Source organism: Astyanax mexicanus, chromosome 24 (genome assembly GCF_023375975.1).
Source record: "Astyanax mexicanus isolate ESR-SI-001 chromosome 24, AstMex3_surface, whole genome shotgun sequence".
Taxonomy (NCBI): domain Eukaryota; kingdom Metazoa; phylum Chordata; class Actinopteri; order Characiformes; family Acestrorhamphidae; genus Astyanax; species Astyanax mexicanus.
The window spans coordinates 10,458,275-10,602,453 of NC_064431.1; the positions used below are offsets into that span (position 1 = coordinate 10,458,275).

The 144,179-nt window shown below is 39.5% G+C and overlaps 1 protein-coding gene across 1 annotated transcript; it reads right to left on the bottom strand.

Annotated features, from left to right (window-relative positions):
- Positions 1-42,465: 42,465 nt before the first annotated feature.
- On the bottom strand, positions 42,466-108,808 carry lrrc38b (leucine rich repeat containing 38b). The gene is made up of 2 exons (XM_007240547.3): positions 107,767-108,808; positions 42,466-43,508 (listed from the first exon to the last, which is right to left on the bottom strand). Exons 1-2 carry the CDS (start codon positions 108,392-108,394, stop codon positions 43,261-43,263), a joined length of 876 nt encoding a protein of 291 aa, XP_007240609.2. The 5' UTR covers positions 108,395-108,808; the 3' UTR covers positions 42,466-43,260.
- Between the last annotated feature and the right edge of the window lie 35,371 nt (positions 108,809-144,179).

The following is a 144,179-nucleotide window of genomic DNA, read 5'->3' on the forward strand; positions in this document are numbered from 1 at the left end:
CCGTATGTAAACTCAACGGTGGGTGTGAAATAAATGCGAGAAACCGTTCAAATACAATACGTAAAATAGGGGGGGAAAGAGAGAAAGAGAAAAAATAAATATATATAACTAAGTCAAACAAATAACGAGTTCTTGTTTATGGCCAAACCTGGCCACAATTAGCATTGACTCGTGTACTCACATCTCGCAGCATCTAAATCCAAATAAATCCCACCAGTAAAATAAGCATTCCACCTCTATGAAGGAAATTTGCATTAAAATGAGTTCAGTCCGTGTTGTGATCAAGGGAAGCAACGAACTTGCGTGCTGATTCTGGATTATCAAACAGCTGCACCTTCCCATCGCGAACACACCGGAGCTAGGCTGGGTAGGCGAATCCGCGGTACATGCCTCGCTGAGCCAGGGCTTTCACTTCAGCCTCGAATTCGCGCCATCTGCGTTGAACTTCAGCCAAGAGATCAGTGTAGAAGCGCAGGGTTGACCCATTGTGAGATATTGAGCGTTTCTTCAACGCAGCTCGTAGGATGACCTCTTTGGTAGTGAACCAAAGAAAGCCGACCAGCACGCTCCGAGGTGTGCTTCTGGAACGGGATGCCGAAGCCGGAGATCTATGAGCCCGTTCAATTTCAATGGGTGGGGCGCCCATGGGAAGATCCATCCAAGAGGGAATCTGGAGTTGAAGAAACTCTGCCAGAGGGACGTTTCCCTCCGGTAAGCCGGTAAGCCGGCGATTTTAAGGTTTTTCCTTCTTCCACGGTTTTCCAGGTCGTCGACCTTCGCCTGTAGGAACTCCGCTATCTTGGACAGTTTAGTGACTTGGGCATCGTGGTTGTTTAGCGAGTCCTCCGCCAACGAGAGTCGGTTTTCAGCTTCCTCCAGTCTGCCCTCGGTGGCAGTAACTCGTGACACTAAAGTGGATAAGGAAGCCTCCACGGAGCCAGCAATATCTTGAAGACGGCCCTCGATATTATCCAGACGACAGCCGATAGATCTGAGTTCAGCAAGAAGAGTGGCCATGTTTGTTTGAGTATTAGCAAGGGCGCTAGCTTCGTCCTCCTCAGCAGATTCTGGAACTTGCTTTTTCTTGTCTTTGAGTCTCTGGGACCGCTTCCGGTTAGCAATGGAAACAGGTACAGGTGAATTTGAGATTGAGGATGCTCCGTCGTGTTTTAAATCCGAGGTGTGGCATCATTTTGGTTTCCTTGTTTCCCGAAACAAAAACGGTGATAGGGTAACCGACAAAAGCAAAACAATTTGCAAATACTGCAAGAAAACCTTGGCCTACATAACGGCAAACACTACAAATATGATGCAGCACCTCCAGCGCAACCATGGTGAAAAGCTCCGTCCACTGCCTGCGAGGAAGAAGCTACTCCAAGGCCAAACATCTCTAGAGAGTGCTTTTGCACCGCCGCTTCCCCAATCCAGTACAAGAGTCAAATCAAATCAAATCAAATTTATTTGTATAGAGCTTTTTACAACAGGTGTTGACAAAGAATCAGGCAAAACATTAAACATAGAAAATACAGAATACAGAACCCCCAGTAAGCGCGGAGGCAAAGAAAAACTCCCTCAGAGCTGCAGGAGGAGGAAGAAACCTTGGGAGGACCAAGACTCACATTTAAGAGGGGACCATCCTACCACTGGTCAAACGGCTTTTAAATTCAAATTTAAAAAGTCTTTTATACATCCACATAGGTTTTATATATTCAGGACTATAATAGCACGCCACTAATGGCTTGGATGTAATCTGTAGTGGAGAATAAGATGGATGATGAGCAGCTGATCTGTGGTGGTGGTGGAGAAGAGCTGACTTCAGAAACTTCCATCAGTCTGGCCGGACAGGAGACACGAGAGCCTGAGGGTCCAACATCGGTATCGGGTCAGACAGGTGGGCAGTCAGTAACTCGGAGGAAGGCAGAGAGATGGAATTAGTTTTGACTGTATTTATGTAAAACGGAGAATATTAAAACATCATCAGAGTGTGGCTAATGACTCTGGCAGAACTGAATAAAACAGCCTAACTTTTTTTTTTCGACTAACTAAAGGCAGAGAGCCAGAAGGTAACGTAGACATGGAGGCTCCCTGAAACACTGGCATCCACCCACTCCACCGTCCACAAACCTGAGTGACCGTGTGCAGTGGGAGAACAACAGCACCAGCATCTCAGTTTACCCACAATTCCCTCTGTCCATGAACCCCTGAATCTGCAGCCTTATCTAAAGGAAAAAAACATTAATTACCAAAAGCTAAACTAAACAAGTAAGTTTTCAGTCTAGACTTAAAGATTGAGACTGTGTCTGAGTCCCGAACATATTCGGGGAGATTATTCTAGAGTTGAGGCGCTTTATAAGAGAAAGCTCTTCCTCCTGCAGAGCTCCTCTGAATTTTAGGAACTACTAAGAAACCAGCACCCTGAGATCTAAGTAATCGCGGTGGTTCATAATAGGAGATGAGGTCTCGTAAATACTCAGGAGTGAGCCCGTGTAGGGCTTTATACGTTAACAGGAGAATTTTATAGTCTATGCGGAATTTGACTGGAAGCCAGTGCAGTGCTGACAGGACTGGACTAATATGGTCAAATTTTCTAGTTTTAGTAAGGACCCTGGCTGCAGCATTTTGAACTAGCTGAAGTTTATTTAAGTTACGGCAGGAACATCCAGACAGTAGCGCATTACAATAATCTAGCCTTGAGGTAATGAAGGCATGGACTAATTTTTCTGCATCATGCAGTGATAGGGCATTTCTTAGCTTGGCGATGTTACGTAGGTGTAGAAAGGCTGTTCTAGTAACATTAGATATGTGTTTATCGAATGCTAGATCTGAATCTATAATAACTCCAAGGTTTTTAGCTGCTGAACCAGGTGTGACTGAGAAGTCGGCCAGATTTAGCATTAAGTCTGATAATTTATTTCTAGCAGCTTTGGGGCCTAATAGGAGAACTTCTGTTTTTTCACTATATAATAGGAGGAAGTTGTGCGACATCCACAATTTCACATCTTTTACACAATCCTCAATTTTCTTTAATCTCGTCAAGTCGTCAGGTTTGGCTTATATGAAGAGCTGCGTGTCATCCGCATAACAATGAAAATTTACGTCCATGATAATGCAGTTCCAGTTACACCAACCATGTTCTCTAGTCTTTCTAAAAGGATAGTATGATCTATTGTATCAAAGGCTGCGCTCAGATCGAGAAGTACAAGTAGGGAAACACAGCCTTGGTCGGCAGCTGTAAGTAGATCGTTTGTTATTTTAACTAAAGCTGTCTCAGTGCTATGATGAGGCCTAAATCCAGATTGAAATTTTTCATAGATTTGGTTTCTTTGCAGGTAAAAGCAAAGTTGTTGGGCTACAGCTTTTTCTAAAATCTTAGAAATAAACGGTAAGTTTGAAATAGGCCTATAGTTAGACAGTACAGTAGGATCAAGATTTGGTTTCTTGATCAGAGGTTTAATTACAGCTGTTTTAAAGGCTTTGGGTACATGGCCTAGGGTGAGTGATGAGTTTACTATCATTAACAGAGGTTTAATTATATCTGGTAATACCTGCTTTAATAATTTTGTGGGAACTGCATCAAGTGTGCAGGTTGTGCTGTTTGAAGAGGAGATAATTTTCTCTAGTTCTAGCTGTGGAAGTGGGTTAAAGACTTCCAACCTAACTTCAGTAACAGGGTTTTGTTCTAGATCAGCCAGACCAGATGACAGAGAGGATGTAATATTTATATGTTTAATTTTATCCCGAATGTTTTCAATTTTACTATTGAAGAAGTCTATAAAATCGTTGCTGGTGAGAATGTCTGGAATCTGAGGTTCAGTACCTGCCTGGTCTTTAGTTAATTTGGAAATAACACTAAAGAGAGCTCTAGGATTATTTTTATTAATCTCGATCTGTGAGGCCAGATACACTGAGCGGGCTTTATTAAGTTCTTTTCTATATTTAACAAAACTGTCTTTCCACGCAGAGTGAAACACTTCCAGTGTAGTTGATCGATATTTACGTTCTAAATTTCGTACTAACTGCTTTAAGGTACGAGTTTGATCATTGTACCACGGTGCGAGCTTTTTCTTTCTCTCTATTTTATGTTTAAGGGGTGCTACAACATCTAAGGTAGAGCGAAAGGTATTTTCTAAACTTTCGTTTAGTTTGTCTAGTTCTACTGGGTCTACAGGAGAATACATTAGAGTTGATAAATCGGGAAGCTTATCTGTAAATTGTTGGGCTGTAAAAGGCGTAATTGAACGTTTTATAGAGTAGTTAGGGGATGTACGTATATTATGACTGAGATGTAATTTAAATGAAATAAGGTAATGATCTGAAATTGCGGAGGTTTGAGAACGAATATTCGGGTTATCTATGCTCACACCCAGGGTCAAAACTAAATCCAGAGTATGATTACAGTAATGAGTAGGTCCTGTTATATTTTGAATAATACCCACTGAGTCTAAAATCGATGTGAATGCCTTTTTTAATGGATCATCCAACTTTTCAAAATGAATGTTCAAGTCTCCTACTATAATCACTTTATCACTACTTACTGCTAAGTCTGTGACAAAATCACTAAATTATTTTAAAATTCTAGATAGGGCCCTGGTGGTCTGTAGATATTAATTAAAGACAATGCATTCTTTTTTGTAACTGGATTAATTTAACTGGTGTAAAGAAGCTCAAAAGAAGTAAAATTATCATAGTGTTTCTGATTGCTAACTAAGGTACTTCAGAAAAGTATGCAGACCCCACCTCCTCTACCAGACAATCTCGGATTGTGTATATAATTATAGCCTGCAGGGGTGGCTTCATTTAATGCTACATATTCATTTGGCCTAATCCAGGTTTCTGTCAGACACAGAATATTGAATTTCTGATCAGTTATCATTTCATTCACTATAACTGCTTTTGAATTTAGAGATCTAATATTAAGTAAACCAATCTTTAGGCTTGAAGTGTTAGTACTACAGTCTGGATATGATTGTTTAATATAAGTTAAGTTATTTAGATTGACTGTTTTAGTTTTTTGATGTTTTTGTTTGACTCGGGGGACAGACACAGTCTGAATACATTGGTATCTAGGTAACATCTCTTTGCAGCTCGCAGACGGTTGGTTAAGCCTCTTTGTCTGCGGCCTGGTCCCGGCTCTGGATTGTCAGCAGCTTCTAATACTACTCTGCCGACTAGCTAAAAAACTATGTGCTATGCTGCATGAAAGTAAGGCAGCACCCTCCCGCGTGGGGTGGACAACATCCCTACCTAAAAGACCAGGCTTGCCCTCAAACTGTAGCCAGTTATCTATAAAGCCCACATGATTTTCTGCACACCACTTGGACATCCAGGGTTCAGCGAAGAAAGCCTGCTGTAAGCTTAATCACCACGCCTCATTGGGATGGGGCCAGAGCAGATTACCTCCTCGGACAGCGTCTGGGCCTGTTTAATCACCTCTTTAATATTAGCCTTAGTTACTTCAGACTGCCGCAGACGGATATCATTGGCCCCTACATGAATTACTACCCTCGAATATCTCCTATTCCCTATCAACCTAAGGTTGCCGCTGGTGCCCCTAAAGGAGTAGCTAATTTCACGTGTCAGATGATAGAGTCTCCTATCACCAGAGTACCTTTAACAGGCTCCTCAGTTGGTGCTTCACTGAGCGGGGCAAACCTGTTTGACACGTGAAATGGGGGAGCGTGGTGTTCAGGTGGGCTGGCTGTGGCCTTTGCGGTAGCATTAGCCTTAGCCTTTCGACTATGCTGCCGAGACGTTACCCATTCGCCCCGCTGTGAGGGCTCTAACGCCGGAGTCGAGGGGGTACTAGCTCTCCCTGAGACACCCAGGGCTGCTAACAGTGAATCCTGCTGTCTATCCCTTATTAAACCCCGGATGTGCAGCTCTAACTTATTCACCTTATCCACCAAGGTGCTAACTATCTCACACTTACACAGTACAAATACCACTATTTTTACCAGTATCGATGGACAAGGGATCTAAGCTATACATGCCACACTCTAAACAGGAGTAAACCTTAACAGAAGCCATGGAGAAAAAAAAGCACTCACCTTGTTTCAGTTAAAATTAGAAACTTACACAAACCAACTGCAGCAGCAAACAGCTAATCCAGCAAACCTGAGGAAAAAGTCTATAAAAGTAGACTGAGAGTGGATTAATAGGTGTGTAGGACAAAGAGGAAGCAGACTAAAAGTGGATTAGTAAGTGTGAAGAGAGTAAAAGTGAAGAAAACAGAGAAAAGTGTAGAAGCTTAAGATTAGAGCAAGCTTTCAGCAGCAGAGCAGCAGACCAGCACAGCAGCAGACCAGAGTAGTAGAGAGCAGAGCAGGGAGCAGAGCAGGGAGCACAAGAAATAACCAGGTCTATTGGTGTTTTTATTGCAAAGGACATGAGGCCTTTTTCGGTAGTCAATAATGATGGGTTTTGACTTCTCCTTAACACGCTCGAGCCCAAGTACAGCATTCCATCGCGCCCGCACTTCAGCCGCACTGTACTACCAGCTCTTTACAGTGAAACAAAGGCTAACGTGATGCAAACACTCAAAGAGGCTGATAGTCTAGCGCTCACAACCGACGGCTGGACTTCGAGGGCTACGCAGAGCTACATTACTATAACGGCACATGTCATCACTGGTGAGTGGAAAATGGCGAGTTTTGTCCTCCAAACACGTCCACTTTTCGAGTCGCACACGGGGCTAAACATAGCCGAGGTGTTGAAAGCGGTCGTCGAGTGGGAGCTCGAAAGAGCTAATCACAACATTGCTGTCGTTACGGATAATGCATGACGTAGCCGTGAAAGAGTCTGGGCTTGCACCACACATGAAGTGTTTTGCCCACACTTCTGGCTTCCCAAACAGGACTAAGTGTAAACCGCGTCAGTCGGTTGCTGTGTCGGGTGAGACGCATAGCCGCCTTCTTCCACCGAAGTGCCACGGCCACCGCGGTGCTGGAGGCTAAACAGAAACTACTGCAGCTCCCGCGGCACAAACTCGTCATGGATGTAATCACACGATGGAATAGCTCGCTTGAAATGCTTGAGCGCTACCTGGAACAACAAGCAGCCGTAACAGCAGCCCTCGTAAGTACGGAGATACGTCGAAATGCCCGTGACATCGACACTTTGGACATCTCCGACATCAGTGATGCTGAGGATATTGTGAAACTTTTGAAACCTCTAAAAACGGCGACCACCGTACTGTCCGACGAAAACAACCCCACAGTCTCACTCATCTTGCCGCTAAAGCACATGATTGAGCAGAGCATGCAGCCCAACGAGGAGGATTCTGCCACCATAGCTAACATTAAGAGGGCCATACTGAAAGACATCTCGAACAGATACACTGGGGAGCATGATTATCTACTAGAGAGCATTGCACTGGATCCCAGATTTCGAGCTCTACCCCATGTACACCACGAGCAGCGGGAGGGTGTTTTCCAAAGGAAAAGGCAGTCCAGCTGCAATGCGAACAGGTACTTTCATTTTCTTCTGCACATGTGTCTAACTTTTAATGTTTCAAATGCAATACAAGTGTATGTGTAAGAGAATATACATGTATAATGTATATAGTTAACTATACACTATGACTGTAAATAGATTATTTTTCACCTTTGCATATATAAAAATGAGCAGTGGCGGACTTAGCAATTTGGGGGCTCAATGCGAATTTAGCTAGGGGGCCCATCAACATTAATATGCGAGAAATAGGGTTGTGCCGATGGATGATATCATCGTCCATCCTCATTTATGACCATCGCAATGCCACACCCACTGTTTTGTTTTTTTCCAGAAACATGCACTGATGAAAATTAAAATACCCTACTGCTACAAATATGCCTAATTGGCATATTATTCTATTATTTATTATTATTCTATTATTATTCTATTATTATTATCCTATTATTATTTATATCTAGGTTACAGTCTTCGTCTTCGTTTTTCTACATGTCTGTATTAATTTTAAACATTTCATGTCATTCATGCTGGTTGTGCCAGGAAACTTGCTCATTGTCAGCCAGTGTTGGGCATGGTACTTTGAAAATAAATTATGTAAATTCTATTATTACTAGAAAAATAACAAACGAAAATAAACACAAAACGGTGACAAAAATATAATCTAACGAATTTCAAAACATAGAAACGAAAAACGTTAAAATGGTATTAATATAATATAATATAACAACTGGATCAAACAGTTTAGCGTCAGTCGCGTCAGTCAAAAGGAAAGCGCGCGCGGCATTGCGATTTAAAAAAAAAAACGTTTTAATAAATAAGGTCCTATCAAGTGAATTAAAGTGTATGGTATTAAAACGTATTAAATTCACATGTTTATTGATATTTAATCAAGAGAAATCAGGCAAAATGCGCCGCGCTGCGCTCTCTCTCTCCCCCTCCCTCCCTCCCGCAGCACGGAGCTAAATTCAGCGCGAGGCTAAAAATAATATAACAACTAAAATTAAGATCGGTGAGGACCTGTAAAGTAATCAAATATTGTCAAATATAAAGGATAGGTAGAGGTTTTGGTGAGCTGTTTCAATTATTTGAAACTGAAACTAACTGAAACTGATATTATTCTGTGCACTATTAGATAGCTTTTGATTGTGTTTTAAATGAGTTTTTATTTTATATTAATTACTTTTTATTCATTTTAAATATTTTTAGTATTTAATTGATAAAAAAAAGCTTATCAGTTTTGGAAGAGCATCTGTTTTTAGTTTAGCCTCTTCCTTCTTTTTTTCTTTTTGTAGCAAGTGGTGCTTCATGGCTTCGCTCACAACCCACTTGTACACTTAATTTCACCTTAATTCCGCGCAGTTCACGGCATGGCCACATAGTTTGGCTTATAATATCCTCTTTTCTCATTATGACCCAGGCTGTAAAAGAAACAGACCATGTGGGAGCAACAAGGGCTGATGACCCCAAAACTGACCTGACAAACACAGCACATGAAACTGATCAGCCACCTTTCAAGAAGACAGCACTAGAAGATCTGCTTGGGGACTGTTTTACTGAACCACCAGCAGCACAATGGAGTAGAGGCAGAAATTCAAATGTACAAAAAAGACCCTCCAATTCCACTGAACAGCTGTCCTCTAAAGTGGTGGAAAGAAAATGCACATTTGTATCCACTGCTCTCTCCCCTAGCCAAAGCATGTCTGTCAGTGCCTGCAACTTCTGTTCCTAGTGAACGGGTGTTTTCAGCAGCAGGGGACATTGTAAGCGCTCAAAGATCTCAGCTCTTGTCTGAAAATGTAGACATGTTGATTTTTCTCAAAAAAAAACATGTCAGTGCTCTAGGATAGGCTAGTATAATTTGACTGTTTAAAGACAAAGCATTTGTTCAACCTGTTAGTAGATTACAGTGCAATACTGTTACAGTAGCATATTTTGTTGCAGTAGCATAAATTAATTTTTTTTTGTGTAAAAAAACTGTTATGTTTCAGAAAAAAAAGTAATGTTTTTACTTGCTATTTAAGATGCTGAAGCCAAAGTAAAGCTGTCACGTCTTAGCCCTGTCTCATGTCTCTGTGTGTCTTCCCCACGTGACCTGTGCCTCCTGTCAGTAGATTTCCACCATGTGTTTCTCATTTGTAGCTCCGCCCCTTCCCCAGGTGTTTCCAATTCTAGTGTTTTATGTTACTATAAATAGCCCTCCTCTGCCACCTTGTCCTCCGTCGGTCTTTGCACCTTCCCCTGTTGTTTCGTCTCTCTCTGTGTTTCATAGTTTCTCAGTGTTTCATAGCCTCTGTTCTTCACGTCGTAGTTTCTATGTTTATTTATATTTCCGTCTTCCTTGGCTCCTTGTAGATACCCCTGCTTTGTGTTTATTAGTTTATTCCCTTGTATATATTTCCCTAGCCCTGTTAATTTATTTCTAGTATATCTTGTTTGTTTAGGTTTATGTTATTTTGTTTCACTGTTTATTTTGGTTATTGGTTTATTATCTTTGTTACGCATTTTCATGTTTCTTTGTTTATTTGTTATTTATTTAATAAATTATTTATTTTTCCCTTACCTGCACTTGCGTCCGCCTCCTCGTCTCCCTGCCTGGGTCACCCCCATTTCCGTGACAAAAGCATTTTGTTTACATTATTAAATCTCTGTTCTTGGATATTACCTTTAATTACAGGGGACTGAGGTCTTTTTTAAGGAAATGTGCATTGTTTTAGATTGTTTACACTTCAGAAAAAGAAATAATTTTCTTACTTTGCAAATAAAAAAAAAATCGTCAGAAAATCGAATCGTGATCTCAGTATCGTGAATCGAATCGAATCGTGAGCAGAGTATATCGTTACACCCCTAGTAGGGACGGAGCGAAAAGACTAAGCGGCCATCTCCGACCCGGTCACGTGCCACCCCCCATACAGAATTTTTTATCAGTTTTTGGACAGATACTCAGCACTCTTTGATACAGTAAATATATCATTGCGGACCTGTGATGGAGGGCTTAACAGGCACTGCTGTAGCAAGGAAGCCTAAACCATGACGTTTTCTGTTACTAAGCCCAAATAATTTAGTCTAGATGGAAACAGGGGTCCACGAGCACAAAGTGGATTTTTTTTCGCCACCTGTTTTTTCTTAATGTTTGAAGTGTCTATTTTAAGATTCAGACAGGTAACAGGATGAAATATTGTCCCTTGACACTTATTTTTAACCCTTTAATGCATCTATGCTAATTCCAAACAGGAAAACAATTATGAAGAAAATGGCATAGCTCCTTGAGTTAACAACGTATACAGACAAATGAGCACACCTTTCCATACAATTCTGGGCCAAGGAATTTAACGGAATGGTTATTTTTAAGTTTTTTACACATTTTGACTTAATTCTGGGACAAAAATATAAAAAAATTGCAGAAAATTTTAATTTGCCTGTATGTTTTCACATTATACTAAATTCCTGCACACTAAATAAAAACATACTGAGATTTTTTTTTAATCCTTAAAGTGGACATGAAACACTTCCAAGTATTTAGTATAATTCACAAGATGTATTTTCACTCTAACAAATCTTATAAGTTTAACAGTTGTCAGTGAAACGAAATTAAAATAACAAGCAATCTTAATGTCATTTTTTTAAGTAAGCGCAGTGCCATCTTTTCCCAGCTCTTAAAGTGAGGTCACGAGGTTGGTTCTATTAGTCTAAACTATTAGTCTACAGTAACTTAGTTCCCAATAGATAATAAAAGCCAAACCAAAAATCGTTGCAAAGGAGGGGCACTTTTGTAATGCCCCTGGGTGTAGTAAAATTTTATAGGCTGAAGAATGAGAAAAAGGTTCACTTTCACTTTCATACCTTGCCCAACAGCTGTTCTTTGGTGGTGGCTAGCGGTGCTGAAGCATGAGAATCCTCCGGTTAGCTGCAATGCTAGGGGTTAGTGGCGAGCACTTTGTAGACCAGGACTATGTGGAGGAGAGGGTTTTTGAGTCAGGAGCACAGCTGGGATGTACAGACCATCCGACTGGGGGTAACGTTACAATAAAAACAGCAGCTGTGAGCCGCACGGAACGAGCCAAACGACGCACCCACCCAGCAGAGCAGCGAGAGGTAACTTACCGAAAGTCTAGATAAGATGACAATTAAAAGATAACATAGCTAGCGTTATCTAATTATCTAGCTATCTTACCATAGCTGGCCAACGCTAGCTAACGCTAACTAGATGAAGCTAGCTACCCAGCAAGCCTTCTAACTTCCAACGGTTTATCAACCAAACAGCGCTTGGGTGTTTCAATATCCACTTAAATCATGTACGTTTCATTCAGTCTTAATGAACTCTGGACTTTACATGCTAAATAGCTAAATGTATATGAAGAACCTAGTTAACGGGATGGCAGTACCTGCTGATGACGGGCTGCAGGCTTCCTGCACGAACTTCACGTAGAGAGAGAATAGACACCTCCAAAACCTCTCACTCTCAGTAGTGATGGGACGAACGACACTGGTGCGTCAGCACTGCGCCGAGCGCACAATTTATATTACAATTTATATTAAATATGTTTGTACTCTTACCTATTAAGGGTTTTTAATTGTATTCAGATAAATTAACTTTTTATTTTATTGTAGGTGAAGTGTCGACTCTGCTCCACAGAGCTTTCTTACATCAACAAGATGTAACAAGATGTTCATTGAGCTCCATTGGCTACCAGTTGATGCTCGCATCAAATTCAAAGCTCTTACAATCGCCTACAAGGTGATGTCAGAACAGGCTCCTTCCTACCTGCACTGATCACTCCTGAAGGCTTACGCTACCTCCAGGCCGCTGCGCTCCTCCAGTGAACGTCGCCTCGCTTTACTAAACAAACATTCACACAAAGCAATCCAGACTGTTCTCATACAGAGTTCCCCAATGGTGAAACAAACTACCTTCCACTACCAGATCAGGAGAATCTCTCGCTATCTTTAAGAAACTCCTGAAGACAGAGAAACTTATTTTACATTGTACTTGACTATTGTAAGTCGCTTTGGACAAAAGCGTCTGCCAAATGTAATGTAATGTAATGTAATGTAAAACAAAAGCACTTCATCAATGCTGAGGCATTATAGAGCTCGGCATGGCAATGAAGAATTTGCAGATACTGGTGTGAGTACCCCAGGTGTGTTAAAATTCTCAAATAAAATTAAAATGTTTAAATTTAAAATTGTTTATTACATACAAAAGGCTTTGTGTAACTATGTAATATCGTTTGTAAACTTTAATACTTTAATAAGGCAAAAAACACAAAACATATCCACACATTTATCTACTTGCACTTAGATATTTATGCATACCATTTTCATCTGTACTCTGTAAAAGAGTTTTTTCTAAGGCAGTCAAGAAATTAATGCATTTTATTGTCATTTTTTGTCATTATTGTCACACTTTCATTAATGAAAATCCATACATAAGTTGCACATTTTAGCTGAATTGTATAAGACAAATTTCTGAACTCATACAGATTGAGCAAATTAAATTATAAAATGATGAGATCATATTTTCAGTAAACAAATGTCAATTACAATTCACAAGTTGATGTGTTTTCAGGATGCTTTTCCAACTTATTTTCATTTTGTTTACCTGCAATGATGTTATACTACTGCAGGGGTCACTATTGAGTGACCAACACAGTGTCAATACAGTGTCAACACAGTTTGTGTAGTGTGTCGATACACTCCTTAAGATATCATCTTCCCATCACTAGCTCTCAGAAAAGCATCTGAAAATTTCTGCTCAGGTTTATACAGGAAAGCTCTCTGAGCAAATGGTCCACGTTAGCCTAGTTCAGCTTCGTCTTAATCAATAATCTCCACAGACAACAAGCTTTTTTCCTTAACCCTGACCGCTAGTTATGTACCCGGGCTCTTCAACCAACCAACCTCGTGACATCACCAGTGCTGCACGGGCAAAAAGGAGGCGCACTAGCACAAACGTAACAAACATAAATATATTATAATTTAGTGTGTAAACATTTTATATAAAAAAATCCCCCCCAAATAATTTCCATTATATTTAATCCCTTAGAAAACTTGTACAAACTGAAATGTGTCATGTCCCCTTTAAAGTGTCTACTTTGCTAGTATTGACCCACGCCCTTCACTGGGCAGAGAAGAAGAAAAGAGGAGGAGCGAACTCAGAGTATTGGGGTGGAGTTCGGGGCAGCTTCGCTGTAAAGCGTGAAGCCAAAGCCTCAAAAGTTAAATCAGAACTTTCGACCACTGCAAGGATTTAAGAAGAGGTCTGACTGTGACAGGCTTGGGAACTCCAGCGTCTGAGTGTTGGAAGTGCGACCTTGTAGTCTTTGAGAAAGCCAGTAGATAAGCCGATGGAGGAAAGCAGTGTGGAAGTCAAAGGAAAGAAAGGTAGGGAATTAATTCATTAAAGTGTTTGAAGGTGCTGCCAGCCTATTCAAGTATGGGAGTGTACTGGAATAACAGCATAGAGGGTGAGGTCCTAGGAGTCAGAAAGCAGTTGAAGTGGAAAGATGGTGTTGAACGACATTGTGGAATGATGCACATGGTGTACATGTAGTTTAAAAGCCCCAAAAAGCAGCCGCTGACGCACGTCGCGTAGCAGGAGGGGGAGTGGAGTGGAGTGGGAAGATGGGGGCGATGAAGTGGGAATATGGAGTGGGAAGACAGGGGGCGATGGATTGGGAAGATGGAGTGGGAAGACAAGGGGCGATGGAGTGGGAAGATGGAGTGGGAAGATTGAGTGGGAAGACAGGGGGTGATGGAGTGGGAAGATGGAGTGGGAAGATGGAGTGGGAAGACAGGGGGCGATGGAGTGGGAAGATGGAGTGGAAAGACAGAAGGCGATGGAGTGGAAAGACAGGGGGCGATGGAGTGGGAAGATGGAGTGGGAAGATGGGGGCGATGCGTGACAGAAGAGGGTAGGGAGGACAGACAGACTGAGGAATAGGAGAGAGAGAGAGGAGGAGTGTCCATGCTCGAGCACCGCCCTACGAGACTGCAGGAAGGCGGAGTCACGGCCCGGGCGGAAGAACGCAGGTTAGAAGGGAAAAAACGGGCCGCGGTAGCGGCGTGGGCGCCGGGAGCGGCAGCAGTGACGGCGAAGGCGCCGGGAGCTGCAGCGGCAGCAGTAACGGCGAGGGCGCCGGGAGCAGCAGAGGTGAGAGAGAGAGAAAGAAGACCGGAGGAGCCAGGGCGGGCTGAGGAGCTAGGGCGGGCTGAGGAGCCAGGAGAGCAGACACCAGCCACGGCGGTTGGGGAAAGACGCACCGTAATCAAGGAAGGCAGCCGGCAGCAGTGGCGGTGGAGGAGTAGGTGTGCACGAGAACAGCTAGTCGTGTGAGGTTGGATGCCAGCCGCAGAAGACATGGAGGTGGAGTAGCTATGGGATGTACGTATATTATGACTAAGATGTAATTTAAATGAAATAAGGTAATGATCTGAAATTGTGGAGGTTTGAGAACGAACATTCAGGTTATCTATGCTAACACCCAGGGTCAAAACTAAATCCAGAGTATGATTACATTATACAGTTGTGGTCAAAAGTTTACATACACTTGTAAAAAAACATAATGTTATGGCTGTCTTGAGTTTTCAATAAGTTCTACAACTCTTATTTTTCTGTGATAGAGTGATCGGAACACATACATGTTTGTCACAAAAAACAGTCATAAAATTTGGTTCTTTCATAAATTTATTATGGGTCTGCTGAAAATGTCACCAAATCTGCTGGGTCAAAAATATACATACAGCAACATTAGTATTTGGTTACATGTCCCTTGGCCATTTTCACGGCAACTAGGCGCTTTTGGTAGCCATCCACAAGCTCCTGGCAAGCTTCAGGTCGAATGTTTGACCACTCTACTTGACAGAATTGGTGCAGTTCAGCTAAATGTGATGGTTTTCTTGCATGAACCCGTTTCTTTAGCACTGTCCACATGTTCTCAATGGGGTTTAAGTCAGGACTTTGGGAAGGCCATTCTAAAACCTTAATTCTAGCCTGGTTTAGCCATTCCTTTACCACTTTTGATGTGTGTTTTGGGTCATTGTCTTGTTGGAACACCCAACTGCGCCCAAGACCCAACCTTCGGGCTGATGGTTTTAAGTTTTCCTGCAGAATTTGGAGGTAATCCTCCTTCTTCATTATCCCATTTACTTTCTGCAAAGAACCAGTTCCACTGGCAGCAAAACATCCCCAGAGCATAATACTACCACCACCATGCTTGACAGTAGACATGGTGTTCCTGGGATTAAAGGCCTCACCTTTTCTCCTCCAAACATATTGCTGGGTGTTGTGGCCAAACAGCTCAATTTTTGTTTCGTCTGACCAGAGAACTTTCCTCCAGAAGGTTTTATCTTTGTCCATGTGATCAGCAGCAAACTTCAGCCGAGTCTTAAGGTGCCTTTTCTGGAGCAAGGGCTTCTTTCTTGCACGGCAGCCTCTCAGTCCATGGCGATGTAAAACACGCTTGACTGTGGAGACTGACACCTGTGTTCCATCAGCTTCCAAATCCTTGCAGACCTGCTTCTTGGTGATTCTTGGTTGACTCTTGACCATCCTGACCAATCTCCTCTCGGCAGCATGTGATAGCTTGCGTTTTCTTCCTGACCGTGGCAGTGACACAACTGTTCCATGCACTTTATACTTGCGTATAATTGTCTGCACAGTTGCTCTTGGGACCTGTAGCTGCTTTGAAATGGCTCCAAGTGACTTCCCTGACTTGTTCAAGTCAATAATTCGCTTTTTCAGATCCACACTGAGTTCCTTTGACTTTCCCATTGTAGCTTTTGTAGCTGAGTCTAATCACTGGGTCAAATGAGCCCTATTTAAATGGGCTCATGAGAAGTCAACAGCTGTAGTCAATCAGAATCACTTACAAGAAGTGAAGAGGCCATGACATGAAGCTAATTTGATTGACACAACTCGCTACATCACCAAAATTGACAAATTTTGTTGCTGTATGTATATTTTTGACCCAGCAGATTTGGTGACATTTTCAGCAGACCCATAATAAATTTATGAAAGAACCAAATTTTATGACTGTTTTTTGTGACAAACATGTATGTGTTCCGATCACTCTATCACAGAAAAATAAGAGTTGTAGAACTTATTGAAAACTCAAGACAGCCATAACATTATGTTTTTTTACAAGTGTATGTAAACTTTTGACCACAACTGTAGGTCCTGTTATATTATGAACAATGCCAACTGAGTCTAAAATTGATGTAAATGCCTTTTTTAATGGATCATCCAACTTTTCAAAATGAATGTTGAAGTCTCCTACTATAATCACCTTATCACTACTTACTGCTAAGTCTGTGACAAAATCAATAAATTCTTTTAAAATTCTAGATAGGGCCCTGGTGGTCTGTAGATATTAATTAAGGAAAATGCATTCTTTTTTGTAACTGGATTAATTATACTAGCGTAAAGAAGCTCAAAAGAAGTAAAATTATCATAGTGTTTCTGATTGCTAACTAAGGTATTTCGGAAAAGTTCACTATAACTGCTTTTGAATTTAGAGATCTAATATTAAGTAAACCAATTTTTAGGTTTGAAGTGTAAGTGCTACAGTCTATATACAATTTTTTAATATAGCTTAAGTTATTTAGATTGACTGTTTGAGTTTTTCGACGTTTTTGTTTGACTCGGGGGGACAGACACAGTCTGAATACATTGGCATCTAGGTAACGTCTCTTTGCAGCTCGTTAAGCCTCTCTGTCTGCGGCCTGGTCCCGGCTCTGGATTGTCAGCAGCTTCTAATACTACTCTGCCGACTAGCTAAAAAACTATGTGCTATGCTGCATGAAAGTAAGGCAGCACCCTCCCGAGTAGGGTGGACACCATCCCTACCTAAAAGACCAGGCTTGCCCTCGAACTGTAGCAGTTATCTATAAAGCCCACATGATTTTCTGCACACCACTTAGACATCCAGCGGTTCAGCGAAGAAAGCCTGCTATAAGCTTCATCACCACGCCTCATTGGGATGGAGCCAGAGCAGATTACCTCATCGGACAGCGTCTGGGCCTGTTTAACCACCTCTTTAGTATTAGCCTTAGTTACTTCAGACTGCCGCAGACGGATATCATTGGCCCCTACATGAATGACTACACTCGAATATCTCCTATTCTCTAACAGCCTAAGGTTGCCACTAATGTCCGGTGCTCTGGCTCCCGGTAAACAAGTAGCTGTTGGCGCTGGTGCCCCTAAAGGAGTAGCTAATTTCACGTGTCGGACAATAGAGTCTCCTATCACCAGAGTACCTTTAACAGGCACCTCAGTGGGTGCTTCACTGAGCGGGGCAAACCTGTTTGACACGTGAAATGGGGGAGCGTGGTGTTCAGGTGGGCTGGCTGTTGCCTTTGCGTTAACATTAGCCTTAGCCTTTCGACTATGCCGCCGAGACGTACTCATTCGCCCCGCTGTGAGGGCTCTAAGGCCGGAGTCGAAGGGGTACTAGCTCTCCCTGAGACACCCGGGGCTGCTAACAGTGAATCCTGCTGTCTATCCTTTATTAAACCTCGGATGTGCAGCTCTAACTTATTCACCTTATCCACCAAGGTGCTAACTATCTCACACTTAGTACAAATACCACTATTTTTACCAGTATCGGTGGACAAAGGGTCTAAGCTATACATGCCACACTCTAAGCAGGAGTAAACCTTAGCAGTAGCCATAGTAAAAAAGCACTCACCTTGTTTCAGTTAAAATTAGAAACTTACACAAACCAACTGCAGCAGCAAACAGCTAATCCAGCAAACCTGAGGAAAAAGTCTATAAAAGTAGACTGAGAGTTGAATAATAGGTGTGTAGAGCAAAGAGGAAGCAGAATAAAGTGGATTAGTAAGTGTGAAGAGAGTAAAAGAGAAGAAAACAGAGAAAAGTGTAGAAGCTGCAGATTAGAGCAGCACACCAGCAGGCCAGAGTAGCAGAGTGCAGAGTAGCAGAGCACAGACCAGAGAGCAGAGCAGAGCAGAGAACTGTAGCTATCATATGTAATGATAGCTATAGTTAAGCACCGATAACTATGGTCTGAGCCTTTTTCCAACTTACTTGGACATTTGTTGAAGTTAGGCAATAGGATCTCATATCAACCCATACCTCTGCCCTCACTTCTCTAGCCGGATTTTAGTATAATGTGAAAACATACATGCGACCATAATATTTTCTGTTATTTTTTTAAATCTCTTTGTCCCCAAATTGAGTCAAAATGTGTCAAAAATTAAAAATAACCATTCTATTGAATTCCTTGGCCCAGAATTGTATGGAAAAGTGTGCTCACTTGTCTGTATAGGTTTTTAACTGAAGGAGCTATGCCAATTTCTTAATTATTTTTCAGGTTTGGCATTGGGATAGATGCAGTAAAAAGTACAAAATAAGCCCCACAGGACATTTTTTGTCCTGTTGCCTGTGAGAATCTCTAAGTAGACACTTTAAGGATTAAGAAAAATCTCAGAATGTTGCAGGAATTTAGTATAATGTAAAAACATACAGGCAAATTAACATTTTTTTTTAACTGCTATTTTTTATATTTTTGTCCCAGAATAAAGACAAAAAACTTAAAAATAACCATTTTGTTGAATTCCTTGGCCCAGAATTGTATGGAAAAGTGTGCTCATTTGTCTGCATAGGTTGTTAACTCAACGAGCTATGCCATTTTCTTCATAATTTTTTTCCGGTTCGGAATTAGCATAGATGCATTAAAGGGTTAAAAATAAATGTCATGGGACATTATTTCATCCTGTTACCTGTCAGAATCTTAAAATAGACACTTCAAACATTAAGAAAAAACAGGTGGCGAAAAAAAAAACACTATTTGCTCGTGGACCCCTGTTTCCCTCTAGACTAATTCAATTTTGGCTTCATCCCATCCCATCTGCTTATTACTCAACAGTATGTCTCTCTTAGTGTGCTAATGCTCTATAGCATAACCCATTCTTACAGTACTAATGGAAAGTCATGGAGAGTGATCGTCTTGAACAGAATATTGGCAAGAGTTCTTGTTTTTAAATAAACATTATAACCAAAATATTGGCATTATTAACAGTTGTAAAGAGGCTTTTTTTACTTACTGACCATTACTGAGTAACTGATTAACTGACTAAAATATTATTTACAATATAAACTAAATAAAATAATAAAAACATCTAAATATTTCTGGATAATATTTACACCAGTTGCACATGAAAAAGCTGTTATGCACATTAAGGGACATCAGAATATTAAATATTGAGGTTTGCAAGTGCAATGAAGTGTGTGCGAGAGCTTATGTGTGTGTACTGTGTATATTTCTTTTAACATGTTGATTTATTATCAACTGATAGGAGAAAGCATCTCTATGCCACTTTAAAAGTAGGACAAAATAAGTTTCTGCCCAGAAACTGAGGCAGGCGAAGGACAGGGAGCTTAAAAACAGCCTGTCTGGCACTGAAAGCCTGACGTCTGCCAACACTGAATGATGAAGACAGGGATGCGTGATTAGATCACAGAGCTTCTCTTGTGATTTTTCTTGCTTGTTAAATATATGGTAAATGTCAGCTGCTTTGGATCTGCTACAGTAAAATGCTTACCTAGCTTGTCTGTTTGCAGCTTTGAGGGCTTGTCACTAAAATGCTTGCAGGGTTATTTGTACAAGCTGAGCTGTAGCCTAGTTCTGAGCTACAAAGGCAGTCCAATCATATCCAGTTTTAATATTTATCTTCTCCTTTCTGCAGGAAAAAAAGGCAGACTGGTGAAGTTATTTTATGTTAAATTGCAGTTTAAAAAAGCCGCAATTTCCCACTCAATTCCTTCACATTAGTATACATGGAGTAGGTGTTATTCACCTTTGTTTGTTTGTTTGCTTTTTAATGCCGTTTGCTTCATTTCATGCTTTATAAATTAATGTACAAGTGCATTTTGAGTTGTGTATAAAAGAGTCCTTACTTCAAGTATTGTGTGGATTGAAGTTGCTTTTTCTGTTTTCTGATTATGTTCTGAAATACAAGTAGTTTTTTTTTCAGAGTATATTCTTGATTATTCTTAGTCCACTATAAATATAGCAATTTAAACAAATTATTTTTTTAATGAAAAAGCATCAGATTATTAAGTAGATCAAGCAAGACTAGTCTTTGTAATAACTAATTATTTTTCGCAGGTAGTGTCAACGTAATTTTTCAAAAAGAAAACAATTTTCTCCAGTAGACTTCACTCAATTGCTCAAGTAAATATATGCTTCAGTTATATTTTTACTTGAAAAATTGAGTTACAATTTTTCTCAGTGGATTTGGTAAATTTTTCAGATTAGAATTGAAATTCTCAAAACAGTTTACTCAATCTCCACATGTCCTTGTCACTTGTGCACATCATAATTGCATTTCTCATTGTGTTTCTCATTTTGCAAATGCATTTGTCATTCATGCAAATTGTCATGTACAATTTTTAGCTGTTTTTTGCATTATCCATTGCTTATGTCGTGCTCATCAAAATGTGTTGTGCTGATTATCTGTTGAATTGTCTTACCCTCCAAAACATTTAGGCTTTAGGTCATTGCCTCGGTCATTACATGCAAAAGTGCTGAAATGTTTCTATTAAACTTTTTGGTACATTTTGGTAATTTATCCTAAATTAATGAAATTGTTCTCAGGTGAATCATGGCTTTCAGTTAATTAGGGAAATTTGTGAATTTGCTAGGAGATTCTTGCCACGCTGCATTGCAAGAACATATTCAGTGTGAAAACGATGAAAACGTGGCCCACGCATAAATGCATAAAAAGAGAAAGCACCTTAAGTTGTTGTCTCAGGATGTTTTAAATGTTTAGAGTAAGTTTCTAATTGTGTAGTTTTTTATTTGTGTTATGTATAGAGTGCTGCCAAACAGCTGTCTGTCTTTCCTGAATTTCTGTCAGTTTTTTTTTGTCAACAAGTTGCAGTGCAAACAATACAAAAAAAACAAAACAATACATTTTGATTACAGTCCAATTTCTTGCTGTCACTCTCCCACATACAGTCATAATTAACTATTTTTTGTGTAAGTTTGTATTTTGTGTGCACCACATACAGTTTTAATTGCTTGATTTGAATCAAAAGTTTTTTTTCCATCAGAATATACTTACACTGTAGCACTGTACACTGTTGCACTTTTGACAACATGACTAAGTATTTTGACTGCCTTGTTCAGGGGCAATGACACAGACTAGACATTCTGATGGCACTGACAAACTGATTGACATAAATATTTGCTTTTAAAGCAAAAACAAAGAATTCTGAGGGAGTTACATGCTTTTGCAGGTATTTCATTGAGTTTTGTGAAAAAGTACCAAATCAACTGAGAAAAACTATAAATGTAATTGAAAAAAAATTGACACTAAAAGTTGACACTACCTGAAAAATATATTGACAATACCTAAGAAAATGAAGTTGATACTACTTGAAATAATTGAGAAAATTAAGTAGTTAATACAAGGAATAGTTTTGCTTGATTTACCTAATTATCTGATGCAAATAGTTGACATGATTTTTTTAAAGTAGATCAAGCACATTATTTTTTTTAGTGCATTCAGAAAGCATTTAGAACTACTATCCCTATTTCTGACTGAGAAACTGGCCTTCTATTAGTATCCAGATATTTATTCTAATGAGTAAATTCACTGACATTTACAGATACACACACTTGTAGACACATTTACCCGTAGAATTCAATGCTCAGGAACAGAAACATATGACGATGATAAAAGCGACCAGTGGGGACTAATGTTGTAGTTGTACAATACTTACCAATATTTACTAAATAGGTTTAAATTAGGCTATTAAATATCAATACCATGTTTGACCATCACATAAATCAAATTAACACCAATTAAATTAAAATTAAACCCAGCCTTAGGCGTATGCTACAGGTTATAAAGCCCTCGTCATTTGAGAACTGTTTTCGCTGGAGAAGCTACATGCTGTCTAATCATACAACATCAGTTCTGACCTTTTCCAACAGTTTTACAGCATCTAGAATAAAGTCTCACCTGAAGGAAAGCAGGATAGTTAGATAAGCTGATGTCTACAAACTTATAAACATTACATGATTAAATTGGTGACTCCAGGGACTTCCGGTCTAGAGGATGTAGAGGGTAGACGTGTGCGCGAGAGGCTCCCGGCGCTTTTAGCTTACAATCCCCATAACTTTATTTTCTTTCACCTTAAAATAGCTTTAACGGGATTTTACCATACTACTTCATCACTTTACACCCCGGAGAAGTACGATGTCACCTGCTAAATCTAAGGCAGAGCAGGAACTGAAGAGGTCTACCCTGAGCAACAAGTTGGCTAACATGGCGACGGCGGCTGCTGCTAAAGGCGAGGAGGAACCCCCTGCAAGTAGCTTGGCTGAGCTGATGGAGAAACAGCGCGAACACTTAAAGGAAGACATGTCTTCCCTCATTCAGGCGTCTCTGTCTCCTATCAAGGTCTCCTTGGATGCTTTTCGTGAGAAACTGGATTCGTTGGGGAAACGTTTTGATAACTTGGAGACTGTAACAAGCGAAAATTTCGTGGCGCTGACACAGGCTGAAGCGGCCATCTCTGACCTGAAGGCAGCAAATGCGGCGCTAATAAACAAGATGGATGACCTGGAAAACCGCTCAAGGAGAGCAAATTTACGTATTGTGAATGTACCCGAGGGCGCAGAACAAGGATCTGACATGGCTTCATTTACATCCGAGCTGCTGAAGGAAATTATGGTTGAGCAGATCTTTCCAAAAGCGCCCGAACTGGAGAGAGCCCACCGGGCACCAGCGCCCAAACCTACAGAAGGTCGCCCACCCAGACCTATAATTGTGTGTTTTCACCGCTACCAAGAGAAAGAGAAGACGTTGCGGTGGGCTAGACAACATCAGTTACTGTACAAAGGGATGCCTTTGAGGATTTACCCAGACTTGAGTGCCAACCTCTCCAAGAAAAGAGCCGCGTTCAAGAGCGTTAAAGCAGCGCTTTACGGGAGGGGGATTCAATTCAGGCTCCTGTATCCTGCTCGCCTACGGGTCTCATATGAGGGAGAGAGCTACACCTTTGATACGCCCGGAGAGGTGGAAGTCTTTCTCCAGCGGGTTAACCCTGTCGTCTCCCCGTGATTGACGGAATCCGCTATTAAATGAGGCTTTATTTGTTCAGAACTTTTGGATTTGTTTGTGAGTGGTGTTCCCGTGTCAATACGTTAACTTTGAGGACCTCGAAATAGGAAACATGTAAGTGCATCTATGTTCAAGTTCAAAAACTAATGACACCCAGGTCTAAACACGTTAGCGAAGAGATGTTTAATTATTATTCCCTCCGAATTTATTTTTGCACTACGGCGCTTTTATTTTGATGTGGAAATGGGGGTGTTGAATATCACTGGAATGTAAATATTTATTTTATGTTGCCGGAGCTCTCGTTTGTAGGGAGTGTGGGGCGTTACCGGGAGTGTTCTAGTAGAATCCTGCAGTTTGCACACAGGCTGGAGACAAACATAGGATGTTCTGTTGTGAGAATATTTACGTCGAAAGTTGCCTTTCCTTGTTTTAGTTGTTCTATTGTCTTTTTATTATTTTTTCTAAGGTTTAATGATAATATTATCTGTTTAAGGGGATATGTGACCACGGAAACTTTGTGTATTTTTCACCAATACTATGTGTGATCCCTTAAGAAGTGGGAGAGGTGCGGAGAAGCCTGTAGTCAGGCTGGTATCGTGGAATGTGAAGGGGGTGAATGACCCAGTGAAACGAGCAAGAATTTTTAGCAACCTAAAGAGGTTGAGGGCGGATATAGCTTTTCTGCAGGAAACTCACTTGAACAATTCTGATCATCTTAGATTAAAGAAACCTTGGGTTGGTCAGATTTTCCACTCCAACTTCAATGCCAAGGCAAGGGGTACGGCCATAATTATGCACAAAAGAGTCCAGTTTTCTACCTTTAGTGTTGTGGCGGACCCTGCAGGCCGTTATATTATGGTGTCTGGCATTCTTTTTGGCATACCGGTACTATTGCTAAATGTTTACTTCCCTAATTGGGATGACGTTGGATTTGTGCGTAAACTTATATCAACCTTGCCGTCTGTGAGTTCACAATATTTGATTTTAGGTGGTGACCTTAACTGTGTAATGAACCCTTTGTTAGATCGCTCCAATTCTAAATCGAATGTCCTTACGAGGACGGCCGTTGAGCTGTCCACATTCATGAATCAAATAGGATGTTTAGACCCTTGGCGCTTTTTAAACCCCGGTGGTAGGGTTTTTTCTTTTTTTTCTCATGTTCACCAAAGTTACTCTAGAATAGATTATTTTTTTATTGACCAAAACCTGTTAAACCTAGTACAAAACATAGAATACTCACCGATAGTTATATCTGATCATGCACCTCTACTTCTGAATATTTCTATTCCATCTAAATATGCAGAACAAACCCTGTGGCGTCTTAACCCCGCTTTGCTGTTGGATGATACATTTTGTAAATATATATCAACCTCAATAGACATGTTTTTAATTAATAATCAATCAGATGAAATTTCCCCATCTCTGCTGTGGGAAACTCTGAAAGCTGTACTCAGAGGTGAAATAATTTCATATGCTGCACACCAGCACAAGGAACGAAAGATGAAACTTGACCAGCTAGCTCAGTCTATATATGCGCTGGATGTGCAGCACTCAGTGTCCCCCACGGCAGAGCTTTATAAAGAAAGAGTAGCTCTCCAATCTCAGTACAACCTGCTCTCCACATACCAAGCTGAGCAACTTCTTCTTCATTCAAGGGGACTTTTCTTCGAACATGGAGAAAAGGCTGGGAAACTCTTGGCACATCAATTAAAATCCAAAATGGCATCACGCTTTATAACCCAATTACAGGACGACATGGGTAACCTGACTTCAGACCCCCTTGAAATTAATAATACTTTTAGAAATTACTACTCCACGTTATATAAATCGGAATTCCCAGAAGATCAGGCGTTGATGAAAGAATTTTTTAGGGCTATCGAGGTACCTACTGTGAGTCCTGAACAGAAAGAACAATTGGCTGTACCCTTTGAAGTTACTGAAATTACACAGGCAATATCCCTAATGCAGAGTGGTAAATCTCCAGGGCCCGATGGGTTTCCTATCGAGTTCTACAAAAAATTTTCTACTAAGCTGACCCCCCTACTACTCAAAATGTTTGAACATTCCCTAGAGCAAGGGAGGCTGCCGTCGTCTCTTACAGAAGCCTCAATTGCACTCATACTAAAGCCTGATAAAGACGCAACACAGTGTGGTTCGTATTGGCCCATTTCATTATTAAATGCAGATGTTAAAATCTTGGCTAAAATGTTGGCAATGCGATTGGAGCTACCACTTACCACAATAATATCAACAGATCAAACAGGTTTTATTAAAGGCCGGCATATTTTTTCAAACATACGTCGGCTTCTGAATGTTCTTTACACCCCCCCATCTTCTGAGTGCCCTGAGGTGGTAGTTTCCTTGGATGCAGAAAAGGCGTTCGATCGTGTCGAGTGGGAGTACCTTTTTTTTACTATGGAAAAATTTGGTTTAGGCGAGGGATTCATTGCGTGGATTCGCATTTTGTATACCTCCCCCAAAGCCTCAATAACTACGAATAAGTCCCGCTCACAGTACTTTGACTTATCGAGAGGTACAAGGCAAGGCTGTCCGCTAAGCCCTCTTCTATTCACTCTGGCGATAGAGCCCTTGTCTCTGATGCTGAAGGCAACTCAATCATTCCGGGGTATATCGAGATGGGGAATTGAACAAAAGGTATCACTGTTCGCAGATGACTTATTACTTTACATTTCGGACCCTCTATCTTCGATGCCAGATATCATGCAAAAACTACATTTGTTTGGAAGTTTATCAGGATATAAATTAAACTTGTCAAAGAGTGAATCCTTACCAGTGAATGAGCTAGCTTCAAAACTTCCAGATGCATCCCTACCGTTTCACAATACCAACTTAGGTTTCAAATATCTTGGTATTAATGTTACGCATACCTTTAAAGACCTATACACACAGAACTTTGGCCTATTTTTAACCAGGCTCAAATCAGACCTTAATAATTGGAGTGTCTTACATCTAACATTAGCTGGCAGGGTCAATTGCATAAAAATGAATGTCCTACCAAGATTTTTATATTTGTCCCAATGTCTCCCTATTTTTCTGGCCAAATCCTTTTTTAAGCAAATAGACAAATTGATTTCTAGATTTATTTGGAATGGGAAGATTCCTCGGATTAAAAAGGACCTCCTTCAAAGACTTAGACCTACTGGAGGGCTGGCACTACCTAACTTAATGTTTTATCATTGGGCATCAAGTCTCCATAAGATCTCCTGCTGGATTCAGACCCCAGATAAGGATTGGTGTGAGTTGGAGTTGAGATCCTGTAAGGGGGTCTCACTTCGCGCTCTGGTCACATCTAAGCTCCCACTACAGGAAACATACTATACGTCTAACCCGGTGGTTGTGGGTACACTTAGAATTTGGACTCAATTTAGACAGCACTTTAAATTTAGAGAGACCTTACATGTGCAAAGTCCAATTTGTAACAATATTTTTTTTCCTCCAGCTAAACTAGATCACACCTTTAAAACGTGGCAGAGGAAAGGGCTGACACAATTTGGCGATCTATATATTGACGGGGTTTTTGCAAGTTTTGAGGATCTACGAAGTAACTACAACCTAAGTCGGTCGGATCTGTGGCGCTATTTCCAAGTCCGGCACTTTGCCCAAACCCACAATATGGAGTTCCCCAATCTCCCACTGAGTACTCAAATAGATTACTTACACATATTCTATAATATTGTCTATTGATGAAGCATCCATGGACAGAATTAAAGTTAAATGGGAAAAAGAGTTAAACAAAGTTTTTCCTGACGATATATGGGGTAGTGCATTACAGAGGGTCAACGATACCACTTCCTGTGCACGATTGAGCCTCCTACAGTTTAAGGTCCTACATCGGGTGCACTGGACCAGGGCTAGGTTGTCCTCGTGCTACTCGAATGTTGACAGCAGTTGTCTTAGATGCACTATTGATATAGCAGATTCAAGTCACATGTTTTGGCAGTGCTCTAAATTATCAGCGTACTGGTCTGGTGTGTTTGACACACTGTCAAAAATCTGCGGCCTATTAGTGGAGCCATGTGCTGAGATTGCGGTGTTTGGAGTTACGGATCACATTGATAATCTTACTCTCAGGCAAAGGAAGATAATTGCTTTTGCGTCATTGATAGCCCGCAAGCAGATCCTCTTGAACTGGAAATCACCCAAACCTCCTAAGGTAGCACAATGGCTACGAGACCTTATGTTATATATACAGTTGTGGTCAAAAGTTTACATACACTTGTAAAAAAAACATAATGTTATGGCTGTCTTGAGTTTTCAATAAGTTCTACAACTCTTATTTTTCTGTGATAGAGTGATCGGAACACATACATGTTTGTCACAAAAAACAGTCATAAAATTAGGTTCTTTCATAAATTTATTATGGGTCTGCTGAAAATGTCACCAAATCTGCTGGGTCAAAAATATACATACAGCAACAAAATTTGTCAATTTTGGTGATGTAGCGAGTTGTGTCAATCAAATTAGCTTCATGTCATGGCCTCTTCACTTCTTGTAAGTGATTCTGATTGACTACAGCTGTTGACTTCTCATGAGCCCATTCAAATAGGGCTCATTTGACCCAGTGATTAGACTCAGCTACAAAAGCTACAATGGGAAAGTCAAAGGAACTCAGTGTGGATCTGAAAAAGCGAATTATTGACTTGAACAAGTCAGGGAAGTCACTTGGAGCCATTTCAAAGCAGCTACAGGTCCCAAGAGCAACTGTGCAGACAATTATACGCAAGTATAAAGTGCATGGAACAGTTGTGTCACTGCCACGATCAGGAAGAAAACGCAAGCTATCACATGCTGCCGAGAGGAGATTGGTCAGGATGGTCAAGAGTCAACCAAGAATCACCAAGAAGCAGGTCTGCAAGGATTTGGAAGCTGATGGAACACAGGTGTCACTCTCCACAGTCAAGCGTGTTTTACATCGCCATGGACTGAGAGGCTGCCGTGCAAGAAAGAAGCCCTTGCTCCAGAAAAGGCACCTTAAGACTCGGCTGAAGTTTGCTGCTGATCACATGGACAAAGATAAAACCTTCTGGAGGAAAGTTCTCTGGTCAGACGAAACAAAAATTTAGCTGTTTGGCCACAACACCCAGCAATATGTTTGGAGGAGAAAAGGTGAGGCCTTTAATCCCAGGAACACCATGCCTACTGTCAAGCATGGTGGTGGTAGTATTATGCTCTGGGGATGTTTTGCTGCCAGTGGAACTGGATCTTTGCAGAAAGTAAATGGGATAATGAAGAAGGAGGATTACCTCCAAATTCTGCAGGAAAACTTAAAACCATCAGCCCGAAGGTTGGGTCTTGGGCGCAGTTGGGTGTTCCAACAAGACAATGACCCAAAACACACATCAAAAGTGGTAAAGGAATGGCTAAACCAGGCTAGAATTAAGGTTTTAGAATGGCCTTCCCAAAGTCCTGACTTAAACCCCATTGAGAACATGTGGACAGTGCTAAAGAAACGGGTTCATGCAAGAAAACCATCACATTTAGCTGAACTGCACCAATTCTGTCAAGAAGAGTGGTCAAACATTCGACCTGAAGCTTGCCAGGAGCTTGTGGATGGCTACCAAAAGCGCCTAGTTGCCGTGAAAATGGCCAAGGGACATGTAACCAAATACTAATGTTGCTGTATGTATATTTTTGACCCAGCAGATTTGGTGACATTTTCAGCAGACCCATAATAAATTTATGAAAGAACCTAATTTTATGACTGTTTTTTGTGACAAACATGTATGTGTTCCGATCACTCTATCACAGAAAAATAAGAGTTGTAGAACTTATTGAAAACTCAAGACAGCCATAACATTATGTTTTTTTACAAGTGTATGTAAACTTTTGACCACAACTGTACATCTCGAAAAGATAAAATATACTATAAGGGGGTCAGTTAAAAATTTCTATCATACTTGGGATCCCTTATTAACTTATTTCTCGGATATTCAGACACTTCCTTCGGGGTAAGATGGGCTTTGTCACTGCCCATGAGAGCTCGATCTCCTCACCTCTCCTATCTTGGTTTACCTTAACTCTACAACTATAAGGAATTACTGTATTATTTGACTGTGGTGATCCCCAACCAATGAACAAAAATTTTTTTTATTTAATTTTATTTATTTAAAAGGAAAAAAAAAAGAAAAAAAGAATTTATTTATATATATATGTATGTATTTTTTTTTTTTAATTGTCTGAATGTGTACATTTCTTAGAGGCAACTAATTGGGGTGGGAGGGGGGAAGGGTTTAGTGAAATAATGTTAAGGTGGAACAGAATCCTGTTTATTGTACCTCTGTATTTGAACTGTCTGCCAATAAATAAACATGTTAAAAAAAAAAAAAAATTGGTGACTCCAAAACAAAGGCATTATTATATCCCATTTATCGTCTCCAGTGTCCTGAAATAACAACAAGACAGGACTGTGATAAATGGCTAATAGCTTGACCTAATTAGGATTACTCAGCATAGATTGCTTTAGGAACGTTCTCACAGCCCACGACCCCCCCCCCCCCCCCCCCCATTTACAAACCAATCAGCTTTGCTATGATGAATTAATCTGATGAGAGGAGTGCACATCAATCACATTAGAGGGGTATGTTCTCCGTGAAATGTCACATTAAAACCTGTTCACTCCTAACAATGTAAAATCCTCTGTCTTACCCAGATGGACAAGTGATTGATGATCACTAAGGAGACAAGACAATTATACTCTGACAATTAGTCAAAATATTGGAAGAAATATTAGTTGTGTTATTATTGTAAGCTACTTTGGACACACAATAACAGTGTGTGTGTGGGTGTGTGTGTGTCTAATGTCTAATTCGGTCTGGCAGACTCCTCTATCACACATGGCCACAGTCACAGTCATGCTTGTGTATTCCTTTGATTATAATTTCTCCGTATGTTTGCACCCTAGCAGACATATGGGTGCTGGGATGAGGGTGACCTTTTAGATTGAGCCAGCTCTCACTAATCCACTGTCTTCAAGCTACACCAAGAACAGAACAGACTTCTTTTAGGATGCATGAGAGAAAGCATTTGGGATATCATGCTCTATTATGCTGGGAAGGTCTCACTCAATTCATTTATCATGGAGTACAATTAATGCAACATCCACAAAGGTCTTCTCTTATAGCTGTTGCTTTGAGTTGGATAAGCTGTACAGAACACAGTTAAACATCTTATTAAGCCAAATTTTAAAAAGACAGTTTAGTAGAGAGTAAAAGTACAAGTTCTGTATCAAAAAAGTGTTCTGTGTTCTTTAAGCTTCACACTTCAGTGGAAATATTAAAACTGTTCTATATTTTCTGTATCTAGGTATTGCAGAAGTAAAAAAAAGTTAGCAGAGCTAAAGGCAGAACTGGAGCAGCGAGATCTTCTTATAAGATCAGCTTCATCTCTTGATCCACTCAGTGATGAGGAGCTTCATCAAACCTGGTGAGACAGCGCAGAAAATCTACCGCTCTGGATTTAGTGATAATGTGGGTTTAGAATGATTCATAACATTTTTATAATTATAACGAATAACGATGCAGCTCATAAACAATATATCAGAGTAAAAGTATTAAACTCATCCAAAATATATAGTAAAGTAAAAGTAGAAGTAGGAGAAAAAAATAATCTAGTATATATACTCTAGTAATACTGTACTTAAGTACAGTACTGAAGTACGTCTAACTCTTTACTGTACATCTTTTCTTTAGAATAGTCCTATAGCTGTTAGTGGCCTCCCTCACTAGTCTCCTTTTTGTACAGTCACACTTTTGTGTTTGTGAGGTAGACCTGCTCTAGAAGTGCTGGATGATTTAACCAATAGACAGCAGCTTCCAGTAGTGAACATCAGTCAGTAACAGATACTGTAATTCTCTTACACTTGAACAATTTATCATAGTTTGATGTAGCTTTTATGCGCCTAAAAGTTATAAATAATTTATATAACTCAACTATGTCTTAAATAGTAACTACACTCTAATATGTTTTAACATAATAATAATAATAATAATAATAATAATAATAATAATAATAATAATAATAATAATAGCTGAAATGTGTAAACAATTGATATTTTATTGATATTATCAAGTTAATCAAGTTTAAATATTCCTTTTTTAGTATACATATTTTTATTAATATGATCTGGCCTACGGACTTTTATTATGAAGCCCACAATAGTGGATAAGCCACAGTGGTTAATGCTAACTGAAGATGATGCATGGATTATATGTATAGTTATAAATGAGCTGAATGCTGGCTAGGTTAACTGATAGCTAGTCTAATGGGTAACTGGCAATGCTAACTGTTTTTCTAAGCTGAATTGATCTTTGATTTTTGTCACTCTGGTAGAAAGTTGCTATTTAAGATGCTAGTTAATTAAAAATTATGATGTATATGATTATATAGTTAATGAGGGTTATTATGCTAAGTTAAAGAGTAAAACTAAAATATTTAAAATGTTAAAAATGATAGCACTGAAATTGAATTATTATCTAGCCCTGTGCTGAGGACAGTTTTACACATGTGCCATATTCTGACCATTTCTTCGTGATAGATTAAACTCCATGGGATGGTCAGTGATTAGGATTTATTTATTTTTGTGTATTTATGTGATCTTTTGTCTTCATGCTGTATTTGTCAGATGTGAGTCACTTGACTTGGATTAGGCTTGACTAAATATAAAAAGATTTGGGGCTTGACTTTGGCTTTAACTTCACTGACTGTGACTTTAAAACTTGGAAACCTTATTTTGTAAGATAATTTATTTCCAAAATCGTATCACACAGCTGGAGCTTGACTGCATGATGCTGTATCACTGTAAGGGTAGCTGTGCACTGGAGACGTCTGTACTATGCCCCTTATTTCACACAAGATGCAGTAACTGTGCTGCATGATGGCTCACGCTGAGTCACTCGCAATACACTCCAATATTATTAAACATACTTTACAACATCCGTGTGCATCATCCTAGCAGTTTCAATACGGAGTCATTACATAATCCAGTATTCTTGCTGATTGTACAGTCTATAGACCAATAAACTTATTACCAAATAGCTGTATGTTAAACTGTTGCAGCAGTTAATAAACTATTTGCCTGGTTTTATATACAGTGAAATGTGGTGTAATGAAAAATCCTTCCTGAGTATTTTTTTAAATATTACTAATCAGCTGCTTCATTTGTGTTAAATATTGAATTAATGCTCCATTGTGAAATGGTGAATTGACTAGGACTTTTAGGTTTTAGACGTAAGACTTGACCTAAGACTTGAGTGTCAATTTAGGTTCCGTTCACAGAGCAGACTGCCCAAATCTGATCTTTTATGTCCAAGTTGTGTTCTTTTGTCTGGCAGTGTAAAAAGCAAACAATTCTTGTGACATTGAATCTGACATTTTCAATTTCGATTTGGGCCACTTCAATATGTGGTACTAAATTTTGATACATATGCGATTGACAGCCAGATATGGGTCACATTAAAAGGATAAAAGGATTGTGTGAACAGTCTAAAATAAATATCAGATTTGATCAGAAAATCAGATTTGGGTCATTTTTACCTGCTTGTTCCCAGATCTGGTATTGCAGCCAGAAACATTAACTTCCAGATACAAGTGTCTTTTTTACCCCTCAATCACTTGTGATACATTAATTGCACTCTCACCCCTTTTCTCTGACCTGTGGTTTTCCTTTTTTTAGTCCTTTCTGTTTTTGTCCTGCTTTTCTGCCTGTTTTTTTTTCTCCCCATGTGCTCCACTAGCACACAGCTTTATGTTATTGTCCTGTCTCCACCTTAACCCCACGCTGTCATAAGTGTTCCTGACTGTCTCGTTTGTTACCAGGCCCCACTTGTTACCTGGTGTCTCAGGTGTTCCTCACCCTCATCGTGTATAAAAGCTCCTTTGTTTCAGTGTTTCAGGTCGAATCTTTTTTGTGATTTGTATGCTTTTGGTTGCTTTGTAATCCTTGTAGCTCTCTGTTCTCGTGTCAGGTTTGTTTGGTTACATGTGCACTGTTGTTGTGTTATGGACATAATAAATAATAATAAAAATAATAAAAATGTACCTGTAATCTCGGCTAATTCTTAATGTAAACACAATATGTTTAATAATCTTAAGGAGTTCCTTGTACAATTAAAACATTAGTCTCTGAAAACCACTGAACAAACCTGTAATTGTAAAATATCATATCACGATTCTTTTATATTGTTAAAAACATTTGACTCAAAACTTTTAAATAGAACACTTTTTAAAATAAAGGCTCTTAAATGTCTCTTTGCTAAACCAGTCACACAGACAGCTAGAGAAGCTGGGAGACAGTTCATGATGGACAGAGCTTGATAAAGAAAGAAGACAGGCCCTGTGCCCTCAGCCCCCGTTAACCTCACCTGTCTTTCACCCTGTAATCCTGTTACACAGCCTCTGCTCTGTCACACAGTCACTGATGCATCACTCTGTCTAACTCTTCTACTCGTGTCTCTCTCTCTTTTCCTCACCTCAACCTCCTGTCCATCTCTTTTTTCACTGAGACAAAAGAGTGGCAACTAAAGACGTCACACGCTTAGTCTTTTTCTTTTTAATCACTGTTCAATCAGAACCAGCTACTAAACTTAAGGAGGGACTGAGAATTCAGTACATTCTTTTGTATTGATTTTAAATGAAGAGCTCTAGTGTTATAAGATATAATAGTGGTTTTGCATTTCATTTTTTCAGTTTTCTGCATGTTAGTGAGGAAAAGCAATGAATTATGTGGATTGCATTTACATTTTTTCACTGTAGTGTTTGCTTTTCAATTCCTCTCTATACTTCTGAGTGGTCTTAAACAATTGAAATAAACACTGATGTACTTTTATAGAGGCGTACCACAGCCAGAGGTTGGTATTAAACCCACAACCTTTCAGTTCATGGGCACATGTTTTATAGAGAAACCACTCTGTACCCTGAGCACTATGGCCCTTTTTCAGGCAATTTATTGTAAAAAACACAATTTTGCAAAATTCACAAGCTTTGCCTTGTTATTGCTTCGATAAAATATTACTGAAAAAATATTAAAGTGTGTCATGATGACCTTATGAAAATTTGTCAATTTGGTCACCACTTGACAGTCTGCAAGTTATAGGTGAGTTGTCATTGTATTTCATAACTACTGCCAGTTTGAGAACTGCATGTTCTTTACTGTGTGAAATAATTTAATTATTTATTACACATTTATTCTGCAGTGTAGCTAACTTTATACTTTCACAGCCTGTTCTCCTCTACCTGTCATTTTCATTTAAAAGTAATAAGTACTGCATATTGCTTTTGGTTCACATAGACACTATAAAATCTGCAAAACCCAATAAAATTAAACACTGTATAAAGTTTTGAGAGATGTTATACCTGTGGAGTGTTCCATAGAGTCAATTTATGTCTCCATATGATGTTGAATTAACTCTAAAATAATTATTCTGGTGGTAGAGTTTTTTACACTGTAGCAAGTAAGACCATATATTATCCAGAGTATATTTAACTCATCTTATCAGATGGGGAGCAGCGTGTAAATTAGATTTGTGGTGCCAGAGCATGTAGTACTGTAACCTGAGTGTCCTACATCACCTCAAATCCAGCCTTGTGCACATAGTCCTCTCCTGAGGTGTCAGCTTGTTCCCTCTCCAGCCCTCAGAGGGGTTTCTGGGTCACAGCTTACTTACAATTCACTCTCTCGCTCTGGGCTGCAGGAAGAGACCAGACAAGATGAGATGAGAAAAAAAGCAACGAAATGAAGATCACATTAAGTGAACGTATCTATTGTTATTAGTATTAGTAGTAATTATGTAAAATATAGGTCATTATTAGCTTAGCTTTATCAGTTACTAACGATCAATTACTAATGATCATCAGCAGTCGAGGAAATGATTGGTCATATGAATAATACATTTTGTAGAAGCTACATTATAAATTATTTCAAGATTCACTGGTGAGGCTTTGTGCATGAGAAAAGAGGGTATTGAAACCTGATTATGGAGATTAAGCAACAAACAACTGAATGAGTGAGAGATGTTAACAACAACAACAACAATAATAATAATAATAAGAAGAAGAAGAAGAAAGACAAAAAAGTTACATTGGAAGGAAGAAAAAGTAAAATAAAAAATAAGAATGGAAGAGATAAAAGATAATATGTAAATAAAATAAAAACACAGATAACTATTTTAGTGTCTGTGTAATAAAGGAAATGCAGTTAAACTTGTTTCCCATATAAAGAAAGACGACCGATGCCATCTATAAAATGCAAGTAGTGCAAGAACACAGATATATAAACTGGATAGATAGATAGATCTGTTATTTCAGTGACTTAGGTTGGCTAATATATAAGATATATTTTACATGTACAGAATTTTACATTGTGTGCGTTTAGGTTTCCGTGAGCGATGATTTATTTGGAGGCACCCTACACTCTACATATTAACCCTTTAACATCCAAGCAATATACATATAACACACAACCAGTTACAGTAACTACAGTGCAAACAAACTGAATTATTCTTAAGCTAAATTATTCTTAAGCTGGTGTTGGTCTTGAAAATCATAGTTGTGTGGGAGAGTTTATACACTATAATCCATCTCCACAACCTGCAGGGTCACGACCTTTCCAGGCTGAGAGCCGCTGGTTTGGAGGACATGACACAGTGTGTGTCTTTCACAGTTTAGTATGAGAGAGCAGACCAGACCCATTCCCTCCCTCCCTCTCTCTCTCTCATCCTAACCCTCCCACCCTCTCTCTCTCCCTCTCTCTTATCCCTCTCTCTCTTTCTTTCTTTTTTCATACCCACCCTCTCTCTGTCTCTTTCTCTCTGTCTCTTTCTCTCTCTCTCTATCTCGCTCTCTTTTTCTGTCTCTCTCCCTCTTCTACTCTCTCTCCCTCTCTCTCCGTCTCTCTCTCTCTCTCTCCCTGTATCTTTCTCTCTGTATCTCTCTCTGTCTCTCTCTCTCTCTCTATATATATATATATATCTCTTTCTGTATCTCCCTCTCTATCTCTCTCTCTCTCTGTTTCTCTCTCTGTCTCTCTCTCTGTATCTCTCTCTCTCTATGTATCTCTCTCTGTCTCTCTCTCTGTATCTCTCTCTCTCTCTGTATCTCTCTTTCTCTCTGTGTGCTTACGCCTCGGTATCTCAGTGCTCCAGCCTCCGGCTCTGTTACCATGGTAACCTAATGATGTAAATGGATGCATGAGGATCTTGATTTGGATTCTCTCTTCAGTTCCAGCCGTTCTCTATTTGGGAAATTTAGTTTTGTGATAATCGAGTAGATAATGATATTAATAATGTTTTTTTCAGTAAGAGATGATGGATCAGCACATTCTCCCACCCCTCTGTTCTGTTTTCAGCAGGTGTGTTTTATTAATTGCAGCTTTGTGATCTTCATGTTTGCAGTAAATCTCTTTAACACTAGAAATTTCTAAGCTAGAGATAAAAAATCAGACATTTAGGTCTGATCTTTTCAAGCTATGTTTACTTAATGACTACTTATTAAATTTACTTAAAACAGTTTTTTTTTCTTAATTTAGTTGTACTAACTTTAAATAGTATAGTTACTAAATGTACACACTGAGGGTGAGTTAGGATCAAACCATTAGGATATTATGAAATAAAGTTTACTAATGTTATTTGAGAAATTAGTGAAGTAGTGTACATGCACAAACATTAAAATCAACAAACATAAAATAAAAATTTAAAACTTTTAAAAAGCATTACCTATTTTTTTATAAGTATTTACACTTTGCCGCTTCTGTATTTTGCTTCCTGCTATTCAGGGAATTCAGAGAACTCGGTGTACCTGAATCCGAAAGATCTAAAGCTATTTTGTGTGAATAACAATTCACACAATCCTAATGACACAGCAGTGCTAATAGCACTCCAGTAAAACTTACATTCTTACTTTGTAAAGGAATCAACTTTATCCATCTGTTTTACTCTTTTAGCTATAGCTTCCTAAATTAACCATTTCAGACCTGAATTATGTTAATACAAAAATGCTGTTATATATATATATATATATATATATATATATATATATATATATATATATATATATATATATATATTTATTTTTTTTTTTTTAGTTAATTGAATTTAGTTTAAATTTATATTAGACTATTACAGTCCTCTTGTGTGTGTGCATTACAGATAGAACTCAGCATTTTTGTATTAACATAATTCAGGTCTGAAATGGTTAATTCAGGAAGCTATAGTTAAAAGATTAAAACAGATGCATAAAGTTTTGTTTAGTCTTTTGTCCATAGCATTGGTTTTTTTTTTTACATTTTTATATTTTATATTTATTTTTTTATTTCACAAACCATTCCTAAATAGTAAAATGAACATGATAAAAAGTAAAAAAATAGCTCTAACTTCTAAGCCTTTTTGACTCTAATGCTGTTATGTCCTAATGTCTAAATTGCTGTTTTTTTCCACAGCAATGGGCTGGTCTAAGCTACTGGTTTGTAAACTTGTTCATTTGGAAGGTTAATAAAATACTGGTAATTCAGATTTTTGCCCTTTTTGTGAAGTGCACATTTGAAACAATGAACCAATATAACACAGGGTATATTATTATTATTATTATTATTATTATTATTATTATTATTATTATCATTATTATTTTGTTTCTCTACTATAGCAACCCACAAACATACCCCACTCACCATCACTGGAACTTTACCCTTCAGAATACCGGTCAATATCATGCGGTCACTTGTAATTTATATTAAATTGTATTTGCCTGGCCTTAGTGTCATTACAGTTAACCTTGCTGCTGCTGAGTGTGTGTGTGTGTGTGTGTGTGTGTGTGTGTGTGTGTGTGTGTGTGTGTGTGTTTGTTCCCCAGTCCTGCACTAATACAGAATAAGAGCATTGTATTTGTGAACATGATAACAGTTAAGAACAGTAAGTTAAGTAAATATTGTGATAAGTGTAAAGATTGGTTAAGGAGAAGATTATGACTGAATTTGATTGGCCAAATTCATTTGGGTTTATTTTTCACACATGGGTTTTGTGTTGTGTGCAGTCCCAAAAAGATATTTAATATTGGGAAAACACAATTCAGTTATCTGGAACTGATATCCATGATAAAATTGAATACAATTTATATTAAGGCTTTTGATGTCAAAAATATAATAATAATCTTGCTTAAATAATATAAAAAATTGTGCCACACTTTCCCTTATTCTTCACCAGATTCACACTTTTTTAGCCATTTTATAGCCACCAACACTTACAACTCAAGGTCCAGAATTTACTTCTAGGATTTTTTCACTTTATTTTAAATATTGGATTTAATTTGGTTTTTAATGTGTCTTTTTGTCTTATCTCTCTTTGTTTATGATCATCAAAACACAAATCTTCAGAATAATAAATAATGATTGAAAAGGTTAACTCAAAATGCCTTTTTAATATTCTTCCTTAACAATGTACTATTTTCTTTTAAACAAAAGCATAAAATAAAAAAATAAATAAATATATACTGCCAAAGATTGCACATGGAAAACTCAACATAGCAAAATAACATTTTCTTTTTCATTTTATACTGTAACTACATAGTAGTTGGATATCTACTAGTATACATGGTGTTTGTTCAGTTATGATTGAGATCAAACGTTTTCAACTCCATGTTATTATAGTGTTACACTCATTTACACTTTAGTGTAACAGTAATGGTACAAGATACATTTGACAAATAACAATGCACGTTCCTGCTACCTTCAAAAGACACAATGACTGGATTCAGAGACAGGCAATAGAATGTAAATACTGCATATACTGGATCTGATTGCTTTAAAAATGCACACAAGCTGTGGAAGGTAAAGCTCGGACTGTAACCTAAGGAAGGCCAGGCAGAGGTCGATTTGTTTTGTTGGTTTGCTTTGAATGAATCTAAAATATTGCATTCATAAATCGCTGCATAGAAAGCTTCGGGAACATGACTGTTCTGAAATTTTTATTAGTCATTTTTATTTGTGCCTTTGTTTTGTGCTTCGAATGTTTCTTCCAGCATTAAAACATCTATGGTCCGTCTCTGAATACTGATTGTGGCATTTTTTCACACTTCTGAGCTTTTAACAATAATAACAGCAATGGTAGTGCAGGTTGGAATGAGCAGATGAACAATATAAAAAAAAGATTAGCATGGATGACGATGCCACATTTAATTTTGCTAATACTCAATACAGTAGTGTAGACTGCAGATAATAGTTAGATATAGAGAGTAAAATCAGGAATATTAGGGTATATGTTCATAACATAACTCCTAATTCATTCTGTCTTATCTGGAAATGGGTTTTGTGGGCATGTTAATTTTTGACAGCATTCAGACTTGCAATCAGTCCTGACCTGAATCTGAATGTAAATGCACATTATTATCAAGGACATTTGCAAAAAGTACACCCATCCTTAAAAGGCACAAATACACAGTCCAGTCAGAACTTTACGGTTATTAAGACCAGCTGCATGTTTTTACACTTACTGTCCATCTTAACAGCTCTGCTGGACTAATAGGACGACTCTGCAGTTCTGTAGCTCTACAGAAACACTGTGTTTAATCTCACTGTTTAAACTCTGTTAGATACCTACAGCTGAAACACCCTGTAGATAAAGTGAAGTCAGAGACAGAAGATCTAAATCTGTTTCTGTACAGTTTATTGTCTTTATCATCCTCTAGTCCTCCATCAGCACCTACAGGACACTGCCTACAGGACACTGCCTACAGCGGGACACAGTTGGACTAAATTCATTACATTACATTACATTACATTACATTACATTACATTTCATTTGGCAGACGCTTTTTCCAAAGCGACTTACAATAATGAAGTACAAAAGTAATAGGAATTTAGATAACCCATTTTTAGATAGGGCTTAAAGGAGGTCGAAGGGAAATAATGGGATAGAGGAGTGAAGGAGTGGAAGAAGGAAATGGGGTTAGAAGTAGTTAGTGTGTTAGAGGTGTTAGGATAGTAAGTGCTCTTTGAAGAGCTCTGTCTTCAGGAGTTTATTAAAGATAGTGAGAGGTTCTCCTGATCTGGTAGTGGAAGGTAGTTTGTTCCACCATTGGGGAACTCTGTATGAGAACAGTCTGGATTGCTTTGTGTGAATGTTTGTTTGGTAAAGCGAGGCGACGTTCATTGGAGGAGCGCAGCGGCGGGGAGGTAGCGTAAGCCTTCAGGAGTGAGTGCAGGTAGGAAGGAGCCTGTTCTGTCATCACCAAATTCAAAGTGTTATATATATAGTTAGTAGAGCTAATAAAATAGATGATGAATCTGCTCATAACATAGAGGTGGTCATAATATTCTGACTGGACTGTGTATTAACTCTGTGTTATTCCGTAGAACTTGAGCTGTAATCAGATTCTATTTTCTGTGCTGCTTGAAGCTGGAGAAATTCAGTAAATGACTTTTACATTTCAAAAATGTGGCCCTGCTTTCTGACTGCTAAAAAACATAACTGCCTATACTGGTATTTATGTAAAATAAAATTTACAACATTATTAAAAAAACAGACAAGTTAATTAAGCTGTAAAATTAAATAAAATAATACACTACATTATCAGACCCAGGAAAAGAGGAAACATACATGAACAGAACGTAAACAAATCCTGCAATCTTTCTTATGCCTAAAGACTTTAAGAAAAAATGTGCAAAAAAGAAGATTAGAATAAATACTGTATTGTCTAGAAGATGCCATGGCCTCCATGCTGGAAAATAGCCTTTTATGCCAGTCATGCATATAGTAAAATAAAGCCCTTTTTAGTGAATTGTGAAATAATAAATGAAAAGGGTAAAAGAGCATTACATGATGTGACATAATGTAAGAGAAAAATAATAAATCCAGCAGCTTCCTCTTACTGACACATTCTCAAACATGGCTGCCCTCGTGTAAGACAACATTTTATAAAACAAACAGACCTTCAGTAGAAATGACAGATTTTCCCTGTATATATGTCATATATAGTGTACATATATGTTGATTTTTCAATGATTTTTCACTGTATTTTGTGTCAATTTGATATAGTGCCTGACAATATATGGCCAAAATTTATATCGCAAAATATATTTTTTTTCGGTCGATTTGATACAATTCTGATATGGACATGAACAGTATATCAATCATTATACACAATCACACTGCCAGCTTACAGCAGTCTATAGTGCTGCTTGAATGCAGTAAACTGACGGCAGCTTCCTGTAATGAACAGATGTTGTAAATACTGTATATCTCCTACAACCATAGACCAATTTATTATAGTATGGAGTAGCTTTATTTACCTACAAATTCTATACGTCTTTAAATTAGTACTATCTGACCTGGGGACTTTTATTATAATACCTAAAATAACAGACTGGCCACAATAGTTGGCTAATGGCTTGGATTATTGGCTAATATTTGATAACAGATGAATGTGTTTGTTCTGGTTAGAGTGGATATTTCCTGTAATTTAATATGATATGTGCATTACGATGTGCTAACATACAGCAGCTGGTCTTTTTCCAAGACAAATGAATTATTTTTAGGGACAGAATGTTGTGCCTGTAAATAATGATAATGACAAACCATTGTAGTGACAACCATTATGTACTTTCAAATTTGTAGTTTCAATCTATATACATTTTTCTGCAGCCAAATAATTTTTTAATGCTCATAATATTAGTTTAAGTATCTTGCAGATAATTGTCTTACTAATATTTCATATAAGTTATTATTTATGATATTTAATATATTTATTGTATTCCAGAAGACTGGAATCTTTAGGCTATTGCATTTAAATATACACATTTTTATTTATGTTAATGAATCTGTTATTTGCTACAACATTAATTTGATTTCTCTTAGACAGAAAATATGTAATTAATTCAGATAAACTGTGCAGATAATGCATGGATTTAATGCAAATTATTATCATCAGTCTGAAAATGCCATTTACTTTTGAACAGTCGTGTATGTATGCTGTATATATGTCACAGTAATAAATGTATGGAAATCGTCCATGATGCCCATATTGTTTATCAGTTCCTACAGGACAACAATTGACTACAGATAAATAAATATATATACCAATATTTCTTCTCCAAAGACATGACCAATGACAACAATGCATTAAAGGAAGCTCTGTGTCTTTTTTCTTTACCACCATCACTTCTGGAAGCAAGAAAAAAGCAAAGTCACAATAAGTAAATATATGTCATATCACAATTACACTAAATATGTAATCTGGTTATACTATAGAGCTCTCTGAAAGCAAAAATACATTTCTATTTAAAACACATCAACCTAACTCGTTCTGAAACATTATCTTTGGCAGGGAAAACAGTCACAATTTTAAAGTGCAGTATTTGACACAGCTACTTTGACACAGGCTTTGAGCTCTAAAGTAATTATCTCGACACTTTTCACGTTCACTCGATTAATTTTTGGATCACTTGAAGAAAAGACTGTACCGACATACCAAATGGCTTTTATTCTAAATTGTAATGGACGTAGAATTTCAGACGACAACCAAAGCTGCTAATTTGTTCTAATTTGGCAGAATAAAACAGTAGCATAGCTATTATTTTTTTAATAGTTTAATTTTGACTATTATTTATTTTGTTAATGTTTTGATGTTTTACTAAAGATTTCAAATTGTAATACTGACAATCTCTTTAGATGGGAGGAGTTTTGAAAAAAATCTGTGATAAGAATAATCAGCCACTCTTCACTCTTCGCTCTCTTCATCCTCCCCTTTGGTGCCTTTGCTCCAGCGCTGGAAGCAGTGGACGGTGGAGGCCAGGAAGAAGCTGGCCATGATGGCGGCTACAGATACAGAGATGCCAGAGAAAATGATGATCAGAAAGTCAGTGAGAGTCAGTGTGACCTGGCACTCCCGAAAACTGTCCTGGGAGAGCTGACTGAGAGGCACCCGGCGGCCGTCTGTCGGTAAGGAGCACTCCATACTCTCTATACCTGTAGGACAACAACACACATCAGTGAAGTATAGTATAGTTTAATATAATAAAGTATATTATCCAATCAGCATACAGTTAACAATTACTTTTTTTTATATTTCTCAAGGTGCCTCAAAGTATTATATTTCCCACATTGTAAAGGGAGCCCAGGAGCATCGCAAATTCTGTCCATGCCTAAGTACAGTGGTGTGAAAAAGTATTTGCCCCCTACAGATTTCTTTTGTTTTTGCTTTTTTGTCATACTGATTTTTTTTTTTTGGATTATCAAACAAACTTTAGTATCAGACAAAGATAACCTGAGGAAATATAAAAAGCACTTTTTAAATAATAATTTTATTTATTTAATTTTTGTTGGCCCCTAAACCTTGGTTTTGACACTTTTGGCAGCAACAGCGGCAATCAAGCTTTACTGATAACTGAAAATGAGTCTCTGCAGAATTGTTTTAATTCAGAAACATCAGCGGGTTTTTGAGAAAGAACGGCCTGTTTAAGATCATGTCACAATATCTTTATTTAGACTTTGAGTAAACCACTCCAAAACCTTCATTTAGTTATTTTTTTAAGTCATTCAGAGGTTGACTTGTTTGTGACCTCAAGGTCAGGTGTACTTGGGCTCTGCAGCAGGATAATGATCCAAAGCACACAAACAAATGGCCAGACATTCTTCTTCAGGCAGAATATCTGGTTCCATTTTTTACAGCAAGTTGTTCAGGCCCTGAAGCAGCAAAGCAGCCCCAGACCATCACACTACCACCACCATGTTTTGTGTTCAAAATAATGTTCTTTTTCTGAAATGATGTGTAACTGGACACGTACCTTCCAAAAAGTTCCACTTTAGTCACATCAGTCTAAAGAATATTTACCCAAAGTTCTGAAGATCATCAAGATGTTGGTAAAGTTGGTTGTGGTTGACGGGTGGTCGTGTTGTTTTAAATGTGAGTTGGTAAATATGAGATGGGTGGTCGTGTTGTGTTTGATGTTAGTTGGTAAATGTGAGACGGGTGGTCGTGTTGTTTTTGATGTTAGTTGGTAAATGTGAGACGGGTGGTCGTGTTGTTTTTGATGTTAGTTGGTAAATGTGAGACGGGTGGTCGTGTTGTTTTTGATGTTAGTTGGTAAATGTGAGACGGGTGGTCGTGTTGTTTTTGATGTTAGTTGGTAAATGTGAGACGGGTGGTCGTGTTGTTTTTGATGTTAGTTGGTAAATGTGAGACGGGTGGTTGTGTTGTTTTAAATGTGAGTTGGTAAATGTGAGACGGGTGGTCGTGTTGTTTTAAATATGATTTGGTAAATGTGAGACGGGTGGTCGTGCTGTTTTTGATGTTAGTTGGTAAATGTGAGACGGGTGGTCGTGTTGTTTTTGATGTTAGTTGGTAAATGTGAGACGGGTGGTCGTGTTGTTTTAAATATGAGTTGTAAATGTGAGACGGGTGGTCGTGTTGTTTTAAATATGAGTTGGTAAATGTGAGACGGGTGGTTGTGTTGTTTTTGATTTTAGTTGGTAAATGTGAGACGGGTGGTCGTGTTGTTTTTGATGTTAGTTGGTAAATGTGAGACGGGTGGTCGTGTTGTTTTTGATGTTAGTTGGTAATTGTGAGACGGGTGGTTGTGTTGTTTTTGATGTTAGTTGGTAAATGTGAGACAGGTGGTCGTGTTGTTTTTGACGTTAGCTGGTAAATGTGAGACGGGTGGTCGTGTTGTTTTTGATGTTAGTTGGTAAATGTGAGACGGGTGGTCGTGTTGTTTTAAATATGAGTTGGTAAATGTGAGACGGGTGGTCGTGTTGTTTTAAATATGAGTTGGTAAATGTGAGACGGGTGGTTGTGTTGTTTTTGATGTTAGTTGGTAAATGTGAGACGGGTGGTCGTGTTGTTTTTGATGTTAGTTGGTAAATGTGAGACGGGTGGTCGTGTTGTTTTTGATGTTAGTTGGTAAATGTGAGACGGGTGGTCGTGTTGTTTTTGATGTTAGTTGGTAAATGTGAGACAGGTGGTCGTGTTGTTTTTGATGTTAGTTGGTAAATGTGAGACGGGTGGTCGTGTTGTTTTTGATGTTAGTTGGTAAATGTGAGACGGGTGGTCGTGTTGTTTTTGATGTTAGTTGGTAAATGTGAGACGGGTGGTCGTGTTGTTTTTGATGTTAGTTGGTAAATGTGAGACGGGAGGTCGTGTTGTTTTTGATGTTAGTTGGTAAATGTGAGACGGGTGGTCGTGTTGTTTTTGATGTTAGTTGGTAAATGTGAGACGGGTGGTCGTGTTGTTTTTGATGTTAGTTGGTAAATGTGAGACGGGTGGTCGTGTTGTTTTTGAAGTTAGTTGGTAAATGTGAGACGGGTGGTCGTGTTGTTTTTGATGTTAGTTGGTAAATGTGAGACGGGTGGTCGTGTTGTTTTTGACGTTAGTTGGTAAATGTGAGACGGGTGGTCGTGTTGTTTTTGATGTTAGTTGGTAAATGTGAGACGGGTGGTCGTGTTGTTTTTTATGTTAGTTGGTAAATGTGAGACGGGTGGTCGTGTTGTTTTTGATGTTAGTTGGTAAATATAAGACGGGTGGTCGTGTTGTTTTTGATGTTAGTTGGTAAATGTGAGACGGGTGGTTGTGTTGTTTTTGATTTTAGTTGGTAAATGTGAGACGGGTGGTCGTGTTGTTTTTGATGTTAGTTGGTAAATGTGAGACGGGTGGTCATGTTGTTTTTGATGTTAGTTGGTAAATGTGAGACGGGTGGTCGTGTTGTTTTTGATGTTAGTTGGTAAATGTGAGACAGGTGGTTGTGTTGTTTTTGATGTTAGTTGGTAAATGTGAGACGGGTGGTCGTGTTGTTTTTGATGTTAGTTGGTAAATGTGAGATGGGTGGTCGTGTTGTTTTTGATGTTCGTTGGTAAATGTGAGACGGGTGGTCGTGTTGTTTTTGATGTTAGGTGGTAAATGTGAGACGGGTGGTCGTGTTGTTTTTGATGTTAGTTGGTAAATGTGAGACGGGTGGTCGTGTTGTTTTTGATGTTAGGTGGTAAATGTGAGACGGGTGGTCGTGTTGTTTTTGATGTTAGTTGGTAAATGTGAGACGGGTGGTCGTGTTGTTTTTTATGTTAGTTGGTAAATGTGAGACGGGTGGTCGTGTTGTTTTAAATATGAGTTGGTAAATGTGAGACGGGTGGTCATGTTGTTTTTGATGTTAGTTGGTAAATGTGAGACGGGTGGTCGTGTTGTTTTTGATGTTAGTTGGTAAATATAAGACGGGTGGTCGTGTTGTTTTTGATGTTAGTTGGTAAATGTGAGACGGGTGGTTGTGTTGTTTTTGATTTTAGTTGGTAAATGTGAGACGGGTGGTCGTGTTGTTTTTGATGTTAGTTGGTAAATGTGAGACGGGTGGTCATGTTGTTTTTGATGTTAGTTGGTAAATGTGAGACGGGTGGTCGTGTTGTTTTTGATGTTAGTTGGTAAATGTGAGACAGGTGGTTGTGTTGTTTTTGATGTTAGTTGGTAAATGTGAGACGGGTGATCGTGTTGTTTTTGATGTTAGTTGGTAAATGTGAGATGGGTGGTCGTGTTGTTTTTGATGTTCGTTGGTAAATGTGAGACGGGTGGTCGTGTTGTTTTTGATGTTAGGTGGTAAATGTGAGACGGGTGGTCGTGTTGTTTTTGATGTTAGTTGGTAAATGTGAGACGGGTGGTCGTGTTGTTTTTGATGTTAGGTGGTAAATGTGAGACGGGTGGTCGTGTTGTTTTTGATGTTAGTTGGTAAATGTGAGACGGGTGGTCGTGTTGTTTTTTATGTTAGTTGGTAAATGTGAGACGGGTGGTCGTGTTGTTTTAAATATGAGTTGGTAAATGTGAGACGGGTGGTCGTGTTGTTTTTGATGTTAGTTGGTAAATGTGAGACAGGTGGTCGTGTTGTTTTTTATGTTAGTTGGTAAATGTGAGACGGGTGGTCGTGTTGTTTTTGATGTTAGTTGGTAAATGTGAGATGGGTGGTCGTGTTGTTTTTGATGTTCGTTGGTAAATGTGAGACGGGTGGTCGTGTTGTTTTTGATGTTAGGTGGTAAATGTGAGACGGGTGGTCATGTTGTTTTTGATGTTAGTTGGTAAATGTGAGACGGGTGGTCATGTTGTTTTTGACGTTAGTTGGTAAATGTGAGACGGGTGGTCGTGTTGTTTTAGATGTTAGGTGGTAAATGTGAGACGGGTGGTCGTGTTGTTTTTGATGTTAGTTGGTAAATGTGAGACGGGTGGTCGTGTTGTTTTTGATGTTAGTTGGTAAATGTGAGACGGGTGGTCGTGCTGTTTTAAATATGAGTTGGTAAATGTGAGACGGGTGGTCGTGTTGTTTTAAATATGAGTTGGTAAATGTGAGACGGGTGGTTGTGTTGTTTTTGATGTTAGTTGGTAAATGTGAGATGGGTGGTCGTGTTGTTTTAGATGTTAGTTGGTAAATGTGAGACAGGTGGTCGTGTTGTTTTTGATGTTAGTTGGTAAATGTGAGACGGGTGGTCGTGTTGTTTTTGATGTTAGTTGGTAAATGTGAGACGGGTGGTCGTGTTGTTTTTGATGTTAGTTGGTAAATGTGAGACGGGTGGTCGTGTTGTTTTTGATGTTAGTTGGTAAATGTGAGACGGGAGGTTGTGTTGTTTTTGATGTTAGTTGGTAAATGTGAGACGGGTGGTCGTGTTGTTTTTGATGTTAGTTGGTAAATGTGAGACGGGTGGTCGTGTTGTTTTTGATGTTAGTTGGTAAATGTGAGACGGGTGGTCGTGTTGTTTTTGAAGTTAGTTGGTAAATGTGAGACGGGTGGTCGTGTTGTTTTTGATGTTAGTTGGTAAATGTGAGACGGGTGGTCGTGTTGTTTTTGACGTTAGTTGGTAAATGTGAGACGGGTGGTCGTGTTGTTTTTGATGTTAGTTGGTTAATGTGAGACGGGTGGTCGTGTTGTTTTTGATGTTAGTTGGTAAATATAAGACGGGTGGTTGTGTTGTTTTAAATATGAGTTGGTAAATGTGAGATGGGTGGTTGTGTTGTTTTTGATGTTAGTTGGTAAATGTGAGACGGGTGGTCGTGTTGTTTTTGATGTTAGTTGGTAAATGTGAGACGGGTGGTCGTGTTGTTTTTGACGTTAGTTGGTAAATGTGAGACGGGTGGTCGTGTTGTTTTTTATGTTAGTTGGTAAATGTGAGACGGGTGGTCGTGTTGTTTTTGATGTTAGTTGGTAAATATAAGACGGGTGGTTGTGTTGTTTTAAATATGAGTTGGTAAATGTGAGATGGGTGGTTGTGTTGTTTTTGATGTTAGTTGGTAAATGTGAGACGGGTGGTCGTGTTGTTTTAGATGTTAGTTGGTAAATGTGAGACAGGTGGTTGTGTTGTTTTAGATGTTAGTTGGTAAATGTGAGACGGGTGGTTGTGTTGTTTTTGATGTTAGTTGGTAAATGTGAGACGGGTGGTAGTGTTGTTTTTGATTTTAGTTGGTAAATGTGAGACGGGTGGTCGTGTTGTTTTTTATGTTAGTTGGTAAATGTGAGACGGGTGGTCGTGTTGTTTTAAATATGAGTTGGTAAATGTGAGACGGGTGGTCGTGTTGTTTTTGATGTTAGTTGGTAAATGTGAGACGGGTGGTAGTGTTGTTTTTGATGTTAGGTGGTAAATGTGAGACGGGTGGTCGTGTTGTTTTTGATGTTAGTTGGTAAATGTGAGATGGGTGGTCGTGTTGTTTTTGATGTTAGTTGGTAAATGTGAGACGGGTGGTCGTGTTGTTTTTTATGTTAGTTGGTAAATGTGAGACGGGTGGTCGTGTTGTTTTAAATATGAGTTGGTAAATGTGAGACGGGTGGTCGTGTTGTTTTTGATGTTAGTTGGTAAATGTGAGACGGGTGGTCGTGTTGTTTTTTATGTTAGTTGGTAAATGTGAGACGGGTGGTCGTGTTGTTTTTGATGTTAGTTGGTAAATGTGAGATGGGTGGTCGTGTTGTTTTTGATGTTCGTTGGTAAATGTGAGACGGGTGGTCGTGTTGTTTTTGATGTTAGGTGGTAAATGTGAGACGGGTGGTCATGTTGTTTTTGATGTTAGTTGGTAAATGTGAGACGGGTGGTCGTGTTGTTTTTGACGTTAGTTGGTAAATGTGAGACGGGTGGTCGTGTTGTTTTAGATGTTAGGTGGTAAATGTGAGACGGGTGGTCGTGTTGTTTTTGATGTTAGTTGGTAAATGTGAGACGGGTGGTCGTGTTGTTTTTGATGTTAGTTGGTAAATGTGAGACGGGTGGTCGTGCTGTTTTAAATATGAGTTGGTAAATGTGAGACGGGTGGTCGTGTTGTTTTAAATATGAGTTGGTAAATGTGAGACGGGTGGTTGTGTTGTTTTTGATGTTAGTTGGTAAATGTGAGATGGGTGGTCGTGTTGTTTTAGATGTTAGTTGGTAAATGTGAGACAGGTGGTCGTGTTGTTTTTGATGTTAGTTGGTAAATGTGAGACGGGTGGTCGTGTTGTTTTTGATGTTAGTTGGTAAATGTGAGACGGGTGGTCGTGTTGTTTTTGATGTTAGTTGGTAAATGTGAGACGGGTGGTCGTGTTGTTTTTGATGTTAGTTGGTAAATGTGAGACGGGAGGTCGTGTTGTTTTTGATGTTAGTTGGTAAATGTGAGACGGGTGGTCGTGTTGTTTTTGATGTTAGTTGGTAAATGTGAGACGGGTGGTCGTGTTGTTTTTGATGTTAGTTGGTAAATGTGAGACGGGTGGTCGTGTTGTTTTTGAAGTTAGTTGGTAAATGTGAGACGGGTGGTCGTGTTGTTTTTGATGTTAGTTGGTAAATGTGAGACGGGTGGTCGTGTTGTTTTTGACGTTAGTTGGTAAATGTGAGACGGGTGGTCGTGTTGTTTTTGATGTTAGTTGGTTAATGTGAGACGGGTGGTCGTGTTGTTTTTGATGTTAGTTGGTAAATATAAGACGGGTGGTTGTGTTGTTTTAAATATGAGTTGGTAAATGTGAGATGGGTGGTTGTGTTGTTTTTGATGTTAGTTGGTAAATGTGAGACGGGTGGTCGTGTTGTTTTTGATGTTAGTTGGTAAATGTGAGACGGGTGGTCGTGTTGTTTTTGACGTTAGTTGGTAAATGTGAGACGGGTGGTCGTGTTGTTTTTTATGTTAGTTGGTAAATGTGAGACGGGTGGTCGTGTTGTTTTTGATGTTAGTTGGTAAATATAAGACGGGTGGTTGTGTTGTTTTAAATATGAGTTGGTAAATGTGAGATGGGTGGTTGTGTTGTTTTTGATGTTAGTTGGTAAATGTGAGACGGGTGGTCGTGTTGTTTTAGATGTTAGTTGGTAAATGTGAGACAGGTGGTTGTGTTGTTTTAGATGTTAGTTGGTAAATGTGAGACGGGTGGTTGTGTTGTTTTTGATGTTAGTTGGTAAATGTGAGACGGGTGGTAGTGTTGTTTTTGATTTTAGTTGGTAAATGTGAGACGGGTGGTCGTGTTGTTTTTTATGTTAGTTGGTAAATGTGAGACGGGTGGTCGTGTTGTTTTAAATATGAGTTGGTAAATGTGAGACGGGTGGTCGTGTTGTTTTTGATGTTATTTGGTAAATGTGAGACGGGTGGTAGTGTTGTTTTTGATGTTAGGTGGTAAATGTGAGACGGGTGGTCGTGTTGTTTTTGATGTTAGTTGGTAAATGTGAGACGGGTGGTCGTGTTGTTTTTGATGTTAGTTGGTAAATGTGAGATGGGTGGTCGTGTTGTTTTTGATGTTCGTTGGTAAATGTGAGACGGGTGGTCGTGTTGTTTTTGATGTTAGGTGGTAAATGTGAGACGGGTGGTCATGTTGTTTTTGATGTTAGTTGGTAAATGTGAGACGGGTGGTCGTGTTGTTTTTGACGTTAGTTGGTAAATGTGAGACGGGTGGTCGTGTTGTTTTAGATGTTAGGTGGTAAATGTGAGACGGGTGGTCGTGTTGTTTTTGATGTTAGTTGGTAAATGTGAGACGGGTGGTCGTGTTGTTTTTGATGTTAGTTGGTAAATGTGAGACGGGTGGTCGTGCTGTTTTAAATATGAGTTGGTAAATGTGAGACGGGTGGTCGTGTTGTTTTAAATATGAGTTGGTAAATGTGAGACGGGTGGTTGTGTTGTTTTTGATGTTAGTTGGTAAATGTGAGATGGGTGGTCGTGTTGTTTTAGATGTTAGTTGGTAAATATAAGACGGGTGGTTGTGTTGTTTTAAATATGAGTTGGTAAATGTGAGATGGGTGGTTGTGTTGTTTTTGATGTTAGTTGGTAAATGTGAGACGGGTGGTCGTGTTGTTTTTGATGTTAGTTGGTAAATGTGAGACGGGTGGTCGTGTTGTTTTTGACGTTAGTTGGTAAATGTGAGACGGGTGGTCGTGTTGTTTTTTATGTTAGTTGGTAAATGTGAGACGGGTGGTCGTGTTGTTTTTGATGTTAGTTGGTAAATATAAGACGGGTGGTTGTGTTGTTTTAAATATGAGTTGGTAAATGTGATATGGGTGGTTGTGTTGTTTTTGATGTTAGTTGGTAAATGTGAGACGGGTGGTCGTGTTGTTTTAGATGTTAGTTGGTAAATGTGAGACAGGTGGTTGTGTTGTTTTAGATGTTAGTTGGTAAATGTGAGACGGGTGGTTGTGTTGTTTTTGATGTTAGTTGGTAAATGTGAGACGGGTGGTAGTGTGGTTTTTGATTTTAGTTGGTAAATGTGAGACGGGTGGTCGTGTTGTTTTTTATGTTAGTTGGTAAATGTGAGACGGGTGGTCGTGTTGTTTTAAATATGAGTTGGTAAATGTGAGACGGGTGGTCGTGTTGTTTTTGATGTTAGTTGGTAAATGTGAGACGGGTGGTAGTGTTGTTTTTGATGTTAGGTGGTAAATGTGAGACGGGTGGTCGTGTTGTTTTTGATGTTAGTTGGTAAATGTGAGACGGGTGGTCGTGTTGTTTTTGATGTTAGTTGGTAAATGTGAGATGGGTGGTCGTGTTGTTTTTGATGTTCGTTGGTAAATGTGAGACGGGTGGTCGTGTTTTTTTTGATGTTAGGTGGTAAATGTGAGACGGGTGGTCATGTTGTTTTTGATGTTAGTTGGTAAATGTGAGACGGGTGGTCGTGTTGTTTTTGACGTTAGTTGGTAAATGTGAGACGGGTGGTCGTGTTGTTTTAGATGTTAGGTGGTAAATGTGAGACGGGTGGTCGTGTTGTTTTTGATGTTAGTTGGTAAATGTGAGACGGGTGGTCGTGTTGTTTTTGATGTTAGTTGGTAAATGTGAGACGGGTGGTCGTGCTGTTTTAAATATGAGTTGGTAAATGTGAGACGGGTGGTCGTGTTGTTTTAAATATGAGTTGGTAAATGTGAGACGGGTGGTTGTGTTGTTTTTGATGTTAGTTGGTAAATGTGAGATGGGTGGTCGTGTTGTTTTAGATGTTAGTTGGTAAATGTGAGACAGGTGGTCGTGTTGTTTTTGATGTTAGTTGGTAAATGTGAGACGGGTGGTCGTGTTGTTTTTGATGTTAGTTGGTAAATGTGAGACGGGTGGTCGTGTTGTTTTTGATGTTAGTTGGTAAATGTGAGACGGGTGGTCGTGTTGTTTTTGATGTTAGTTGGTAAATGTGAGACGGGAGGTCGTGTTGTTTTTGATGTTAGTTGGTAAATGTGAGACGGGTGGTCGTGTTGTTTTTGATGTTAGTTGGTAAATGTGAGACGGGTGGTCGTGTTGTTTTTGATGTTAGTTGGTAAATGTGAGACGGGTGGTCGTGTTGTTTTTGAAGTTAGTTGGTAAATGTGAGACGGGTGGTCGTGTTGTTTTTGATGTTAGTTGGTAAATGTGAGACGGGTGGTCGTGTTGTTTTTGATGTTAGTTGGTAAATGTGAGACGGGTGGTCGTGTTGTTTTTGATGTTAGTTGGTAAATGTGAGATGGGTGGTCGTGTTGTTTTTGATGTTCGTTGGTAAATGTGAGACGGGTGGTCGTGTTGTTTTTGATGTTAGGTGGTAAATGTGAGACGGGTGGTCATGTTGTTTTTGATGTTAGTTGGTAAATGTGAGACGGGTGGTCGTGTTGTTTTTGACGTTAGTTGGTAAATGTGAGACGGGTGGTCGTGTTGTTTTAGATGTTAGGTGGTAAATGTGAGACGGGTGGTCGTGTTGTTTTTGATGTTAGTTGGTAAATGTGAGACGGGTGGTCGTGTTGTTTTTGATGTTAGTTGGTAAATGTGAGACGGGTGGTCGTGTTGTTTTTGATGTTAGTTGGTAAATGTGAGACGGGTGGTCGTGTTGTTTTTGATGTTAGTTGGTAAATGTGAGACGGGTGGTCGTGTTGTTTTTGATGTTAGTTGGTAAATGTGAGACGGGTGGTCGTGTTGTTTTTGATGTTAGTTGGTAAATGTGAGACGGGAGGTTGTGTTGTTTTTGATGTTAGTTGGTAAATGTGAGACGGGTGGTCGTGTTGTTTTTGATGTTAGTTGGTAAATGTGAGACGGGTGGTCGTGTTGTTTTTGATGTTAGTTGGTAAATGTGAGACGGGAGGTTGTGTTGTTTTTGATGTTAGTTGGTAAATGTGAGACGGGTGGTCGTGTTGTTTTTGATGTTAGTTGGTAAATGTGAGACGGGTGGTCGTGTTGTTTTTGATGTTAGTTGGTAAATGTGAGACGGGTGGTCGTGTTGTTTTTGAAGTTAGTTGGTAAATGTGAGACGGGTGGTCGTGTTGTTTTTGATGTTAGTTGGTAAATGTGAGACGGGTGGTCGTGTTGTTTTTGATGTTAGTTGGTAAATGTGAGACGGGTGGTCGTGTTGTTTTTGATGTTAGTTGGTAAATGTTAGACGGGAGGTCGTGTTGTTTTTGATGTTAGTTGGTAAATGTGAGACGGGTGGTCGTGTTGTTTTTGATGTTAGTTGGTAAATGTTAGACGGGTGGTCGTGTTGTTTTTGATGTTAGTTGGTAAATGTGAGACGGGTGGTCGTGTTGTTTTTGATGTTAGTTGGTAAATGTGAGACGGGTGGTCGTGTTGTTTTTGATGTTAGTTGGTAAATGTGAGACGGGTGGTCGTGTTGTTTTTGAAGTTAGTTGGTAAATGTGAGACGGGTGGTCGTGTTGTTTTTGACGTTAGTTGGTAAATGTGAGACGGGTGGTCGTGTTGTTTTTGATGTTAGTTGGTAAATGTGAGACGGGTGGTCGTGTTGTTTTTGATGTTAGTTGGTAAATATAAGACGGGTGGTTGTGTTGTTTTAAATATGAGTTGGTAAATGTGAGATGGGTGGTTGTGTTGTTTTTGATGTTAGTTGGTAAATGTGAGACGGGTGGTCGTGTTGTTTTTGATGTTAGTTGGTAAATGTGAGACGGGTGGTCGTGTTGTTTTTGACGTTAGTTGGTAAATGTGAGACGGGTGGTCGTGTTGTTTTTTATGTTAGTTGGTAAATGTGAGACGGGTGGTCGTGTTGTTTTTGATGTTAGTTGGTAAATATAAGACGGGTGGTTGTGTTGTTTTAAATATGAGTTGGTAAATGTGAGATGGGTGGTTGTGTTGTTTTTGATGTTAGTTGGTAAATGTGAGACGGGTGGTCATGTTGTTTTAGATGTTAGTTGGTAAATGTGAGACAGGTGGTTGTGTTGTTTTAGATGTTAGTTGGTAAATGTGAGACGGGTGGTTGTGTTGTTTTTGATGTTAGTTGGTAAATGTGAGACGGGTGGTTGTGTTGTTTTTGATTTTAGTTGGTAAATGTGAGACGGGTGGTCGTGTTGTTTTTGATGTTAGTTGGTAAATGTGAGACGGGTGGTCATGTTGTTTTTGGTGTTAGTTGGTAAATGTGAGACGGGTGGTCGTGTTGTTTTTGATGTTAGTTGGTAAATGTGAGACAGGTGGTTGTGTTGTTTTTGATGTTAGTTGGTAAATGTGAGACGGGTGGTCGTGTTGTTTTTGATGTTAGTTGGTAAATGTGAGATGGGTGGTCGTGTTGTTTTTGATGTTCGTTGGTAAATGTGAGACGGGTGGTCGTGTTGTTTTTGATGTTAGGTGGTAAATGTGAGACGGGTGGTCGTGTTTTTTTTTATGTTAGTTGGTAAATGTGAGACGGGTGGTCGTGTTGTTTTTGATGTTAGTTGGTAAATGTGAGACGGGTGGTCGTGTTGTTTTAAATATGAGTTGGTAAATGTGAGACGGGTGGTCGTGTTGTTTTAAATATGAGTTGGTAAATGTGAGACGGGTGGTTGTGTTGTTTTTGATGTTAGTTGGTAAATGTGAGATGGGTGGTCGTGTTGTTTTAGATGTTAGTTGGTAAATGTGAGACAGGTGGTCGTGTTGTTTTTGATGTTAGTTGGTAAATGTGAGACGGGTGGTCGTGTTGTTTTTGATGTTAGTTGGTAAATGTGAGACGGGTGGTCGTGTTGTTTTTGATGTTAGTTGGTAAATGTGAGACGGGTGGTCGTGTTGTTTTTGATGTTAGTTGGTAAATATAAGACGGGTGGTCGTGCTGTTTTTGATGTTAGTTGGTAAATGTGAGACGGGAGGTCGTGTTGTTTTTGATGTTAGTTGGTAAATGTGAGACGGGTGGTCGTGTTGTTTTTGATGTTAGTTGGTAAATGTGAGACGGGTGGTCGTGTTGTTTTTGATGTTAGTTGGTAAATGTGAGACGGGTGGTCGTGTTGTTTTTGATGTTAGTTGGTAAATGTGAGACGGGTGGTCGTGTTGTTTTTGATGTTAGTTGGTAAATGTGAGACGGGTGGTCGTGTTGTTTTTGATGTTAGTTGGTAAATGTGAGACGGGTGGTCGTGTTGTTTTTGATGTTAGATGGTAAATGTGAGACGGGTGGTCGTGTTGTGTTTGATGTTAGATGGTAAATGTGAGACGGGTGGTCGTGTTGTTTTTGATGTTAGTTGGTAAATGTGAGACGGGTGGTCGTGTTGTTTTTGATGTTAGATGGTAAATGTGAGACGGGTGGTCGTGTTGTGTTTGATGTTAGATGGTAAATGTGAGACGGGTGGTCGTGTTGTTTTTGATGTTAGTTGGTAAATGTGAGACGGGTGGTCGTGTTGTTTTTGATGTTAGTTGGTAAATGTGAGACGGGTGGTCGTGTTGTTTTTGATGTTAGTTGGTAAATGTGAGACGGGTGGTCGTGTTGTTTTTGATGTTAGTTTGTAAATGTGAGACGGGTGGTCGTGTTGTTTTTGATGTTAGTTTGTAAATGTGAGTCTCTTTCTTATTATTTCCTTTGTTTGGGTGATATATCTGTCAGAAGTGAAAATGGCAGGCTCATCATTTGCATTATTATAGAGGAGAAAAAGACAGTAGAATCCAGAAATAGCATCGTTCTTGCGCTTTGCTGGGGAAACACCTTGACAAGTCATTGTATAGAGCAAAAACATGATAAATCTGTCAGTCAGGAGGTACTCCTGAATTTTAATTAGCTGTAAAAACAAATTTGGTCACCATTTAGCTTCTAACTCAACTAACTAACTGAAAGCAAATGCTGGAAGCATGTTAATGAAGCTGTATCAAGGATTTGTTTTATAATACCGTGTTTAATGTAGATTAGCATCTTGTCAGCATAACTGCATAGTTCAAAAGTAACTACCGAATAACTAGTGGAACCAGAAAGTTGTGAGCTTATTTCTATTAGTGAAAGCAATGCCAACAATACTGAAAGTATTGCTAAAAATATATAAAAGTTATATATAATATATAAAGAAATTATTTTTTAAATATATTTTTCAGATACAATCATTGACTGAAAAATAAATCTCTCTGGATTGCTGCAAAAAATGCATGCAGTTATTTCTTAAACAGATATTAGGTGTGGTCTGATTATACACAGAACTGCACCCCCTTCTAGTACGTCTGGCAGCTAGCGTTTTATACTGGGCTGCTACTGAAGCCATATCGCCTTTAGCATTAATCCAGGGTCTCTCTGAGATCTAAAGTTTCTAAGTCGTTTTAATGATTTGGCTTTTAACTGGCTTTTTTCAGCAGGATAATGCTCATCCATACACAGCAAGGATGTATGCCTCCATGCCCAACTGTATCTCATCTTGTATCCTGGCTAAATGTGTCCAACAGGCTACTAGTATTATAATATTGTAATCACTCTAATATATCATCCTTACATTATTTTTTGCAGATGATTGTATTTTGTTACCATGTTCGACTTTCTGCTGCGGTACCTTCTTTTTAGAACAAATCAATCAACATACTGATTTTTTTTTTACTGGTATGTAAGATCTTAAACTCTGCATCCCTAAAATAATTTTTCCTCGAGGTTGACAGCTTAACCTTGTAATGACAGATCTTAGAACATCCTGCCTCGCTACAACCCTCACCAAAGTGTCGACAGCATTTATTTCGAACTTCATTTAGGACAAACAGTGTGTTCAGTGCAGCTGCTAGAATACGAAAAACTGATCTCAGGTTCACCTACACACAAACCCATGAATAAAACATTCTAGCAGACACAGATATTATTTCTGAGTGTCAGGGCGTGGTGCAGGGTAGACGAGGTGGCGGACGCAAATGCAAACAAACAGGGATTTATTAACAAAACAAATACAAAATACACAGGGACTAAACTGAAAACAGGACTGGGGAAACTCGGGAAAACATGGAACACTGACAGACGATAAACGTACAAGGATCGACCAGGACAAGTGACAGAGGAAAGCTATTTAACTAAACATGAAACACACTGGGAGTGGAAACACCTGGGGAAGGGGTGGAGCTACAAATGAGACATGAGGTAATGGAAAATCACAGGCAGAACACAGGGGCACGGGTCACGTGGGACAACACAGGCACGAGGACAGACAGGAAACAGGGCCAGGACCTTACACTGAGTGCATATTTTACATTTTGCTATAGAGATACAGTTGTTGGGGAGATAATATTGGTTGTATTTGTCATTAAAATGTCCTAAAGTATAATTTAACACAGTAACAATGCAGTTGTTTTCTTGTTAAAGCACTTATATTAAATAGCACATGGTACATGACATGACATTAAGTAAGGTATTCATTAAGAATGAACTCATCAGTAAGTAAATATGCGTTAAGCAGGAACAAATGAATGAATCACATATTAATAACTGCAAGGTTAAATTCTTCACCATTAACTAATGTGTATGAATGAATGAATGAATGAATGAAGGCTTTGTACACTACATGAATATACCAGTAATTAATATGTTAATTAATCCCTTCCTCATATTATTCTGTAAAACATCTGCCTTCTTAATGCACATGTTTTTTAGTTCCATCCTTTCATATTTTATAGAATGATAACATTTAAAATCATACATACAAAAATACACTTATATTTTTGAGTATACAACACAGACACATCCTGTCATGCTGGCACTTCTATTACTACAGTACATACATACCTGTAGATGACTTACCGCTGATTCCAAGAAGATTAGAAGTCTTTACTGATGATTCAGTGACAATTTATTGCTGACAATCTTGTAGACAACTTAAAGAAACAAAAATAAAAAATAAGCTAACATAAATCAGCTTAAAAGCTTGTGCCTCAACGAACAAAAATTTTAAATAAACTAACCAAAAAGCTCCTTCCCTTTAACAAACGGCCCTGGGGTGGGTTTCCCGAAAGCTTCATAATGCTAAGAACTTCGTTAACTCGTACTTAAGATTGATTGTTAATTAAAGAGTGTTTCCCAAACCTGTGCGTAACTAAAGTACTGCGTAAACTCGCTCACAGATTAACGAGTAACCTGACCCAGTCGTTATTCTTAACTTTCTACTTAAAAGGAACTCTGCATGCCGTTCACCACCTTAAACACCAGGGACCGCCAATTTTGAGGGGAAAAAAATATTATTTCTGTGGTTGAATCAGTATTATATTATATTATATTATATTATATTATATTATATTATATTATATTATATTATATTATATTATATTACGAATAAATCATTACATCCAGGTAGAGCTCTTGACATTAATGCTACAATGAATGCAATCAATGAATTCCTGCAGATGATGTTCATAGTCCAAGTCTGTGCATTCTGTAACCAGGCTGTTACTGTGCCATACACGCACCTTTACAACACAATATATTTCCATGCTATTGGGAAAATCCCTGTTTGCTAGTATTGACCCACGCCCTTCACTGGGCAGAGAAGAAGAAAAGAGGGGGAGCGAACTCAGAGTTCGGGTGGAGTTCGGGGCAGCTTCGCTGTAAAGCGTGAAGCCGAAGCCCCCCCTCTCATGAAGAGAAACATGAGAAGAGAATGTAATTAAAAAAGGAGGAAGATGGGGAGGAGGTGGGTGCGAGGTTTGTTCAATGAGCAGGTAAAGAGGAAGTGACGGTTTAAATAGGGAAGGAAGTGGGAGGAGTGAGGGCGTGGTTCACTCCCAAAATTTAGTTATGATACATAACTCCACTTTGCTAGTATTGACCCACGCCCTTCACTGGGCAGAGAAGAAGAAAAGAGGGGGAGCGAACTCAGAGTATTGGGGTGGAGTTCGGGGCAGCTTCGCTGTAAAGCGTGAAGATGATGCCCAAGGCGAAGATGAAGATGATGAAGACGTAGGCGAGAAGACCGCGGCAATGATGATGGCGATGACAGGCAGAGATGGTGGCAATGATGACGATAGCCATGACAACTGTGGCAGAGACGATGAAGGTGATGTAGGCAGAGATGGCAGCGATGATGACTATGGTGGCGAAGATGGCCATAGCGAGGGCAAGATGATGCCCATGGCGATGAAGGCGAAGAATATGATGATGAAGACATAGACGAGAAGATCGCGGCGATGATGGCGGTGATGTAGGCAGAGATTGCAGCAACGATAAGAATGAAGATGGCTACTACGGGCAAAGACGGATGACGATGACGATGAAGACTGCCACGAAGATGACGACTAAGGTGGTGATGATGAAGATGATGCAGGCAGAGACGGTGGCGATGACTGCGATGGTGATGATGGCCATGATGATGACGGCAGGGATGATGAAGGCAATGGTTATAGTGATGAAGGCAGAGATAGTGGCATGATGACAAAGGGGATGAAGGTGATGGAGGGTGTAATAGTGATGACTACTGCGATGGTGATGACGGAGGTGAGGATGGTGAGGGTGCCACGGATCGTGTTGATGACAATGGCACAATAAAATAGACAGAGCAGCGATGGTGGCAAAGATTACGAAGGTGAAGATGCTGATGGCAAATACGAATATGAGAGCAAGATAATTATAATGATGGTGAAGATGATTCTGATTGCGTTGAGGATGAATATGATGGAAGCAGGGAGCATATGCGACCCACGCACTCTGTCTCGCTCAAAGGATGGACACCAGGTTGGATAATTGGTCTTCAATCCGAAACGAGGTCAGCATTCACATGAACGTCAGTGCCGGGCCTTCAGCAAGCCGGCCCAGGGCAGGGATATCACAGGCAGCTGGGGAGGTCTCCCGGTATGCACTCTTCGACACTAAAACTAGCAGCATGTGACCAGCAGGCGGCTCCGAAGTCATCTTTCCTGATATGCACTCTTCGAAACTGAAACTAGCAGCATGTGACCAGCAGGTGGCGCCGAAGTCATCTTCACATCAACACTCGCTCAGAGGAGGCGCGGCCACGCTTGAGTACCGCCCAGTGAGGCAGAAGGGAGGCGGAGCCACAGCAGGCTGATGGGGAAGGGTAATGCTGCAAGCCAGAGCACCAGTGGGTGTGGCTAAAGGGCGGAGCATGTGTCAATCATGTTCAACTGCAGCTAATCTGGAACTACACTTTTGTTGTCAATCACTTTTTATTAAGCCAATCCGCAGACAGACCAAGATGTCCAAAATTTTACTGCAGCCAATCACCTTAACAGATCTGTCAAAAGAAGGCAGAAACAGCGGTGCTACTGGTTAAATGGAGCGCGACTTAAACGTCTGAACAGCGGTGAAGCTGAATCTGTATGTGTTTTACAAAATACTATATTAATAGTCTAAACACATTTATGTGCTATTGTAGTTAGTCCTGCCTATACGCTGCTCTTAAACAAAAGTGACTGAATAAAAAGGAAAGGAAAGCCCTGACATTAGATATTTTATCAAAGATTAAAATCCTTTCTTTTTTTTTTGCGGTAATTGCATTAAATCGTGTACGTATGTATTTAAAAATATATATAGGGCAGCGGTGACGGCGTGGGCGTCGGTAGAGGCAGAGAGAGAAAAAGAAGACGCAGAGAGAGAGAGAGAGAGAGAGAGGGGCGCTGAACTCATTTGCAGGAATTTAACTGAACTATGGATATTGAAGGCACACCTGCACTCACTCAGGAGAGAGAGAGCAGGCGTGGCCACACTTGAGTACCGCACAGTGAGGCTGCAGGGAGGTGGAGCCATAGCCAGCCAGCAGGTCGGGCGGAAAAATGCAGGTTGGAAGGGGAAACAAGAGCGGGCCGCGGGAACGGCGCGGGCGCCCGCAGCGGCAGAGAGAGAAAGAAGGGTGCTGAACTCATTTGCAGGAAAGTCGTGGATATGGAAGGCACGCCTACACTCACTCAGGAGAGAGAGAGGAGGCGTGGCCATGATCGAAGCACGAGTATCGCCCAGAGAGGCAGTAGGAGGGGGAAATGCAAACCAGACGGCTCCAAACAGTGCAGTGAGCCGCCGGACGTCTGCGGTGTCTTTAATCACACCTACACGCATTGTAAAGGGTACTCTGTGGTGAATGTGCGGGTAATATTTAATAATATGTAATAATCAGGTGCTTCAAATCAAAATTGTTGCCGTTCATCTGTGCAAACTCTGGGGTGTATCAGCTCGCAAAGTCAAAAACCTCAATGTTCAATGTTTTGCTTTATTTTTTAATATAATTTATTTTCTACACTGTGGATTAATATTAAAACCATGAAAACTATTAATTGATGCATATGGAATTATCTAGTAAACAAAGAGATGCATGGCCTTCACAATACCCTGATGTAAACCCAACTGAGATGGTGATTTGGGATGAGCTGGAGCTTCACAGCTAAAAACAGCAACTATTGTTCAGCACCTTCAGAAACTCTTTCAAGACGCTAAGAAAACTATTCCAGATGACTCTGCCTCATGAAGACACTGAGATTAAAATACCAGATCTGTCCTTAAAGATAAATGTATAAAGTATAAAACATATTCTCGTTGGTTTAAATTTTTTGTTTATAAAATCATGTGTTCCTATAAATAAAAAAAAATACTGCATATTGGGCGTGTTGAATCGATATTTGTGGATCGATTGAGTGCGCTGTTTCGGGGGAGGAGTCACGAAAGACGTTCTTTAACCACGTTCGTTAATTTTCGCTTTGCGAAGCTCTTTGAGAAACACTGGCAGAACTGACTCGTTCTTTACTCACGTCATTCGTTAGTTCGTTCGTTATTCGCTAAGACTGATCGTTTTCGGGAAACCCACCCCTGTCCGTGCTGCTTCCTGTTCGCGCTTTACCCAGTAACTCCGTAGGCCTTCAAAATAAAAGTCCTGTTTTCACAAACTAAGGAACATGCCCTTTGGTTGTTAGAAAATGCAATGCAACTCAGAAACAATACATTTTAATGAGAATAAACCTATTTCTTAACTTAATAAATGTTCTTAATACACCTTTAGGGTTATTCACAGTTTTTCAGCACAGAACTTTAAAAACTCAGTTACTTATAATTTTATTTATTTCTCCTCAATTTAGAAGGCCATGCAATTTCCCAACCCACTCACTAGAACTCATCTATCACGAGTTTTTAGAGCTCAGTACTAATTCGTATAAAATGTGTACATACTGAATTTGAGTTAGCTACGGGGCATTTAAAAAAAATGTGTAATTATTATAAGATAACGTTTTTTTTTTTGTTGCCTTTTTTTGTACTATCATTCACCATAAGTCAAGTACTTCAGTATGTTGTTAAGAAATACACTGTGAATAACCCTAAAGGTTAACCCTACTCTATTAAATTAAAAATAATTTATTCTCATTAAAATGTATTGTTTCTGAGTTACTATGTTACTATAAATTGTGTAATAAACTGTATTTATAAATTATAAGGTAATGTTTTGTTTCTTTGCCTTTTTTCTTTTCTTTTCTTTTTTTTACTATCATTCACCATAAGTGAAGTACTTCAGTATGTTGGTAAAAAAAATAAACTGTTAATAACCCTAAAGGTGTATTAAAAGCATATATTGAATTTATAAATAGGTTTATTCTAGAATGTGTTGTTTCTAAGTTCCAATGCATTTTCTAAGAACCTAAATGCATGTTTTTTAGTTTGTAAAAACAGGACTTTTATTTTGAAGGCCCACTTAGTTACTGGGTAAAAGCGCAAATAGGAAACAGCGTTCACTGAGCTCCACAAACATGATATATTGCTCATGAAGTATCAGTAATAAATGCTTAACATATAATGCATTTACAGTCACTTTCAATCATATTTATATAACTTATTAATTATTACAAATACTTCTTCTTTTTCTTTCGTCTTTTCCCTTTTCAGGGGTTGCCACAGCGAGTCATCTTTCTCCATCGCCCTCTATGTCCTCTGTCTTCACACCAGCTAACTCCATGTCCTCTCCTTGTAACTCCCAAGGAGAACCTCAACAACTTCATCTCTGCCACTTCCAGTTCTTTCTCCTGTCTTTTTGTCAATGCCACTGTCTCCAAACTATACAACATAGCTGGTCTCACCACTGTCTTGTACATTTTTCCTTTGATCTTTGCTGCTACCCTTTTGTCACAAATCACACTTGAAACTTTTCTCCATCCACTCCATCCTGCCTGGACTCTCTTCTTCACCTCTTTGCCACACTCCCCGTTTTCCTGGACAGTTGAGCCTAAGTACTTAAAGTCCTGCACCTTTGTGACCTCTGCTCCTTGTAGCCTCACTGTTTTACCTGTCTCCCTCTCATTTACACAGATGTACTCTGTCTTGCTTCGGCTGACTTTCATACCTCTTCTTTCAAGTGCATATCTCCACCTCTCCAAGTTCTCTTCCACCTGTTCCCTGTTCTCCCCACAGATCACAATGTCATCTGCACACATCATGGTCCATGGGGATTCTTGCCTGACCTCATCTGTTAGTCGGTCCATCACCAGAGCAAACAGAAAGGGGCTCAAAGCCGATCCTTGATGCAGTCCCAACTCCACCTTGAAGCTGTCGGTCACTCCTGCAGCACATCTCACCACTGTCCTACTGTCCTTATACATGTCCTGTACCAGTCTGACATATTTCTCTGCCACTCCAGAATTTCTCATACACCACCATAACTCTTCCCTTGGTACTCTGTCATACACTTTTTCTAAATACACAAAGACACAGTGAAGTTCTTTTTTACCCTCTCTGTATTTTTCCATCAACATCCTCAAAGCAAAGATTGCATCAATGGTGCTCTTTCTTGGCATGAAACCATACTGCTGCTCACAGATAGTAACCTCTTGTCTGAGTCTAGCTTCCACAACTCTCTCCCAGATCTTCATAGTGTGGCTCATCAACTTAAATCCCCTGTAGTTGTTACAACTCTGTACATCACCCTTGTTTTTAAAAATGGGCACTAGCACACTTTTCCTCCATTCTTCAGGCATTTTCTCACTCTCAACAATTCCATTGAATAGTTGAGTCAAAAACCTCACTGCCGTCTCTCCTAGACATTTCCACACCTCCACTGGTATGTCATCAGGTCCAACTGCTTTCCCTCTCTTCATCCTCTTTAGAGCATTCCGAACTTCTTTCTCACTGATCTTTTCTACTTCCTGGTCCAAAGTTTTATGACCTCCACTCTTCTTTCCCTTTCATTCTCTTCATTCATGAGTTCCTCAAAGTACTCCTTCCATCTTCCCTTCACACCCTCTTTACTTGTTAGAACATTACCGTTCCCATCTTTAACATTTCTTCTTGGCTAAGCTCTTCATCTGAATAGCTTCCTTTACTTCACAATTCCACCACCAGGTTTCCTTATAACCTTTTCTCTGTCCAGACGACACACCAAGTATCTTCCTGCCTGTCTCCCTAATTACTGTTGCTGTAGAATCCCAGTCATCTGGAAGCTCCTTCTTACCACCCAAAGCCCGTAACAGCTCCTCTCTGAACTCCTCACCATGTTCTTCCTTCCTTAGCTTCCACCATTTGGTCTTTTTCTCTGATTTGACTTGTTTTCTCTTCTTCGCAACAACAGACATCTTACACACAACCAACCGATGCTGTTTGGCCACGCTCTCCCCTGCCACCACCTTACAGTCCCCAATCTCTTTTAGGTTTCTCCTTCTACATAGAATGTAGTCCACTTCCTTCCTTCGCTCTTGTAGGTCACCCTATGTTCCTCCCTCTTTTGGAAATAAGTGTTGACTACAGCCATTTCCATTCTCTTGGCAAAATCCACCACCATCTGTCCTTCCTGGTTCCGTACCTTGACACCAAACCTACCCATCACTTCCTCATCTCCTCTGTTTCCTTCACCAACATGTCCATTCAGGTCTGCTCCAATCACCACTCTCTCTTCCCTGGGGATACTTTGTATCACTTTATCTAGATCCTTCCAGAACTTCTCTTTCTCCTCTACATCACATCCAACCTGTGGAGCGTAACCACTGACCACATTCAACATTAGGCTTTTTACGTCTACCTTCAGACACATCACCCTGTCTGACACTCTTTTCACTTCAACTACGTTCTTTGCTAACTCCTCTTTTAGGACCACCCCTACTCTATTTCTCTTTCTATCCACACCATAGTAAAATAGTTTGAACCCTGCTCCAATGCTGCGGGTCTTGCTTCCCTTCCACTTGATCTCTTGAACACATAAAACATCTACCTTTCTTCTGTGCATCATGTCAGCTAGTTCTCTACCTTTGCCTGTCATTGTCCCCACATTTAGTGTTCCTACCCTCAGTCCCACAATATTGACTTTCCTCTTTTCTCTCTGTCTCCTCACACGTTTCCCTCTTCGTGGTCTCCGACTAACAGTAGCACAATTTCCACTAACGCCCTGTTCGTCAACAGCATCAGTGGAGGTCGTTGTTAACCCGGGCCTCGACTGATCCGGTATGATATCACTTATAACTCGCATATTTGTTTTGGCAAAAGTTTTACGCCGGATGCCCTTCCTGACACAACCCTCACCATTTACCCGGGCTTGGGACCGGCACAAGAGATACACTAGCTTGTGCTCCCTAGTGGCTGGTTTATTAATTATTACAAATACACTGGGGGAAAATAACATAATACACTCTTATATATAAAAGCCAGTTAATGGATGTGCTCTTTTTACTTTTTACAATAAAGAGTATTAAACTCCTGCAAACTAATCATCTACAGGTATGTGTGCACAGTAGTAATAGAAGTGCCAGCCTTCTGGAAAAGATGACAGGATGGACATGCATGTGTTTATGTTGTGTTTGTGTTGTGTTTAAATGTTATAATTCTATAAAATATAAAAGGATGGAACTAAAAAAACAAATGTGTATTAAGAAGGCAGATGTTTTACAGAATTCTATAAGGAAGGGAATGTGGGATGTCAAATGAAAACCACATGCTTAATTAACATATTAATTACTGGTATATTCATACAGTGTACAAAGCCTTCATTCATTCATTCATACACACATTAGCTAATGGTGAAGAATTTAACCTTGCAGTTATTAATATGTGATTCATTCATTTGTTCCTGCTTAATGCATCCTTACTTATTGATGAGTTCCTTCTTAATGAATGCCTTAATTAGTGTCATGTCATGTACTATTATTATAAAGTGTTACCGATATTGATATGGTTGTTACACACTGACTGGACAAAAAAGGTCACACACTCTTATATTTTGTTGGACTTCTTTAGCTTTGATTGCGTTACGCTGCATTCACTGTATCATTGTTACAATAAGCTTCTGCAATCTCACATTTATTTAAATGCAGTGTTGCATTTATTTTCCTCTAAGATTTATTTTGCAGCAGCATTGATGATGGTAGAGTCTGACCGCTGCAAAAAGTCTTCTCCAGCACATCCCAAAGATTCTCAATGAGGTTAAGGTCTGGACTCTGTGGTGAACAATCCATGTGTGGAAATTATGATCTCATGCTCCCTAAACCCTGAACTCTTTCACAATTCCAGCCCCATGAATCCTGACATTGTTCATCTTGGAATATGAACAAAAAATCCATTAATGGAATAACCTGGTCTATATTCAGTATATTTAGGTAGTCAGCTGACCTAATTCTTTTGCTGAACCTAAAGCTGCAGACCAACTGCAGTAACTCCAGATCACAGCGCACCTTCCTTACCCTGATGCTCCATCATTCTGGAACAGAAACTTGTAAATAAAGCACTGCCTATACACTAGATATGTGTGCTGATCTAAAAAATACAAATTATGATGAGAAATGCAACTGCTAAATTGGTTTGACGAAAGATTCAAACCAAGCCAGACAGACCACACTTTCAAACAATGGGCAATAAATGGAGTCACAGCAATTTGTACAATCTTCAAAAATGTAAATATAATAAAATTTCAAAAACAAACAAAAAAATGGACTGGGAGGAATTATTTAACAATGGAACTATAAGGCAAACAAATACTCTGAATGCAGGCACTGATGCAGTAGTAAAGATATACAGTGGAACACAATTCGGGGTGACACCCCATCTTTACCAAATTCTAAGAGAATGTAGTGCTTCCTCCACTATGTACATTAAAGTTAAGTGAAGCTTAACATCAATATCACAGAGAAAAAAATTAGTGGAGCTTAACATCAATATCACAGAGAAAAAAATTAGTGGAGCTTAACATCAATATCACAGAGAAAAAAATGAGTGGAGCTTAACATCAATATCACAGAGAAAAAAATTAGTGGAGCTAATAATAATAATAATAATAATAACTGTCCTAGATAGTAAGCAAAAAATAATAATAGCACAAAATTGGTATAAGACTGATCCTCCCCCTTTTTAGAAATGGATAGAAACGGTTAGACAAATCTATGTACTAGAAAAAATTACTTTCAAGCTCCGATTGAGGGAAAAAGGATTTGCTAATCATTGGAAAAAATGGAAAATATATGACACCACAGAGTAAAATAAGAATTAATAGATCTGAATAAAACTCACTGTATTATTTAACATTAACCTCTTTTTTCAATGTTCTTTTCTCTTCTCTTCTTTATTTTATATTGTGGATATCACCGATCATCGTTATTGTGAGATCTATTAGTAGTGTATAATACTGTTGTGATTGTAATTCAATGTGTATTCTTAAATTTTGTGGAAAAATATAAATAAACACTTAAGCATCAAAATTAAAATGGAAATAAGTCATTAAAAACTGTATTCATATATGTAATGCATAGCAGTATAAATACATCAGGTCAGAAGTCATTTTCCTTTGGAGATTTTAATGCCTTTTAAATGTTAACTCTTTAACACCACCGGTATAATGCAAGCGTGGAAGTTTACCAGCAGGGGATCAGCAGCTGGGAAAATGATAACTTGGTCTTGCAGCTTAAATGACTGATGCCAGGCAGGTAAACAACATATAGAAATGTATTCTTAGGAGAATGTAGACTGATGGGGGAAATCTCGACGTTACAGTTTTATTCTTGTTACAGAGAAATTAAGTTTAAAAGTGTCTGATCAGTTAGAATAAGGTGATTCAACTCAAGGACTATGAAGCACACATGCACCCACGCATGCACGCACGCACACACACACACACACACACACACACACTGCCAGTAGACTAGCATTAGAAAGGGGATGGAATGCATCCATACAAACTTTTTTTTAAACATGTTTTTTTATAAGAGTATCAAACCCTTTCTATCTGTCTGTCTGTCTATCTATCTGTGTGTGTGTGTGTGTGTGTGTGTGTGTGTGTGTGTGTGTGTGTGTGTGTGTGTGTGATAAAGAGAGAGAGCTATATAAAGCTCCAGCCTGTAGTTTGTGTGGGATAGTTGCTTACTAATACAAATGAAGTGTGAATTTTGTCAAATGTCTGTGATGCTCTAGTACAGCGCATTACTGTAAAAACCTGCTGTTTAACGATTTTTTTTTAACTAATCACATTAATCACTTTTTGCTAAGAAAATTTTGTTAAACCCTACATTGTAAATTAATTTTATCTAAGAAGCAATGAATGACTAACTGACATAGAGCAGGCACATCTCTTTATTGTAGACATTTAACATACTTATAACTTCATTTATGCATAGCCAAAAACAGAACATGTGCAAACAGGCAGGGGTTTAATAGCATTTTAGTTCAACGTATAACTGAATTTAGCGGATTAATGTTAATTAGAACATCCACCAAGGTAGACTTGGGTTAATACAAGCAGATATTGCAGTAATTATGCGTTTGATATGGTGATAGGGTTCATCATGTGGAGAGCACTGACAGACAGACAGCCAATCACAACAGATATCGGGAAAACAGCATTAGCCAGTCATATGTAGGTCCCTCCCATGACTGTCAGGAATGAAGTAAAGTATGTGGTGAGCAGAGGAACAGTGAGTGTGTGACTGGTGTCAGTGAGTGTGTGACTGGTGATGTGTGTGAGCGGTTCTCAGGTATAAATGGTGGGCGTAGTATAATCTAATGCAAGGTTGTTTATTTCCTAGCACAAGGAGAGTTTCTCCACTACTGTGCTTCAGCACAGCTAATAGGAGTACTGCCAACAGGAGAACAGCTAACGTGTGGACGTTTCTCCTGCATGGATTAATGGCTAGTGTGTGTTGGGAACACAGATCAGGCTAAAGTTTAATACTTTAGACCTGTGTGAATCTGCACGCCTCGCTCAGTGTCGCTGTTTACTGCTGCACAGAGCGCCGTGTGTGATCCTGCTGGAGAAATGTCCAAATCAAGTGTTGACTCAGATTTTTCTACATCAGTATGCCGGAGATCCGACACAGAGACAGAATGCTATCAGCCCTGTGTTAAGGTCAGTGTCTGACCATAAACCCTCTCCCTCTATCATCTCTTAGTTGCTCTGTCAATGACTTCTGACCTGCAGCTTCTCCTTACATCACTGTGACAGATTATGTGTCACCAGCTTTCTACCAGCCTATCTGATCACAGGTGACTTTATGTCATGTGACCTACAAAACATTTCTCTTTCTTTAGGCACCACAGATCTGAGCAAACAGGTGCTTAAAGGTGTTTATTACCTAATAGTTTTATTTAAAGTCATTCTTCATAAAGGTAGTCTCTGTTGAAGGTGTGATTATCTCTAATCACACCCTTCACTGTATAGAGGTAACTATAAGTAAAGAGGCAACCTTTGGCATACGGAGCTTTTTAATGTGTACTGAAACTTCACATTACAAGTCACAATGTAAAATATTCTTCAAATTTCAAAGTTTTCAATGTGGAAGTGCCCACTCTGCAATTTAGGTATAAAAAAAATCATCCTTCTGCTGTAGTAGTCATCTTCTTTAGCTTATTTATTTATTTATTTATTTATTTATTTATTTATTTTTTACAGATGGTTGTTTCTAGAAATTATACGCATTATTTCTTTACCAGGTTTCTGTGCCACTGGCTGCAACACAAACCAAAAGAATGACAGCTTTGTCCCCTTTTTTTTTAACATGCCTGGTCCCTAGCTTTGATACATCAGCTAATAAATACCGGCAGCATAATGGGAGTGAAAGAGGACAAAGTGTCATGTACGCACACAAGAAATGCCAGTTGTGCTCTCTCGGCTACTGATGATGTATGAAGAAGCTTGACGCAGGATTCCAACTTCCTTGGGCCAAGGTGTCTGATTTTTATTCTGTCCAACAGGAAGTAAATACCCACGAAATGTCAACAATACCAAAAAAGATTATCCTCTTCCAAAGAAAGGAATGTTCTGATCACCAAATATATCTAAGGTAGATGATTGTATTGGACAAGCAAGCGATTCCTGCGATCGCTTAAGGCATGTGTAACAAGCTGATATAAATGTTAACCTGCAGGTTTGCCCACAGAGATAAAGCCTGCTTCAGAGTGGGTGGGTGGGTGGGTGGGTGGATGGTTGCAGTAGAAATATATAACTAATGGTGAAGTAGAAAGTGTTCTAAATTCCTCAGGCACAGAGATTGTAATGACTGGAGTAAATATAAGATTTGAGTATAATGATGGTATAATTCTACTGAAAGAAATCATATCAACAAATGTAAATAGCTGCTTAGGTTAAATCCTATGAAATATATCTAACATTTCTCTTTTTTGCATTGTTGTCTGAATTGTATAAGAAAATTCAACTTATTTCTAACCGGTTTGTCCTTTTTTTAAGCTGTTATAATATTTAGGTTATATGTTTAAATTTATAGGTCTACATATCAATCAATCAATCAACCTTTATTTTAACTCGGATGTACATTGAGGGCAGCCCTCATTTTCAATGTAGCCGAGCATTTACAGAAACAGGGATTGATATAACAGAGAAAATAAAAGGTAAATTTAATTATTGTAAAATATCAGTAAATAAAATATAAAAATAGATTAAAAAATAAATAATAATAATAATAATAATAATAATAATAATAATAATAATAATAATAATAATAATAATAATAATAAAAAAATTAAAAATAATAAAAAAATAAAATTAATGATTATAATTAAGTATGGTTTAATTGACAAAAATTAAAATCTAATGAAAGGAAGACTAATGCAACGAAAAAGGGTTAACATTAGCTAAAACTAACTTGTAAATAAATGAACTAACAAAAATAAAAGCAATAATAATAAAAATAGTAATAACAATAAAAGAAAATCAAAATAAGATAAAAAGCAAAAATACAAAACTATTAAAATCATAAAAATAATAATAGAATAACTATAAGAATAATAATAATAAAAAAATAAATAAAATGAAAATAAAATAAGGAAACAAAATAAAAAAAAGGAAATAAAACTAAAAGAAGAACTTAAATAAAAGTTAAGGATAAATAAGATTAAGTAAAACAGGAACAGGCTGTCTGAAGGTGGTTAGATATTAATAGTTTAAAATGATTGAGTGACACCAGTGAGCTAAGTTTTAGAGTGTCCTGTAGTGAATTCCAGCTCACTGATGCACTGTAGCTAAAAGCAGATTTTCCCAGTTCACTAAAAACTTTTGGAACCTGGCAGCTGATCCAATCACTAGAGCGAGTCTGATAATTACTGTTTTTTACATTCATCAATGGAGTGATGTATTCTGGCAAATGACCGGAGAGTGTCTTATAAATAAAAATCAACCAGTGTGTTTCCCTTCTAATCGTTAAAGATGGCCAACCAACTTTTGCATACAGCTCACAGTGATGAGTTCTGTATGGATCATATGACATTTGACATTTATTTGGTACAAAGTACACTACATTCTGTCAGCTATCAATGTGTGGTATTACACACTGCAAAAATGATAATAATGAATCATCCAAACACAAGGAAGATATGATTTGGATAATGAGTGTTCATGAATTGATCTGTACCTGTAATAATCCAATCAGTTAAGCACTGTAATGAGTTTTATAAAGCTGGCTCTTTTCACTTCAATATTTCAATAACTTCAATATTTTTGGTTGAGCTGCTGCATTTCTACACAAAGAATCAATTGATCCATCCATTACCTTACCAGAATATTGGTTGCAATGCAGGAATACACTGTGGACAGGGCACCAGTCCATTGCAGGGTATCACATACATGCACTTATAAACTCTTTTACACCTACAGGCAGTTTAGCATGGCCAATCAAACCACATGTATTATTTTTATAGGAGACTCCACACAGTTGTGTAGGGGTCAACACACACACAACCCCAGGGGCCAATTGTATCTTCTGTTCAAACATAGGCTAATTGTAGCACAAGTGTTTACTACATCGGGGGTAAACTGTAACTAAACCAATGAAAACTAATATATGGCTTATTTAGAAAGCTTGAGATGGATGAGAGTAAACACTTTCGCTGTTGGGTTGTTGAAATACTGAAAGCACTTCTGTCTCTCTCACACTGTTCTCTATCTTTATATTTTATATTGGAGCATAAGTACTCTAAACTTTCTAAGACTTACCCTCCAATTTGTCTTACAAATGTTACTGCTTCATTACTCCACATGGTGGCACTAATCAAAGGAATAGGGAGGATTTAATTCTGACCGTGTTCATTTGAAGCGGCGGAACGTTTATTGTATTTATGATTTACGTGCTTTACAGCGCAGTAAACTTACAGACCAATCACGCGTGTTGTAAAATCACCAAACGCTCTCCTCTGCCAAAGCTGATATTTTGGCCAAGTTCAGCAAACATTTCTCCATATATTGTACGATTTATCATTCACGTAATTATTATTGTGACAGGCAGGCCAAATCTAATATAAATAAAATAAAATAGAATAAATATAGCATTTTGAAACAAAGTGAACATACAGATTCACATTGTTAGACTCGATATGTTAAATTATTGAGGGTGTTTCCATTTATTTTATGGTAGGTTGATAATGTAATTATTGTGACAGGCCTATTTAAAACAATAAATATTGTTGAAATATACTAGTATGTGTAATTTGTTTTGTCTTTCAACTTTTGACACCACTGATCTCAGCCCTTACAAGGAACTGAGACCAGTCAGTGGGATGCTTATAACAGTACAGACGGAGAAACTTAACACATTCACACTGACCGTTACTAGTGGGGTGAAACCCTGAGGTCAGGCTGACATGAACACACAAATGCTCAAAAAATGATTTGAGAGGGACAACCCTCAGGAGGTGGTGAGTGCACCACGCTCTGCTGTATGAGCTCATCTAATTCTCAGCGAATAGCTGCAACTTTGACAGCTGGAGGAAGGATGCATTCAGACTCAGAAGACTGTGATGCGCTATCCGGAGCACTGTGAACTCGGGATAGCGTGTCTGCTTTAGTGTTACGGTTGCCGGGACGAAACGAAATAGAGAAGTCAAACCGGAGATTTAGACGGCCGGATGAAACCCTGTGCGAGCACCTCCTCAACATAGTCTGCCATAGCCTTCTCTTCATCGAGGGTAAGGGGATAAACCCTAGCTTTGGGCAGTGTAGCACCCTCAACTAGGTCAATGGCACAATCATAAGGACGGTGCGGAGGTAAGTAGAATTAGCCTTGCTGAAAATTTTGAGAAAATCAGAGTATTCAGGAGGGATAACAGGAGAATCTACAGCTTCGGGGCTTTCTCCCGTAGTAGACTGTTAGGCTAAATCCTGGCGGAAGCAGGTGAGGTGTCACGTGCGTAGGTGTGTGCATGATGTCAGCGTGTGGTGCATTCTGGGTAGTGTAGTTGTTAGGCTGCAAACCTCCGTTGGAGCTCAGTGTGGAAGGAGCAGGAGTGCCTACAGCACCAGACGTGACACTGACCTTAATCCAATTGAAATGTTGTGGAATGAACAAAAATGACCAGTTAACAAACAAACAGCAGAAAAAATGTATTTGACTTTGCACAAAACATTCTACATTATTCGGAACATCATCACTGAAACAATATATATTGTGTTGCCCTATCATTTACATTTTATATCCGCCCATTCACCCTGCAGCAATTTAGTCCATTTACAATTAAGTTGGATGACTTTTACAGTCTTTTGCTAGATTATGTGGGAAAAAAGAAAAACTTGTAATGAATCATGTAAAATGTTATATAATCAAGGCTTTTAAGTTCTTTCTTTTTGTCTGATTAAGTTATCTTTATTAGGCCTATAAAAAAGATCCTTTAAATAATCTGAATGATCTAATTGATGCTGATACATCTCTTTCCTGTTTCCAGTAGAAAGTGGAGCAGCTAATAATTTTCAGTTCATATAAAATGAATCACACTCTAATTGGGATTTAACAAGTGCAGTGTGAATCTTCAGCTGATATGTGCGTCACTAGAAATTGTCCCATTCCTTCTGAAGCTTACATTTCATTTCATTTATTGTGTCATTAGTGCACAGCTTTGATTGCTTGAGAAAGCATATAATTTGGATTTGGATATTTTAGCACATTACATCATAACTGGATTTGTAACTGTAAATGTTAAAAATAACAGCCTAATAGATCAGATTGGTTGCCTGTTAAACAGCCTATGAATTAAGTGTAGCAAAATGCTGTCATGTTAAAAGAAGCTGTGAATAGAAGTTCAGGGATTAGCGTCTGTGTGTCCCCTCATTATCTTAAAAGACTTGGTTAACCAATTATTCAAATTATATAATTTTCAGCTATGAATAGGATGGGCTGTTCTTCTAATCATGATTTCTTACATTTATGCAGGAACTCTAGCTGCATATCTTTGTAATCTGCCTTTTTCATTACAGTCCAGGTGCAACTCTTTACCGACTCAACTGCACCAAGCTCCTCCAACATAACAAGGAAATATCGGTCATGTTAGTCATGTTTTAGCAACACATTAAGGGCCTTATTTAAGTGATCTATAGGCGAGTCATCAACCACGCACCGTGCATCTTAATTTAGGGTGTATCAGTGTGTCGTTATCATAAAGAACCCCTTACGCGGTTTGAAATACACAAAAATAATGTACTAATTCTCTTAATTAATCATGGGTGTGTTTTGGGCGTAAAGTGAAATAAACCAACTTGCCATTCCCTTTAAAAAAGGCGGGTGAGCTTTGGTGACTTTGCTGGATTGCTATTTTAACAGCACAGCTACCAGGATGTGTCCAACTGACCTAACAGGGGAAACTGACCTGCACATTCACACTTGTTTATTAAGTTGGCTTGGAAAAGCCAACTTATTGTTCTTCGTAATCTTCTTCTTATTATTATTATTAAGTTGGCTTGGAAAAGCCAACTTATTGTTCTTCGTTTTCTTCTTCTTCTTCTTATTATTATTATTCTTACGCCTTTTTTTCTGTACGCTACTCCTCCTAGAGCTTTTATCGTAGAATCACGAAACTTTCACGGATCGTAGGAACTATAGGATCGTAACCTGAATTACGTTGCTTGTGCTTTTTGGAGCGATTTATCGTACGGTTTTCGTAAAAACTTCGTAAACGTACGCATTTTTTCCCCATAGGAATGAATGGGGGAGAATTTTGAACGTCCGTGACGGTCACAATTTTTGAGATACGGAGACCAAATTCGGCGAGCTAATAGATCTTATCAAGATCTTTAAATTAATAGGTTGCGAAGCGATACGACGTACGGTTTTCGTACAATTGTCGTACGAAATTTTCCCATAGAAATGAATGGGGGGCCCAGAGTTCCATCTCACACACGAGCAGCTCTGCGCACGGATCCCCTTCTCTCCCCTGCTCCTCCAGTACTGTGAGTGTATGGAGGAGCTGCTGTATGGAGCAGCTATCAGTCAAAAGTTTGGACACCCCGGGCACCCCAGCCAGTGTTTAGCAACCACCTATTAACTGTTTAGCAACCACTCTCTCTTTCTCACTCTCTCTCTACTTCTCTCACTCTCTCTTTCTCACTCTCTCTCTACTTCTCTCACTCTCTCTTTCTCACTCTCTCTCTACTTTTCACTCTCTTTTGCTCTCTACTTCTCTGTTTCTCACTCTCTCTTTTGCTCTCTACTTATCTACTTCTCACTCTCTCTTTTGCTCTCTACTTCTCACTCTCTCTTTTGCTCTCTGCTTCTCTATTTCTCACTCTCTCTTTTGCTCTCTACTTCTCACACTCTCTTTTGCTCTCTACTTCTCTATTTCTCACTCTCTTTTGCTTTCTACTTCTCTATTTCTCACTCTCTCTTTTGCTCTCTACTTCTCGCTCTCTCTTTTGCTCTCTACTTCTCACTCTCTCTTTTGCTCTCTACTTCTCTATTTCTCACTCTCTTTTGCTCTCTACTTCTCTATTTCTCACTCTTTCTTTCTCACTCTCTCTACGTCTCTATTTCTCACACTCTCTTTCTCACTCTCTCTACTTCTCTATTTCTCACTCTTTCTTTCTCTCTTTCTCACTCTCTCTCTACGTCTCAATTTCTCTTTCTCGCTACTTTTCTATTTCTCTATTCTCTCTTACTCTTTCTTTATTTCTCGCTCTTCTCTCTACTTCTCTTTCACTCTACTTTTCTATGTCTTGCTTTCTCTTTCTATCTATCTCTCTACTACTTCCTCTTTCTTTCTCTACTTCTTTATTTCTCGATGTCCCTTTTTCTCGCTCAATATTTCTCTCAACTTGTCACTCTTTTTCTCACATTCTCGCGTGTTCTTTCTCTTTTTCTCGCGATTTTCTCCCTACTTCTTTATTTCTTGCTCTCCCTTTTTCTGTACTTCTACATTTAACACTCTCTCTTTTTCTCTACTTCAACCAGAAATGATAGCAACAACCTAGCAACCAGTTATCAACACCTTAGCAACCACCTGGTAAACATTAGCAACTGCCTAGCAACCACTTTAGAAATGATCACAACCGCTCAGCAACCATCTGGAATATGTTAGCAACTGCCTAGCAACCAGTTAGCAACACCTTAGCAACCACCTGGAAAATGTTAGCAACTGCCTAGAAACCACTTAGCAACCACTTTAGAAATGATCACAACTGCCTAGCAACCACTTAGCAACCATGTGGAATACATTAGCAACTGCCTAGCAACCAGTTAGCAACACCTTAGCAACCACCTGGAAAACGTTAGCAACTGCCTAGCAACTGCTTAGCAACCACTTTAGAAATATTAGCAACTGCCTAGCAACCAGTTAGATACACCTTAGCAACCACCTGGAAAACATTAGCAAGTGCCTAGCAACCACTTAGCAACCATGTGGAATACGTTAGGAACTGCCTAGTAACCATTTAGCAACCACCTCGGATACCATAGCAACACCTTAGCAACCGCCTAGCAACCACCTAGCAACACCTTAGCAACCACCCCGGATACCATAGCAACACCTTAGCAACCACCTAGCAACCACCTAGCAACACCTTAGCAACCACCCCGGATACCATAGCAACACCTTAGCAACCACCCTGGATACCATAGCAACACCTTAGCAACCGCATAGCAACACCTTAGCAACCACCTAGCAACACCTTAGCAACCACCCCAGATACCATAGCAACACCTTAGAAACCACCTAGCAACACCTTAGAAACCACCTAGCAACACCTTAGCAACCACCTAGCAACACCTTAGCAACCACCCTGGATACCATAGCAACACCCTAGCAACCACCTAGCAACACCTTAGCAACCGCATAGCAACACCTTAGCAACCACCTAGCAACCACCTAGCAACACCTTAGCAACCACCCCGGATACCATAGCAACACCTTAGCAACCACCCTGGATAACATAGCAACACCTTAGCAACCGCATAGCAACACCTTAGCAACCGCATAGCAACACCTTAGCAACCACCTAGCAACCAACTAGCAACACCTTAGCAACCACCACAGATACCATAGCAACACCTTAGCAACCACCTAGCAACACCCTAGCAACCACCTAGCAACCACCTAGCAACACCTTAGCAACCACCCCAGATACCATAGCAACACCCTAGCAACCACCTAGCAACACCTTAGCAACCACCCCAGATACCATAGCAACACCTTAGCAACCACCTAGCAACACCCTAGCAACCACCTAGCAACACCTTAGCAACCACCCCAGATATCATAGCAACACCTTAGCAACCACCTTGCAACATCTTAGCAACCACCCCGGATACCATAGCAACACCTTAGCAACAACCTAGCAACACCCTAGCAACCACCTAGCAACACCTTAGCAACCACCTGGTATATGTTAGCAATTGCCTAGCAACCAGTTAGCAACAGCTTAGCAACCACCTGGAAAACATTAGCAACTGCCTAGCAACAGCTTAGCAACCTTTTCAGAAATGATAGCAACTGCTTAGCAACACATTAGCAATCAAAAGTTTAAAAAAAAGTTTTACGATTTCAGCATTTAAACAAGCGTTTTTAGATTTCAGTGTTTAACCAAACGTTTTTAGATTTCAGCGTTTAACCAAACGTTTTTAGATTTCAGCGTTTAACCAAATGTTTTTAGATTTCAGCGTTTAACCAAACGTTTTTAGATTTCAGCGTTTAATCAAACAGTTTTAGATTTCAGCGTTTAACCAAATGTTTTTAGATTTCAGCGTTTAACCAAATGTTTTTAGATTTCAGCGTTTTTAGCATTTAGCGTTTAGCCAAAAGTTAGCAGCATGTCAATGACTCTTCACACTCTTCAGACGGAAAAAGCTTAGCAACCATTTTAACTTTTTAACGTTATTAGCGTTCTTTTCCAAGCCAACTTAAAGTTCGTTCACGAACTTTACCTTTTCTAGTCTTCTTCTTATTATTATTCTGCGCTCAAATTTCTATACGCTTCTCCTCCTACAGCTTTTGACGTAGAATCATGAAATTTTGCCGTATCGTAGGACCTATACCCGATTAGGTTGCTTGTGCTTTTTGAAGCGATATATCGTACGTTTTTTGTAAAAACTTCGTAAACGTGCGCTTTTTTTTCCCATAGGAAATGAATGGGGGACAACTTTCAACGTCTATGTAGGTCATAGTTTTTGAGATACAAAGACGAAATTCGGTTGATTTATAGAACTTATCGCGTTCTTTCCGAAAATATGCTTCACGAAATGACACGTCGTACGGTTTTCCATGTGGAATACGTTAGCTACAGCCTAGCAACAGCCAACCACGTTAGAAATGATAGCAACTGCCCAGCAACCACTTAACAACATCTTAGCAAACACCAGGAAATCGTTAGCAACTGCCTAGCAACCACTAATCAACCATGTGGAATACGTTAGCAACTGCCTAGCAACCACTTGTAACCTCTTTAGAAATGATAGCAACTGCCTAGCAACCAGTTAGCAACACCTTAGTAACCACCTGGAAAATGTTAGCAACTGCCTAGCAACCACTTAGCAACCATGTGGAATACATTATCAACTGCCTAGCAACCACTTAGCCACCTCTTTAGAAATGATAGCAACTGCCTAGCAACCAGTTAGCAACATCTTAGCAACCACCAGGAAAACATTAGCAACTGCCTAGCAACCACTTAGCAACCATGTGAAATACATTAGCAACTGCCTAGCAACAGCTTAGCAACACCTTAGCAACCACCTGTAAAACGTTAGCAACTGCATAGCAACACCTTAGCAACCACCACAGATATTATTTGGACTTTTAGTCAAATGTTTTTGGACTTCAGCTTTTAGCCAAAAGTTTTTGGAATTTAGCTTTTAGCCAAAAAAAAGGTGGACTATAGTTTTTTTTATCAAAGCTTTTTGGACTTTGCCTTAATAATTTGGACTATAGATTTTTGTCAAAGATTTTTGAACTTTGCTTTTGCCAAAATGTTTTTGGACTTTAGCTTTTAGTCAGGAGGGTTTGGACTTTAACTTTTACCCAAAGGTTTTGGAATTCAGCTTTTAGCCAAAAAAAAGTTGGCCAAACATTTTTGAACTTTAGCTTTTAGCAGAAAGTTTTTGGACTTCAGCTTTTAGTCAAATGTTTTTGACCTTTGCCTTTACCCAAAGATTTTGGACTTTATCTTTTAACCAATCGTTTTTGGACTTTAGCCTTTAGTCAAACGTTTTTGGATTTTAGCTTTTAGTCAAGAGAGTTTGGACTTTAACTTTTAGCCAAAAGTTTTTGGAATTTAGCTTTTAGCCAAAAAAAGGTGGACTATAGCTTTTTATCAAAGTTTTTTGGACTTTGCCTTTACACCAACATATTTGGACTTTAGCTTTTAGACAAAAGTTTTTAGACTTTACCTTTAACCAAAAGTTTTTGAACTTTAGCATCTGGCCAAACGTTTTTGAACTTTAGCTTTTAGCAGGAAATTTTTGGACTTTTAGTAAAATGTTTTTGAACTTTGGTTTTACCCAAAGGTTTTGGACTTTAGCTTTTAACCAATCGTTTTTGGACTTTAGCTTTTAACCAATCATTTTTGGACTTTAGCTTTTAGTCAAACGTTTTTGGAATTAAGCTTTTAGCCAAAAGTTAACAGCATAGCAACGACTTCACCATATTCAGACGGAAATTTAAGATTTTCAACGTTATTAGCATGCTTTTCCAAGCCAACTTAAAGTTCGTTATCGAACTTTCCCTTTCTAGTTCTGTTTATTGTTAATGTAAATGTTTGTATAGCTGCCAACAGTGGAAACAAAACTATGGGTTTGTGCACTGCTACTCATCCATGTGTGTGTAACAAGTGGGGGTGTACGTGTGTTAAATATTTTGATAATTTAAAAAAAAAAGAAAATCGTCCTGTTTTTCCCCCACAAAGTGTCATATCTTGAAAGTACATTAAAAGATTAAATTAAAAACTGCATAACCAATGCGCTACCTATAATGGTTTGAGTTTTATAAAAGATTAACCAAAGAGTGTCATAAACATCTTCAAGTGTCCCAAACTGTATCCAAATGGCTAGATTCCCAATGGCCAAAAACTTCTCCATACAGCCACAAACCTCTGTAAATGACCCAAAAGTAAAATAAAAAAATAAATAAATAAAAATAAAACATTATAGTACAATCGTATAACTGATCGATATGGATGTCAGTTAAAGTGGGCAACCCGTTTAGAATTCACACACAGTTTGAGTGACGTTGGATATTTTTCAGAACGGTTTTCAACGTAAAAGTCCTCACACTCCGATTTAAAAAAATAATGGATTTTGAAAATGACATCTGTGGCTAAATGGAAAGCTGTATATTATTTTTTATTTTATAACCCTGATGGATTAAATTTCAATGGGGAAGTTCAGGATCTTGGGTGAGAAAGCTAGTTAACGTATATAAAATCGATTAATCGGGTTTAAACTTATTTTTTGAATTGTTGCAGGTGTATATGATTGTTTGGGCTGCAGTTAATGAGATGAAGTGAGTTTTTCACAAACAGACACCCGTCAGCCTCGACACGCTGGAACAGATGGCCAGGTTACAGCTAGCGTCGCCACTTGATGGATTATATGCAGGATTAGCGGGCAGTAAGGTTGATGGATAGCTAGCTGTGTGTAACGCGTTCCCTCTCTCAGTGATTGATCTACCTGAAAACCGCTGGCTGATATTGGAATCTTCTCACCATCTCCTCAACAGCTAGAGAACAGATCATTCCCCAAGACGCCACACGTGTGCAGCATGTTACTGCATATATAACAGTGATATATAACCTCATCAGACTTACTTCTGCTGTATGACTGATCATTTATTGTGCTCAGAGTCACAGTAAAGTCCATGGTCAGAGATGATTAAAAGCAACAGTTCCCTATGGGAAACTGATACTGCATGAAATACAGTACTGAAGCCTCAGAATATATTTACCATCCAATCCAATCTAAACCACGCTCTGCTCAAATGAAGCACTCTCCAAGAACCTCCAGAAATAACCTCACGCTGCAATCCCTCCTGCTCTACTTCTAGTGGACTGATAATGTATTCTTCCTGCTCCACTTACTGATCGTCTATTTGTGATCCACTTTTACATAACATTTTAAATTAGTTTGAGAATAATCACGATCATGGGATGCATGTACAGCAAGGGAAGTTGGATTTTGACAGAATTTAATACAACACCTGGCAAAGCGACTGCTCCAGGCACAAAACCAGTCACTTCAACAACAGTCACTCATCTTTGCTTTTTCAGACACCATTTTTTATGGTCAATACTCTTGTCAGTTACTTAGCACTTAGCACTAGTTACTTATATATATACTATATATATACTGTATACTATAATATATATATAATGAAAGCTGATATATATATATAATGAACTCTGATATATATATATAATGAAAGCTGATATATATATAATGAAAGCCGATATATATATAATGAACTCTGATATATATATATAATGAACTCTGATATATATATATATATATATATATATATATATATATAATGAACTCTGATATATATATATATATATATATAATGAAGCTGATATATATATATATATATATATATATATATAATAAAAGCTGATATATATATATATAATGAAGCTGATTTATATATAATGAAAGCTGATTTATATATAATGAAAGCTGATATATATATATATAATGAAAGCTGTTAAGACCCTTTAAGAGGAAATGGGTGGTCCGCACAGTCAGCCTGAGAGACTGAAGGTGGCGTTGTGGTTCAGCCGGCCGCAGCTCCTCGCGCAGGGGAGGCCGACCACCGGCAGGCAGCGCGGCGCATTCTCTCCACGGAGGTGCAGCGCGACCGGCCTCGGACTGGCTTTAAAGTGTCAGGGGGCGAAGGTGGCAAAAAAGCTCCGGCCCGCGAGCTGCTTTCCCCGAGCCGGGGACGGTCTACCAGCGTTCATTATATATATATATCAGCTTTCATTATATATATATCAGCTTTCATTATATATATATATCAGCTTTCATTATATATATATATATCAGCTTTCATTATATATATATCAGAGTTCATTATATATATATATATATATCGCTTTCATTATATATATATATATCACTTTCATTATATATATATATCACTTTCATTATATATATATCAGAGTTCATTATATATATATCGGCTTTCATTATATATATATCAGAGTTCATTATATATACAGTATATCAGCTTTCATTATATATATATCAGAGTTCATTATATATATATATCGCTTTCATTATATATATATCAGAGTTCATTATATATATATATCGCTTTCATTATATATATATATCACTTTCATTATATATATATCAGAGTTTATTATATATATATATATCAGAGTTTATTATATATATATCAGCGTTCATTACATATATATCAGCTTTCATTATATATATATATATATATATATATATATATATATATATATATATATATCAGAGTTTATTATATATATATCAGAGTTCATTATATATATATCAGCTTTCATTATATATATATCAGAGTTCATTATATATATATCAGTGTTATCCTTACTTCCTTTTCCTGATGATTTAATTTCCTGTTCCTATTTTTCCCCCCAAGCTAGCTGCTGCTGTTAAAAAAACGTATGGAGTGTTATTTGTAACAATATCATATAAATAAATGAATAAAGAAATAATTGCTTAAAATGTTAAATAAATATGTAAAATGAGATTTAATTAATTAAAAAATAATTAATAATTAGTTTCCCAAATCCCTATATTTCCCTATATAGGGAAATATAGGGATTTGGGAAACTAATTATTAATAATTTTTTCCGTATATATATAGGGAAATATAGGGATTTGGGAAACTAATTATTAATTATTGTTTCCGTATACATATATAGGGAAATATAGGGATTTGGGAAACTAATTATTATTTTTTTTTCTGTATATATATATATAGGGAAATATAGGGATTTGGGAAACTAATTATTAATTATTTTCTCCGTATATATATATATATATAGGGAAAATATAGGGATTTGGGAAACTAATTATTAATTATTTTTTAATTAATTAAATCTCATTTTAAATATTTATTTAACATTTTAAGCAATTATTTCTTTATTCATTTATTTATATGATATTGTTACAAATAACACTCCATAAGTTTTTTGAACAACAGCAGCTAGCTTGGGGGGAAAATAGGAACAGGAAATTAAATCATCAGGAAAAGGAAGTAAGGATAACACTGATATATATATAATGAACTCTGATATATATATAATGAAAGCTGATATATATATATATATATATATATATATATATATATAATAAACTCTGATATAATAAACTCTGATATATATATAATGAAAGTGATATATATATATATATATATATATATATATATATATATATATATATATATATATATATATATATAATGAAAGTGATATAATGAAAGCGATATATATATAATGAACTCTGATATATATATATATATATATAATGAAAGCTGATATATATATATAATGAACGCTGGTAGACCGTCCCCGGCTCGGGGAAAGCAGCTCGCGGGCCGGAGCTTTTTTGCCACCTTCGCCCCCTGACACTTTAAAGCCAGTCCGAGGCCGGTCGCGCTGCACCTCCGTGGAAAGAATGAGCCGCGCTGCCTGCCGGTGGTCGGCCTCCCCTACGCGAGGAGCTGCGGCCGGCTGAACCACAACGCCACCTTCAGTCTCTCAGGCTGACTGTGCGGACCACCCGTTTACCTCTTAAAGGGTCTTAACAGCTTTCATTATATATATATCAGCTTTTATTATATATATATATCAGCTTTCATTATATATATATATATATATATATATATATCAGAGTTCATTATATATATATATCGCTTTCATTATACAACCCCTGGCAAAAAGTATGGAATCACCAGTCTTGGATGAGCACTCCTTCAGACATTTCATTCTGTAAAACAAACTCTGATCAAAAACATGATACAATAATAAGGTCATTCCAAAGTGCAACTTGTTGGCTTTCAGGAACACTCAAAGAAATGAAGAAAAAAACATTGTGGAAGTCAGTGAATGTTACTTTTATTGACCAACCACAGGGAAAAAAATATGGAATCACTCAATTCTGAGGAAAAAAGTATGGAATCATGAAAAACAGATAAACAAAAGATGATTCAAAATACATCACTAGTATTTAGTTGCACCACCTTTGGCTTTTATAACGGCTTTCAGTCTCTGAGGCATGGACTTGATGAGTGACAAACAGTATTCTGCATCAATTTGGTGCCAACTCTCTTTGATAGCAGTTGCCAGATCAGCTTTGCAGGTCGGAGCCTTCTTGTGGACCATTTTTTTCAATTTCCACCACAGGTTTTCAATTGGGTTGAGATCTGGACTATTTGCAGGCCATGACATCGACTGAATGTGTCTTTCTCCAAGGAATGCCTTCACTGTTTTTGCCCTATGGCACGATGCATTGTCATCTTGGAAAATTATTTCATTATCTCCAAACATCTGTTCAATTGAAGGGATGAGAAAACTGTCCAAAATGTCAATGTAAACTTGTGCATTGATAGAAGAATTAACCACAGTCATCTCCCCAGTGCCTTTGCCTGACATGCAGCCCCATATCATCAAGGACTGTGGAAATTTGGTTGTTTTCTTCAGGCAGGCCTCTTCATAAATCTCACTGGAACGGCACCGAACAAAAGTTCCAGCATCATCACCTTGTCCAATGCAGATTCTTGACTCATCACTGAAGATAACTTTCATCCAGTCATCCACAGTCCATGATTGCCTCTCCTTAGCCCATTGCAGTCTTGTTCTTTTATGTTTAGGTGTCAATGATGGTTTTCTTTTAGCTTTCCTGTATTGAAATCCCATTTCCTTTAGGCGATTTCTTACGGTTCGGTCACATACATTGGCTCCAGCTTCTTCCCATTTATGCTTCATCTGTTTAGTTGTACTTTTTCGGTTTTCAAGACAAATGGCCTTAAGTTGCTTGTCTTGACGCTTTGATGTCTTTCTCGGTCTACCAGTACGCTTGGCTTTAAAAACCATTCCATGCTGTTTGTATTTGGTCCATATCTTGGATACAGCTGACTGTGAACAGCCCACATCTTTAGCAACCATGCGTGAAGAGTTACCTTCTTCAAGAAGTTTCACAATCCTCTCTTTTGTTTCAAGAGACATTTCTCTTGTTGGAGCCATGGTTCTTGCCACTCTAATTCGTCCAGCAGCCCTCCAAGGTGTCATGACTGCAGGTGTTTTTAACTGCAGACTAACGAGCAGATCTAATCTGAGGCAGGTGTCCATTTAGGGAAAGGAAATTGACTGGGTGTGTCCTTATTTTCTACCTTCAATTTGAGTGATTCCATACTTTTTTCCTCAGAATTGAGTGATTCCATATTTTTTTCCCTGTGGTTGGTCAATAAAAGTAACATTCACTGACTTCCACAATGTTTTTTCTTCATTTCTTTGAGTGTTCCTGAAAGCCAACAAGTTGCACTTTGGAATGACCTTATTATTGTATCATGTTTTTGATCAGAGTTTGTTTTACAGAATGAAATGTCTGAAGGAGTGCTCATCCAAGACTGGTGATTCCATACTTTTTGCCAGGGGTTGTATATATATCACTTTCATTTTATATATATCACTTTCATTATATATATATCAGAGTTCATTATATATATATATATCGCTTTTATTATATATATATCAGCGTTCATTATATATATATATCAGCTTTCATTATATATATATATCAGTTTTTATTATATATATATCAGAGTTCATTATATATATATCGCTTTCATTATATATATATCACTTTCATTATATATATATATATATATATATATATATATATATATATATCAGAGTTCATTATATATATATATATCGCTTTTATTATATATATATCGCTTTCATTATATATATATATATCACTTTCATTATATATATATCACTTTCATTATATATATATCTTTTTCATTATATATATATATATCAGAGTTCATTATATATATATATCAGAGTTCATTATATATATATATATTAGAGTTCATTATATATATATCGGCTTTCATTATATATATATATCGCTTTTATTATATATATATCAGCTTTTATTATATATATATCAGCTTTCATTATATATATATATATATATATATATATCAGAGTTCATTATATATATATATATCGGCTTTCATTATATATATATCGGCTTTCATTATATATATATATATCGGCTTTCATTATATATATATCGCTTTCATTATATATATATCGGCTTTCATTATATATATATCGCTTTCATTATATATATATCGGCTTTCATTATATATATATCGCTTTCATTATATATATATCGGCTTTCATTATATATATATATATCGCTTTCATTATATATATATCGGCTTTCATTATATATATATATCGCTTTCATTATATATATATCGGCTTTCATTATATATATATCGGCTTTCATTATATATATATCGGCTTTCATTATATATATATCGGCTTTCATTATATATATTTCCTGTTTGGCTTGCCATAATATATATATATATATATATATATATATATATATATATATATATATATATATATATATATATATAATATCGCTTTCATTATATATATATAGTAGGCTATAGTAGGGAAAGAGAAAAAGAAGGAAAGATGGAGATTATTGAAAGAGAATATAAAGCCACAGAGAGTGAGGGGCAGTGTGTGATAATGATCTGTATGAGTGTGTAAGTGTGTATCAGTGTGTGAGGGCTGTGTGTGACTCAGGATCAGGAGGGGTTTCCCTTATGCTTACACAATGCCTAATAATACAAAAATATGAGACAAAACAAATAAGATTTATTGCCATAAAATTTGATAATTTCAGTTCCTACGATTTTTTTTTTCAGTGTAAATATGTAATTCTTTTTTAATTTGTAATTCTATTTTAAATACATAAGAACATATTTATTGTACTTTTACTTTGCATGCATTTCTTGAAATTTGGTAAATTAAGCAAACAATTTAGAAAGTGCATGTGTGTGTATGTGTGTGTGTGTGTGTTTATTGTTGTTATGGAATAAATCTTTATACACACATGGACAAAAATGTTGGAACCCCTCGGTTAATGAAAACCCCACAATGGTCACAAATAATTTGAATTTGACCAAAGTAATAATAAATAAAAAAATCTAATAAAAATCCAACATTCATTTTGAACTGTGGTTCAACAGAATTATTTTAAAATGAAACTTAAAATAATAAACAGGCCTGGACAAAAATTATGGTACCCCTGAAAATAAGTGATCAAAAGAACATGTTAAATCAAGGTGTGTCCACTAATTACCATCACAGGTGTCTACAGTCTTGTAATCAGTCAGTGGGGCTGTATTATATTATATTATAGTATTATTTTATTATAGTGGGTCTATATATAGGTTGTCACTGTGCTGTTTGAGGACATGGTGTTTACCCCACTCAGCATGAATCAGAGGAAGTGAAGGAAAGAGTTTCTCAGGAGATCAGAAAGAAAATTATAGACGAGGATGTTAAAGGTAAACATTAAAAGACCATCTCCAAGCAGCACGATTTTTCTGTGGTACAGTTACACATATTATCCATAGGACTGTAGCTAACCTCCCTGGACGTGGCTGCAGGAGGAATATTGATGACAAATCAAAGAGACGGATAATACGAATGGTAATGGGATACGACCAAGCAGGACCCCATTGTTGAAAACAAAACATAAAAAAGCCAGACTGGAATTTGACAAACTACATGTTGACAAGCTTCTAAAAAAAAGCTTTTGGGAGAATGTCCTGTGTACAGATAAAACAAAAATGGAACTTTTTTGCCAAGCCACAAAGGAAAAAATGAAGCATATCAAGAAAAGAACACTGTCCTTACTGTGAAACATGGTGGAGGCTCTGTTATGTTCTGGGGCTGCTTTGCAGTATCTGGTACAGATTGTCTTGAATATGTGCAGGATACAATAAAATCTCAAGACTATCAATAGATTCTAGAGATAAATGTGCTGCTCAGTGTCAAAAAGCTCGGTCTCAGTTGCAGGTTAACGGGTCTTACAACAGGATAATGACCCAAAACACATAGGGAATGGCACCAAGGAATGGCCAGTGGAAGTGGAAAACATTGTTGTCAGGTGCGGGGAGCAGGGAGGACGAGGAGGCGGACGCAAATGCAAACATAAACGGGGTTTATTACAAAAATGAACACAAAACAAACTGAGGACTGAGGAACTGGGGAACACATGGAACACTGACAGACGATAAACGTACAAGGATCGACACCGGGGAAATGGAAGACGGACCTTAAATAGAGGTGCACACACACAGGAAACATGAAACACCTGGGACGAAGGGGCGGAGTTACAAAAGAACACAGGTGAGTGGAAAAACACAGGCAGAACACAGGGGCACGGGTCACGTGGGACAACACAGGCACGAGGACAGACAGGAAACAGGGCCAGGACCTTACATAACCCCCCCCTTAACGCGCAACTCCCGGGGCGCGAAAAACGAAACCCCAGGAGCAGGGCAGGAGAGGGCGGAAAACAAAGAACAAGACAAGACAGAACTAGGACGGAGACCGGACAGGGAACTGGACAGGAGACCGGACATGAAACGGGGGCAGGACCGGGAACGGACACTGGACAGGACAGGAGACTGGGGCATGACACTGGACACAGACAGAAACTGGGACTGAACTGGGGATGTAAACGGAGACTGGACGAAAGACTGGACAGAAGGCTGGACAGTGGACAGAGACATAGACTGGACAGGGGTCTGGACATTGGACAGGACAGGGGACACCAATGGGGACTGGACCGGAGATTGAACAGGGGGCTGAGACTGGACAGGGGACATGGACTGGACAAAAGACTGGACAGGGGGCTGAGACTGGACAGGGGACAAGGACTGGACAGGGGGCTGAGACTGGACAGGGGACAAGGACTGGACAAGGGACAGACACGAGCACTGTGACGGGGACAGGAACAGAAAGACCTAAGGGGACAGGAACATAGTTCTGGGAGCTGCAGGTGCTTGGGTAGGGGCCGGAGCAGCTGGAACTGCTGGTGCTTGAGCTGGAGCTGGAGCAGCTGGGACTGCTGGTGCTTGAGCTGGAGCTGGAGCAGCTGGGACTGCTGGTGCTTGAGCTGGAGCTGGAGCAGCTGGGACTGCTGGTGCTTGAGCTGGAGCTGGAGCAGCTGGGACTGCTGGTGCTTGGGCTGGAGCTGGAGCAGCTGGGACTGCTGGTGCTTGAGCTGGAGCTGGAGCAGCTGGGACTGCTGGTGCTTGGGAGAACGGCGCGGCCGCCGCTGAAATCTCGGAGAGCGGCGCTGCCGCCACTGCAGTCTGTGAGCACGGCGCGGCCGCCGCTGTAGTCTGTGAGAGCGGCGCGGCCGCCGCTGAAGTCTCGGAGAGCGGCGCAGCCACCGCTGCAGTCTGTGATTGCGGCGCGGCCGCCGCTGCAGTCTGTGAGCACGGCGCGGCCGCCGCTGAAATCTCGGGGATTTCGGGTGCTTCTTGGAGCGCGGTGAAGCCCGCAGGCTAGCTAGCTTAGCTGGAGCTTCAGAGAGCGGCGCTGCCGCTGTAGTCTCGGGGAGCGCCGCGGCCGCCGCTGAAGTCTCGGGGAGCGGCTGAGCCACGGGAGTCACGGGGCGTGGAGCCTCAGCCGCGTGCTTCTTGGAGCGCGGATGAGTCGCGGGGGTCTCGGAGCGCGAATGAGTCGCGGGGGTCTCATGGCGTGGAACCTCAGCCGCGGGCAACACGGGAGTCTGGGCGGCCTCTCGAGCTGTGCGTCCGAGAGCCGTGTAGAGCACCGCCCCTGTGGGGTACGGTAAGGGGGTTCTGGCCGGTGCGGTGTAGAACTCCTCTTCCTCCTCGGAGCTGCTGGGAGCGCAACCGAGGAAGTCCCACGGCTTCCGCTCCACGAGCCTCGGGTACTCGTAGGTTTCACCCAACCTGAGACGAGTCCCGAGGCTCCCCGCACACACCAGCAGCGCCCCCCCAAGCAAATCCTCCCTGGAAAAGGGATCCTCCTTCGGCTGGCGGGACCCCTTAGAACGTCTACCCCGAGGCCTGTGGCGTCCTTTAGGCCTCGGGGATTCCAACGCCGGGGTCCCGCATGAAGCGTGGCGAATCGCCAACCTGGAGCCGGTCCACGGGTTTGCTGCATCCATTATGAGGTCGATCCTTCTGTCAGGTGCGGGGAGCAGGGAGGACGAGGAGGCGGACGCAAATGCAAACATAAACGGGGTTTATTACAAAAATGAACACAAAACAAACTTGGAATACACTTACTGGGAATAACTGAAAACAGGACTGAGGAACTGGGGAACACATGGAACACTGACAGACGATAAACGTACAAGGATCGACACCGGGGAAATGGAAGACGGACCTTAAATAGAGGTGCACACACACAGGAAACATGAAACACCTGGGACGAAGGGGCGGAGTTACAAAAGAACACAGGTGAGTGGAAAAACACAGGCAGAACACAGGGGCACGGGTCACATGGGACAACACAGGCACGAGGACAGACAGGAAACAGGGCCAGGACCTTACAATTGTACTATTCTGAAGTGGCTTCTATCAGCCCTGACCTAAATTCTATTAAGCATCTTTAGAAGAAGCTGAAAAATGGAGCCATATGGAAAAGGCACCCTTCAAACCTGAGACCAAAATTATGCGTACCAACAATTTTGTCTGTGTGTGTATGTGTGAATGTAATGATGATAGAGTGACTACAGTTTTAGACTGAAAGTATAAGTTTATTTGGAGAAACTGTACTGTAACTGAAAGGAGGTCCTAGAACACAGTTAGAGCCTTTATCCTGGATACAAGATGAGATAAAGTTGAGCATGGAGTCATACATGTTCCACTACTGTTAGTGATTTAAAATATTGTATTTAGTCTTTCCTGACCTTTGCTTCTTCAATTATGCACTAAGAATGCAAAGCTAAGTAAGAAATGATGTGAATTTAAAAATGTTCAGCTTGCAGTTTTGTGTATTATGTGGCCTGACTGTAAACCATGGCAGGGAAGCAAAATGAAACTGCAGCAGTAAAATGGCTCCTATTTAGAGTGAACATGCCATCGCCTCTTTCTGATTGCTGACAATACAATAATCAGCGGCTGTAACTCGAGAGACTCCATAGAGAAATCCACACACTGACCTCGTCACAAAAACCCATCCCTTTTATACAAGCGGGGGCTTGTGGCAGTCAGGCTTGCAGTGCCACAGAGGAATTGTGACGCAAATGCCTAACCCACCCATCCTCCCTCAGGGGCTGGCATGATATACCCTCTAATATACATCACATTTTGGCTTGGTGATAATAATAATAGTGGTGACACTTTATTTTCAGTGGGCCTTTCTGAATGAAATAATTAATTGTGGACTCTTAGTAGCTTATTAACAATACAATGAATATGTTGCAGCATTTAATCATTTAGTAAGAGACTTTACTGAATTTATTTTTCACTTCATTTGGATAGTTCAGCAGTTTAACAGGGCAGGCTGGGGTTAGGATTAGATTTTAGATTGATTAAGGTTGAGATTGAGACTTTTTTAATGGGGGTAAAGTAAGGATCAGGCCCAATGTGTTAGGATTATATTTTTGATCTAGGTTAGGATTATGGTTAAGGGATAAAGGTATTATATATATATGCAACAGATCAACGTATTACAAGTGATGCATCAACATCACATCAAGATATATTTAGATGCTACACTACTGGTACTACACAGATATTTTGATGTCTTACTGTTACTCTGTTTATTAAACATTCTTAACAAAGGGTCAATTACCTGCTATTAAACAAGTAACAAAGAGGGCAATTGTTAAAAAGTTGTAGTTGTGTTTGTCTGTAACTGTATCCTGGTTACATTACTTTCTTTACAGGTTGAACTGAGATGCAAAGTATCATGTTCTTAGATTTGTGGCAGCTTTTCTTGTTGACCACCATTATTACCTTCGTCTACTGTGCCTTACTGAGAGCTTACTGTACTATATTTGTTTACATGTCCATTTTTAGGAATATGGTCAATGTCAACGCAGCATGTCTTTTGTGTTGCAGTATATTTTAATTATTTAAATTCCATTCAGTGGGTATCAATACATTTTTCATAATTTACTCTGGATGAGCACATAATAACAAATACAGAGGAATATAAACAATTTTCAAATTGTATACATACATAAATACATACATACATATACACATACATACTGTCCACCCTGTCATTATGGGATAATCCGTGCCCCTTTAATTAGGTGACCCTTAACATCAGTGACATCACAAACTATCTATCTATCTATATATATATATATATATATATATATATATATATATATATATATATATATATAGGTTTTTAAGGTTTTGATGGCTAAAAACACAGTATTCTGACAATGACCCAAAAGTGGTTGGTTTACTTATACAGTACTTCACACACAGGCCATCTTCATTAGCCAGGCCATGGCAGGACGTGTCCCTCTGTAAATTATACATGGGCTTTGTCCATGCTTAACCCAAAAGCAGTGCCAGGAGCACTGGATCATGTTTACATGCTTTTTCCTGCTAAAAGATTCATGTTGGTGGCTGGTGACTTGGAGGCTTGTGGCACATTTTAGCCCCAGGGATTTTCATTACCAGATGAGTGTCTGTAGTGTTAAAACTCAATGCAGCACAGACTTTACATAGCTGTGTCTCATGGCTTGTGTTAACTTTAATTAAACACAAGGTTTGTGGAAAGTGTGATGATCTGGGCCCTGTGAAACTTTCAAGTAATATATGACTAATTATAAAGTCTCTCGAATGCCAGACATGGGTGAGACACATGCACATTCGAATCAGAGGATTCTAAACTAAGTAGTAACAAACATACAAGAGAGGTTAAAGCTGAAGGTCATAAATAGAAGATTAACAACACTCACCGTGGGTTAGGCAAGGGTCAAAACAGAACACAATCGTAAAAGAGGGGCTAAGCTAAAGCAGTAGTCAGTAAACAAACAGGTAGAGGTCATACATGAAATGCAGAGAAGATAAAGAGAACACGAAGTAGAAGAGCTAGAAACTAGATTTAATACTGGCACAGATAACAAGAAATGAGGGGTATTTATACAGGGCAGAACAGGTGAGAACAATCAGACTAATTAGTATGATGGAGAGTTAGTGAGACGCAGTGGCACGTGACTGGAAGAGTCTGGGAGAGAGAGCACAGGGGATTTCTGGGGAGTGTAGTTCTGAGTCACTAAATTAAAATCCATGGCAGGCAGACAAAAAGCGGCTGGCCTGACATAAGGGCTTTATTATGAGTATTGCTATGTTAATTATATCATCAATAATAAATAAGAAATTACTCTTATAATAATTGCAGGAATTTGATCTAAATCTAAAATGAAAAGCTAATTGTGAAAAGATAAATAAAAGCTTTACTTCGGCCTTGCTTTTTATTGATGAACTGCAAAGCAGATGTCAAAACTAAAATCAAAATGCAATGGTAATGTTTTTATTTATTTTTCCTTGCAATAGGCTGCATGTCTGACAGAATTAAAATTAAAACACAAAATGGAAATATCAATAGCAAAGTGACAGTTTGTGATTCAGTTTTTGGCGTGGACAGCGCTTTAAGTGTCAAAATAAAAAGGCAAACACAAAGGAAGATAATTATTGTCTGCTGGTGATTTACTTTTTTATCACCCACTTTTCTTTTTGGTTTTCAACTTCGCAAAATGGTATTTGCATTTTCATTTCAGTTTTATTTTTGGTATGATTTACCTCCCGTAGACGCCGGGTTTGGTGTAACCGATGTGGGTTGTGAGAGCTGATTCAGATGTGGCATCCAAATTACTTAAAGACTGAACTGGAACTCTACCTCACGCAAGTGCCTGTTATGTTCTATAGAGTTCTAAATCAGAACCTCCACTAGGAGGCACTGTATAAGTGCAGCAGGAGGAGGAGGTAGGCAGAGAAGAGGAGAACAGAGAAGTGTATGTTATGCAGTGTGCTCCAGTAAAAGACAAGTTGTGTTGAACTGGTACAGTTGTGTTTCTCTTTACTACACAACCTAACAAATTGGCGACGAGGATGGCCGTTCCCCTGCCCCCACCATTTCTCCAGTGTCCAGGTGAGCCGACGCTTCCGTTCAGTACGTGGCTGCAAATGTTCGAGAATTACCTGCTTGTTATTCGTGCAGAGGGGGATGAATGGCCAGATACCCGTAGACGTGCTACATTACTCCACTGCCTCGGTACAGAAGCTCAAAGACTTTTCTATACACTACCTAACACAGGTGCTACATATGCTACTGCTCTCTCTGCCTTGAAATTACACTTTATTCGAAAAGTGAACGTCATTGCCGAAAGACATAAATTCAGACAAAGGGGACAAAGACGAGATGAGCCCATTGCGCAGTATGTAGCCTCCTTACGTGATGTTGTTTCACTGTGTGCATTTGGAGACAAAGAGGAGGAAATGCTTAGAGACCAAATTGTTGAAAAGGCGTACAGTAACAGGATTCGGGAGCGTTTGCTGCTTGAACCTGACCTAACATTAGAAAAAGCAGTGCAAATTGCTACCCAAGTAGAGTGTGCCATTGCAAATGCTACTGAACTGACAAAATCAGCAGAAGTTCCAGTTCAGAGGGTACATGTGAGAAAGAAAATTCACAACCCCAACGTGCTAACAGTACACCAGGACAAGATAAGGCAACAACTCGACAAACATCACGCAGATGCTTTCGCTGTAACTCAGACACTCACCTAGCAAATTCACGACAGTGCCCAGCTCTTAACAAAACTTGCAAAACATGTGGAAAACTTGGACACTTTGCTAAAGTGTGCCGCTCTGCCCACAAACATGATGTCAGAGAAATTGAAGTACCTGAGCTTACTGTGCTTTACATGACAAATGCAAACCTTGCTCCGAATAAAATCGTTTGCACTGTTGAACTGAGCACATCATCAGGTACACAGCCACTTGAATTGATTGTGGATACTGGGTCGTCTGTTTCTCTGTTGCCAGAGAACTTGTACAAAGAACACTTTAATGACATATCACTTGCACAGAGTGATGTGAGCTTGGTGACATACTCAAAAGAGAGTCTGCCTGTGTTGGGACAAATGAACACACTTGCATTTCATGATGGACTTTCAGTACCAGCTACATTCTACATTGTGAAAACAGGAAGCCCTTTGCTGGGTCTGGACTTATTAACAGCGCTAAATCTGTGCATTTCAGGAAACAAAGTCCATTCATCATCATCTAGTGTGCTGGCAGTGTCAAGCCCTACAGAGCCTGCATTTGGCTGTGCGAAAAACTTTGTGCATAAAGTGAAGCTGAGAGATGATGTTTCACCTGTCCAGCAGAGGCTCCGTCGTCTACCCTTTTCTGTGAGGGATGCAGTATCGGCAGAGCTGAAAACCCTCCTAGCAGCTGACATAATTGAAAAAATCGATGCATCACCTTGGGTGTCACCAATTGTAGTGACTCAGAAGAAATCTGGTGGCATCAGGATGTGTGTGGACCTCAGAGAACCTAACAAAGCAGTCATTGTTGACAGCTACCCACTCCCACACATTGAAGAATTATTTTCACAGCTCCGAGGCTCTACAGTGTTTTCTACAATTGACCTTGCGAATGCTTACCACCAGGTTCCATTGCATGAGGATAGCAGAGACCTAACTGCTTTTATTACTCATGATGGCCTTTTCAGGTGCAAGCGAGTATGTTATGGATTAGCCTCAGCACCAGCAGCTTTTCAAAAGCTAATGACAACTGTTCTCAAAGGTCTCCCTGGTGTCCAGTGCTATTTAGACGACATAATAGTTCATGGCTCCTCAGCCATGGTCCATGATGCTCATCTGAAAGCAGTATTACACAGGCTACAAGAGGCAGGTTTACACTTGAACAGAGAAAAGTGCAACTTTCGTCAGGAGAAGCTTTCCTTCCTGGGTCATACTATAGGAAGAGATGGTATCCTGCCTGATGATACACACATTGAAGCCATACGGGATGCTCCTGCACCTTCTGATGCTCCAATGCTCAGATCATTCTTAGGCCTTACAGCCTGGTATGCTAAATTCATTCAGAACTATGCCTCAGTTGTCGAACCAATGAGAGATGTGCTAAGAGAGTCTACTACTTTCAAATGGACTGACAAAGCACAACAGAGCTTCCAGAAAGTAAAAGAGCTCATTACCAAGAGTTCTGCGCTGGCTTTATTTGACCCAGCCCTTCCTACCATTGTTTCAACAGACGCATCTGACTATGGCATTGGGGGAGTTTTATCTCAGCTCCATCCAGACAACACTGAGAAAACTGTGGCCTTTGCCTCTCGCGCACTGACACCGACAGAGAGGAAATACTCAGTGGTTGAAAAAGAAGCATTGGCATGTGTCTGGACTACAGAGCGCTGGAGAACATACTTATGGGGTACAAAATTCACGTTAAAGACTGACCATCAGGCTTTAACCACACTGCTTGCCACCAGAGGCATGGGACGTGCTGGCTTGAGAATTGCCCGCTGGTCTGCCAGACTTCTGTGCTTTAACTATGATATTGCTTACAGGCGAGGTGTAGACAACCGAGCAGCTGACTGCCTTTCACGCCTGCCGCTACCCAATAAAGATGACTCTACCATTGATGCTGAACCTGAAACTGTGGCTGCCATCTCCACACTGCTCTCGGCTGTCCCTGTGTCTCACTTTGCTGCTGCCTGCTCTTCTTGTCCTGAGTTAAGTACACTGCGCACCTACATTACAAGTGGTTGGCCTTCCAAAGCTTCACACTTACCTGTGGACATGGTTCCATATTTCCATGTCAGGGATGAACTCACCAGTCATGAGGATTTGATACTTCGGGGAAGTCACAGACTGCTTGTGCCACTCAGTCTTCGTTCCCACATGGTCAGTTTAGCCCATGAAAGTCATCAGGGCATTGTCAGAACTAAACAAAGATTGAGGGACTTGTATTGGTGGCCTCGAATGGACTCACTGGTGCAATCCACCATCGCGGCCTGTGTGACATGCCAACTGAATGACAAGACTGCAAGAACGGCACCTGCTCCGCTGACCCCAGTAGAGTACCCTGATGGCCCCTGGCAAAAACTTGCCATGGACATAGTAGGTCCTTTTGAAATTGGCCCTGCTGAGTGCAAATTTGCTATTACATTGGTAGACTATCACTCCAAATGGCCGGAAGTAGCATTTGCTCCACAAGTGACTGCATGCACTGTCACTGATTTTCTGTGTTCTGTCTTTAGTCAGAAAGGGAACCCTTTGGAGCTTGTCACAGATAACGGGCCCCAGTTTCTCTCATCTGAGTTTGCTTCGTTTCTCAAGGACAGAGATGTTAAGCATATTCGCTCATCAATATATCACCCTCAAGGAAATGGGGCTGTCGAAAGATGGAACAAAGTTCTTAAGCATGCTATACTTACAGCAGAAAAAGAGAGGAAGCCATGGAAGGAATCCATCACAAAATTTCTGCAAACATATAGAGCTACTCCACATGCAACCACTGGGACATCTCCATTTGAACTCCTCTTTGGAAGACAGATGAGGACAAAGCTGAATGTCCTCCCACTGACTGAGATGGGCCCAGGAAACAAAGAACTACAAAAACGAGTGCAACAGCAGCAACAGAAAATGAAAACCTACACAGATTCCAGGCGACATGCCCAAACACCAAGGTTCAAGGAAGGGGACTTTGTGCGTGTGAGAAAGCCAACTCATGTGAAGAAAGGGAAGTCAAGGTTCACTGAGCCTCTCCAAATTGCATGGAAAAGTGGAACGCATAGTTACAAGCTCACCGATGGTCGTGTATGGGACGCCTCACGTCTGGCTATGCTGCCTGTAGAATTCAGCTTGTCTGCTGAAGAGCATAACAGTTCTACTCAACAACCAAGCCCCAGTGTTGTCAACACTAGGATTGAAAGACGTGCTAGACGGGAGCCCATATGGCTAAAGGACTATGTGACAAAATAAATTTGGCAATGCACTAATAGTCTAATGTTGTAGTATAGAACCTGACTGTTTAGTGTTTTGCGTGTTTTGTTTATGTTTACTTTAGCAATGCTCTGTTCACCAGTTAAGTAGGTTTATATATATATACATTTTTGTTGGTGGCCAACACTTATTTTCCAGATGGTACAATACTTTTGGTGAAAGGAAAATGTTATGTTCTATAGAGTTCTAAATCAGAACCTCCACTAGGAGGCACTGTATAAGTGCAGCAGGAGGAGGAGGTAGGCAGAGAAGAGGAGAACAGAGAAGTGTATGTTATGCAGTGTGCTCCAGTAAAAGACAAGTTGTGTTGAACTGGTACAGTTGTGTTTCTCTTTACTACACAACCTAACAGTGCCTCGTCTCTTTCTCTTCGCCCCTGTGTTTATAATGTAATTATGACCATTGTGCTACTTTAATGAATGTTTTTAAATTTTTATTCAATTAGATAATTACAGTACTTGCAGTACTTGGTTGATTGTGCAGTGTTTTGGGAGTACCATATTTTTCACACTATAAGGTGCACTATCAATAAACATCTTTTTTCTGGTCTATTTTCATAAATAAGGTTCACTGGATTATAAGGCGCACTATGTGACATTAGTAAGGAACAGGGGTATTGCCATGTTTTCCTTCTAATTCAGCAGGTCTCGCCCCTGGGTGGCCTGTAAAGCTAAGCTAAGTAAATTATAATTTATTGTAAAAACCTGTAATTCTTTAAAAAAACAAGCGCCGGATGTTTATTTGGGTGAGTAAAGCACCTCCCTTTATTTATAGTAAGCTTAGATTTCCAGATTTCCACTAAGGCTCGCTTAAGCGTGTTTTATCGTGCGAAAAATACGGTAGTTTATAAGAAACACGTATAAAAGTATAAAAAAAAAGAAATTGTAGCAATTCCAGTGCATATATATTCGCTACCTACTAAACATTAATAAAAATATATAATTATGAATTTAATTAAACACTAGATGTATGAATGTGAGTAGTCTCATGTCCACAGGCATCAGTTGAAATTATGATCTTTTTTATAATGGCAATGAAAGTTTTTAAGAACATTTGTTTATAATAAGACTAAATTAATAAAAAAAATTTATAGACATAAAAATAAATTACACGTCTTTATATATTTTAATAAATAAATGTTTTATCAATGTTTTATCGGATTCATCAATGTTCCTTAATGTAAAACTGCGCAAGGTCAAGACCCAACATTCTGTGCTAGAAATCACTGCATGGACTCAGGAACACTTACAGAAATCACAATTCACTGTACAACCCACAAATAGAAATAGTAATACACAGTATACAAAATACCAGCAAATAGATCTACTGCAGCACTAGCACGGCCTGACCAGCCAATAGGCAGATCCCTCAGTCTTTAATCTCTCCTGCTGAACAGTTCTGTGCCCCAAGTACAGATCACTGAGTGTTGGTGTGGAAAAGCCTTATAATGTTACATTCCTTTCTCATAAACATTCTGATCTGCAGTGGAAAAGCAGCCATTGTGTATTTACTTTTTATACAGCACTGTTAAAAATTGTAATCAACTGGCAGCATTTTTGCCAATATTGTGCTACTTTTTACAACACTGCACTGTATAGAATTTCACTGCCAATGAACACTAAAATACTGGCAGCAGAGACACAAGCATGTTATTGTCTATGTAATATACTGTGATTACTGAACACGTTGCAGTAAAGAAAATGGCAACTTGGTTATTTGGCCTATGACTTGCTTAAAATATTCAAGAAACTGCTTAAAATATTCAAGAAAAGTAAATTAACTTTAGGAAATCTGGCTTTTACTCATCTAGCTATTTACAGTAAGAAAACTTTTTAACCAGAGTGCTCAAACTTTGAATGTCAGTATATGTGCAGAACACAGTCATCAATAAAGAGCTGTAGACTTTCATAGACCTCAGATTATGTACTAATAATAGTTATAATGAATAAAGCTTAATGCATAGTGAATGAAGCAGTTTAGAAATGTCTGATTCAAATTAATTTAAACAACAAACAATGTTATAAACTATAATTTACATTGTCTTAAAAATGTTTTTACTAATACAATAATTATTTGCGATGGTGTTGTAAAGAAGAAACCTGGACTGTTATGGACTGAAACTATATCTATATATATCATAAGCAACTGGTATTATTTAGCAGGATAAGGCTCACCCACACCCAGAAATGTCTTCTTTGTCCTGCCCGTTCTCCAGATATATTACCAATCCAGCATTTATGGAGGAAGTTGGAGTTCCGGCTTCAGCAACCTATGAGTGTAATGCCGGATCTACAGGCCCAGCTGCAACATCTGTGGGTAAATATGCTGCAGGATGCCATATGGAACCTGTATTCCTCCATGCCCAACCGTATCTCATCTTGTGTCCAACAGGGTACAAAAAAACCTCCAGTAAATTATCCTTTCACTTTAATACTGTAATCACTTTTTAAGTGAGGGTAAACGTTCTGACTAAAGATTAAATGAAGAGAAGTTGTTGACTTTTGCACAGCTCTGTATAACAAGTATGTAACAGACTGTATTAATAGTCTTATTAATGGTATTGAAAGTCAGTATCACTGTAAACCAATCAATTATAAAAAATGAAAATCAAGAAAAATTGTCACAAGATATATAGAAGCTCTGTGGAGTTGCCTATCTTGCATTTATATTTATTCTCAGAAATTATAGAAGAATTCCCAGTTCTTGTCATAAAGAAAATGCATCTAATAATTTAGTGGGATAATCTATCATGGGCCACAGCCCTGCTGGTGTCTAATGGAAAATGCAGTTAGTTTTCTAAATAAAGCTATCTGAAGTTGGATCAGGGGCTCAACTGTGTGGTTCAAGGGAGTAATAAACCTTCCTAGTGACACAAGGGCCAATGTCATTACCACAATTTGATTTAAAACTCTATGCACCCAAATGCTGAAAGCAGTATATTGGTTTCTGTCACAGTAATTTATTGCACAGCTGCAAAAAATATTTTTAATAATTGGACCAGTATATAATTAACTAGTCTAAAACTAAATGGGATATTAGTGGCCACTGAAATTACAGCAGCTTTTTAGGGCTTAAGTTTAGGAGCACACATGTGAATCCACAAATCAATTCCTCTCTCATATTAATTTCACAAGACATATTGGTCAAAATGTTTAAAACACCTAAATATTTAAATAGTCTACTTTGTTGGCTTTCTTTTCTTATATTCCACCTTAAGCACTGCTATATCTGTTATATAATTTTTTTTACTAGATACTTATTAAAATTTTATGTTTAAATAATAAAAGTTAAATAGCGAAGGACTTTTTTTAAGTGTTACAACTTGTTTTCTTATTGTTATAGTTATTCCATCTTCAATTCTACATATGGATTGTTAAATGTCTTTATATTTGAATAAATCTCAGAAACTCGGAATCTCCTCTGTGAGGAGCAGTGTAGAGACAGTACAGGATGTGATAGGTGTGATGAGCCTAGTTTGTTCGTAAAGTAAATGATAATACTGGGTTTATATTTTTCTTGAAAAAATAACTCATTAAATCTCATTAAATGATTACCATGAAGTATAGAAATAATTGCATAAAAATAATTATGTTAGATAAAATATTAAAGAAAATGTTCTGTATACATCTGTATATTGTTAAGCTGATAAAGCAGGGAGAATAGTAGTGAAGAGTCCGGACAAAAAAAAATCCCATATTTTGGTTCAGGTAGGAGAACCTATCATCAGAGTCCAGACCACCTCTGCTGAAAATTTTATTTAATGTATAAGAGCCCAGACCCAGTTCTGAGTATTCATACAATATTTAAATATATATTTGTTATATATTTGTTAAATTATTTAAGCAGCTCACTCATATTTTTCCTTACTGTGATAAAGAGAGCACATGTATGTAAATGGTCAATTATATATAAGTTAAATTCCTGATGAACTATAAAAGCATTTACAGAATGTTTTTATGTTCTAGAAATCATTTTAGAACTACTTATATGGATGGTAAAATGTTTTATTAAAGCATTAGAAATGGAACAGAGCTGTAGAAGCAAACAATACACTTTTAAAAGCTTATATTTCCAGCACACATTCGCACACGGTCCAGCGATGCTCTCAGAAATGTTCATAGATGTTACTGAGTAACTTCAAGAGTTAAAGTAAAGGACATACTTTTCAACATACTTCTCCAGTACTCAACAGCTCTGCAGATTGATGACGTTGAGATTTTTCTATGGTTTATATAAATCATTATCCGATTATTTAAATAAAGATCGATTTGAATCGGAAAAAAACATTTCTTAAACCCACCACCAACAATTATGGGTTAAAATGCTTCTTTCTGTTTATCAGCAGACATCTCACTAATGAACCTCCGAAAATGTAAATATTTTTCATCCCTTGACAACAGAACCCTCCTCTCCTCCATACTTTTAGAGAAAGTTAATTTAGAAAACCCTACAGCAGTGCCAGTCTCCCACCTCCTCTTGTGTGTTTAAAAAGGTCACTCTGGTCTATTCGTGGCTTTGACCAGTCACAGTCCAAACTCCCTCAAGTCATAAGGAGGCAGTGATGCAGAAATACGAGGTGAGCATGCATGTTTCTGACTCAGCTTGGGACATACTCTTTTGCTGGGCCAGTTGGCAGCTCCCAAAATGCTGCTGTTGCTGATGTGGCCTGACTCCTTTTCTCTATTGTAGTTTATTATTCCCGTTAGAGGAGGCACTGAGTGTCCATAATAAATGGATCTCCAGTCCCACAACCGGAGGCAATATTTCTGCCAGTTCACCACAGTCAGACTGCAGGTGTGCCTTACTACTAAACCCAAACTCAAATGTGATCATTAATGTGCACAGCTCCAAATAGGACATAATAAACATCTTTTGACCAACTTGAAGTCTATTAGAATAGGTCTAAGCTATGCAAACATGTTTATGAAGTTCTCATATAATGAGATCTCACCAGCTCTATTCTTGTCAGTTTCAGTTAATTTCACAATGAGCCAGCCACGCCTTGTTGGTGGCCATGGCTTGTATACACTGAGCAAAACAACAAGCTAGTTCATGCTTAACTGCAATAGAAGCACAAAATTAATCATTTGGAATTCTTACATTTCCCTCATCTGCTAACTTGCCACAGACAGTAGGTACAGATCCCTCCCCCAGACAAAGTCTGCTGGCTAATCCTGCTGTGTACTGTCTTCTCACTTTCTTAACCAGCAGCCTGAAATGGTGTTCCTTTACCTGATCTAGTGGGAGGGGCTCTGGTGGGGGTAGACAGGTGAGGGGTGGAGCCAGGGTGGTTCCATGTAGGTTTCCTTATCGTGACATCACAATAAGGGAGCATCCAAACGGCTCATAGAAGCTTACAATTCCTGACACCAAACTCTTTCACAAAAAAACAGATGGGTGAGTTTTATTTAAGCTCACAAAAAGCACACAAAAAGTGAGTTTTGCATAAAATGTCCCCTTTAACCCTTTTGAGTTTTGAACAATCCTGCGGGCAGGATAAACTAAACTTCCGCCAAAACACTTATGTAACTCTGTCAGTTTTTGTCCTAGGAACATAATTAACAAGCACCAGAAAGCTTAAATGGTCTACTAGTATACAGCTCTGGAAAAAAATAAGAGAGCAGTTTTACCAACTTGAAGTCTGTCATTTTACTGAAGTTACATTACTTTTAAGCCAAATTTCTAGTTGTGGTGAGTGTTAGTTGGCTCCAGTGCATCTCTTATGCATTAGGTTAGGGGTAGGCTGTTTAGGACCTGGAAGGTTAGATTACTGCATAATTTATTGATTGTTATGCTCAAACTCACCTGGTAATAAGCTGTATGTTTCATTTTAAGTTATGAACACAACCTTAAAAAAATTAGGAGTTCCATTTATCTTACATCCACCACCTTCCACAGAATAGCAGCTGTGTCTATAGTTGATGGGGCCAAATGTAACAATTAATTAAACCAAACGCCCATATGTCTGCTCTTACCATTTTATAGAGGATAAACCAACATCCTTACATTTAGCTCCTTTAGCCACAGACACAGTGCCTCTCCTCCTTCAGGGTAAAATAGCTACCACAGCTACCTACTGTAAATAACTGTGAATAAGTTTTAATAACTTATTTGATATCACTTAATACGTAATCGATTATAAGCTGCATTATGATCAGTGCTCATAGCATTGGTTACTTCAGAGTGCATTTACTTTAAAAATAATACAACTGGAAACTATTTAAGAGGAATTTACTGGATATTCTATTCCATTTATGTGTAGTGGACTTTATGTAATTATGTCATCTACTATGCATTTTGTGGGCTTATTCTGGATTTTATTATACCTTTACATTACATACAGTGGTTTTGAATCATCCCAAATTAAGCCTTTTTATGACGGGAAAAGAGAGAGTGAGCGCTATAACGTGTAATATTGGCAGCACAGCAGTGCCAATATAACACGTTATAGCACGAACCTCGAGTGCGATTATACCACAGTTCCATTATCACTGTTTATTGAAAGATTTAGAGTTAAAGAGGGGGAGAAAATAGGATCTGTTTGGTTATAAACACTCCGAAAGTTCAAATAGTTCCATAGCTGCACTGTAAGCTCTGCATTTTCGGCCATTTTAGTCAAAATTGTGGACAAATATACTGTAAATAAAATAAACGTTTTTCAGGAGAGAAATCTGTGTAGATTAAAGTTCAGTGCTCGCTCCCCCAGCGCCCCCCAGTGGTGTATGACATCGCATTTGGTTTGTATTTGGGTTGTAAGCGCTGTATTTTTTGCTAGGTTACCTGTATGTGGCGGAGTAATACATGGAGACCTTTAATTACAGTGCATTATCGGCTATTAATGTCACTCATAAAACACTTCTTAGCCAATCACTTTGCAGGGTCGGAACTAACTGTGGTATACTTTAGAATAACAAACAAAGCACAAGGTCATGTTCGTATGTAAACAAGGTGAGAGAGGGACTCATCTGTTCATTCTTAAAAACACACTGAGAAGTGTGTGGGCAGTGCCAATTTATAATATTATTTGATTATCTTAATGTTAATTACCTACAGGAATTTGCTATATCTGTTTATTTTAATCCAGCATCAAAGGGAAAATTGTGTTTGATGGTCATGGTCATCCCAAAGTTCAACTCTGCATGAGCATCCTTTTCTTTGGCATTGTAAATCACTGTCCTTTCATGTAATGACCTTGCCTCTGAGAATGTGACAGCTGGGGTGCATTTGTTTATATATTTATTTTGTAATTCACAGCTTTGCAGCCTCAATTTGCATATGGAATTGTTTAGGCTGATTGTGAGACACCATATGGAACATTTGCTTCACAACAGAACAAGTAGGTAGGCAGTATTCAACTGTCTTTAGAAATAAAACTAAATGAGTGATAGGTATGTCTTTCTTTGTGTGGGATCATGTGGGTAATTTGCTGTTGAATGAAACCATTTTGATTATGAATCACACCTCCACTTCAGATTGCGCATGGCTGCAGGATATTTAATCTGTATCCTTGTGTCGCTAAAAAAGTATACACACACTCAGCAGGCATAAATATATTTTTCTTATACATTCACACACTCAGACACAAACTTTGGCATGAAAGAAGTTGCTTGCAATGCATGATAAGAGTGACGGTGGCACATTCCTACGAGAAATGCTATACGTGAGCTGAGCTACAGATGCCGTCCTGTACCCAGTGCAACCTGATGAGGTCCTCGCACGGCTCCCTTCTGGAAGAGTGCCCTTGATTGTCTGTCATTAGTCTGGAAATCCCTCATTGTTGGGGGGGATGGGATGGGGACAGAGAGAGCTACATTTAGATCACAGGAGGGAGTCCCTGTTGTAACTGGGGTATTATAAATAGCAGGCATTCAAGAAGAATTAAATCAATGATGTGCTACAGTTTCAGAAAACGATGACTTTTGTAAAAATTGTAAATGTGTAAAATGTTGACTCACAGTATCTTGACAATTTACTCACCATTGGGAAGTTTGCGGCTGTTCTCCATCAGCCAAGTGAAGAGGTTGGCAAAGTTGCAGTTGCACACCCAGGGATTGCCTTCTAACCTCACCACTCGCAGAGAAGGCAGCTGGCTCAGTGCCCCCACCTGCAGCCCAGACAGGGCATTGCGCTCCAGTTCAAGTTCCCTCAGTGAGGTCAAACCACTGAAGGCATCCTCATTGACCATGCTCAGGTAAGGGTTGTTGCCCAGGCGCAACTTGATCAGGCTCCGGGACTCGCCGAAAGTTCCTTTGGGTATTTCGGTCAGGTTGTTGCTGCCCAGGTCCAGGAACACCAGCCTTGAGGAGGTGCTGAGGGTCCCTGGCTCGATGTGGGAAAGTGAGTTGTTCCGGAGGTCCAGGTATACCAAGTCGCTGTAGAGCACGAGGAAGTCAGAAGGTATTCGGGGGATCCAATTGTTGGAAAGTAACAGCCGGCGAACATCCAGCGGGATTTCGTCGGGAAGGCGAGTTAGTCCTCGGCCACTACAGTCCACAGTGTGAGGGTCCGGGCACAGGCACGTGGCTGGGCAGTTTTCCCCTTGAGTTAGCAAGGCGAACGATATGAAGGCGAGAAAAGGCTGAAGCCGACAGACACATGGCAACATGGTCAAGAGAATGCGAATGGATGGAAGAGAGGGAAAGGAAGAAGGATGAGGAGAAGAAAAGGGGGGAGGCTGTCAAGGGGAAAAGGAGGGTGTGGGTCAAAGGGCAGGAGATTAGGAGAGGGGAGGGGAAGGGGAAAAACTCAAGGAGAAAGGGAGGGAATCAGTGCATGCACAGAAGCATCCTGCTGTCCTGAAGATGAAAATCTAAAGGATATCTGATATCTCTCGCTCGAGAGAGGCGGAAGGGCAAGACGACGATGCTGGTTCTCCGAGAGATCATGTAGCAAGCAGCGCGTGGAGTGAACTGTAGATAGATCGACTACTGGCTCTGAAAGAGCGAGGGGAGGAGAGATAACAAGCAGTGGGAGGGAAGGAGGGAGCATGAGGGAGAGAGAGCGAGAGAGAGAGGCGATGAGACAGGACAGAGAGAGCAGAGAGAGAAAAAGGGGAGGGGGGATTAACAAACAGAGATAAACATAACCCAGCACAGCATTATGAGGGTACATTTTAGGGGGCAAGACAACAGGTTTTGGGACATTCAATAAAAAGGTTCTCGCTCGCCTGTAGTTATTTATTTATTTACCCACAATCGATTACATGCAGAGGAGGAAGTAAAATGCCTGCCTGTCTGATACAAAAGGATCGTGCCAACAGCTTCTCCAGCATGCTGAGCAAAGAGTACAATTGTTGTGTCACTTTATTTGCCTCGAAGTGACCGGCAGCTGAGATCGTGATCATAGGCACTTCAGAACCTGGTGTCACGAAGCTGCCATTGCCCTGGCAAGAGGAGATGGGAACCTTCCACCAATTCCGAGCTAAATGAAATGTAAGAGCAGACACGTTGCTGCTTTGCTGTCTCTCGTGCAGTAAAGTCTGTACAGCTTTGTTTTTCAGCTCGGTTGCTATGGCAAAGAAATCTGAATATCCTCCAAGTCATGTGTGTGCAGATTGCAGTCCCCCATGGCGAAGTCCATCTGAATGCTGCTGGCTCCACACCGTCGCTCTTTACTCTTGTGTGGTCTTCCTTGCTTATTATAAAAAGGTACACATCTGGCATAGAGTCAACCTGTGGTGTCACTTCCTAGTAAAAGTCTCCTTTAGCACGCTGCTAAATTAATGTGGAAATATACTGTACTTCTTACAAGTAAGTGTAATAAAAAAATTAATAGTGGCTTTCCTTCACAGATCACCTTTTTGAATATCACAATATATTTGGTTTGTTTAACATGATGTATATTTGAGCATACATATTTTTAACAGGGTTATTCACCATTATCCTGTATATATTTTCCACACAGAATGGCCACTGGACCACAAGGTACAGAGGGGGTTAGGCCCCTGTTTTTTCAATCATAGGCTAGAAGGTATGGGGGGCACTTCTTTCCCTTCCCATGCATTGCGTCAGACTGACTTGTGTATATTCTATGTATGTGCGCCATAGGAGCGTATGTTAAGTGTTTCCAGCTGTGAGATGTTTTTAAACATAAAAGGTGGGACTTCAGGAATTCAAGCCAGAGAGCTCAGGATCAGACCAGCGATAACACTCTCTCCAAGCCAACCCGGGTGCTTGTTATGTGCTGTTTTTTGTACTAATTATTCTTTTCTGCAATAAATTTTCTTTTATACACAGAACAGTATCAGCAAAGACTTATTTCATGCATCTACATGACATCGTAGCTCAAGATAATACAACATAAAACACTTTAAGGTTTACTACATGATTCCTTTTTGACTTTTTTTTAGTATTTACAATGTAGGAAAAAAAAAAAAACTTTTTTCCCCAATTTTTTTTTAAAATGAAAGCATTTTTAAATAGATTCATCCTCTAGTCTGTCATAGTGGGCACAGGATGCTGCCTACAGGACGCCACCCAAAAGACGCTGCCAACAGAACACTGCTGGACATGTCTTGTTGGTGGACTATTCTCAATGCAGCAGTGACACTGATGTGTTTAAAAACTCCAGCAGCACTGCTGTATCTGATCCACTCGTACCAACACAACACACATTAATACCTCATACACCACCACCCTGCTGATCATTGTTACTGCAGTACTGAGAATAATGACCCACCACCTAAATAATAATATCTGCTCTGTGCTGGTCTATTTTGTGGTGTCCTGAGTATTGAACAACAGAGTGAAAGGAGGATAATAATGAAGTATGTAGAAAAACAGATACAGGACTACAGTCTCTAATTACAAAACCACAAAACGTACAGTGAGTGTAAAAACAAGGTGGTCATAATAGTGTAACTAGACTGGGTATATGCCCATGCAAATGTGAGTAGCTTATCTATTCTATATGAACGTACGTGTATCTGGAGCACTGCATAGTCTAGTCTCTGTAATGTACAGTCCACTGTTGATGTTTCATAGTTTGCAGTGCATGTGTAAAATTAAATCTCCACCACTTTCATCCCTAAAGACCTCAACCAGGTACAGGAATGGAAACCTTTGAAGGATGCTTTTATTTAGCTTTGGAATGAGGCCATATTAACATAAGACTTTTACTTTAATTAAAAGCATCAAACAACTTCGACCACCTGCAGTCTTACATAACATATATATTTGCACTCTGTTTATGTGATTTAAAACTATGCATACAGGAATAAGAAAAAATTGGGCTCATTGAATATCTAGTGTGGTTACTACTTTGTAGATAATGCTAAAAAAAGACATACACAGTAAAATGAAAAGTGATAAATTAAATTAACAATTAGTACTAAATGGGAGTAAGTGTGTGAAATGTCCAAACACACTCTAAAATTTCCAAAGACTGGATAGAGTTACTGCCCCACCCACTCTCCCACATACAAGCTTTTCACGCTGGTTGCCAGATTGACACACAGTGGCAAGTGGCGACGAGTCTTATTCTATAGCTGATCAGTAAATATATATGATTGCAACCAATCAGGGGTGGGTTTCCCGAAAGCTTCGTAATGCTAAGAACTTCGTACTTAAGATTAAGATTAAGATTGATTGTTAATTAAAGAGTGTTTCCCAAACCAGTGCGTAACTAAAGTACTACGTAAACTCGCTCGCAGATTAACGAGTAACCTGACCCAATCGTTATTCTTAACGTTCTACTTAAAGGGAATTCTGCATGCAGTTCACCACCTTAAACACCAGGGACCAATTTTAAGGGAAAAAAATATTATTTCCGTGGTTGAATCTATATTATATTATATTATATTATAACTGGGCATATTTAAATCAAACCCACGAATAAATCATTACATCCATGTAGAGCTCAATGAACAATGAACGCAATCAATAAATTCCTGCAGATGATGCTCCATAGTCCAAGTCTGTGCATTCTGTAACCAGGCAGTTACTGTGCCATACACGCACCTATACACAGGCCGGGAATTACAGCACAACACAATATTTCCATGCTACTGGGAATATCCCTGGTATTGTAGGACCGGTGCAGGGGATGTCTGCGGTGTCTTTAATCACACTGTAATGAAAGGGGAGCAGACGGGAGGCGGACGTAAAAGCAGGTAAGACCAACGAATTTATTAAATAATAGGTAAACAAACAGACAAATAAGAAGTAAACGAGGAAAATATAAATACATAAACAAACATGGAAAATAACAAAAAGCTAAACTAGACAGATAATAACTAACAAGACTGGATACGAGGAAAAACTAGGAACAGAAATAAACAAGAAATAAACAGAACGTAAAGAAAACCGTGGATATCACAAGGGCTAACGTGGCTAGACAGACAACGGGAGTTGGTGCAAAGACCGACGGATATACATAGACAAAAGGGTACTATATATACTAACACGAAACAATGAACATCTGGGGAGACAGGTAACGAGGGGCGAAGCTACAAATTACAGACACGTAATGGAAAATTACTGAGACACACACTAGGAAACGGGGAAAACCCAGGGAAATATAGCGAGGACGTGACAGAAGCCCCTCCCTAAACACGCAGCTCCCGAGGCACGTAAAAACAAACCCCGGGGGCCGGCGGCGGGGAGAGGCCGGGAAACACAAGAGACAAGACCGGGGACTTGACATGAGGCAAAACAGGAGATTGGACAGAAGACTTGACAGAAGACTGGACAAAAAAAGGAGACTGAACCGGGGAAGTGACTGGAGACTGGACATGGGGTATAACAGGTGACTGGAACTGGACAGCGGTCGGTGACTGGACATGGGGTATAACAGGTGACTGGACAGGACTGGACAAGGGAACAGGAACAAAAACATTAACAGGAACAGACACGAAAACGGTGACAGGGACAGGCACAGAAAAACCAGACAAGACAGGAACAGGAACACAGACAGACACGGGAACCAGAACAGGGAGCGACAGGGTTCCAAATAAACTTGGGGATGCCCAGGACTGGCTAAAGTCTGTGGGGTAGTCCGTGGGGCCAGCCTGGGCACAGTTCTAGGGCTGAGGTCCGGGGGCCTTGGGGCAGACCTGGGTAGTTGGGGTTTAGGGCGAAACATAGTCCTAAGATCTGGAACCGGTGTGGGTGTGGTGACGGGTGCAGCTTGGACAGGCGCGGCGGCGGGTGCAGCTTGGGCAGGCGCGGCGGCGGGTGCAGCTTGGGCAGGCGCGGCGGCGGGTGCAGCTTGGGCAGGCGCGGCGGCGGGTGCAGTTTGGGCAGGCGCGGTGGCGGGTGCAGCTGGCGTCGGAGCTGGAGCGATAGGCACCGCTGGCACAGGAACATTGGCGGTGGGCACAGCTGGCACAGGAACATTGGCGGTGGGCACCGCTGGTACATACACAGGAGCGGTGGGCACCGCTGGCACAGACACAGGAGCAGTGGGCACCGCTGGCACAGACACAGGAGCGGTGGGCACCGCTGGCACGGGAACATTGGCGGTGGGCACCGCTGGCACAGGAACATTGGCGGTGGGCACCGCTGGCACAGACACAGGAGCGGTGGGCACCGCTGGCACAGGAACATTGGCGGTGGGCACCGCTGGCACAGGAACATTGGCGGTGGGCACCGCTGGCACAGACACAGGAGCGGACTTGGAGACTTGGGCTGTATGAGATTGCGTGGAGTTCAGGGCTGCTGAAGAAAGCACAGAGACTTGAGCTGAACGAACAGCAGCGTATGCAGATTCCGGGGCGGCGCGAGCTGTGGAGTGTAGCACCGTAGCCATGGAAACCATTGAGCGGAGATCTGCTGCCGCCGCGAGTGAATCAAAAACCCGGACTGGATCAGCTGATTTGCCGGAAGAGTCTGGTGCGTGCAGCGCAGGGCCGCCAGTAGAGTCCGGCGCAGGGTTCGTGTCGGAGCGCGGCTGAGCGGCCGCCGTGGAAGCTGGATCTGCAGCCCTCGGAGAGAGCAGCAGCCGCAGGAAACGCTAGCAGGTTAGCCACTGAAGCTAGCTGAGGAGCCGCTGAAACGGAGCACGCCATGGGAGGCAGGCGGACAGAAGACGGCGTCCTGAGGACCGGCGCTGCTGGAGATCGGTTCGGGGCGAGGGTGGCCTTCTCCAGGAGATCGAGTGGACATCGGAAAGCCGGGTGCAGAACAGACCCCGGAGGAAGCAGCAAGCGTCCAAACACAAAAATGATTTTTAGATTTCACAAAAATGCTGAAATCTAAAAACATTTGGTTAAACGCTGAAATCGAAAAACCTTTGGTTAAACGCTGAAATCTAAAAACGTTTGTTTAAATGCTGAAATCTAGAAACTTTTGGTTAAATGCTGAAATCTAAAAACTCTTGGTTAAATGCTGAAATCTAAAAACTTTTGGTTAAATGCTAAATTCTAAAAATTTTGGTTAAATGCTGAAATCTAAAAATTTTGGTTAAATGCTGACATCTAAACACGTTTGGTTAAATGCTGAAATCTTAAAACGTTTAGTTAAATGCTGAAATTTAAAAACTTTTGGTTAAATGCTGAAATCTAAAAATTTAGGTTAAATGCTGAAATCTAAAACTTTTGGTTAAATGCTGAAATCTAAAAATTTAGGTTAAATGCTGAAATCTAAAACTTTTGGTTACATGCTGAAATCTAAAAACTTTCCAGGTGGTTGCTAAGGTGTTGCTAACTGGTTGCTAGGCAGTTGCTAACATATTCCACATGGTTGCTAAGCGGTTGCTAGGCAGTTGCTAACGTTTTCCAGGTGGTTGCTAAGATGTTGTTAAGTGGTTGCTAGGCAGTTGCTATCATTTCTAAAGTGGTTGCTAAGTGGTTGCTAATGTTTTCCTAGTGGTTGCTAAGCGGTTGCTAGGCAGTTGCTATCATTTCTAAAGTGGTTGCTAAGTGGTTGCTAGGCAGTTGCTATCATTTTCCATGTGGTTGCTAGGCAGTTGCTAACGTTTTCCATGTGGCTGCTAAGTGGTTGCTAGGCAGTTGCTATCATTTCTAAAGTGGTTGCTAAGTGGTTGCTAGGCAGTTGCTATCATTTTTAAAGTGGTTGCTAAGTGGTTGCTAGGCAGTTGCTAACATTTTCCAGGTGGTTGCTAAGTGGTTGCTAGGCAGTTGCTATCATTTCTAAAGTGGTTGCTAAGTGGTTGCTAGGCAGTTGCTATCATTTTCCATGTGGTTGCTAGGCAGTTGCTAACGTTTTCCATGTGGCTGCTAAGTGGTTGCTAGGCAGTTGCTATCATTTCTAAAGTGGTTGCTAAGTGGTTGCTAGGCAGTTGCTATCATTTTTAAAGTGGTTGCTAAGTGGTTGCTAGGCAGTTGCTAACATTTTCCAGGTGGTTGCTAAGATGTTGTTAAATGGTTGCTAGGCAGTTCCTATTGTTTCTAAAGTGGTTGCTAAGTGGTTGCTATGCAGTTGCTGACGTTTTCCAGGTGGTTGCTAACTGGTTCCTAACTGGTTGCTAGGCAGTAGCTATCATTTCTAAAGTGGTTGCTAAGTGGTTGCTAGGCAGTTGTTAACGTTTTCCATGTGGTTGCTAAGGTGTTGCTAAGTGGTTGCTAGGCAGTTGCTATCATTTATAAAGTGGTTGGTAAGTGGTTGCTAGGCAGTTGCTAACGTTTTCCATATGGTTGCTAAGTGGTTGCTAAGTGGTTGCTAGGCAGTTGCTATCATTTCTAAAGTGGTTGCTAAGTGGTTGCTAGGCAGTTGCTAACGTATTCCACGTGGTTACTAAGTGGTTGCTAGGCAGTTGCCATCATTTCTAAAGCGGTTGCTAAGCTGTTGCTAGGCAGTTGCTAACGTTTTCCAGGTGGTTGCTAAGGTGTTGTTAACTGGTTGCTAGGCAGTTGCTATAATTTCTAAAGTGGTTGCTAGGCAGTTGCTAACGTATTCCACGTGGTTACTAAGTGGTTGCTAGGAAGTTGCTGTCATTTCTAAAGTGGTTGCTAAGCTGTTGCTAGGCAGTTGCTAACGTTTTCCAGGTGGTTGCTAAGGTGTTGCTAACTGGTTGCTAGGCAGTTGTTATCATTTCTAAATTGGTTGCTAAGTGGTTGCTAGGCAGTTGCTAACGTTTTTCAGGTGGTTGCTAAGCTGTTGCTATTCGGTTGCTAGGCAGTTGCTATCATTTCTAAAGTGGTTGCTAAGTGGTTGCTAGGCAGTTGCTAACGTATTCCATGTTGTTGCTAATTGGTTGCTAAGTGGTTGCTAGGCAGTTGCTAACGTTTTCCATGTGGTTGCTAAGTGGTTGCTAGGCAGTTGCTAACGTTTTCCATGTGGTTGCTAAGTGGTTGCTAGGCAGTTGCTATCATTTCTAAAGTGGTTGCTAAGTGGTTGCTAGGCAGTTGCTGTCATTTCTAAAGTGGTTGCTAGGCAGTTGCTATCATTTCTAAAGTGGTTGCTAAGTGGTTGCTAGGCAGTTGCTGTCATTTCTAAAGTGGTTGCTAAGCTGTTGCTAGGCAGTTGCTGTCATTTCTAAAGTGGTTGCTAAGCTGTTGCTAGGCAGTTGCTAACGTTTTCCAGGTGGTTGCTAAGGTGTTGTTAACTGGTTGCTAGGCATTTGCTAACATATTCCACATGGTTGCTAAGTGGTTGCTAGACAGTTGCTAACGTTTTCCAGGTGGTTGCTAAGGTGGTTGCTAAGGTGTTGATAAGTGGTAGCTAAGCCCTGGCTGGGGTGCCGGGGTGTCCAAACTTTTGATCAGTATCTGCTCCATACTGCAGCTCCTCCATACACACACAATTCGCTAGTTGCACGGGATGACTAGTTCCGTTTTTTTGAGGGTGCGTGTGTATAGTTCCGTTCCGGTACACAGGATAGACGCGCAGAAGTGAAGATGGCTGTGTTTTACACGAGGTGCCTCCAAGACCTTCCGAAAATTACCATCACGGATGTACACCGGATAGTCCAAGCAACCAGCTCAACCCCGAGGAGCAAAAGGGAGAAAGGATATAAGATGTATATATCCAGTTACATCGACAACTATGAAGGTATATACAACACCCTGTAATTTAGCTGAGCTTTTGTCTAACTTGGACGTTAACGACAGTTTTATCCAATGTCAGATGTTTTAATGACATTCAGTGTAACTGTTATGTTTAACATAAATAATGTCAAGTTTCAATGCCCACAGTTTCAAACAGAGATTCGTCAGGGAGAGTGAGCGTCAGGGCTACCTGTTACAGGTCGATGAGGAAGAGTGAAAAACCTCACGACCTCAGAGTAGGGAGGAAAAACTGTGTTTTGGTTCACAGCCTCAGTCAGATTCATGTTCTGGGGTTTTAATGTGGCTGGGTTAGCTATTTAGTGATTTAGGACTGAAATAACAATGTAAAATCCTTAGTTATTTTATATATTACAGCTAGCTAGTTAATATAGAATGTAAGCCCATTCATTTTTATAATCAAATATTGTCATAATGAAAATCTCGATTCATTAATTAGCTAGTTTCCCTATTGTTTACTTTCACATGATTCCACATTTTACTGAGTCTCCAAATAAGCTTAGCCAGTTAATACAGCTTATACAGGTTGCAAAGTGAAAATAGCTCAGGTCAACTGGTAGCTAAATTATTTTGCAACCGTGTGTGAAATGACCTATAAATTAAGTAATACCTAGCTTTCATGGAAACCCAAAAACTGCTTGTGATGGCTGTTGTTCTTTACTGTATATTTAGTATAATACATGCATATATCTTAATGGTTCACTTGGCAGCGGTAAGTATTTTGTACCCTGCACTTGTTCCTTTGTTTTACTAACACTGTTTTACTAACACCGTTCAGTGTTTCACTAACTTCAAAATATTTTCAGAAAATTGAGACAAGTGAAGTGATAAAGGCTAGATAAGCTTATCGTTCTTAGATTGCAGCATTCCAGGGAGCAGACCTACAGGGCCATCTCAAAAAAATTGAATATTTTGAAAAATTACTTTATTTCAGTAATTTAGTTAAAAATGTGAAACTCATATTATATAGATGTACTACACACAGAGTGATCTATTTTTAGCGTTTATTTATTTTATTATTGATGATTATGGCTTGCAGCCAATGAAACCCAAAATCAGTGTATCAGAAAATAAGAATATTATATAAGACCAATATGTACAGTGTGCCAAGTCCTGCTGGAAAATGAAATCTGCATATCTATAAAAGTCAGTAGATGGAAGCATGAAGTGCTGTAAGATTTTGTGAGAAAACAAAACTGCACTGACTTTAGACTTGATAATAAAACACAGTGGATCAACACCAGCAGATGACATGACTCTCCAAACCATCACTGATCATCAGTAAATTTTACATTTCATTTGTAAATCAAGGGATCAGAGTCTGGAGAAAGAGTGGAGAGACACACAGTCCAAACTGCTTGAGGTCTAGTGTGAAGTTTCCACAATCAGTGAATCAGTACTTGAATAAAACTACTTTACTTGTTTGGAGAGACATGTCATCTGCTGGCGTTGATCCACTGTGTTTTATTATCAAGTCTAAAGTCAGTGCAGTTTTGTTTTCCCTCAAAATCATACAGCACTTCATGCTTCCCTCTGCTGACAACTTTTATGGAGATGCAGATTTCATTTTCCAACAGGACTTAGCAAACTGCCCACTTCCAAAAGTATCAATTGGTCTTATATGATATTCTAATTTTCTGAGACACTGATTTTTGGGTTTTCATTGGCTGTAAGCCAAAATCATCAACAATAAAAGAAATAAACACTTAAAATAGACCACTCTGTGTGTAATACATTTATAGAATGAGTTTCACATTTTGAACTGAATTACTGAAATAAAGTAACTTTTCATAGATATTCTAATTTTTTGAGATGGCCCTGTATATTGCTTATTCTCTTATTGTAATACAGTTGATAACCTGTCAAAATTAAGCCCAGGGGTGTCCAGTTTATATGTACAGTTCTGGTATGGTGGCAGGTTTTTGCTAAACAATGAGCAGCAAAAACTGACCAAATAATTCAACAAGTGTAATCAGATTTTAAACAGCAGATGACTAGCATCTGTTTGGCTTGAATAAAAACCTGCAGCCACACCAGCCCTTTGCATATGAAATTGGACACCCCTCATTTAGCCTGATGTTTTGACTGATTTATTTTTTTAATGTGTAGATTGTCTTTGAAGACCGTGTACCAGTGGACATTGCAGTGGCAGAGTGCTCCTGTGTGGCTGGGACAGCCCTCTGCAACCACAATGTTGCACTACTGTTCCAGACTGCGCACTACTCCACACTGAACCTGGCTGCTGTACCCCCAGTCCTAAGCTGCACAGAAACAGAACAACGCTGGCACAAGCCAAGAACCATGGTGAGTGTGTTCCCAACAACACCAAAATGCTTTCTTCAACAAGCTACATCATGAGCTGATGTACTATGTCACATTAACAATGATTTAAAGTTAAGTGATCATTTGTTTATGTAATTTATAGGGTGTAAAACCAGGCCGCGTGAGTGACATGGTGTTCTGGTCCTCCAAGCCAAAGCAGTTTACAGTTGCTGATGGTGTAAGGTAATATGAATTGTCCTATATATGCTTTGCTTACTGTATAACCTTTGTGGTTTGAGTGTACAAACTCCTTACTGTGGAATTTAATTCTTCAAAGGAGTAAACGTTACAAGGCAGTGCGAGGGGAGCTGCCAGATCCAGATGTCCTCAAAGTTGATGAGCAGTACCAGGACTTCACTGCAGACATTGCTCCACTCATCACCACCATGGCCATAAGTGCTGGTTGATTCCGCTTTTGGGAAAGTCCAGGCAGGTAGCCCCATCTCCTACCAGCATCCAGTACCAGTGAGCCGGGTTGTTGTACGCCATCTAGATGCCCCTCTGCCACCACCTTTACCTGTACACGGTTATAGGCTGGAGCCTACTAACTGCCAGTTTGTGTGCACTCACCAACAACACCTCCATCTGCAGTCACTTGCCACTACATTTGACATGGCAAGGAAAATAGAGGTTGCCACCAGGGAGCAGAGCAACTCTGTGGAGTGGCACCGAGTCAGGAGGCCAAGAATAACTTCCTCCCGATTCAGGGAAATATGCCATGTCAGAGGTCAGAGTTCTGCAGAAATCCTGTCACAAAGGATTCGAAAGGGAGTGGATCAAACTGCTGCAATGAAGAGGGGATTGGCACTGGAACCGGTTGCCATCCAGGAGTACTGCCGAATAAAAAACACAAATTACTGGCCTTGTGGTTTCGTCATCCACCCAAATGCCCCCTGGTTAGGGTCATCTCCTGATGGTCTGGTGTTTGACCCGACTGAGAGCCCACCCTTTGGATTGGTAGAAATTAAATGCCCCAATGCAAAAAGCTACGTTGACTGTAGTTACCTGCAGAGTGGCACAATGAAATTAAAGCAGACTCACAGCTACTACTGGCAGGTACAAGGCCAGCTCCTACTTACAGTTATGGAGTGGTGTGATTTTGTTGTATTTGCAGAGGAGGATATTCGTATTCAGCGCATATATAGAGACTGGCTAAAACCATTAGAGAGAAGGGAGATTGTTTCTTTTTTTATTTTTACATGACCGTGTAATGACTTCTCACCATTTTTGGCAGTTTGTTCTCACTAAAACAGTCAATTTTTCTACGAACTAATTATACTTCAATGAGTTTTGATTAATTGTTAATAAATCTTAAATGTGTTTTGACAATGAGTCCTTTTCTTTATGCTACCATGCTTTCAATTATATGTAAAACAATGCAGATTTTTTTCTTAATTAAATGTGTAACTGCAAATCTCATTAGCAGTGGTTTAAAGAGATGCAATGTCTATTTTTATCAGTTCTACGCATATAGGACAACTTTGTAGTTATATCATTACATCTTGCAGTCCTTCTGTCTCTCTGTATACTTTTAGATTTCTTTGTCTGTTCTTTCTGCTCCTGGCTACAACAGAGCAGAAAAAACTGACTGAGCAGAGTCTAAAAGTATACAGAGAGACAGAAAGGCAACAAGATGTAATTTTAGAACTGCCCTATACGTGTAGAACGGATAAAATAAATCAAGGTGGGATTAAAGATGTACCCATTTAGTGTATGCCTGTATAATTTAAAAAAGATGTAATACAGAAACTGTGAATAACAGCTGTTTAATCAATTATGGTCAAGGAGTTATATCATTCATATAAAAAAAATATTTACAAGCACCAAATCAGCAAACATTTAACTACAATATATAATAACTATAATAAAACTATTTATAAGCACCAAATAAGCAACATTTAACTACAATATATAATAACTATAATAAAACTATTTACAAGCACCAAGTAAGCCAAAATTTCAATGAGTCCAGACTTCATTCCTAAGTTGCCCATGCCTTTACCAGTGGTCCGTTCTGGTAGTTGACCAGGAAGCAGGCTACATTAAATAGCTCTTCAATGCTTCCACAAACAGAGAGTGGTATTGCCTAGTCAAAAAGTTTATTCTCTTTCACCCTCCTAACCTGCATTGCCATCTGGTTTGGGAACTGCAACACCTCAGACCGCAAGACCCTACAGCGGATAGTACGGACAGCTGAGAAGATCATCGGATTCCCTCTTCCCTCCATCACCGAGATCTACACCACACGCTGCATCCGCAAAGCCACCAGCATTGTGGACGACCCCACCCATCCCTCACACGGACTCTTCGCTCTGATGCCGTCCGGCAGAAGATACAGGAGCATCCGAGCCTCCACTACCAGACTCTGCAACAGCTTCATCCACCAGGCAGTCAGACTTCTCAACGCACAGAGACAGAACTGAACCCCACACCACCCACCACTCACACAAAACTGAACTGAACACCCCCACCCCCCCCTTTACTCACACAAAGACTGAACTTCACCCACACACACACACCCAGTCAGCACACAGAGGCTGACATGACTTTATTCCTATAAGCAATATTTGCTGCACTCTAAAAAAAAAAAACTATAAACTATCTACCTCAGTCACTGCTGTGATTATATATGTCCTATATGTTACAGTATGTTACACATCTCAGCACCTTATCCTCATCAAACACTCTATTACACCGTATCGGTACTGCACTGTCCTGCCTTTTAATTGTCTCGTCTTTTGTATTTATTGTATTTATTGTTATTTAGTGTTATAATTTTACGTTGCACTGTCGTCTTTCACTCCTGCACTTTATGTCGTTTATTGCTTGTTGTTCTATGTTGCACCATGGTTCCGGAGGAACGTAATTTCATTACACTGTGTACCTGTACTCAGATGTAATGACAATAAAAGCCTCTTGACTTGACTTGACTAATGCATCTCTCCACATGAACCCTCAGACGTGCAATGGATTGGGTCTGCCTGACATCCTCCCTGCTCATTTGGGTGTTTCTTGAGAGAAAGGCAGGTCTATCAACCTTGCATGGAGCCAGGTTGTCCACAAGAAACCCTTTGTCAACCATAATCACGGCTTTAAAAGACAGTCTGGTGGCGCTGATTTCCTATATTGCCCGCAGCTGTGCGCAATCTAGAGTCCTATTACATCACTCACACTCGCCGAGGCGTCAGCTGTTGTGTGAAGACCCTCTCGTGTGAAGACCAACGCGGGTAAAGACCTGCGAGTCTACCTGCGCGAGTCCACCGAGCAAGGCCACCGACAAGGCAGCCCGTCCCACTGCTTTCTAAAATGTGCTCCCATCACATTCCTGTTATCTCCGGTACTCACAGAAGGCGAAAAAACACACACAGGCGCCAGGACCATACTAACCTGCGGCCACTAGTACAAACCACGCCCACTACTACCTCATTCTCTGTTGGGCTATGGAACTGCCAGTCGGCTGTTAACAAAGCAGACTTTATCGCCTCTTATGCAAATCATCTGGCCTTACAACTGCTGGCCCTGACTGAAACTCTGGCGGCTCTTTCCAATAATTACTCCTTCTCCCATACTTCTCGTCCCTCAGGACGAGGAGGTGGAACTGGCCTATTAATCGCTAATGGCTTAAAACATACTCCACTACTACCTGCAAACTCATACAGTTCATTTGAGTATCATGCCACACTGGTTAATACTCCAGCAAAACTTGCCATTATTGTTATCTACCGTCCTCCTGGACAAATGGGCGAATTCACACATGAACTTGACATCCTACTGTCTTCTATCCCTGAGCAAGATTGTCCCATGCTCATTCTAGGGGATATGAACATCCACAACGACAGTACCAACTTTACAGACTTCTCATCCCTCATGCAGTCTTTCGAACTGGAGCAGGTCCCCAGCCCTCCAACACATAAAGCTGGCAAACATCTAGACCTGATTTTCACTCGTAACTGTGACACCGACTCTTTAACTGTCACTCCTTTGCACCTCTCGGATCACTACTTCATGAAACTCAATATTCATATTTCAAACAAACCCACGGCTACTCCTACGATGGTCTCGTTCTGCCGAAATTTACGAGATATCTCAGCAGACCAGTTCTCCTCGCTGTTGACTGACAACATGCCCCCACCAGGCTCATTTTCATCACTCAATGTAAATGATGCCACCGATACACTCTGCTCCACACTAAGCTCCTGTTTGGACAACCTCTGTCCTCTTACATTTCGAGCCATTAGCTCTAGCAAACCGCAGCCATGGCTAAAAAATAACTCACTGAGGGAACTACGCTCCAAACTCCAAGCTGCCGAAAGAAAATGGCATAAAAACCAAAAACAAGCAGACCTAAAAAACTACCAACTGCTCCTGGCTTCCTTCTCAGCCAGCATCACGACTGCTAAAGCTGAATTTTATCACAATAAATTCAGCTCCCTCACAGACTCCCGGAAACTATTTGCTACTTTTAAATCACTACTGAACCCTCCTCCTCCTCCTCCGGCTACATGCCTTACTGCTGAAACACTTGCATCATTCTTTACTGGAAAAGTGGCAGCTATCAGCAACCAGTTTACTGATGTAACATGTAGCAGTCCTACTATATGCTCTGCAGCCCGGTGTCCCTCCACCGAAGGCGTTGCGCTCTCCTCGTTTACTTCTCTCACTGAGAACGAGACACTGGCTCTCCTAACACGTAGCCGTCCTACTACGTGTCCGCTTGACCCAATTCCCTCAAACTTACTACAAACCATCGCACCTGCAATCATTCCGGCTATCACTCACACCATCAATGCCTCTTTAACTTCTGGTGTTTTCCCAACTGCTTTCAAACAAGCACATGTGACACCACTGCTTAAAAAGCCTTCTCTCAACCCCGCCCAGGTTGATAACTACAGACCGGTCTCACTACTACCCTTTCTCTCTAAAACACTCGAGAGAGCAGTTTTAAATCAGGTCTCTGGCTTCCTCTCCCAGAATGACCTCCTGGACCAGAACCAATCTGGATTCAAAAAAGGACACTCTACCGAGACGGCTCTGTTGTCTGTGACTGAAGCGTTGAAAACTGCTAGAGCTGCAGGCCAGTCCTCAGTGCTCATTCTGCTGGACCTCTCGGCCGCCTTCGACACGGTCAACCACGACTTCCTCCTAACTATACTTTCAAACATGGGGATCTCAGACAATGTGCTGTCATGGTTTAGATCATACCTCACTGGGCGCTCGTTCAAGGTGTCGTGGCAAGGACAGCTGTCCTCAGCCCACTCCCTATCCATTGGGGTTCCCCAGGGTTCGGTACTGGGTCCCCTTCTCTTCTCAATATACACTGCCTCTCTTGGTAAGGTTATCCACTCACATGGCTTTTCCTACCATTGCTTTGCTGATGACACCCAGCTATACCTGTCATTCTCACCTGAAGATAACTCAATCTCTGCACGGATATCGTCGTGTCTCTCTGACATATCCTCTTGGATGAAGGAGCATCACCTTCAATTAAATCTCTCAAAGACTGAACCTCTGGTCATACCAGCAAAACCATCTTTTCAACACAACCTCTCTATAAGCATCGACTCTCTCTCTCTCACCGACAAAGGTTGCTAGGAACCTGGGTGTTATGGTTGATGACCAGCTCTCCTTCACGCACCATGTGGCCTCGGTTGCTCGATCCTGCCGCTTCGCGCTTTATAACATCAGGAAAATTAGACAGTTTCTGACAAAACAGGCCACCCAACTCCTGGTACAAGCAGTCGTCATCTCACGCCTCGACTACTGCAATGCCCTGCTAACTGGCCTCCCGGCCTGCGTAGTAAAACCACTCCAAATGATCCAGAATGCAGCAGCACGTCTGGTCTTCAACCAACCAAAACGGGCACATGTCACCCCGCTGCTCATTGAGCTCCACTGGCTACCAGTTGATGCTCGCATCAAATTCAAAACTCTTACAATCGCCTACACAGGCTCCTTCCTACCTGCACTCACTCCTGAAGGCTTACGCTACCTCCCGGCCGCTGCGCTCCTCCAATGAACGTCGCCTCGCTTTGCCAAACACTCACACAAAGCAATCCAGACTGTTCTCATACAGAGTTCCCCAATGGTGGAACAAACTACCTTCCACTACCAGATCAGGAGAATCTCTCGCTATCTTTAAGAGACTCCTGAAGACAGAGCTCTTCAAAGAGCACTTACTCTCCTAACACCTCTAACACACTAACTACTTCTAACCCCATTTCCTTCTTCTCCTCCTTCACTTCTCTATCCCTTTATTTCCCTTCGACCTCCTTTAAGCCCTATCTAAAAATGGGTTATCTAAATTCCTATTACTTTTGTACTTCATTATCGCTTTGGACAAAAGATCCCTGAGAGGCAGGCCCACTGACAGGTGCATGAGGAACAGCAGCAGCTCATCTATTGGTGGAAGTTTCTGTAAAAAAGACAAAAGCCATATTCTTAGAAGTGACAGTGAATGAATATAACTAGGTATACTTACTTAGTTCTATCCATGTGCCATTCTGTAAAACGAGTATTTTACCTGCTTTTGTACCTTTACTTAAAAAAGAAAATCCAGTGTGAAATGGACTTGGGGTGTAGTAGTAAAACATAAGTCGGAACTTTTGTCAAATAGGCCACCTCCATTGATCTCCAGCATTCCTAGATACAGTGCTTTTAGCCAATGCACCCTTACGCGAAGGCTTACACAATACTAGCGTTAAGGGCATACCATTACCCATGCAAAGAAATCACTATTTTTACATCATTAACAAACTCCAAGTAGCTCAAAACTTAATTGGTAAAATTCTGAGGTCCTGACATTTAAAACAAGGCACTGAGAACTTTTAAAGTACACAGGTACCTTCTTAAACATACCCTTGGGTATAATAGTGTTTTTATACAAACTATCTGTGCACTTTTAAAGCTCTCAATATTCCACATGGTTGTTAAGTGGTTGCTAGGCAGTTTCTAATATTTTCCAGGTGGTTGCTAAGGTGTTGCTAGGCAGTTGCCATCATTTCTAAAGTGGTTGCTAGGTGGTTGCTAGGCAGTTGCTAACCTATTCCACATGGTTGCTAAGTGGTTACTAAGTGGTTGCTAGGCAGTTGCTAACATATTCCACATGGTTGCTAAGTGGTTGCTAAGGCAGTTGCTAACAATGTCCAGGTGGTTGCTAATGTGTTGCTAACTGGTTGCTAGGCAGTTGCCATCATTTCTAAATTGGTTGCTAGGCAGTTGCTAGGCATTTGCTAACATTTTCCAGGTGGTTGCTAAAGTGTTGATAAATGGTTGCTAGGCAGTTGCTAAAGTTTTCCAGGTGGTTGCTAAGCTGTTGCTATCTGATTGCTAGGCAGTTGCTATCATTTCTAAAGTGGTTGCTAAGTGGTTGCTAGGCAGTTGCTAATGTTTTCCAGGTGGTTGCTAAGTGGTTGCTAGGCAGTTGCTATTATTTCTAAAGTGGCTGCTAAGTGGTTGCTAGGCAGTTGCTAATGTATTCCACATGGTTGCTAAGTGGTGGAGAAGTGGTTGCTAGGCAGTTGCTAACATATTCTACATAATTGCTAAGTGGTTGCTAGGCAGTGGTTAACATTTTTCAGGTGGTTGCTAAGCTGTTGCTATCCGGTTGCTAGGTAGTTGCTATAATTTCTAAACTGGTTGCTAAGTGGTTGCTAGGCAGTTGCTAACATATTCCACATGGTTGCTAAGTGGTTGCGAAGTGGTTGCTAGGCAGTTGCTAACATATTGCACATAATGCTAAGTGGTTGCTAGGCAGTGGTTAACGTTTTTCAGGTGGTTGCTAAGCTGTTGCTATTCGGTTGCTAGGCAGTTGATATCATTTCTAAAGCGGTTGCTAAGTGGTTGCTAGGCAGTTGATAACGTTTTCCAGGTGGTTGCTAAGGTGTTGATAACTGGTTGCTAGGCAGTTACTATCATTTTTAATGTGGTTGCTAAGTGGTTGCTAGGCAGTTGCTAATGAATTCCACGTGGTTGCTAAGTGGTTGCTAGGCAGTTGCTAACGTATTCCACATGGTTGCTAAGTAGTTGCTAGGCAGTTGCTAACATAATACACATAATTGCTAGGCAGTTGCTAACATTTACAAGGTGGTTGCTAAGGTTTTCATAACTGGTTGCTAGGTAGTTGCTATCATTTCTAAAATGGTTGAAGTAGAGAAAAAGAAAGAGTGTTAAATGTAGAAGTACAGAAAAAGGGAGAGCATGAAATAGAGAAGTAGAGAGAAAATCAGTGCGAGAAGTAGAGAAAGAACACGCGAGAATGTGAGAAAAAGAGTGAAAAGTAGAGAGAAATGTTGAGCGAGAAAAATAGAATTAGAGAAAGAGAGAGATCGAGAAATAAAGAAGTAGAGAAAGAAAGAGGAAGTAGTAGCGAGATAGATAGAAAGAGAAAGCAAGAAATAGAAAAGTAGAGAGAAAGAGAAGTAGAGAGAAGAGTGAGAAATAAAGAAAGAAAGAGTAAGAGAGAATAGAGAAATAGAAAAGTAGAGAGAAAGAGAAATTGAGATGTAGAGAGAGAGTGAGAAAGAGAGAAAGAAAGAGTGAGAAATAGAGAAGTATAGAGCAAAAGAGAGAGTGACAAATAGAGTTGTAGAGAGAAAGAGAAATAGAGTTGTAGAGAGAGAGTGAGAGACAGAAAGAGAGAGTGAGAAATAAAGAAATGTAGAGAGCAAAAGAGAGAGTGAGAAGTAGAGAAGTAGAGAGCAAAAGAGAGAGTGAGAAGTAGAGAAGTAGAGAGCAAAAGAGAGAGTGAGAAATAGAGAAGTAGAGAGCAAAAGAGAGAGTGAGAAATAGAGAGGAAAAGAGAGAGTGAGAAATAGAGAAGTAGAGAGCAAAAGAGAGAGTGAGAAGTAGAGAGCAAAAGAGAGAGTGAGAAAGAGAGAGTGGTTGCTAAGCAGTTGCTAACGTTTTCCAGGTGGTTGTTAAGGTGGTTGCTAAGCAGTTAATAGGTGGTTGCAAAGCCCTGGCTGGGGTGCCGGGGTGTCCAAACTTTTGACTGATAGCTGCTCCATACAGCAGCTCCTCCATACACTCACAGTACTGGAGGAGCAGGGGAGAGAAGGGGTTTCGTGCGCAGAGCTGCTGGTGTGCGAGTTAGAACTTTGGGCCCCCCATTCATTTCTATGGGGAAACTTTGATAAATCGCTCCAAAAAGCACAAGCACGCTAAGTTGGCATAGGTCTTACAATCTCTCAAAATTTCGTGATTCCACGTTAAAAGCTGTAGGATGAGTAGCGTATAGAAAAAAAGGTGTAAAAATAATAATAAGAAGAATAAGAAGATTACGAAGAACAATACGTTGGCTTTTCCAAGCCAACTTAATTAACCTTAGATCTTTAACCTTAAATCATTAACCTTAGATCATTTAAAGCAAAAACCTTTTGACAGTTACAGTAAAACCAATAATTATCGAAACAATAAACAAATGCGTATCAAAACCATTTTTCAAACAACAAAATAAAATATAGCCGCAAGCGGCAATCATCGGGTTCAAGCACCAACTGGCACAATGGTGCCTACTAGAGCATAGAACGGTGATGTGTAAAAAGGTCTAATATGATTGGAGATGCCCTGTCACATTTAGAAATTATCAAAAGTTTTTCACCTGTTATTAATGTTGAGCAGAGGCCTGTCAACATGATGATGCTTAAATTCATATACAAATCTATTGACGTTTGTAGGATATTCAAGTGAGTTAGAACCAGTCAAAAGGTGTCTACATGTTATGGGTATTGATCAGGTGGCTTCAACCAGAATGTTCACAAAGTGGTGTTCAGATTGACCTTTTAACCTTTGCAAAACAAGCTGAAATGTTTGACCAAACAAGTTTACATTAACACAAAGGAGTGCATTGTCTGACATGACATGTAATTACAAAGTTATTCTAAATCTACTTCTGAATTAAATGGCACTTCATCGAGCACCAACTGGCACAATGGTGCCTACTAGAGCATAGGATGGTGATGTGTAAGAAGGTCTAAGACAATTGGAGATACTCAGTCACATTTAGAAATTATCAAAAGTCTTTTACCTGTTATTAGTTTTGAGCAGAGGCCCAAAAGAGTGCATGTTCTGATATGACATGTTATTACAAAGTTATTCTAAATCTAGTTCTGAATTAAATGGCGCTTCATCAGAGTGATATTGTACAAAGGTCTTTAACATTGTGAGATTACAGCAAATACTGCAGAGTTACAACAATTTATGTTAAAAATTCCAAGGACGCTCAGATTGTTTGATGCCTGGACACTATTGTATGTGAAATTTTCACAAATGTTTTTAATGAATATTTACCTAGAGACTCTACAGTGTGCAACAAGACCGAATTGGAGGTGATAGGCCAAATATCCAGAGACTAGTTTCAATATAGCTATTTTCAAACAATTAGCAATTATGAATAAACAAATCACCTTTTAAACATAGTTGTATTGACAAATTTGTCAGAGCCACTGTTCTTAATATGGCAAAACAATTAGATGTCAAAATATTACAGTATGATTGACACATACTAGACTTTTTGGAACAGTGCCCCCCAGTGGTCGGATTGTTTCAGCACTTTGCAGTTCACCACAGTGTCATCACCTGAACATAACTGCCAAGTGTCATCCCGATTGTGCAACATTCAGCCTGACAAAATGTCTGCTGAATGCTGATTGGCTGATGGTGTTCAGCCATGTTGATTGATTCAGTTGCCCTTTGAACATCCTTTAGAGGCTGTAAGATATATTCTGCATGCAAAGTTTCAGGTTGCTAGGTTGCATGGTTGCTGAGAAACAGTGTTTCAAATTTAACTGTTGGAGTGAATGGGGCATATATCCAGGAGGACTAATTTGCATATGGCGGCCATATTGTTTACAAATTTCAACATTTTTTGATGAATATTGAAGGCCATGCTCTCATGAGTATTTTGATACCAAACAAACCAGGATTGGTCAAAATTCCTAGGACTAGTTCGCAAAACTATGTTTTGCATATTATGCAAATTAGCAAAAAATCTATATAGACGGAAGTGCATGGTCCAAATTGGAAAGTTGTAGGTATTGACCCAAGGAGTCCATCCAAAAATATTTTTGAATGTAGGTCTTATGTTTTTTGAGTTATTGAGAAAAATGTGAAAAATGAATTTCCTTGTTTATAGCGCCACCACTTGACCAATCCGTGCCATTTTTGTTGTCCTCCTAGATGCACTGATCCTACATCTACCTACCAAGTTTCATATCTCTACGACTTACGGTTTAGGCTGCACAACTGCTTTTTCAGAGGAAAAAGAATAATAAATATAGCTACAAGCGGAAATCTGCAGGTTCAAGCACCAACTGGCACAATGGTGCATACTGGAGCATTGAATGGTGATGTGTGAAAGGTCTATTATGATTGGAGATACCCTGTCACATTTAGAGATTATCAAAAAGAACCAGTCAAAAGGTGTCTACATGTTGGTATTAATTAATTGATTAATTGGTATTAATCAGGTGGCTTCAACCAGAATGTTCACAAAGTGGTGTTCAGATTGACCTTTTAACCTTTGCAAAGCAAGCTGAACTGTTTGACCAAACAAGTTTAAATTAACACAAAGGAGTGCATTGTCTGACATGACATGTAATAACAATGTTATTCTAAATCTAGTTCTGAATTAAATGGTGCTTCATCAAGCACCAACTGGCACAATGGTGCCTACCAGAGCATAGGATGGTGATGTGTAAGAAGGTCTAACACAATTGGAGACAATCTGTCACATTTAGAAATGATCAAAAGTCTTTCACCTGTTATTAATGTTGAGCACGGGCACAAAGGAGTGAATGTTCTGACATGACATGTAATAACAAAGTTATTCTAAATCTAGTTCTGAATTAAATGGTGCTTTATCAGAGTGATATTGTACAGAGGTCTTTAACATTGTGAGATTAGAGCAAATACTGCAGAGTTACAACAATTTATGTTAAAAATTCCAAGGACGCTCAGATTGTTTGATGCCTGGACACTATTGTATGTGAAATTTTCACAAATGTTTTTAATGAATATTTACCTAGAGAATCTACAGTGTGCAACAAGACCGAAATGGAGGTGATAGGCCAAATATCCAGAGAGTAGTTTCAATATAGCTATTTTCAAACAATTAGCAATTATAAAGTAATAAAGCACTTTTTGAACATAGTTGTAATTACAAATTTGTCAGAGCCACTGTACTAAATATGGCAAAAACAATTAGATGTCAAAATAGTACAGTATGATTGACATATACTAGTTTTTGGAACAGCACCCCCGAGTGGCCGGATTATTTCAGCACTTTGCAGGTCACTACAGTGTCTCCACCTGAACATAACTGCCATCCAGATTGGGCAACATTCAGCCTGCCAAAATGTCTGCTGAATGCTGATTGGCTGATGGTGTTCAGCCATATTGATTAATTAAGTTGCCTTTTGAACATCCTTTAGAGGCTGTATGAAAGATTTTGCATGCAAAGTTTCAGCTTGCTAGGTTGCACGGTTGCTGAGAAACAGTGTTCCAAATTTAGCTGTTGGAGTGAGTGGGGCATATATCCGGAAGGACTAATTTGCATATGGCGGCCATATTGTTTACAAATGTCAACTTTTTCTTATTGAATATTAAAGCGAATGCTCTCACGAGTATAGTGATACCAAACATGCCAGGATTGGTCAAAATTCCTAGGACTAGTTCGCAAAAGTATGTTTTGCATATTATGCAAATTAGCAAAAAATCTATATAGACGGAAGTGCATGTTCCAAATTTGAAGGTTGTAGGTATTGACCCAAGGAATCCATTAAAAAAAGAATTTTGAATGTAGGTCTTATGGTGTTTGAGTTATTGAGAAAATTGTGAAAAATGAATTTCGTTGTTTATAGCGCCACCACTTGACCAATCCGTTTTTTTTCCACTGAGATGCACTGATCCTACAGCTACCTACCAAGTTTCATGTCTCTACGACTTACGGTTTAGGCTGCACAACTGCTTTTTCAGAGGAAAAAGAATAATAATAATAAATATAGCCGCAAGCGGCGATTTACGGGGTTCGAGCATCACAGGCAAAGAGGCCCCTGGAGGCCAGTTAGGCTTAAAACCTGTTGCTGGTTGACCGTCATCACCAAACTGGATAACCAAGCTGGGTAACCAGCGTAATCCGTGTATCATTCGTTCATTTGATATTCAATTGAGAATCAAAATCGGAAAATTAAAAAACCAATTCGTTTTTTCGTTTTTTCGTTTTTGAATATAATACCAAAAAACGAATAACGGCTTGTATTTTGTATTTTTATTTGGTTATCCAAACAAAAATTGGAAATTTAAAAAACGGACCAGGAGCCGAATTTGATTTTGATTTTGAACTTGACCCATTTGTGTGCCCCGGAAGTTACTGATTTGTTTATTCTTGGTGGGTTTCTGTTGCGCGGGAGTTCACTGCAGTGTTATCTACACAGTCTGTATTGCTGTAGGCTTTGGATGGAGTTGAGGATGGAGAGTTTTATCTTGTTCAGAGGAACTAAACGCGTTGCAGTGAAAGAAGACGATATGACAACAGAAAAAATCGGCAGGATCTTTCAGGTGTTTGTCTAACGTTCCGTAGCTAAATGTCATATTTAGTTAATACCTTCAAAAAGATCTTTAATTAGGCCAGAATGTGGTTCCAGTCCGGCCATGCTGCCTACAGCAATACAGACTGTGTAGATAACACTGCAGTGAACTCCCGCGCAACAGAAACCCACCAAGAATAAACAAATCAGTAACTTCCGGGGCACACAAATGGGTCAAGTTCAAAATCAAAATCAAATTCGGCTCCTGGTCCGTTTTTTAAATTTCCAATTTTTGTTTGGATAACCAAATAAAAATACAAAATACAAGCCGTTATTCGTTTTTTGGTATTATATTCAAAAACGAAAAAACGAATTGGTTTTTTAATTTTCCGATTTTGATTCTCAATTGAATATCAAATGAACGAATGATACACGGATTCAGCGTGACCATAAAGACCATAATGACAATGCTAGATGAGTGGTGTGAGTAAACTAGTTGAAAAGCATTGATAAATTGAGCTGTAGTGTTCATCAGGTTTTATGTGGTGTCTTGCTGCACTCTAGTGGGCATTTGGTGAAACAAATTCAGTTCTTAAATTGAAAAAACACAAGGCATAAAAAGGGCATATAAATAACCCGTATATAGTATATAAGTTTTGACCTGATTAACATTCCGCCTGTTAAAAGCTTGCTGGAATGTGATTGGCTAATAGTGACCACAAAAGTGTCCATATCAAATTTTCATTTGGTGTACCATTAGTGCATGGGCCATAGATGATAATTGGCTAGGATGACCTTGATAGCTTGTATGGTTCTAGAGAAACAGCTATCGAGCATTGGCCCCGCCCCCTGGGGGTGTATGTCTACTTAAACTGACAGGGTATCTGAGAATCATGTAATGATCAAAGGACTGAAGTGGTATTAGTGTCAGGTTAAGCATTCAAAAGTTATAAGTGTTAAAGACATTTTACTGCACCATGGTAGAACTCATTTGCATATGGCGGCCATATTGTTTATAAATGTAAAGATTTTTTTTTATAATTATTGAGGAGTAAGCTCTGCTGAACTGTTTGACACCAAACATGTCATGATTGGTCAAGGAGGCAAAGACAAGGTCTCAAAAGTAGGTTTTGCATATTATGCAAATTTAAAAAAAAATTAAGTGGGTGGAGCATAAATAAGAATGACCCAGGTGGCTGAGCAGCATGACCAAGAAGGATAAATATGTTCAATTAAGCAAGACAAGCAAGATTGAATAAGTTCAGCAGAGCTTTAATTTAGAACAATTCACCTGTAGCTGTTTCACCAAATGACCACCAGAGCGCAGCAAGAGACCACATATAACCTGCTGGAAATCTATCACTCTATAAGTAAGACAGAACATTCCCTATCAGTGTGTTTCTATTTATTAAAAAGAGAAGAAAAGTCCGATTGGGCTCCAAATTGGTACTCATGATCAAGTGGTCTGCATATATATGTGTGTAAATTTGTGTGTTGATAGGGTCAAAGGTTCCTGACTTCTGTCCATTTAGGTTTGAAAAAAGTGATAATACAGGCTTATGGCCTACAAAATGGCTGTTGCTCTTTGGCCATATTAGAGGCAAAAAATATCTGATTTGGCTCAAAATTAGCAATCAAGATCACAATATCAGTCTATATATGTATGTAAATTTCTGTGTCGATAGGGTCAAAGGTTCCTGACTTCTGTCCATTTAGATTTGAAAAAAATCGATAATACAGGCTTGAGGCCTACAAAATTGCTGTAGTTTTCCAGCCGTTGTAGAAGCAAAACATGTCCGATTTGGCTGAAAATTTGCAATCAGGATCAGATTATCAGTCTATATATGTGTATAAATTTGTGTGTTGATAGGGTGAAAGGTTCCTGTCTTCTGTCCAATTAGGTTGGAAAATAGCGATAAATAGAATAAATTGAAAATAGTTATTTTTCACTGTAGAGCCTACTGAAGACTTATTTGGCTCATACTTGGCACATGTACTTCAAATGTCATTGTTAATTAGTAGCTTCAACAGTTTTGGCATGTTTTAAACTTTGACAGAGTTTTGGCCAAATAACTCTGAAAAGGCTTTCACGTACATGTTTGATCAAGGTTTATGGGCCTCAAATAGTTAAAATGTCAAGATTTTTTTGATAATTATTTACCTTCAGTGTCTCAAGATTGCATCAAGACCAAATTTGTTTTGATTGATTAAGGACTTAAAGACAAGTTCAAAAAGAGCAATTTTTACTCTTTTGGCCACTGATGAAAATCTTTGCATTTTTGGTAAATACTTGTAATTACAAAGTTGTAAAGGCTACAGCAAAGTATACAATTAAAAGAGAATAACAAGCCTAGGCCACTTGTACCTTTAGATATAACTGATTTTCTGCTATAGCGCCCCCTTGAGGCCAATCAACGCCATATTTTAATGGATGATAGAAGGCCCTCATATACATGTAGGTTATAAGTATCGTCCTGATTGGTGATTGTTTAGCCTGTCAAAAGCTTGCTGGAACCTGATTGGCTAATAGCGATCGCAAAAATTTGCATATCACATTTTCCTTCTGTCAAACATTAGAACATAGGCCATAGATGATACATGCCAAAGGAGAGCTTCTTAGCTTGTACGGTTCCTGAGAAACAGATTTTTAGCTTTGGCTCCGCCCCCTGGAGGCGTATGTCTACACAGATTGACATGGTACCTCAGAATCATGTTGGCATAAAAGTTTTAAAGTGGCATTAGTGTAGGTTTAAGCATTCAAAAGTTACAGCTGTTAGAGTAAATTTGGGTGTGCCACGGTAAGATTAATTTGCATATGGTGGCCATATTGTTTACAAATTTCACAATTTTTTCGATAATTATTGAGGTTGGGACTCTGCTGAGTTGTTTGACACCAAAGATGACAGGATTGGCCAATGACCCTAGGACAAGTTCTCAAAAGTAGGTTTTGCATATTATGCTAAATAGCAAAAAATCTAAGTGGGCGGAGCTTAGTGGTTCTATTGACCTTTTTGATTTGCCATTAACCAAGGAATCATATAATGCAAGAATTTTTGCTTTAGCTATCAGGGCGTGGGAGTTACGAGGCCAAACGCGTTGACCTTCGCCATAGCGCCCCCTTGAGGCCGATCGGGCTCATCTTTTGAATCTGAGTAGCGGTGAGAAGTACTACCATATGACCAAGTCTCAGCCCTGTAGGCCTTACGGTTTCTTCTGCCCAATCACTTCTATGGCAGAAAAAGAATAAGAACTATAAATATAGCCGCAAGCGGCGATTTACGGGGTTCGAGCGTCACAGGCAAAGAGGCCCCTGGAGGCCAGTTAGGCTTAAAACCTGTTGCTGGTTGACCGTCATCACCAAACTGGATAACCAAGCTGGGTAAACAGCGTGACCATAAAGACCAAAATGACAATGCTAGATGAGTGGTGTGAGTAAACTAGTTGAAAAGCATTGATAAATTGAGCTGTAGTGTTCATCAGGTTTTATGTGGTGTCTTGCTGCACTCTAGTGGGCATTTGGTGAAACAACTTCAGTTCTTAAATTCAAAAAACACAAGGCATAAAAAGGGCATATAAATAACCCATATATAGTGTATAAGTTTTGACCTGATAAACATTCTGCCTGTCAAAAGCTTGCTGGAATGTGATTGGCTAATAGTGACCACAAAAGTGTCCATATCAAATTTTCATTTGGTGTACCATAAGTGCATGGGCCATAGATGATAATTGGCAAGGATGACCTTGATAGCTTGTATGGTTGTAGAGAAACAGCTATTGAGCATTGGCTCTGCCCCCTGGGGGTGTATGTCTACTTAAACTCACAGGGTATCTGAGAATCATGTAATGGTCAAAGGACTGAAGTGGTATTAATGTCAGGTTAAGCATTCAAAAGTTATAAGTGTTAGAAGACATTTTACTGCACCATGGTAAAACTAATTTGCATATGGCGGCCATATTGTTTATAAATGTAAATATTTTTTTAAATAATTATTGAGGAGTAAGCTCTGCTGAACTGTTTGACACCAAACATGTCATGATTGGTCAAGGATCCAAGGACAAGATCTCAAAAGTAGGTTTTGCATATTATGCAAATTTTAAGAAAAAATTAAGTGGGTGGAGCATAAACAAGAATGACCCAGGCGGCTGACCAGCATGAACAAGAAGGATAAATATGTTCAATTAAGCAAGACAAGCAAGATTGAATAAGTTCAGCAGAGCTTTAATTTAGAATAATTCACCTGTAGCTGTTTCACCAAATGACCACCAGAGCGCAGCAAGAGACCACATATAACCTGCTGGAAATCTATCACTCTATCAGAAAGACAGAACATTCCCTATCAGTGTGTTTCTATTTATTAAAAAGAGAAGAAAAGTCCGATTGGGCTCCAAATTGGTACTCATGATCAAGTGTTCTGTATATACATGTATGTAAATTTGTGTGTTGATAGGGTCAAAGGTTCCTGTCTTCTGACCATTTAGGTTTGAAAAAAGTGATAATACAGGCTTATGGCCTACAAAATGGCTGTTGCTCTTTGGCCATATTAGAGGCAAAAAATATCTGATTTGGCTCAAAATTTGCAGTCAGGATCACAATATCAGTCTATATATGTATGTCAATTTCTGTGTCAATAGGGTCAAAGGTTCCTGACTTCTGTCCATTTAGATTTGAAAAAAGCGATAATACAGGCTTGAGGCCTACAAAATCGCTGTAGTTTTCCAGCCGTTGTAGAGGCAAAACATGTCCGATTTGGCTGAAAATTTGCAATCAAGATCAGATTATCAGTCTATATATGTCTATAAATTTGTGTGTTGATAGGGTGAAAGGTTCCTGTCTTCTGTCCATTTAGGTTGGAAAATAGCGATAAATAGAATAAATTGAAAATAGTTATTTTTTCACTGTAGAGCCTAGTGAAGACTTATTTGGCTCATACTTGGCACATGTACTTCAAATGTCATTGTTAATTAGTAGCTTCAACAGTTTTGGCATGTTTTAAACGTTGACAGAGTTTTGGCCAAATAACTCTGAAAAGGCTTTCACGTACATGTTTGATCAAGGTTTATGGGCCTCAAATAGTTAAAATGTCAAGATTTTTTTGATAATTATTTACCTACAGGGTCTCAAGATTGCATCAAGACCAAATTTGTTTTGATTGATTAAGGACTTAAAGACAAGTTCGAAAAGAGCAATTTTTACTCTTTTGGCCACTGATGAAAATCTTTGCATTTTTGGTAAACATATGTAAATACAAAGTTGTAAAGGCTACAGCAAAGTATACAACTATAAAAGAATAACAAGCCTAGGCCACTTCTACCTTTAGATATAACTGATTTTCTGCTATAGCGCCCCCTTGAGGCCAATCAACGCCATATTTTAATGGATGATAGAAGGCCCTGAGTTACATGTAGGGTATAAGTATCGTCCTGATTGGTCATTGTTTAGCCTGTCAAAAGCTTGCTGGAATCTGATTGGCTAATAACGATTGCAAAAATTTGCATATCATATTTTCCTTCTGTAAAACATTAGAACATAGGCCATAGATGATACATGCCAAAGGAGAGCTTCATAGCTTTTTCGGTTCCTGAGAAACAGATTTTTAGCTTTGGCTCCGCCCCCTGGGGGCGTATGTCTACACAGATTGAGGTGGTACCTCAGAATCATGTTGGCATCAAAGTTGTAAAGTGGCATTAGTGTAGGTTTAAGCATTCAAAAGTTACAGCTGTTAGAGTAAATTTGGGTGTGCCACGGTAAGATTAATTTGCATATGGTGGCCATATTGTTTACAAATTTCACAATTTTTTCGATAATTATTGAGGTTGGGACTCTGCTGAGTTGTTTGACACCAAATATGACAGGATTGGTCAATGACCCTAGGACAAGTTCTCAAAAGTAGGTTTTGCATATTATGCTAAATAGCAAAAAATCTAAGTGGGCGGAGCTTAGTGGTTCTATTGACCTTTTTGATTTGCCATTAACCAAGGAATCATATAATGCAAGAATTTTTGCTTTAGCTATCAGGGCGTGGGAGTTACGAGGCCAAACGCGTTGACCTTCGCCATAGCGCCCCCTTGAGGCCGATCGGGCTCATCTTTTGAATCTGAGTAGCGGTGAGAAGTACTACCATATGACCAAGTCTCAGCCCTGTAGGCCTTACGGTTTCTTCTGCCCAATCACTTCTATGGCAGAAAAAGAATAAGAACTATAAATATAGCCGCAAGCGGCAATTTACGGGGTTCGAGCGTTACAGGCAAAGAGACCCCTGGAGGCCAGTTAGGCTTAAAACATGTTGCCGGTTGACCGGCATCGCCAAACTGGATGAGGATGACCAGCATGACCGTGAAGACCAAGCTAGATTACCAGCATGACTAATCTGGATGACAAACTTGTTGACCATATTGACCAAGCTGGAAGACCATAATGACCAAACTGGATGACCAGCATGGCAAAGGTGGTTGGCCAGTATGACCAAGCTGGAAGACCACCATTACTATGAGGACAAAGCTGAATGACCAGCAGGACCATAATGACCAATGTGAATGGCCAGCATGACCAAGCTGGATGGCCAGCATAACCAAGCTGGGTGACCAGCGTGACCATAAAGACCATAATGGCAATGCTAGATGAGTGGTGTGAGTAAACTAGTTGAAAAGCATTGATAAATTGAGCTGTAGTGTTCATCAGGTTTTATGTGGTGTCTTACTGCACTCTAGTGGGCATTTGGTGAAACAAATTCAGTTCTTAAATTCAAAAAACACAAGGCATAAAAAGGGCATATAAATAACCTGTATATAGTATATAAGTTTTGACCTGATTAACATTCCGCCTGTTAAAAGCTTGCTGGAATGTGATTGGCTAATAGTGACCACAAAAGTGTCCATATCAAATTTTCATTTGGTGTACCATTAGTGCATGGGCCATAGATGATAATTGGCTAGGATGACCTTGATAGCTTGTATGGTTCTAGAGAAACAGCTATCGAGCATTGGCCCCACCCCCTGGGGGGGTGTATGTCTACTTAAACTGACAGGGTATCTGAGAATCATGTAATGATCAAAGGACTGAAGTGGTATTAGTGTCAGGTTAACCATTCAAAAGTTATGTGTTAAAGACATTTTACTGCACTGTGGTAGAACTCATTTGCATATGGCGGCCATATTGTTTATAAATGTAAAGATTTTTTAAATAATTATTGAGGAGTAAGCTCTGCTGAACTGTTTGACACCAAACATGTCATGATTGGTCAAGGATCCAAGGACAAGATCTCAAAAGTAGGTTTTGCATATTATGCAAATTAAAAAAAAAATTAAGTGGGTGGAGCATAAACAAGAATGACCCAGGCGGCTGACCAACATGAACAAGAAGGATAAATATGTTCAATTAAGCAAGACAAGCAAGATTGAATAAGTTCAGCAGAGCTTTAATTTAGAATAATTCACCTGTAGCTGTTTCACCAAATGACCACCAGAGCGCAGCAAGAGACCACATATAACCTGCTGGAAATCTATCACTCTATAAGTAAGACAGAACATTCCCTATCAGTGTGTTTCTATTTATTAAAAAGAGAAGAAAAGTCCGATTGGGCTCCAAATTGGTATTCATGATCAAGTGGTCTGTATATACATGTATGTAAATTTGTGTGTTGATAGGGTCAAAGGTTCCTGACTTCTGACCATTTAGGTTTGAAAAAAATGATAATACAGGCTTATGGCCTACAAAATGGCTGTTGCTCTTTGGCCATATTAGAGGCAAAAAATTTCTGATTTGGCTCAAAATTTGCAATCAAGATCACAATATCAGTCTATATATGTATGTCAATTTCTGTGTCGATAGGTTCAAAGGTTCCTGACTTCTGTCCATTTAGATTTGAAAAAAGCGATAATACAGGCTTGAGGCCTACAAAATCGCTGTAGTTTTCCAGCTGTTGTAGAGGCAAAACATGTCCGATTTGGCTGAAAATTTGCAATCAAGATCAGATTATCAGTCTATATACGTGTATAAATGTGTGTGTTGATAGGGTGAAAGGTTCCTGTCTTCTGTCCATTTAGGTTGGAAAATAGCGATAAATAGAATAAATTGAAAATAGTTATTTTTTCACTGTAGAGCCTATTGACGACTTATTTGGCTCATACTTGGCACATTTGCTTCAAATGTCATTGTTAATTAGTAGCTTCAACAGTTTTGGCATGTTTTAAACTTTGACAGAGTTTTGGCCAAATAACTCTGAAAAGGCTTTCACGTACATGTTTGATCAAGGTTTATGGGCCTCAAGTAGTTAAAATTTCAAGATTTTTTTGATAATTATTTACCTACAGGGTCTCAAGATTGCAGCAAGACCAAATTTGTTTTGATTGATTAAGGACTTAAAGACAAGTTCGAAAAAAGCAATTTTTACTCTTTTGGCCACTGATGAAAATCTTTGCATTTTTGGTAAACATATGTAATTACAAAGTTGTAAAGGCTACAGCAAAGTATACAACTAAAAAAGAATAACAAGCCTAGGCCACTTGTACCTTTAGATATAACTGATCTTCTGCTATAGCGCCCCCTTGAGGCCAATCAACGCCATATTTTAATGGATGATAGAAGGCCCTGAGGTTCACGTAGGGTATAAGTATCGTCCTGATTGGTCATTGTTTAGCATGTCAAAAGCTTGCTGGAATCTGATTGGCTAATAACGATCGCAAAAATTTGCATATCAAATTTTCCTTCAGTAAAACATTAGGACATAGGCCATAGATGATATATGTCAAAGGAGAGCTTCATAGCTTGTACGGTTCCTGAGAAACAGATTTTTAGCTTTAGCTCCGCCCCCTGGGGGCGTATGTCTACACAGATTGACGGGCTACCTCAGAATAATGTTGGCATCAAAGTTCTAAAGTGGCATTAGTGTAGGTTTAAGCATTCAAAAGTTACAGCTGTTAGAGTAAATTTGGGTGTGCCACGGTAAGATTAATTTGCATATGGCGGCCATATTGTTTACAAATTTCACAATTTTTTCGATAATTATTGAGGTTGAGACTCTGCTGAGTTGTTTGACACCAAATATGACAGGATTGGTCAATGACCCTAGGACAAGTTCTCAAAAGTAGGTTTTGCATATTATGCTAAATAGCAAAAAATCTAAGTGGGCGGAGCTTAGTGGTTCTATTGACCTTTTTGATTTGGCATTAACCAAGGAATCATATAATGCAAGAATTTTTGCTCTAGTTATCAGGGCGTAGGAGTTACGAGGCCAAACGCGTTGACCTTCGCCATAGCGCCCCCTTGAGGCCGATCGGGCTCATCTTTTGAATCTGAGTAGCGGTGAGAAGTACTACCATATGACCAAGTCTCAGCCCTGTAGGCCTTACGGTTTCTTCTGCCCAATCACTTCTATGGCAGAAAAAGAATAAGAACTATAATAATAAATATAGCCGCAAGCGGCGATTTACGGGGTTCGAGCGTTACAGACAAAGAGGCCCCTGGAGGCCAGTTAGGCTTAAAACATGTTGCCGGTTGACCGGCATCACCAAACTGGATGACCAGTATGGCAAAGGTGTTTGGCCAGTAACACCTTTGCCATACTGTCTGTTTGGCCAGACCTTGGTAGCTTGTATGGTTCTAGAGAAACAGCTATCGAGCATTGGCTCCGCCCCCTGGGGGGTGTATGTCTACTTAAACTGACAGGGTATCTGAGAATCATGTAATGATCAAAGGACTGAAGTGGTATTAGTGTCAGGTTAAGCATTCAAAAGTTATAAGTGTTAAAGAGATTTTACTGCACCATGGTAGAACTCATTTACATATGGCGGCCATATTGTTTATAAATGTAAAGATTTTTTTAATAATTATTGAGGAGTAAGTTCTGCTGAACTGTTTGACACCAAACATGTCATGATTGGTCAAGGAGCCAAGGACAAGATCTCAAAAGTAAGTTTTGCATAACAAGAATGACCCAGGCGGCTGACCAGCATGAACAAGAAGGATAAATATGTTCAATTAAGCAAGACAAGCAGGATTGAATAAGTTCAGCAGAGCTTTAATTTAGAATAATTCACCTGTAGCTGTTTCACCAAATGACCACCAGAGCGCAGCAAGAGACCACATATAACCTGCTGGAAATCTATCACTCTATCAGAAAGACAGAACATTCCCTATCAGTGTGTTTCTATTTATTAAAAAGAGAAGGAAAGTCCGATTGGGCTCTAAATTGGAACTCATGATCAAGTGGTCTGTATATACATGTAGGTAAATTTGTGTGTTGATAGGGTCAAAGGTTCCTGACTTCTGACCATTTAGGTTTGAAAAAAGCGATAATACAGGCTTATGGCCTACAAAATGGTTGTTGCTCTTTGGCCATATTAGAGGCAAAAAATATCTGATTTGGCTCAAAATTTGCAATCAAGATCACAATATCAGTCTATATATGTATGTCAATTTCTGTGTCAATAGGGTCAAAGGTTCCTGACTTCTGTCCATTTAGATTTGAAAAAAGCGATAATACAGGCTTGAGGCCTCAAAATCGCTGTAGTTTTCCAGCCGTTGTAGAGGCAAAACATGTCCGATTTGGCTGAAAATTTGCAATCAAGATCAGATTATCAGTCTATATATGTGTATAAATTTGTGTGTTGATAGGGTGAAAGGTTCCTGTCTTCTGTCCATTTAGGTTGGAAAATAGCGATAAATAGAATAAATTGAAAATAGTTATTTTTTCACTGTAGAGCCTACTGAAGACTTATTTGGCTCATACTTGGCACATGTACTTCAAATGTCATTGTTAATTAGTAGCTTCAACAGTTTTGGCATGTTTTAAACTTTGACAGAGTTTTGGCCAAATAACTCTGAAAAGGCTTTCACGTACATGTTTGATCAAGGTTTATGGGCCTCAAATAGTTAAAATGTCAAGATTTTTTTGATAATTATTTACCTACAGGGTCTCAAGATTGCATCAAGACCAAATTTGTTTTGATTGATTAAGGACTTAAAGACAAGTTCGAAAAGAGCAATTTTTACTCTTTTGGCCACTGATGAAAATCTTTGCATTTTTGGTAAACATATGTAATTACAAAGTTGTAATGGCTACAGCAAAGTATACAACTAAGAAAGAATAACAAGCCTAGGCCACTTGTACCTTTAGATATAACTGATTTTCTGCTATAGCGCCCCCTTGAGGCCAATCAACGCCATATTTTAATGGATGATAGAAGGCCCTGAGATACATGTAGGGTATAAGTATCGTCCTGATTGGTCATTGTTTAGCCTGTCAAAAGCTTGCTGGAATCTGATTGGCTAATAACGATTGCAAAAATTTTCATATCAAATTTTCCTTCTGTAAAACATTAGGACATAGGCCATAGATGATACATGCCAAAGGAAAGCTTCATAGCTTGTACGGTTCCTGAGAAACAGATTTTTAGCTTTGGCTCCGCCCCCTGGGTGCGTATGTCTACACAGATTGACGGGCTACCTCAGAATCATGTTGGCATCAAAGTTGTAAAGTGGCATTAGTGTAGGTTTAAGCATTCAAAAGTTACAGCTGTTAGAGTAAATTTGGGTGTGCCACGGTAAGATTAATTTGCATATGGCGGCCATATTGTTTACAAAT

Coding starts and splice junctions, on each gene's coding strand:
- lrrc38b (XM_007240547.3), bottom strand. CDS start 108,394: ATGTTGCCATGTGTCTGTCGGCTTCAGCCTTTTCTCGCCTTCATATCG. Junction 43,509..107,766: donor CAGCCGCAAACTTCCCAATG/GTGAGTAAATTG, acceptor GTTGTCCTACAG/GTATAGAGAGTATGGAGTGC.